Below are 143103 nucleotides of genomic sequence, written 5' to 3' on the forward strand. Positions count from 1 at the left end.
GGCCCGGGGATGGTGTAGCGCCACTGCTGGAATCTACACTCAAGAGACCATGTCTGCAGCAGCTCTCTTCAGGTATAGGAGGTAGTGAGGCTGAAAAGGCCAGTGGTGTGCAGGGCTGTGTGCTAGGCTGGGGCAGGCAAGCACACCTCAGCCATGTTAGGAGTTCCTGACGGGGTACTGGGGCTTCCAGGAGCAGAGACGACAGGGTTTACAGGGAGCTTCTTTTTTGAGTGTGGATGTGCATGTGCTCCTGTTCCTGAGCTGTGCCCTGCTCAGGCCGCTCGCCCACCCACTCAACCCCCTACCCACCCACCCACCCACCCATCCACTCACCAGCTCAGTTGCTGAAGAAACATTCAGTGTCCCAAGTATTTTCTGGGTCCTGTGGTGGAAGGACAGTGGAAGAGCATGAGTCTGGTCCTCAAAAGGAGCTGTTTTTTTTTGCGACAGAAGCCTTGGGTGGGGGCTAGCATGAACTCATGGCCATGCCCTGGATCAGTCCACTCTGGGAGGGCCCACCTTTTCCCTTGTGAAGGGCTGGGTGGGTGGAGGTGATATGGAGTCTGACTACATAGGGATAGAGTACCCAGACAGGGGTGAATTTGGAGCAGCCATGGCCCTGGAGAAATGGGTGCCTGTGTGGATGTCCTACCTGGGGGCAGAAATATGGGTTGTTAACCTGATCAGTCAGTCAGTGTAGCCAACCTGAAGATGAGATGTGGGCGGTTAGTATGTGGCTAGCAGTGAGGGGAGTTTGGTTGCAGGGCTAGCTTGGCGTGTCCACATTACTTTGGGGGCCTCCGTTTACCTGCTAGGCATGTGCTGGGTGAGTTCCTAGGAGACGAAGAAGCCTAAGACAGGCTGATAGACTCTGTCGTCTAGGGAGCCTGCACCTTTCCTTTTGCAGGCCTAGGACAAGGTCCAGATGGCTGCAGTGCCATGGACAAGGCTGGAGTGCCATTCTTGACCATGAAGACATATCGTCTTCATGAACAGGGCAGACCAACATCCCAGCCTTGATGGGCTGGGTGCAGACATTAGGTTAGGGGTTTGTCTTATTAAGTTCGTATGTCAGTTTCTTTGCAGCCCTGAAATGAAACTTTTGAGAGGCCCTTGGTTGAGTGAGCTACAGAGGAGGCTTCTAACTTAGGAGCCACCGTAGCTTGCTCTTGCTTAGAGACAGGTTCCAACCAGGACTGGACCACACGAAGGAACTGAAGACCCCACTTGGTTGGTGCTTATATTGGCTGAATCCTGATACTCCTGAGTCACTCTGCCTCACCCCAGATTCTCCAGTCTCCGGTTCTAGGGTCATCTCGGCTGAGACAACCCTCTGGTTTTAGAATGGAATTTTCTCGAATGCCACCTACTAAGCTCTCTGGCATCCAGCTTTGGCTGGGCTACCATGGCCTTATGCTTCCTGAATGGTCCCCACCATGGGAATAGGGGTGGTTCCTGCCCTCCTCCTGCCTCACCCTGGCCCTGGTATTCAGACTTTAGAGCTGGTTTCCTGTCTTCATGTCCCTACTGCCCAGGGCAGGCCTTGTTCCTCAACCCCACAGTAAACCTGTGTCTGAGGTCACCTCCTCTCTCTTGCCCACAGCCGTCTACTAGATGTGAGCTCTGGCCAGCTTCTGACCTAGCCTGAAGTCTCCCAGAGAGTCTGTGCCATCTTACCATCCTTTTCAGGGGCACCAGGGAGAATGGGAGTGCTCTCCCTAGCGGCAGTGTTCTTAAAGAATTAAGGGGCACCTGGCCTGTGGGGGGGGGGAGGGAAGGGGGCGGCTCAAGACAGGGTTTTCAGCCTCTTTGGTATCAGGAGCTAAATAGTTCTTTGTGGTAACTTATTCTGAGCACTGTAGCTTGTTCAACAGTGTCCCTTGGCCTCTGTGCTCTACATGCCAAAAGCATTTCCCCTTTGCTCTCCCACTTCAGTTGTGACAATGGAGGTGTTTCCAGGTGTCCCCAGCAAGCAGGAACTCTCCTCTCTGAGATCCACGGGTCTAGGGGGGCAGAGGCAGCATTCCTGAAGCTTGGCTTGGCCTGGGTTAGACGTGAACAGGTCAGAGGTCCAATCCAAACCACAGTTTAAAGAGGATCTGGCCTTGGGGGAACTACACAAGACCTACGTGAGGACGGAGACATTTTGAAAAAGGGCTCCAGCAGCTTTCTATAGGGTAAACTGAAAAGCATGTCCAGGAGAGACAGATGGGTCTAGTGTGGCTGGGGGAAGGATGTCTGGGTATCTGTTACTGGCAGGCAGGTCTCCTAGGGAGTAGCAGACAGAGAAGGAGTAGCACCTGAAGCTACAGAGTGGGCTTTCATCCCAGCCTGGCAGTGCCTTTCAGGTCTCCCTAGGAAAACGAAGTCCCACTTTGTTTTCTTCTTGCCCGGAGCCTCAGGTGGGGCTGGGTCGTGCAGTAGAATGTTTATGTCAACAGGAGACCTCCCCTTCCCAACCCCAAGGACATGGGTCACATTATGCATGTCCTGTGGCACAGCAAGTTGCCTGAGAGAACTAAAGGGGGCCCAGTGGGGATGGGAATGGATCTGGGGGCTTTGGAAGGAGACTGTGCAGGAGTCTGGCTCCCCTTCTTATGCTGGGACTGCCTGGATCTCAGCCTAGTGATACCTCAGGTGGGAAGTAAGATGAGACATGAGTATGGGGATTCAGGCTCCTAAGCTGATGCCTGCAAAGCCTAAAGACCGCGTTGAATGTCATGGGGTGTGAAGTCAGAGAACCAATTGGGAGAAACATGGCCCGGGGCGGGGGCGGGGGGGGGGGGCTCTGAACTGCTGAAGTTTCCCATGGACATGCTCAGGGACATCACAGGAGCTCCCCAAGAATAGAGGGGACCCAGCAGACCTGCTTCTGATGAGTGGGATGGAGGAGACTCTGCCCCATAGGCGCCCTGGAGGCCAGCAGCAGCAGCAGGATGGTGGGGCATTTTACAGCCCCAGGAGTCCCCAGGCCAGGCTCCTCCATCCCAAACGAATACCTGCCCTGGAGGGTATTCGGTTACTCATTCTAGGGTCCGATTTATAGAGCCATAAATCTTTGGTTCAAAATCATGAAATTTCCAGGGTATGATTAATGAAAGAAAAATTGAGACGGCAGCTCAGAAAACTGACGGGATTGAAGAAAGACCGGGCTGGATGCAAGTTTAGGGCATCATGGGCCAACCCAACAATCTTCTGAACCAGACTGGAGCGCCACCTAGTGGTCGCATAAGGCATTCACGCGCGCCCATTCCTGCTGCAAGGTTTTGAGGTGATAGTGTCTCGCTCTGATTCTAGGAACCTCAACATGGTCTCATTGAGGTCACTCTGGTGCAGAAGCCATTATGTGCTTCTGGTCCCCTTCAGCTCTTCGAAAAGCTCTATGGCTTAGAAATTGTGTGTGTGTAGTCTGGGCCATTCTGTTTTCCCATTTATCAGGATTCTCTTCAGTCCTCAAACCCTGCTCACTCTGAACACCGCCTGTGTCCCATGGAACCGTGTCTCATCACTCCTGCATACTCACCTGATGTGTGGCCACCAGCTCTTCCCTAGTCACTGCAGGAGTCCCTGCCTATGCTCTGTGCTCACTGCCTCTTGTCCTCAGTGGCCTCTTTGGGGAATAGCAGCTGGGATGCCTGTCAGAAGCATCTTTTATCTCATGTCACATTCAGCCCTGGGGCAGAACACCCACGTCGTCCTACTACCTTCAGGGTCCTGTTCTATCTGTCCCCTGGCTGTGATCCCTCTTTTATCTTCTGTCTACCACATCCCACTGCGGTCAGTCTGTGGCTGTCACATAGCAGCTTGTCCCTCCTTGGTGGACAGGCACGGTCCTAACTTGAGGCCTTTTAACTTGATGTATCCTTTTCGGAAGCATTCTTGCCTCTTTATATGGACACTCGATCATTTCATTTATCTGTGCCTGTATTGGTCATATGTGTTTGAGATCATGAGAATCTCCTTTCTGTCTAGGCAGGGCCTTGGCCAGGGCTGGTCACTGCTTCCTCCTGGCCCTGGCATTTGATGGCCGTGTGCCTGGTTAGAGTCTGTAGGCTGTATTTGTGAAGGAAACGCAGCTCCTAGAAGCCGATGCCCCTTCCCCTCACCCTGGGTGTCTATGAGTGTGGACTTCCTTGTCTGTGCATGTTTCTTCCCTGCTCCCATGCTGTCCTCACTATACATAGTTCTGGCTATCCTGGAACTCACTCTGTAGACTGTAGACTGGCTGGTCTTGAACTCACCAAGATCCACTTGCTTCTGCCTCCCAAGTGCTGGGATTAAAGACGTGAACCACCACTGCCAAAGTAGGGTTTATTAGAGTCCTTTACAGACTGTGGTCCAACAATCCCAACAATAGCCATCTCCTCCAAGAATCCAGTAGTTGTTCAATCCATGAGTCTGGCTGTCTCAGCTGATTTTTAGTAGATACCAGAATCCAGAAGAAGCAGGCTGTAATAGCAGTGAAGGCATGCCTGCAATGGCGAGGGCAAGCAAGCAAAGAGCAAGCACTTCCTTCGTCTATGTCCTTATATAGGTATGTAGCTGCCACCAGAAGGTGTGGCCCAGATTTAAAGTGGACCTTTTCACCTCAAAAGATCTAGATTCAGGGCGGGTCTTCCCACTTCAAATAATTCAGTAAAGAAAAATCCCTCACAGGCATACCCAGCCTCTTGAGTTTGAGTTAATTTTCGATTGATAGCCAAGAAGAGGAGCCATCATATTATTCCATGGAGAGGAACCTGTACCCCTGGAGTGTGTGAGGTCGCAAAGCCAGGGCAGGCAGAGCAGAGGGGAAGCCCACACCTGTGACTCTCGAGTCCTTACTTTTTCACTCTGTATGGAAAATTGTCTTCCACGTCAGGCCTCCCTCATGTCCACCTATCCTTTGGTGATTGCTCCCTCCAACTGGTGACTCTGACTGGGATAGCGATGGCCTCTTCTAAACTCTTGTAGCCATTATTTGGCGCCATTGCATCCTGGTAGATGCTGTGTTTTTATTGCCCCTGTTCAGCTGGAATGGAGGCCCCTGGAAGGCAGGTCTCTAATGTGGCTCCGTAGCTTTTCTGGCACAGAACGCTGTGTGTTGTCGGTACTCAATACATATTGGCTGACTGATGGATTGGCTCCACGGACTCAGCATGCTCCCCTGGAGCTGGGGTGGGAGTGGGGAGAGCAGAGCAGAGAGTGTCAGCTCAACAGAGCATCAAACAGTGCAGGCGGGGAGGTTTGCAGCTGTGAGTGGGGTGCTCTCCCAGGCAGTGCTGCTGGCTTTAGTTATAGCTCAGGGGGCGCTGGTGGAGAGGGTCAGTTTACAGGCCCACTCGGTCTGTGAATGGTGAGGTGTGTTAATTCTTATTGCTTTGATGAAATACCTGACAAAGGCAACTTCCGGGGGGGGGTGTTTTTGTTTTTGGAGATTTTTGTGGTTCACAGTTTGAGGGGACAGCCCATGGGGCTGGAGAAGGTATGGCAGCAGGAGCTTGGAGAGAGCTGTTTACATTCTACCGTTAGGGAACACAGAGAGATGCTTGCTCTCTGCTCCTTTCTCAGTGTATTAACCCAAGGGATGGTGTTGCCCCCATTCAGGCTGTGGGTCTTCCTGCCCCAGTAAGGGCTTTCTGGAAACAGCTGCATAGACACATGCAGAGGTGTGTTTCTATGGTGGCGCCCACCAAGATGCCAATGAAGATGCCACCAACACAGGAGGACAGCGTGGCCACCTGTGTCCTGCCCCTTAGCCAGTCCATGAGCACCTTTTATCCCTCTACCCATGGACTTGCTTTCCAGGCTTCAGAGAACAGTGGTTACGTGACCCTTCTGTTCAGGGTAGTGGGAAACACTCACTGAGGTTTTGGCTTTAAGAGCCAGTAACCTGGGTTCTCCCCCGTAGACCAACCAGTCATACCCAGGCCCAGCCTCCCTTCTGAGCATGGGGTCCTCTCTGCCCAGAGGAGTAACCTGACACACATTTGTGTAGTTTTCTGGTTTCCCCCTTCATCTCACTGAACACTGAAGTTGATCTTCAGAGAGACCTCATGAGGTGTATGAAGCTGCCTCGTCCCATTTACTGTAGGGGTGACCGAGGCATGCAGTGACAAGGGGGCATGTCATAGGCTTTGGGTCTGTGACAGCGCCTGGCTTTTTATAATCATTTTGTATCTCAGAGTCAGTGGTGAGAGACATGCATGGGGTGGGGTGGTCTGGGAGATGAATGTAAGAGCTGTGTTGGTCTAACCAGTTTCTTCTCTCTCCAGCTCTGTGGCTGTGGGCTGCTCGGAGTGGGCATCTGGCTCTCTGTGTCCCAAGGCAACTTCGCCACCTTCTCCCCCAGCTTCCCCTCGCTGTCTGCAGCCAACCTCGTCATCGCCATCGGCACCATCGTCATGGTGACGGGCTTCCTGGGCTGCCTGGGGGCCATCAAGGAGAACAAGTGTCTGCTTCTCAGTGTAAGTTGGACCTCACGTTCCCTTCGTTGCTTCCTGGGGCTCCCTAGCTGAAGTCCACAGACATTGCTTCAAGAGCGTTCTGTCCCTAGCCCTTCCTGTCCCCCTCTCTCTTTGACACATGCCTGGGTTTGTTTAGGAGTGGGTGATGCCCACTTCCAGGCTCCCAGCCTGGAAACCCTGCCCATCCCTTATCCTCCCTCCCCTGCCCCATTCTCTGTCACCACCCACCCCGGCCATCACCACTCCCCTGGACCCACGCTTTGCACTTGTCTTTCCAGTTCTTCATCGTGCTGTTGATCATCCTGCTGGCAGAGTTGATTCTGCTCATCCTCTTCTTCGTCTACATGGACAAGGTAAACCTTGCAGAGGCAGGCAAGATGAAAAGTCGCCTGACCCCAGGGCTGGGCCAGGGGAATGGCTGGCTAACAGATCCTGCAGACTGGTCTGCAGGAGGCCTGAGGGCCCCACCCTAGCCACTTCCCCTCCCCGTCTGGAAACACTGCTCCAACATTCCCAGCTGGCCCAGTCTGGGTTAGGGAGGAGGGCCAGTGACCTGGTCTCAGCTGACCTGTGGTGTTTCCCCTCCTCTGCCAGGTGAACGAGAATGCCAAGCAGGACCTGAAAGAGGGGCTGCTGCTCTACAACACAGAGAACAACGTGGGGCTCAAGAACGCCTGGAACATCATCCAGGCTGAGGTGCGGCTCCAGTCTGTGCATGGCGTAGGATGGGGCAGCCATAGTGCACTTGTGCTGTTGGGAGAACCACCTGCACTGGACACTTGCCTAGACCTGAAGGGAGATGCTAGCATGGGATGCTGCCGGGGAGGGGTAAAGAGGTGGGCGCACGAGGCACATGATGTGGGTCTCAGGAGTGGGCGAGCCCAACATGGTGAATGACAGGAGTCACCAGATCAAGTTTGGCTCAGGTGACAGGCTCTGGTAGTGACAGGAATACAAGTCTCTGTTGCCTGATGCACACCCCACATAGACCCTGGCAATCAGCTTGGGAGGGTCTGTACCACAAAGGAAGGAGGTCAAGGCACTGGTGAGCAAGTATTGGGCTGGGCTCCACATCTGGTGCTCAGCCCAGAGGGACAGCAGCCTTTCTGGTGTAGGAAAGAAGAGTCACTCACTACCTCTGGGGGCCCTGCTGCAGCTCAAGAGGGGACAAGGAGACGTTTTTTTCCCCATCCCTCTGTTCTTGGGTAGCTGCCTTGATGGGGTTGACATATCTGGCCTCATGCCCCACAGATGCGGTGTTGTGGGGTCACTGACTACACAGACTGGTATCCGGTGCTCGGGGAGAATACAGTTCCTGACCGATGCTGCATGGAGAATTCCCAGGGCTGTGGGCGCAACAGCACCACCCCCTTGTGGAGAACGGTGAGGCTCACTGATCCCATGTGCGCTGGATGTGCCTGGCAGCAGGAATGATGGGAATTAGTGCATTGTGGGATGGAGAGAGGGGTATACTGGAGTGAAGCCAGCAGTGCTCTCTCTCTCTCTCTCTCTCTCTCTCTCTCTCTCTCTCTCTCTCTCTCTGTGTGTGTGTGTGTGTGTGTGTGTGTGTGTGTACATGCACGTATGTGCGGACCCACACTTGGGATTCAGAAGGTAAGGGGTTGGATGGGGTTTAGGCAGTGCAGCTGCCTGCTGTAAGTGGAGCCTGGGGGTTGGATGTTGCTTCTGGGGAGGACCAGGGCCTAAGGGTAGTAACGGACTAGAATTCAGAATAAAGACAGGGGCTAGGGCAAAATGACGGAAGGGTTGGGATGGCCCCAACCAGTGTCATGCCAGGACCTTACCCTGTGGTTCACCCCCCAGGGATGCTACGAAAAAGTGAAGCTGTGGTTTGATGACAACAAGCACGTGCTAGGCACCGTGGGCATGTGCATCCTCATCATGCAGGTGAGGGGACCCTGGGCACCTCGACTCTGGGTAGAGGTAGACTCAAGCCGGAGCCACTACCAGGCTGCAGGGCTCTGAGTGAAGCCACAGGCAATGGGCAAAGGTGGTGCTCAGTGCTAAGCGGGGCCCTGACATGCTCCGCATGAGAGCTGAAGGTGTTCAGTGTCCCCGGGTCACCAGCTTTACAGATGACATGTGGCACCTTGGGTGAAGCCACAGGTAGCCCCTGCCTGCACCTCTGTGTCTCCACCTGCTTTCAGGGTTTTGGCTGAGGAGCATAAATGGGATTTGACGTTGTTCAAGACACTTATCCAAGACATCACTTCACGTGTTCTAGAACCACAGAACTTGTTGGCATGAATGCCAATGACTCAAACACCCCCTTGCTTTCTTCTTTGCTCTCCTACCTCAGCTCCTCTTACCTCCATGGAGGGTCAGGTCCTGTATGCACTCTGCCTTCTCCCCACGCCTCAGGAATGTCATTGGGTGACTAGCTTGGGATCTCTGGTCTTATGCACACGTGGTTCAAAGGGACTGAGGTCCACTCACCTGTGTGCAGTCCCAGGCTAGGTCTCCAGGGTGGCCTCCCAGACCATATTTCCTTTGTTTTCTGGCTCATTTCCCAGCACACCAGGTTATGCACACTTTACAGTAGGTTCTCTAGGGTAGCCCCAAGCGATGAAACGGAGGTCTGACCCCAGGCCCCAAGAGCATCCCTTTAAAGTCCCCGTCTTCTCTTCCAGATCCTGGGAATGGCCTTTTCCATGACTCTGTTCCAGCACATCCACCGGACAGGTAAAAAGTACGACGCCTGAGGGTGTGGCAGCGCCGGGCTCCACCCGGACACTGTGCGTGCCAGGGAAGAGGACCCGAGTCGTGTCTCCTGCCTGCTCTCCGATGGCCACCCTGCACCACCTGCCAGCCTGCCCTCATCCTTGGCCTTAGACCTCATGGAGGACAGAGGCCCAGGGACGAGGCATCATGCAGAGACCTCAGGGCTTGGGCAACTGGATTCCTGCACCTGCAGACTTGCCAAAGACGCCGGGGCAGGCAGGGTGTCAGCGAGGAAGCCCCTTCAACGATGGGTTTCTGCCCCTGGCCTTCCTCACACTGACACTTGTTCCTCTGTGGGGTGGAGAGTCTGCCCCATGGAGGCCACTGCCGTCCATGGCTGCCCAGCCAGAGAGTCTGCCAGGGTGCAGTGTGGCACCGCCAAGTCAGGCCCCCTGGAGCACCCTGCCCGGGTTTTTATACTATAGTGTAACTTTTTTTTTATTTTACTCTGATTATGATTATTCAGGAATATTATCTCTCAGATAAGTTTAGGGTTAGCTCTCTGATTTATAACTTTTTACTGTGTTGATTTCCATAATGGTTTGAGTTTCCTTTTCCTGTGGGTGGGGATGGGTAGAGAGAGAGGAACTCCGTCCACGTTCAGTCAGGACACACCACTGTGCAACACTCACGAGGCTGGAGGTAGGGTGAGAAGTGCCAGCCATTTTCCAGGGCTCACCTTGAGGGAGAGGATGCAGCCATGATACGGGGCCCTGCCAGGCCTGGAGACCATGGATGAAGGCCAGAAGAGGCTGGTGGCATACACAGCATGGGCCATCCTACTCTGGGGTGAGAGGATGTTGCCTGAACCGGGGAGCCACATCAGCAGGGCATGCTTAGGTCAGGGGACAGTAACACGCTTTGCTGGGAGGAGGGGCAGTCAGAACAGTTTGTGTCATTTCCTCTTCCTCCCTCGGTCCTCCGTGAGCTTCCCTCCTGAATCGCGAGCATCCTGCATCCCAAATGGTCACTCTCACACATTCCTGCTGCTGCAAATTCCTCTGGTTCAGACCCCGCTCTACTCACCCTGGTCTGGATAGTGGAAGCAGACATGTTCCTCTGCCCAGACTGAAACAGAGTCTCAGGACTACCCAGGAAGGGAGGCAGACCCCACCAGACTCACTCAGTTGCTTACTGCCCTGCTGAGGGGAAAGGAAAGGGCTGTGTGGGTCTCAGGACCATTTCTCCTTAGGATCCATTGCTGTCCACGCTGGGGGGCAGGCACTGTAGCCCATGTAACCTCAAAGAGACAAGATACAGAAACTCTGAGAAGTCAGGCTTCCACTGCCCCTGCAGCACTGGGGAGAAGACCCTTGTTAGATGCCCAGTGGTAGGCCAAGCAGTCTTGCCAACACTGATACCCAACACATGTCTTTCCATAAAGACAGGGGCCTGTGGAACTGACTGAGCACCTGTCTGGGATCCAGATCTCTCTCTCTCTCTCTCTCTCTCTCTCTCTCTCTCTCTCTCTCTCTCTCTCTCTCTCTCTCTCTCTCTCTCTCTCTCTCTCTCTCTCTCTCTCTCTCTCGCCTTCACATGGTAGCTGCTTTTCTCATGCTATTTGGGTCTTTACCACTGTTTCCCACCAGGCCAGGTGTTCTCTGGTCTAGCAATGACATCCAACCAACCTAAAACCCCTCTGACCTCCTTGAATAACAGACAGTGATGACCAGGATGTGGAACTTTCAATACGTTCAGGATTCAAGTTTTGGGGGTGAGAGAGGATAGATAGCGGGGAGCTCTCAGCAGATTGGTCCCACAAGTTGCCAGTTTCAGGAGATGGAATTGTGGTGTTATTGGAAGGGATGGCAGCTACCTTTCCCCAAGGTGCAGAGTTCAGGTAGAAACAAACAATCAGAAAGCAAGCATGGCGCCTGCCTGCTGCATTATGAGTGTGGATGGGTAGGGTGGGTTTGTTTATGCCTATCTATGGGTGTTTAAACCTTCATTAACTTCAACATTGAGGTCCCACTACCCTAGGAGGCAGGCACTTCGCCTCCCTGCCTCGTCACATCTGTAGAGTGCTTCAGGGTGGTGCTGGTCCCTGGAGCCTTAGCCGAAGTCCCCCATCCTCACCAACCTCACCTCACCTGTCTGTTCAGCAGAGGCAGATCATAAGTCCCACACTGCCTTTTTTGTTTTAGCTGTGTGTGGCTGCATAGCCATCTGCAGAGTCTTTATGGCACAGAGGTCTCCATGCACAGAGTGGAATGTCCTGAGACCCTCACTTATCTTGGGGGTAATGGCCCTCACGTGCTAGAAGACCACACGGAGTAAGGCCAGGGGAGGTGGCTCAGCTCTTCTCTGATACTCTTGGGTCTGAGCTCACTGAGGTCCTGCCATGAAATCTCCCTTACCTGCGGCCTCCCTTGCCTAAGGCAGAGCCGTTTCCCTCAGGTCCCACACAAGCAATTTGCAGACCTGACTCAGAAAGTCCTCTTGGTTTGCAGGTGACCTCAAGGAAATGCCTGGCGTAGCCCCTGGCATTTCTCCACAGCCAGCTGCCTCAGTGGGGCTCAGAGGGTAGGGTCTGGACAGGTGTCTGGTGCAGGTCTTCTTGTGCTTCTGTACTCTGCGCTGGCACATTGTCATCCTGTCTCCGCCAGCCTGGACCAGTAACTCAGCTGTCCCCCTTGCACATGCTCTGGCCTGACTTAAGAGTTAAGTGGTCAAGGCCCCCAGCTCACTTCAGGTGGATGGAATTGGTTGTCCCCTCCTCTCTGGACCCCTGCCCACCCTCTGGTGGAGGTGCTAACTAGCAGGGACATGGCACAGGACAGGGAGCTGGGTGCCAGATGCTTGGGGGTCTGTTCTTTGCCCCACGGCCCCTGGCATCCCTTCTCATGTTCCCGTTCTCTCATCTCCCTCCCCTCCTCCATGATGGTGGCGTTCTGGCCTCCCCTTCCTGAGTGGGCATTCTGAGGAGTGAGGCCTTTGGGCCTCCACTTGCCTTGCTGTCCCTCGGTGGCCAGAGAGCCAGGAGTGCACGCTATTGGTTTCGAATGCACTTTCTGCTTGCAATGCCTTGTCTGCATTTCCTTCATCCCAGGTCCCGCTTTAACAAACACCATGTTTTTAGCATGTTTTTAAATAAAAACTGATCATGTGTCAAAAGCACAAGCAGACTGTTATTTAGTAGTGTGTTTTCTCCCTGGAGCCATGACCAAGATGGAGGAACCCAGAGGAAGACCAGACAGTCAGTCCCCTGTAAGAGGACCTCATATCTTTCCTGTAGCCCAGGTTTCAGATTTGCCAGGGTGAATGGATCTCGGTCCCCTCTATGGAGGCCTGGAGAATCCTAACACATACACCTCTTGCTTGGTGTCTGACACAAGCTGAAGCAGGAGTTTCCAGGGACCCAAGCCTTCTGCATGAGAGGCTGTCATTTCACCCCAGTGAAATGTCACCTCAGCGTCACCCACAGTTGGCTGGTCCTGTGGGAAGAGTGAGAAGCAGGCCCTTCCTTCCTGTGGGCGGAGGCTATCGGGATAGGAACACTCATACCCCAACCTTCCTGCTGCTTACGAAGGTTCCTTTGGGCATGGCGTCTTTTCCAGAAGTGCGGGGGGACCTCATGATGTCCCTTGTCCCAGGCAACATCCTTTGAGGTAGCTTCAGACACCCTCCAAGGAAGTCTGGAAATAAGAGTCTAAGGATAGTTACGGAGGAGGCAGAAGCATAACTTGACTGGCAGGCATGTCAGCCAGTCCTGGGGACCGCCATGCCTCTCTGGTATCAGAGTCTCCTGCTGCGCAGTTGGGTTCTGTTTTCGGGGCAGATGAAGGCAGCCCAGAGTGCCGCAAGGGTAGGCATGTAGAGGTTGAAATGGAGATGAGGCCGTTCCAAAACACTCCAGATGTGGAGCAGTGTCTCCCTCTCTCAAGGGGGTGGCTAGGTAGACACCACATTGTCCCAAACCATCAACCCACAGTGGTAGGCTTCCAGGACTTTATCTTGAGTTTTGGGTTAAGTCCAAAGGTCTAGCTAGAGTCCCTGGGAGCCTCCCTAGACTTATCCAGAGGAAGGAGTCTGGTAATTCCCATCTGTTGAGGGTCAGCTGGGTCATAGGAATTGGCAAGGAAGCTACTTACTTCTCATCTGTCCATTTGTTCCTACACCTGTCCCCAGGGTGTGGCCACATTAGCTGGTATCTGCCAGGTCAGTGTGCTGTCTGTCTACTGGTGGTTTACTATTATACAGTAACCCCTTTGTTAGTCCTTTGGGTAAATGAGCCAAGCCAGAATAGTCAGGGGTCTCTGGAGTCTTCTGATGACAGGTATAAAGTCAAGAGGATCAGGGGAAGGAGTGGCTTAGATTACTCTGGAGACCTCTTGACTGATGGCCCATTAACCTGTGATGTGGGAGAATAGCCTCCCCTCTGTGCTTAGTGAAGACAAGAAAGGCCAGCTTAGGAAGGATAGCTAAAAAAGCATGGCACCCATAGACAGTGCTACCAGACCTTGGGAGCCAGACCAGGACAGCATAGAGAAGATGTCAAGTCACCCACAGACATGAATTTAAACTTGCACCTAATACCTACTCCAAGGGGTAGATATCACAGATCAAGCTGTCTAATGGGGGGTTGGGAGTGGTCACAGTGGAAACCACAAGGTTACACTAGTAATGGTATTCTCAGGATTCAGGATGGCTTTGTGGGTCAAGCTATGACCCCCAACTTGCCTTACGAGAGGTCTTCTAGAGGAGATTCTGTTGAGGCTAATAAAGCAATAGTTAACTTGGTGAGAGGTGCAAGGGGAGTGTCTGAAGCAAGAGGTCCCTCTCCTCTGTACAACCTCATAGACCAGGTCAAGAACCCACACTTCCATGCAGGAGTGATAGAACTTGAGGTTTAGAGCCCAAGTCAGGGTGTTTAGCCTTGGCCTTCAGTGAGATATCCACCTGAGAAGGGACAGCCTACCTGCAGGGATTTAGAGGGGAGATGAGCTGTGGGGGTTAATTAGATCTCCTGGTGGGGGGAGCATTTCCATTCACCTGAATCACTCATCGTGGACAGGTAGGTGACTAGTTGTTTGCACTGATAGATGTGTGCATTATTTATCTGACAGAAGCACCTTAAGGAAGGAAGAATTCCTTTGGGCTCACAGTTTGTGGGTGCAGTCTATCATGGCAGGAAATGCAGGGTGGCAGGATGTGAGGGAGCTGGCCGCTCTGTGTTTGTAGTCGGGTCGCAGAGAGAATGAATGTTGGTGGTCTACATACCTTTCTCTATTTGGTCCTGGATCTCAACCCATGGAATGGTACCATCCCTATTCAGGGTGGGTCTTCTCAGTTACATCCCTGTAGACATGTCCAGAGGTGTTTCCATGGTGATTCTAAACCCAGTCCGGTTGACACTAAAGATGAACCCCAGCAACGAGAGATCATAGTGTCTGGCCCTGACTGCAGGAGGTGGCAGAAGTTCTTGTGTGACATCGCCAGATCTTGGTGTTTGTACTGCTACTCCGACTTGCAAAATACTCCCACAAACATCATTCAGATCCTCTAGACCCCAGACACCTTCCTCACCTGCATGCCTAAGTTTCGCCCTTAGAGAAGTACCATGGAGAGAGGCAGAGCTGTGATTTGGGGATTGTAATGGGAGCCCCAGCCAGTCTCTGATCTTGTCTTGACTTTGCCATCAACAAAGTGAGAATGATGCCTATCATACAGATATGTGAAGATGACATAAAAGAATTTATGTTCCACTAAGCTTCATCCAACTTAAAGAAGAAAATCATGGAAGTGGGGAGGTGGCTCAGGAGTTAAGAGCTCTCTGTATTCTTGCAGAGGACCCAGGTTTGATTCCCAGCAGTCACATGGTAGCTTACAACATTTCATAATGGTTGAGGGGATCTAGTCTCAGGAGATCCAAAACCCCCTTCTGAGTTTTGTGGACACCAGACACACATCTGGGGCAAATGTCTTCACATAGGAAAAAGACACATACACATAAAAATGAAAATAAATCTTTAAACATTTTTAAAAGAACAAAATCATGTTGCTGGCCAGAAAATGGTTGGGTCATTGTATTAAATAAGGCAGATTCATACAAATGTCACACTTTTTCTTGGTATGTGTAATCTAGATTTTATTGAAAGAAAAAGCTATAAGGAGGTATAAAAGAGAGGGACCAAAGAGGACACAGGGAGGGATGACCACAATATGACCTAAACCCCCCTTTATACGATGAATGCACACTATTAAACTTAGAGGGGCTGGAGAGGTGGCTTAGCAGTTAAGAGCATTGCTCTTCCATAGGTCCCAGGTTGGATTACCAACATTCACACGGGCAGCTCACAACCATTTGTAGCTCTAGTTACAGGGGAGCTGATGCCCTCTTCTGGCTTCTATGGACACCAGGCATGCACACCGTGAACAGAGACAACCACACCCACACACATAAAATCAAAATAATAAAAAGGTGTAAAGGTATCCAGCTTGTTCCTGGACCAGTACAAGTACTGAGTCCTGAAACTAAAGGCAGGGTCCACAGAAAAGCATTACCCATTACCCAGGCTGAAAGCCAGGGACACAGGAGGGTGAGGTGGAGAGGGGAGTAGATGTTTTTAGGGAGAGACAGAGGGGGGGAGAAAGAGGGGGGAGGGAAGGAGGGAGGGAAGGAGGGAGGGAGGGAGGGAGGGAGGGAGAGAGAGAGAGAGAGAGAGAGAGAGAGAGAGAGAGAGAGAGAGAGAGAGAGAGAACATTGAAAAGAGCTTACTGGATATGCATCCAGGGCCTTAGCTCAGCTCCAGCTGGCTCAGCACCACCACTCAATAATCCACAGAAGTCAGATTAAATAAATGTCATTCAGACACAAAAATATTGACATTTTGCCCATCCCTTCAAGCATTCAGCAAGATGGGGAGGCTCTCTGGATTTGCTGAGTCTGACAGTCATGAGATGGCCCACTGTCTCCCTAAGTCAGGAAAAAGAATAGCAGTACTCTGCAGGCCTGCCTGCAGATCCCCCCATAAGAAATGCTCCTTTGTACCCTCAGAGGCCAACAGAGAGCTGAGGTGCCTCTGGGGTAGCTCAAGGCACGGGCTGCTCCCTCTCTGCAGCTCTGGGCACAGAATAGAGAGGTGACTTGGTTGAGGAAGCTCCGACTGGATCTTGTGGTCAGCACCTGTTGCCCAGAATTTTTTTCTGGTTAGAGAGTTTTGGAACTTAGTCTGGCCTGATGTTCTGTGAAGCCCTGCACCAGGTGGTTAAAGTGAGAAGCAGCCACCTTTGTAGCTTAGTGGCATCAGGAAGCCCCCTGTCTTTTGTCTGATGCCTGTTCAGACTTTCTACATTGAATTCCTGGAGTTTGGACATATCCTTAATATATAGAAACATATTTTTCAAGCAAGACCTATGCTACTACCTAAGGACTCAGCCATGCTCCCTCCTGGCCATCCAGGGCAAGCACGCTGCATGTGGCATCTGGCTGTCAGCTTAGGGTTTTTTAAAGCAGTTAGCGATTTTGAAAGTCTGATGGAGGACTGGGGATGTGGCTCAGTGATAAAGCACTTGCTTAATGTGTGGAGGCCTTGGGTTTTATCCCTTAACACTACAAACAAAACAAGCAAACAAGCAAGCAAGCAAACAAAAAACAACCCCCAGACCAGTGGTGGTTTGTTCAGTGCTCTCGGTCATGGAAATACTCACCTCTTGGCTGTTGTGGCTTGGATCTGAAATGTCTTCCACAAGTCCCATGTCTTGAATGTTTGCTCTTCAGTTTGCAACTCTATTTCAAAGGCCGTGGAACCTTCAGAAAGTGGAGCCCATCTGCAGGAAGGAAGTCATTGAAGATCACACTTGCCCTTGGTGTCAGTTTCTGCTTCCTGTCAGTCACCAGTGAACAAGCTGCTACCACACGCCCTCACGGCCACAGACTGGCGTGTCTCCCAGATGCGATGGACTGAAATCCCTCAGAACCCATGAGCCCTAGTAAACCTTTTCTCTCTTGGGTTATTTCTGTCAGGCAGTCTGTCACAGCAATGAGAAAAGTAATGCCCTAACTTTGTGAGATTCTTACTACGGTAATAGTGTTTGCCCCTGGCTGATGGGCAGGGTGGATTGCAAGCCGGATGCACATGCCTGAAGCAAGGGCTCTGCCTGGGTCCACAGCTGTTGTCTCCTTTCTGCCGGACTCATTAGGGTTCCAACCAGAGGCAGAAACAGGAAAATGCAGCAAGTGATCCCCATGTGTTTATAACTAGGCAGAAAAGAGCTTCAGGCTGCATGCGCACCTTCCCTATGACATCCTTTTAGGCACCCAGGGCTGCTATAAAGTGCTGGCATTTTCTGGGAAGTGGTGGCACATGACACATGACAGGCCAGCCTGAAGCCCCAGGCAGATCTTGCCATTGCTCATGCCGCCTGTGCACCTCATCAGCTTCCAGGGCCATTTACACAGCAATTGTGAGCCACCATTAGTGACAGCAGTTGTGAACACCATTAGTAACAGCAGCTGTGATCACCATTAGTGACAGCAGCTGTGATCACCATTAGTGACAGCAGTTGTGAACATCATTAGTGACAACAGTTGTGAGCACCATTAGTGCTGCTCGTCTGCAGTGGGGGAGAGTGTGCAATACCACTTACTTTCCTTGGGTGTGTCTGTGCACTTGTGTGCACATGTGCACACTCATAGTAATACTGAAGGGTGAGCAGAGAGCTCACTCTAGTGGGAGAGAGGACAATAAAAATGTCTTAGACCAGGGCCAATCCCCTAATTCTCTCTCAAATACCAAGGGGCTCTGCTGTGATTGGCCAGGCCCTGGAGCTCCCTAGTAGGGTAGATCCCCATGTATGGGTGGCCCAGTACCATCCGGACATGGCAAGTGGCCAGGCCCCCTAGGATTGCTCACAGTGAGTCTTCTCGGGTCTCATTCCTCCAGGAGTCCCTATGTCTTAGGGTTCTACAGCCCAGCTTACCCCACCAGACCTTAGCTACTCCCTGAAAGAGTAGCAAATTTAGGAGGTGGTGTGTTTTCGTCCAAAAAAGACAAAATACTGTCTTCTACTTCTATATCAAGAAAGCTGGTGCGTAAACAAGCATTCAAATCTGGTTTGCTTTTGGTTTTTTATTTTGTTTTGTTTTTGTTTGTTTGTTTTCTTACTTATTACACTTGTGAGAGGGGACACACGTGCTGAGCTTGCTTGTGGAGGGCAGAAGAGAATTTTGAAGAGTCAGTTCACACCTTCTACCATGAGGTCCAGAGATTGAAGTCAGGTCACCAAGCTTGTCGGCATGTGCCTTTACTCACTGAGACGAATCACCAATTCCTCTTCTGTTTTTATTAAAAATTTATAAGTGCATTACTTTTACTCTTGGAGACATGGTCATACTATCTATCCCTGGCTTGTCTGGAACTCATTATGTAGATCAGGCTGGACACATACTCAGAGATCCATCTACCTCTACCTCCTGAGTGCAGGGATTAGAGGTATTCATCACACCTAGCCTGTTTGATTTTCCCCACTCTCTGACTTCCCCTCCCCACTCTGTGTATGTGTGTGTGTGTGTGTGTGTACGTGCATGTGGAGAGAGAGAGAGAGAGAGAGAGAGAGAGAGAGAGAGAGAGAGAGAGAGAGAAGAGAGAAGAGAGGTGTCAGTGGGTACCCATGATCGATGGTGTGTGTGTGGAAATCAGAAGGCAGCCTCAGGGTTTAAGTTCTCTCCTTTTACCATGGGTTCTGAGGCTCCAACTCAGGCTGTCAGGTTTATGCAACAAGAGCTTTTACCTGTGGAATCATTGCTTGTCTCCCTCCCTCCCTCCCTCCCTCCCTCCCTCCCTCCCTCCCTCCCTCCCTCCCTCCCTCCCTCCCTCCCTTCCCCTCCCCTCTCTCTCTCTCTTCTCTCTCTTTCTCTCTTTCTCTCTTTCTCTCTTTCTCTCTTTCTCTCTTTCTCTCTTTCTCTCTTTCTCTCTTTCTCTCTTTCTCTCTTTCTTTCTTTCTTTCTTTCTTTCTTTCTTTCTTTCTTTCTTTCTTTCTTTCTTCTTTCTTTCTAGCAGATTGCTACACTAGCTCAGGGTGGCTTGGAACTTGCTGAATAACCCAGTCTGGCCTCAAACCTTTAGCAATCCTCCTGTCTCAGCCTCTAAAGTACTTCCCCAGGAGGAGGCCAATTCAGTGCCATCTCACAGCAGATACATCTTGCAGGAAATTGTGGCCATGCTCCCGACTGAAGACAGGAAGCTGGAAGCAGAACACACTTGATTCAGCTCTCTGCCTTTGTCAGCAGCCTGAGGTGTGGGATTAATGACACTCACAAGCAGAAGAGATCACTCAAGTACATACAAGTAAACAGTGAGATGCTGAATGAGCGGCAGCCTGTTGCTGAGATAGGGGAGCCATGACCAACACAGAAGCTTCAGGGGCACGCAGTGCATTCTGTGAACAGAGGGCCCAGGGTCTCTTTGCACCACCAGATCAGCAGAAAGTGCTCCACGGTAAAAGTCCTTTACTATTGACTCCATAAGGACAAGGCACTGAGCATGCACTCATCAGGGGAGAGGCACATCCCACAACTGGAGCTTCACCGTAAGCGGCAGGTTAAGGCAACTTCTGTCTTTGTAGCATGTCTGATAATTCACATCCACGGGCCAGCTGGACCCGGGAGCCCATCCGGCTTCCTAACAATGGGCCCACTGGAATCTCTGTCAGTACTGGCGTGGGATACGAGCAAGTTTCACAGGTGTGTAAGCAGTAGGGGAAGGATGACAGAGGCATGGCATCCAGCTGGACATGCTAGAGTGACCAGAAGGCAGCAAAGCCACGCCAAGGCATATAGAAGAGGGTGGTATCTGGGAGTCTAAGGGGTACCCTTTCATCTGACCTACTGACCAAAGTTATAGACTCAGCGGGGCAGGTGTGTTGAGCATGCACCGTTGAGAAGCACGTACACGGCTGGCTGCCAGCCGCTCTGTGGCTGGCTTCATCCCACCCTCTCTGTGGACCCAGGGGGATCATCTCAGGTTGCTCCATGTGTGACTCAGGCCAGGTGACTGCATGACTTTGGGCACTTGGGGGCTCCGACATCTGAAGGAAGTGGGCAGTGTCCTCACGTGGTCCATTCCATGGCTCAGTGTGGTTCTCCACTAGTGGCATCACCGCTCCCTGGGGACTTAGCAGGAATGCCACCTGTTGGCTCTGGGTTCCTAAGAGCAACCCTGGGGAGGCAGAGTCCTGTTCTGAGGGCTCCTCTGGAGGTGCTGAGGGGGCAGCAGGTGTAAGACACATTGCACTGGCCATGGAGGGAGGGCATAAGAGCCACTTGGCAGCCACAAAGCCGGCTGCTTTTCTCCTGAACAGCTTCAGCCACCCTTCCTTCTCTTGCTTCTTTGCCCCTAACCTAGTAGAGCCAACAGGCAGGGGTGGCAATTTCAAAACTGGCAGGTTCTAGCTGATCCATTTATTTAAAACCTTGGAAGCTGTCCAGAGAGGCAGATTCTGAGCTCAAAGCGGCTCATCACACTGGCCTGCTGTGCGTACCCCCACATCCGGCACCTTTAGGAGCTGAGCCCCCATGGCCATGTGAAGGGTGAAGGCACTCAGGACAAAAATCACCTTGTGTCCACTCAGAAACAACAAATAATCAGAATAGGAGCTTGGGAGCTGGGCAAGAAGGTAGAGGAGAGCCTGGCCTGAGGGGAGTCTCAGCGCCAACATCCAGGGCACCTCCATGCCTGGGTGACTCTGAGTGGATACAGTGTGATCCCCACATGGTATGACTCCCATCTTTATGGAGACTGATCTCTAAGACAGGCCCTGTTCTCAGTATCATGGTTCTGAAGGACCCCGGAGTGTGCTCCGAGCCATTCCTATGAGCCCTGACCTTCTTAGTTGCTCTAGAGGACCTGGTTGTCGTTCCAAAATGAGACAGGTGTCTGCTTCAACAGAAAGCTGCTGGGATCGGCCATGCAGGATGCTCCCATCCAACCTGGGAGGTGTCAAGGCTGCCACTACTTGGCCACACCACATAGGACACTCTGCTCCTGAATACCTCCCTGGCAGCTGTGGCAGCTGATGCTGGGAAGGAGAGGCACCCAGACAAGATTTCTTTAGGTCCACCTGACTGGGGCCATGGCAACAGCAATCACCACTGATGTCCAGCTTGTCCAAGCCTTAGTTTCTTCATCAACAGAATGGGGGCTATAGCACATTCCGTTGGTGTCACTATGAATAACATAGTAAAGAATATATACATGCCAACGATGCTATGGGATGAGGGTGGGGATGCACTGTTGGGGAGGGAAAAGGACAAATGCATGGAGACACCTCATCTGCTTGTCATAGACTAAGGTCCATCCTTGTTCCCCAATACTGGTCACTGGGGGATTTAGGGGTAGGCTGTGTTTTCGAGGTGGCCACTTTGAGCTTAGGGAATGGTGGCTCACTTATATGCTTAGAATGAGGTTCCACTGGCTTGAGCTACACCAAGTTCAGGGCCTGGCATGGGACCCCAGTATGTTTTGTGCTGACCCAGGACTGAGGGTGACATTCTACAGGTGTGTCCTTCCCTTTCTCTAAGAAATCCAGACCGATAACCTCGGAACAGGGTCCTGTCCCTGAGTGGGAAATAGGAAGAAATACTCTGGCATGAATCTGTTGGGGACACCTCACTACAGACTTGGCTCCAGCCTTTGCAGCTGCTGGAACGAACCTGGCCTACTATGTGCTTCATATCCTCTCATCCCATCTTGTCACCAAAGCTGATGTATGGTCAAGGTAGTCACATTTGGGGCTGTCTGCTCACTCTGGGGCTCTGACTGAGCGGATGCCTCATGCTCTCTTGGACTACCTCTGCATCAAGTCTGTACCAACAGTGGCTGCTTATCACCTCTGACCTCATCTCCCTGATGAGCCCACCAAAGTAGATGCTGGAGGCCACAGTATCCCTTTGCACACTGTCACCTCCCTCAGTGCCTTTTTGGGAAGAACATTGCCTGGACCCCACCACTTTTCCTCTCCATCCTCCATCTACAAGCTTCGGAACCACAGCCAGTCTGAGTATCTGCGTGAATCCTGGGAAGGTGGAGGGTGGCTGAGGTTTTCTCTGAGCCGTATGTAGTGTAGTCTGGGATTGTTGGGAGTGAGTGTCTTCTTACTGTTGGTCCTTCAGGTGGATATAAGCCAGTCCAGGCTCTGAGTAGCCCCTGGAGAACGCCAGCGTGGAGGAGGCTGTCCCGAGAGCCTGATGTTCCCTTTGTGCACACAGCTACTTCCTGCCCTGCATGTGGAATTCCACCTGTGCTGGTGACTGCAACCAGTGGCCCTTAGTCCACCCATGTGTGGGTGGGAACTCATCTCTCTCCAACAATCGACCCAGCTCAGCAGGATCTGGGGTCACCACAGTGAGAACTGAGCCAGGTAGACGACCAGTTGGGCGCTGTTTTGTCAACAAGACGCTGCTGGTTCATGTCGGAGCTGAGGTTTGTTATTGTAGAGATGAGCAGGACCCAAGCAGGGAAGACTGAAGCTGGGAGTGGAGCCCTGGTGTGCAAAGCTGCCTACAGTAATAATAATCACAGGGGGGGGGGGGTCCCTATGGTTGTCTATGATACCTACTATCAACCTTTGATTTTTCTAGAATTTTCTTTCCGTGTCTTTTAACACATGAGCTCTCCCTGAATCTCCTGTGTCATTCTGTGACTAAAGAGAGGAATGAAGGACGGGCCAGCATCTACTCCAGCACAGTGGACAAGGAAGTGGAGAACTCATGGAAGAGAAACAGTGAGGTCACAAAGGCACCAGGAAATGGGGGGCAGGCAGAGTTCCTCCTTCCTTGTAGCGTCCTCTCCTTGGCAGCTGAGACTGTGGTGTGCCCCCCCCCTCTCGGGGAGGGGATAGTTTTACATTCACTAACATTTTAAGCCTGACATTTTGGAAGTCAAGCCTGGGAACAGGACCAGAGGCTGGGGATTGTGACCATCGTGTGACTCTCCCAGGTGTTGTGACCAACCTGCTTCCTTAGTGCCCTGTGCTGTTGGCTTCAACAGCTACCTTAAGATGCCCCACCTTTGATCACTTCTGCCCCATGCCTTACAGGAAGGACTTGGCCAGCTATTCTGCGGAGAGATTGAAAAACCAGCCAGGTTTTGGGAAAGGCTGAGCTAACTTGGTCTGCCCAAAGTGCCGGTTTTCCCAAAGGAGAGCCAGCCTGGGGCCACATGCCAGTGGGAATCACACGCCAAGCCCTATAGGACTCTCAGAGGGACCATCCGACGGCCTTCTATCCCAGACTCAGACACTGAGATGGATCAGAGGGAGATGAGCTCTGGACTCCCTGTAGTCCACAGCGTCCCAGTGCCTGGCAAAGGGCTCTGGCTGCCTCTGGCCAGGACCATCCCTTGGCAAGGATTCTGGCAGTGGCTGAGTCCTTAGGAATGGAGGGGTGAGCTGAGGCCCCTGCCCGGTTGAGATACACAGGAACCACAGCCACAGGCATTTGGTGGCCTCTGCATAGGGTGGAGCGAGTCCACGGCCCCAGCGATGACTTTGCAGGCCTGGTTCAGGAAGTGGAGATGTGGTCCCTTGGGTGGGCCAGTCAGCAGGGTACATGGGTATCCTTTAATAAAATTGTTGCTGGAGCCTTCGGTGCAAGCAGCAGGTGAGGACCATCCCACAGATCTGCCGGGTGGAGAGAGAGAGAGAGCAGAGAGCCATAAGAAGCCAGCTTCGTCTGGCTGGATGCTGGGAGGCAGCTGCTCACGCTGGAGAGGGCTGGAGAGCTACACCCCCTCACACCCTGCCCACCAGGAAGGACCTGCGTTTCTCACAGGATCCCAGGAGGGGTTGATGTGGGGTGGGGGTCAGGGATCAAGCTCTGAGAAGTGCTTCCCAAAGAGTATGACTTTTATGCTAGAATAGGCTCAAACCATGGAGCATGGTTACTCAGCACACAGCAGTTCTGTTGCTCTGGATGGGGGCCAGTAGCTGCTATCCCCTCCAGCACCCACCCAGTTTGTGCTACTGACCGGTGAGCCTAGAGGTTCTCTATAGGCAGCTCCGTTTATCTGGCTCTTCTGTGGTGACATTCCCACTCACACACCAGAGCTGTCTGAAGCATCTTTTCTCTCTAAGATGGCTTCCAGGTTCCTGCTGCCCTAGGGCTCCAGAGCCAAACTAAAGCCCATCACAATTCTGGGAGGAACACTTAAGGTTTCTAGGAGCTCAGTATGGAGACTCTGGCATCCTGCCTGCCGTACCCGTGCTGGATCCACTGGCTGGATCAGGAGACAGAGGGTGACACCTGCCCAGTTTACTATACAGTTGCCATTCCCAAACTACAGAGGATCTGTATTCTGCACCTCATACTCTTTGCTCTCCCTCCCCTGTGTCTTCCCCCTTTTCTTCCTTCCCACCCATGGGTACCTTGAGAACAAAGAGATGGGGATGTGTTACCCCATGGCTGTCATCCTGACCCTGGTGGTGACAATATAGTTGCTCAGTCTCTGTGTTTAGGACATGAGCCCTGTGTTAAATGGTCCCACGCTGTCACATGGCACAGGGATGAAGGGGAGCGCCTTTGCATAAGGAACTATCCTGTCTTTCCCTGTCTTCTTATAGAGATCTGACCTTGGATGTACAGGGCCCGGGTGCCAATGCAGCTCCAGCCAGAGTAGCAATAGACTCATGAAGAGGAGTGTAGCCTGAGGCAGCTCCCTGTCCTTGTCAGGTTGGCTTCAGGCCATCCAGGTCAGGTTTGTCTCTCTTCATCTTCTTCCTACTCCCCTGCCCTAGGTTCAAGAGGGTGGACAACCAAGGCCACAAATGCTGCCTTCGGCTTTAGCCTCTGTGCTAAGAGCACTGCTAATCCACCTCGGGACTCGGGATCAGAAGCCCAAAGGCGGCTTAAGAGGTTATCTCGCCTCCACCGGCTTTAAGCAGGCTCTGTCACAGCCATCCATTCTCAGTCCTCAGACATGCACCCAGGGACTGCATCACGCTCTTGTCTCCATCCCAGGGTTGGATGCTTTCCCCATGGGTTATCTGGGTCTTTCTGATGTACACAGAGCAGGCCTACATGTGTTGTGGGCTAGACCCTCCTCTCCTCAGCATGCACTTCACTCTAGATGGTGTTGCAGGAGACATCTGTGATTTATTTGAGATGGATGCCTTAAACAGGCAGTGCAAGTGCACAGGCTAGGCACTCTCATCAAAACATGTCCATGCACACATGCACACATGTGCCTATATCATCCTGAACTGGGTGGAAGGATAGTGTGCACTCTTAGTAACATGTGCACAGGTGCACACTTGCATACATACATGCACATGTTGCTAACACATGTGCAATGTGATGAGATAAAGGATGCCCCCATCAGTGTACACATGTGAAAACACACACACACACACACACACACACACACACACACACACACAGACTCACAAATCTAGCCTTAAGTTCACAGAGGGTAAAGCATGATAGATTACTAGGACCTAAGCAAGTACCAGTGTCTTCCTTTTGGCAGGGGGAACACAGAAGTCAGCATGGATGATCCAAGCAGCAAGCATGGTAACATGAGACAACACAGAGACGTTCCCAGGGGGAGTGCAATATAAGCAAAGGTAGCTCATCTCCTGGATTTGGCTCCTGTCACTAACTCAACTTGCACTGGACACAGGGATGCTACTTGGTACAGCCCTTGGCCACACACGGGACATTTTAAAAACAGGGAGCTATGGTACTCATGGTTTTATATGAGGTTTCTCAGCAAGTAGCTCGTAATCTTTGGAAAGCATGAAAGAAAGGCCTGGCTTGGCCGCCATGGCCTTTCCGGTTCTGTTTCAGTTGGGTACCTATAAGCTGTGTGACCTCGGGGGTAATTGCATCCCTCTAAGCCTGTGCTGGCAGGCAAGAGTCTTCCAGAGCTAGAAGGCACCCCCTGTCACATCTGAGAGAGGCCAGCAGGCCTTCCAGGACTCACATGACTGGCTGCGTGAAACAGCCAGGCCTTTCCATGAGCTGTTCCTGTCTCCCCATTCACTCTGTAGCCATCTCCTGCTGCTTCTTGTCAAACCCCCTCAGGATTTAGTATCCACCGCCTCCTCCAAGAATTCTCCCTGGCATCAGGAGTGGCCAAGGCAGCCTTCATTTTTTTCCTGAGAATCCAGTGCACAGGCTGATGTTGCCTGACTATAAGGCAATGTCCTGCGTTCTTGTCTGCCCCCACCTCCATGGGCAGAGCATGGCCCTGCTACAAAGCTGGTGCACAGTGTGCCTTAGAACCTCCTCTGCACGTCCCCTGGGTGGGAGGTGCGTCCTCTGTGTGTGAGAAGGATATCCAGAAACGATTCCTAGGCTACTTACTCTAACCTTTTTAAAGTTTCCCAGCTAGAATATTCTATAAATTACTTTCTAAGATTATGCCTGAGTAGAAGCCACCCACAAGAGAGGAAGTCAGTGGAAAAGAAAGAACATGAGGGATGAGGGGCCTGGTTGGCTCTGCCACAGCGGCTGTGTGGTTGTCGGCCAGTGACTTTCCATCCCTGGGACTAGCTAGCGATATTCAATGTATAATGAATAAGATGGGCCCAGCAGCAACCCTCCACCTGAGCGAGCTCGGGTGTGATTACTCAGTGTGTGAAGGTACACAGTGGGGCTGCAGCAAGCCTGGACATGCTGAAGAGAAGAACAAGTGTGTGCCCAGAGGACAACCTCTCCAAGTAGAGGGGCTTCTCCCTTTAGCCTTCCTGACATCCAACTCCTGCTCCCGCTTGCAGTCACAAAGACAATGCTGTGAAGCCCACCATACGCCATTTCATTTATACTCAGAGGCTTCTGAGGGGTCTTTTTGTAACTTCTTCCCCTCAGTTCCCACCTTGCTAGAAGCCCAGGGGAATTCCCCACTTAGCTTTCGTCTCCCACTTCCTAAGTCCTCCATACCTCATCTCTGGCTCCATTTAGCTCCTCTGGAGTCCCTGAACTCTGAGGAAGCTTTCTTTGAAGATACCCTGAGGTATGGCAGCTTCCTTGGCCATTGTTTGAACATGTACTGGTCAGTGGGCTAGCAACCTTAGCAAAATCTCAGGGCAGTGGAAGCACAGGGTTGCTAAGGGTGGGCTAGAGCAGCAGATTCCAAACTGTGCTGGACACTATACAGGTACCCCAGGGGCATGGGAGCAGCCAGTGATGGCCCTTTTGCTAGGCCTGCCTCCTGTCTCAACACCAAGAGCTCTCTGCCTTCCATGCTAGCAGACCAGTCTCCAATGTGGCAACGTCCAATGTGGCTGCTGATTTAAAATAATTTCTCCAGTCTCTCTATCCTACAGATAAGGAAATGAAAAGCATTGAGAGAGGCTGTGGCTTCCTAGAGGTCACACAGCAAGACATGGGGATACATTTACAGTCCAGTACAGGCAAGATGCCTCCATTTCTCAGAAACAAGAACACCATCTTAGGATGGTATCCTGAGCCTTGGTGAATGAATGTGCATGCGTTTGTGTAAGAGTGTGTGTGTGTGTGTGTGTGTGTATGTGTGTGTGTGTGTGTGTGTGTGTGTGTGTGAGAGAGAGAGAGAGAGAGAGAGAGAGAGAGAGAGAGAGAGAGAGAGAGAGAGAGAGAGAGAGAGATTGTGTGTGTGTGTGTGTTCTCTGGACCCTTTCTCAAGGCTAAAGGCTGCCTGGAGAACAGGGCAGATTATTGTCCACCTCTGGCCAGTAGAGGGCACTCTAACCGAGGCTTCGCCATTACCAGCCTCTGCTCAGTGAACCACATGGGAGAAACCTGGGCAAGGAGTGAGATGCAGAGTCAATAGTGCAGGAGGTGTCACAACCTGCAGGTACGCTGCCTGCCCAGTAGCCTGGCCCTGAACGTTAGACTGGCTAGTAGCACTGACCTGCTCTGACTTTGGGCTCTGAGCATTTGCAGCCCCGTGCCTGGCCCTCCTCGAGTTCATTACCTTTGGCTACAATTTTGCAGACAAAGGCCAGGAAGAAGTGGACTGAGGTGGACAGTGTCCTTCTAGGGCAGACCCCTAAAAACCTGGGTGATGGGTCCCTGGAGACCTGGAAATCACTGCAGAAGCTGGAGTGTTGGGCAGCCCTGCCTGGCCCCAGGGCTTCTGTGGGTTCACTACAGGGGCAGAGGCCCATCCTGGAAAATGTAAAAAAAAAAAAAGCAAGGGCTATGCCATGCACTTCTCTGAACTCCCTAGTCTGTCAGTGAGCCATTGGGGAATTTGGGGGAGATGATGGACCTGTGTAGAAATAGAGGCAATGAGCATCTTTGGTGGGGTGCCTGCATCTGTTTGGTAACGAGCCCTGTGATTTGCCCATATGACCAACCATCATAGGAGAAGGCTTCATTTTAGGAACCTCAGAGGCTCAGAGATGATATAACTACTGATCCTAGGTGACATGGCCCAGATCACCAGTGACAGAATAAGAAGGCTCTCCCCCGAGAGAATGGGAACTTGCTTCTCGGCCTGTGGAACTGCAGCCAGCCCTCCAGTCCCACTGGGCAGGGAGTGGACCTTGGTCCGGAGACAGTCCTACACTGGGAGCCTCCTCAGTCATATGACGTCAGCACTCCATGCATTTCCTTCCCATGGGCCTCTGCGTAGGTCATTGCTCTTGGGAGAGTCGAGGGCCAGAGTGGCTGCAGGTTTAAGTGGAAGGTTCGTTCTCTCTGGATCTCAGTTTTCTGATCTGGGAAGTAGGGAGTGTGCTCAGCTTGGGTCCGGGGTGAGGATCCATTAGGAGGAAGATCTGAAAATGTTCTGAGACCACAGAGTACCAGGAAAGGCCAGCTTGACCTACCTATGGAGGCACGTGTGCCCGGTGTGGGCTATGTGCTCTCCCGCACATCCCTGGCTCTTACATAGGCAGTGTGTGGAAGGGAAGATGAGCCTCATTTTGCAGAAGACACTGAAGGATAAGAAGGTAAGCAGTGGCTCAAGGTCATGCAGAGCTGGGGACAGAATGGGATCTTGGTGTCTGAATGTTCAGCCCCTTCCCAGCGCTGGGGTGAGAGATGCAGGCAGGGCAGCAGGATGTGTAGGCCCTTCTAGAAGGGTAGCCACCACTCAGCTGCCACCATCGGAAGGAAGTAGGAGTATACATGAGGACGGGACCACTTTCTGTGCCTGCTCAGCATCCAAGGCTCCTCCCTAAGGTTCCTTGATTGGAACAACTGATGGAACTGATGGTCACTTCATTGATGGAGGCTGGAGGAGGGGCATGTGGGGAGAGGTATTGAGAAGAGAGTGTAGCTTTGCCCATCCTCAGGGACACTGGACATATCTTTCCGGAAGCATTCCATGAATACACATGAAATGATGGCAGGTACATGCACACATATGTGCGCATGGGCAACTTAAACACACACATGCACACACCCTGGCATACATGTTTTCACAATCCCAGCAGGCTGTGCTGTGCACACGGGGCACATGCTACATACCTGACCCCACACTCAGATGTGTCCCAGGTCCCCTGGTTCCCGATAATTCAAGGTGTTTAAGGCTCTCTGGGGGAATGAGGCTGATGCTGTGGTTCATCTTTGGTTGCAAAGGGGAAGTGGGGTTGGGTGGAGCAGGGGTTGGGGAGAGCCAGACAGGCATGTACAAAGCATCAGCTGTTTTTCCCAAGACAGATGTGGAGGGAAGACATTCCCTGCTTCACTTACCTGAAGACAGGCTACCCCAATACCCACCGCTCCCATGAGCAGCAGGTGGTCAGCCACGAACTGTTCCAGCTTGGCCATACAGCCTCCCTGTAAGGAAGAGGTAGGTTACTCAAACCATGGCCCTAAAACAGGCAGGAGGATTGGGGCATGAGTGACTGTCACCCTGTGTGCAGCCGAGGCTGAGGGATGTCAGTGCTTAAAGGGACCAACCTTAGAATTTCTCCTGGCCATTTTGAGAACCCCAGGGGATAGGCCATGGTGTCTGAGACTTCGGGGAGGGTCTGTTAATTCTTAGTACCCTATCAGATCTTTGAGGGCCCCAGGCTCTGTGATCTGAAGGTCAAAGAGTGTGTTTGTTTTTGACACTTGCCTGCTGGGCTGGGGTTCCTCCCAGACCCTCAGTGACCTCGACACTCACCTCTACCTTGTAGATGTTGGAGGGGTGGGCTCGCTGACCACAGCGGGCCACCACTGTCTTGCAGCAGCTGTCAGGCACCTGGCGACCCAGGGCTTCCTGAGACAAGATGTACGCGCTGTGCTGCCAGTCGGCTGAGCTGTTACTGCCACAGCATTTGAACTGAGAGGAGAAGAGGAGGCTCGGGTGAGAAGGGACTGTGTGGTGCTCCTGCCCCTGTGAGCCAGGGCCAAGAGTTATGCTATTCAGGTTTTAGCCTGGCCCCCTCTCTCTTCTGTGATTTCCCTTTGGAGACGGACGGGGTCTCCCTGGGGCCTTTTTCTGCAGGACACCTGTTGTCTACCGTGTGCCAGGTATTCTATGGTAGGGATTATCTGAGAGATTGGGGGGGGGGTCAGACAGAGGCAGGGCTTTCATATTATGAAGTTGGGTGCCATTAGGGAGTACAGCTCGAGTCCAGAGCATGGGGACATCGCAAAGGGGAGATACCAAGTCCATCCAGTTGTGAAAAAGGACCTAACCTTGCCTGAAGTTCCCAAGGCCAGAAGGGCATGGGGTGTGTCCTAGAGACTATGCAGGACAAAGGCCGGTCAGCACTGACTACAGAGGCTGGGGTGAGTGCCAAGTGCAACGCAGTGGGTCTGCACGCCACCACTTTCAAAGTGATTCAAAGGACTAATGTTTGCCATTTCTCCCCTCCAAGTCAGGACCCTGAGATCCTAAGACAGCCCAAGTGCATGCCACAGCTGCGTTGAGTCTGTCCTGTGGGTGTCTTGTGGGTCAGGGACATTTGACTCAGATGATAGCTATCTACTTCATGCCAGCAATGAGGCTGAGGACTTGGCTTACCATTTACTGTCCTTGAGAGGAGGACAGAGGAAGAAGGGGAAATGATTTGTTTGGGGTCAGCGAAACCTATAAGTGTGAACAGAGAGTCTGCACATAACTGAGCACACTAAACATGCTCACAGCAGGAGAGAACACCCGGAGGGCATGCATGACTTAACAGCAAGGCCACACATAACTGAGCACACTAAACATGCTCACACATGATAGAACACCCAGAGGGCATGCATGATGTAACAGCAAGGCCAGAGCATACACACCACACAACAGAGATAACATGCATACTATGAATCACACCCAGAGCACACATGTGACATAGCGATGAGATAAGAGCATGACCACAGCTCACAAGAGCACATAGCACACAGAACATGACAGCACACACAGAACAATGACTGGGGTGGGCTCTGCTGAGTCTCACATGGCATTTGTACACTGTGTGTCCCTGTAGTGTATGTGTGTGTGTGTGCATATGTGTGTGCTTGTATGTGTGTATGTGTGTATATGTATGTATGTGTGTATATGTGTTTATGTGTGTATGTATATGTGTATGTGTTTGTATATGTATGTGTATTTGTTTATGTGTATGTGTGTATGTGTTTATGTGTGTGTGTTTGTATGTGTGTATATGTGTATGTGTGTGTATATGTATGGGTGTATGTGTGTATGTGTATTGTGTATGTGTGGGTATGTGTGTGTGTCTGTGTGTGTATGTATGGGTGTCTGTGTGTGTGTATGTGTGTGTATATGTGTATGTGTGTGTATATGTTTGGGTGTATGTGTGTATGTGTATTGTGTATGTGTGAGTATGTGTGTGTGTATGTGTATATGTGTGTATATGTATGGGTGTATGTGTGTATGTGTATTGTGTATGTGTGTGTGTATATGTGTGTGTATGTGTGTGTGTGTATATGTTTATGTGTGTGGATATGTATGGGTATATGTGTGTGTATGTGTGTGTGTATATGTTTATGTGTGTGTATATGTATGGGTGTATGTGTTTATGTGTATTGGGTATGTGTGGGTATGTGTGTGTGTGTATGTGTATGTGTGTGTATATGTATGTGTGTATGTGTGTATGTGTATTGTGTATGTGTGGGTATGTGTGTGTGTATATGTATGGGTGTATGGGTGTGGGTATTGTATATGTGTGGGTATGTGTGTGTGCGTGTGTATGTGCGTGTGCATTTGTGTGTGTGCGCACGCATGTGTGTGTGTGTATGTGTGTGTATATGTATGAGTGTATGTGTATATGTGTGTATGTGTGCGTGTGTTCCTGTGTGCGTGTGTGTGTGTATATGTATGAGTGTATGTGCGCGTGTGTTCCTGTGTGTGTGTGTATGTATGGGTGTATATGTGTATTGTGTATGTGTGGGTATGTGTGTGTGTGCCTGTGTGTGTGTGTGCCTGTGTGTGTGTGTGTGCTGGTGTCCCTGAGATGCTACATTACTTATAAAACGGGGACAAAACCCTCTGCAGTGGGCTGTGTGAGGATGGACAGAGCAGGTGCCTGGAGAGCACCTAGCATTTGCACAGAGCCAGCAGATACCAAGACACAACTGCCACTACCCTCATTGAATGAGGAGTGCTCCATGTGCCTGTGTATCATTTATATACATGTGGCCCAAAAGTGGCCCTGGCTCTGATACACCATGGTCTCAGGCTGATTCCTTCCTACCTGGATGCTGGCTAGGACCCTCACTGCCCCCAGCTTGGGAGAGGCCCATGTTACACACATCGATGCCATGGAGACAGGTCAGTGGCAGCGTGACTTTCCTCAAGGCCACCTCCCCAACTCTCTAGTCTGAGGTGCCCAGGAAAAGCTGCCGGTGTCACCTATTATCTTCTACAGCTCCTGAGAGAGATTCTCTAGTCAAGGCTCCTGCCCAACCTTTGCCTCACACGGGTCCTTTACATGTGCACACTGCTTACAATAGAAGATCAGCAGTGTGGGTTGCCCTCTTCCTGCTACTGGGATAGGCATATGGGGTGTGATTCTATATGTCATGTGTACCCACGTATAGGCACATGCACCCGGTCATTTTCTCTGGGATCAGCCATGTCTTCTTGGAAACGAGACCTCTTCCTAGATCCCTCATATGCTGTCCAATAGCTCACAACCAGAAAATTCTTTCCCACTCTGAGCCACGGTGCCTGGTCTAGAACACTTGGTGCCCATCTTTCTGAGGAAGGATGAAATTAGTTCATAGACAGGAGGAGCTGAGAGCAGCTTTCTGTCCCAGGAGACACAAACTGGAAGGCTGCAGGGGTGGGGTTTGGCCAGAGTGGAAGAGGTATAGCAGAGAAGCCAGGGTTCATTAAATACTTTCGATGGTGTTGGGGGACACATCTAGAAGTGATGACCATCATTGCGCCTCTCCACCATATAGCTTAGGTTAGGGAAGTGTCAACAGAAGCTCAGAGAGGGTGAGTAAATTGTCCCGAAGTGGATGGCATAGACTGGGAGAGACAGAGGTAAGCCTGCATCTCTCTGTGTGGCTTACGTCCTGCTGTAGCCGATCCACCGAGGCTGTGATCTCTGCGGCCCTGGGCTGTCCGTAGTGCTCAGTCAGGGTGCTGTTCAGGTGCCACTTCAGCTCGTCACTCAGCTGAGGAGGGGAGCGTGGAGTGTCAGCAGATCCCCCCACCTTCTCCCAGGTGGTGTCCCCAAATCCCCACTGGCTGGGGTCAGGACACTGGAATGACTCAGCCGGTGTTGTGAGCTGACAGGGAGGGCAGAGTGGACAGTGGGGCTGAGGATGACATGGCCCAGGCTGTGTCTTTTAGGAGCTTCCTTCAACTTGCTGTGGATTTAAACTCTGATTGCAAGATGAGGTTCGATACTTCGATTAGGGGACACATCTGGGGATGACGAGCATCACTGCACCTGTGGGCACTTGTGACCTTGTGAACCTAGGTGGGCACTGGCTCGAAATGCCCTGCTTGTTTGGGACACACTGTCTATTTCATCCCCATGTCACCCTGTTCTTGCCCTCAAATCCGGAATCTGAAGCCATAAGCTCGGGAAGAGAGAGATTCTGACTCTTACCTATCCACGTAGGAAGGGCCCACGCCAGTCTTTACAAAGTGTCAGTCTGCCCTTTGACCCCTTCTAATCTCTTCTCAATGGCCATCTTAGCAGGTGGGGTTCTTGTTCTGGGGTCCCTGAAGGTGTCAGGGGAGAAGGGTGAACCAGACTCCCTGAGAAACTCTCACCCAGTTCCTACATGAAGCACAGCAGTGCTAACAGAAACAGAGCGATCTACCAGATCTGGGACAGGAAACGGGGGTGCCAAGGATCACCAGCCCAGGAAACAAGGCCACCTATCAGGATACCTGCTCCAGCTGCCTAGGGAGCATGAACCCCAACCTCTTGCTGTGACTCTGTCATGGCACCAACAGAAAACTCTGCATCAGGACCTAGTACTTACCCTCTGGTAGTACACATGTGCCAGGACCCCTGCCACCAGCTCCACAAGGAAGATGACCAGCAACAGGCAGAAATACTAGGAGCAAAGAGAGGAATGGTCACCCTGGGGATCAGGGCTCCCCTGTAACAAAACCCTCTAAGAAGAAGTATGGGGCAGCAGGGACATCTACCAGGGCTCCTGTCATTCCCACCCTCCTCATTTTATCTACATCTAGTATCTGGACATGACGACCCCACCCCTGCTGGCTACCACCACCAATTTTCCCACTTACCCTTCTGCTCACTACTCCATGGGGAGTCCAAGAATCCACCTACCCATCCAGGATTGAGTGGACACTGACTTGATGCCAGGTGCTAGGCATTGTGGGTAAGGGTAAGGTATTATTGACTCATGGGTGTTGGGCATTATGAAGTTATTAGAATTTCATGTATTCAACGGGATAACTCTAGAGGCTCCTGGTGTGGAGGGGTGCCAGAACAGGTCTTGTGGAGGAGATGACATTTATGAAACCTCTCTAAAGAGGACACAAGGAGAGAAGCATACTCCAAGCAGAAGAGTACCCCAGGAAGTGTGGAACATTTGCGTTTTGACAATGCAGACACTCAGGCTGGGCCAAGGAAATAGGGCCATGGAGAAGGCAAAGATAGAAGCCCACACAGGTAGTGATTTGAGTTATATATTCCAGCCCCAATGCCTGCTTCCTATATTACATAGGTTTCCCCAAGGCTCTTGGCTGCCCTCACCATGCCTGCCTCTCTCAGGCTCCTCAGTGCCAGCCCTGAGCTTCAGGTACCTGACTGTGAGCCTCTCTTCTGGCTCCCACATGGCTGTGAACTGTCATTAGCACTCCCGAGCCTCATGGGAGCCAACAGGTTAGGCCCATATGATCTGGGAGAGGACTGGACAGGGACAGGGAGTGTCGGCAGAGCACAGGCACCCGAGGGACAAGGAACAGAGGGAGGCGAAGAGAATAGAGAAGTGAGAGCAGATGGCCACTAAGAAGAATATCTGCCCTCTCCCTAGAGCCTACATCTGGCCACATAGGGGCAGCCACGAAAGTGTATTGAGATCACAGGATTTAGGAAGGCCACCACTGGGTGCCATCTGAGATGAAGTAGGGGAAGGTATGTGGGCAGGAGAAGACAGCTGTAGTGGGCCCTCAGGAGGACAAGACAGAGCCATTGGTCTTTGCCTGATGGGCAGAGCTTGGGAAGCACACACAAAGGGCGTGCGATTTCTTTCATCTCCTAAGGAAAGAACCCTGGTGAAGCTGCCCTTTCAATTAATTCTCAGCCCTTGGTAATATCTTTGCATTCTCTGCTCTTAGCACTGTGGTGACCAGGAAAACTTGCTAGTCTTTCTAGATGGGGGGTTAGACTGCCTGTCACCCAAGGAGCCTAGGAAGATAGGACAAAGTGTGTTCCTGATCACCCTTCCTGTTTTCTCCTATGTTGTCATAGAAAATAATACAAGGCCTCAACATTCAAGCTTTGCCAGTTCCTCCCAGATGCACCCCATCATTCCATGGCTGAGGATATGGAAAAGACAAGAGTGGGGTGCCATGAGGGGTACAGACTAGACATTCTGTGATCCCATCTGCGGTAGGCATTGTCTAGGGTTCTGTTTGTCTAAACAGGGCTTTCCAGGCTCCAGGTATGAGACTCGGGACTCGTAGTATGGGAGGGGTTATAGGCTCCCCAGGACACATTCCTTGGCACCAAGACTCTTCAACCTGTTTGGATAAATGGTACTGAATGAGACCCAGAGTAAGCTGATGCATCTAAGAGGTCTGTGATGCCTGTGTCTGCTCTCAGAAAAGGGCCTGAAGACACCAAGAGAGATGGTGGCAAGCTTGGCATCTGTGACAAGTCAGGCTCTTGTGCTCACTGGGGCTGGTTGAATGGGCACCACTGCAAATTACAAAAATACTCCCAGACCAGGGTGGTATACTTCCATAACAGCCATGCAGTTGCTGTGGTCCTTGTACGTAGGATATGAGCTTCCAGACATCCATGGAAGTCCTGAGCATAGACTTGGGCTTTCAATCCCTTGCCAGTGGCAATGGTGGCATCGCCTGCCCTTTCCATCCTGACTGGTTAAAGAAGTTGACTTTCCAGAGCTCTGACATGCTTCCTCACAGTGAAGGCTTGAGGTAAGCAGCAATTTCAGACAGTGTCATGGACTAGCAGTCTAGATCAGTGGAGGACACTCCTGGAACCACCTGGCCCACTAGAGAGTGTAACTGCACAGTCACCACTCAGGAGACTGTCCCACTACTCAACAGTCCTCAAGGCCTCAATGCTTCTAATATGTTTTCCCTTTTGGTTGACTTGAGGTTGTCCTCCACTCTCTTTACCCTTTACTAAGGGTAGCCTTTGTCTTGCCGTACAGGACCCATAGGAAGGGACTACTGGTCAACCAAGACCTCTCAAATGTATATCAGCATGCCCTCCAAGATATCAGGAAAGAGGTGATGGAGTGCCTGTCCCTGAATAGCAGTATTAAGCTGCTGGCAGCTAGGAGATCACATCCTGCCACCTGCTTCTCTGTCAGCTCATGGGTACCAGACCTGAGGAGGTGGCTGTTTCATACTGCTCCTCTGGGGAAATCACTACTGTGGTAGCTCCTCAGAACAGGTATAAAGAGGGAGGAGAGAGACATGAAACAATGTCCCATCTCTGGACTCTATGGCAGGTGAAACTGGGACTGCTCAGATTATCCAACAGGGCATGTGACATATGTAAGGTGTCATGTGGAGGAGACACCTTGGTATTGTGTGAAATGCCAAAGGAGCAAGGAGTGATGCCCTGACGTGATCAGGTGTCCCAGGAAACAGGGGTGGAGCCTGGCACTCTGAGGGGACTGAGCTGGCCACAGGTGACAGTTTAGGCAGCCATTCCTACTGCAAGAAGATTGCAGATGTGTGACTCACCTGGGAGAGAGAGAGGCCCTGAGTCATAGCTCCCTGTGACAGCTCCTAGGAGGCAGGCAAAGGGCTCAGTGGACCCTGCAGCTCTGAGCACAGGACTGATTGGTCTTAGCAGGTTGCTGCATTTGTGATGGGAGGTCATGAGCCCTAGGAATGCCTTAACCCTGATGCCTCCTCCTCTACACTTTGCTCAGCCCTTGAAGACTTGGTATGAGTCAGAGAGCCTCCCCTTGTACCCCAGGCCATCTGTCCAGCTTTCAAGCTTTTGCCCTCACCAGTGCCACTGGCAGTGCCTACCTGTCCTTCATATCCCAGCTCAGCCCTGCCTCTACAGTGCCAACCCCTGAAGATGTCCACAGCACTGCCTGCCTGACACCTGCCTGACTCAGCCTTGTCTCCTTGGTCCTCTTGTCTGGACTCAGTGACTTCTGATCCCTTCCCTTGCTGCTCTACTGCTCCTTTGCTCTGGGGAGGTCTTCACCTTCGACACAGCAAGACTCATGGCTGTCTCAGTTGTTTCTGCTGAAGAGCTCAGTCCTGTCTCCCCAGGATAACTGTGAGTTTCTGCGGAGAGGAAACACATCTTGGAGTTCCCTGGCTCTTCCACTGTGCCTGGTAAGGTTAGCTATATGCTCGGGAAACACCCCTGAGTTACTGGAGGAGCATGCGACAACAGGAACCTGCAGCAGGGTCTGTGCTGAAAAGCAGTTTAATCTTCTGTCTGGAAGGCAACACAGCTGCTACCTCGGTTCAGGTTACCCAACAGTTCACTCATTCTGGAAAGACTTTGCCTCTAGGGACCAGTTGGCAAAATCTGGAGACATTTTTCAATTGTCACAGGCGGTACAGAAGGTACTATGGGCTTCCAGAAGGCAGAACCAGGGTGCCGCTGACCTTCTTTGAAGCATGGGACAGTTTCTACAGCGCGAAACTACCCAGCAGACGTGTCAACGATCCAGAGATTGGGGAAGTCTGAGACACACTCCCCCTCAGGTTCTCAGGCTGATGCGGAGACTTGATTTGCATATGTGTCCCTAGGCACTTTGCAATGCACAAAAGAAGACTGGAGAAAGTTATTCACTTGCCAAGAAGCGAGGGATGGGACCCAGGAACACAAGCATTAGAAGGATTTGTCTCTGCCTGTCTGGGAGGACACATCTGCACTACTCAGGGGTCAGGAGATTGGAGTGATGGCCTAGGGTTGTGTAACTACTTCCTTCAAAGGGAAGCATCCTCTCAGGACACATAAAAGCAACAAGAGTCATAGGCCTCTGCCCAAGGTTGCATAAGCAGGAAGCAGCTGCTGGACAGGGGAACATTTGGGTGGAGCTGGCTGCAAGATGTTCGTGGAGCGCCAGGGATTCAGCCTCATCTGTGCTGGAGTGAGCTTTCCAGTCAGAAAGCTGCTTTTTGGTCCCCTACGCTCCTGTGAGAAACACCAATAAACTCATTGCTCCGCCAAGGTGGACTCGGGTGGAATTGTTTCTTCCATATGTCCTCGCTCTTGGTGACCTGGGGAAGAGGTGTGTTGCCATGGGAATTGCATAGATGTGGCATTTGCATGGATCTGGGGGAATCGAACCCCGATCCTCATGTTTGAGCTGCTGGACAGCGAGGTCTTTATTTCTTGGAACCATCTCCCCACCTCTCCCCACCCCCCGATAATTCTTTAATAGAACAGTTTTAACTCAAAGCAAAGTTAGATACTTTTTAAAATGACAGAGCTGCCACCGCACAGTATTCTCTGAACGAAACCAGTGTATTTTATAATGAGAGGCTCTGCAGGAAACATGTAGAAATACGTCTCCCTTGGACATTAGGGCAGTTAATTAGAAACAGTCTTCAGATGGACTCACCCCACACTGGGGCAAGCCAAGTGCCTGGTAATTTCTAGGTCAGATACGCAGGGGCAAATGACGCAGGGCGGCAGCTCGGCATCTATTTTGCTATCTTTGAGGTCAGTTTTAAGACTTTTATAAAATTGCCCCCTCAGACTTGTGCTGCTGCATGGACTCTGCCACAAACAGGGAAGCTTTACCAAAGTGCTCCTCCTCGGTCCCCCTCACCATTCTGCACATGAGATTTAAAAGCAAAAACAGAATCAGTTTGCAAGGCTTGCCACCAGACCACCACATAACCATTAAGTTGCTGGTCCAGGAGGGCTGGGACTCATGGAGATATGAGACTATGCTCAGAATAGTCTTGAAGAAAAAGCAGACTCAAGACATGGCCAAAGTTAACCAGCAGTGAGAAGCCCTTCCTCCCCCACTGAAAATCTCAGCAGCTGAGTGTGAAAGATGACAGCAGCAGGGAATGGGGGAGGACCAGGAACTTCAGACCAAGCCAAACCGGAAAAGACAGAGCCAGCTGTTTAAGCAGCAAGTGACCTTGGGGCAAATTATTTTCTGACAATTACCCACCAGCTGGAGGCACTTGGCTATTTGCAGAAGAGAGAGGATGTAGACTTGGGAGCATCAAGTCATTCCTCTAACAAGATGTCACTGTTGGAAGGTCGAAGGTGACCTCTAGTCCTCCTGGCGCCAGTCCAGTGCTCACAGACTGGGTCAGCGGGCCACAGCTTTACCTGGCTAGATGCTGGGCCTCAGCCATCCCACCTGAAGCTGGGAGGTGGTGCCAGTCTATGCTGGGGGTGGCTGGGAGGGGGGCTGGGCAGAGACAGCACCAGAACTGGAATGAAGGTAGCTGAGACAAGGCAGCGAGGGAGCTAGAAGGTCCTGGGGAGGAAGGAGGTATTCCAGAAGCACAGAGGTCATCCAGAGTGCAGGGCTAACTGCTGGGGCCCAAGAGGACCACCTTGCCTGTGTCCAGGCACCATGGAAGCAAAACATAGTCCCTGTGAGACCAGCCAAAGATAGGTGCCTACCAGGTTTCATGTCGGGACTTCCCGGGGTTCCATTTGAATAGGCTGAGTGACAACACGATCCAGAATGGGTACAGGGCCTGTGGCTGGGTGCAGAGAGAGAAGCAGGCTCCCCATGGAGGGGATGGAGTGGTGCACATAGCCCAGGAATCTCGAGGATCCTCCTGCTGATAGATTTATGGACGAGGACCTGACTAACCTGCCTGAGAACCCCTGGAAGGGTCTGGGCTTTCCCATTTTCTCACAGGCTAACAGGGAGATAGAGAGACCTGTAATGAGGGCAGTGCATGGTGGCAGGGGACCAGGATGGGGCTACAGCGTGGTCGCTAGTGGTGAGAATTCTAGGAAAAGAATAATGGAGAAAAGGGAACCGAGAAGGAGACATTTCTACCAGGATCAAGAGAGGAGATGTCAGGCACCAGGGAACAGATAGCCTGGGGGTTGGGAAATGTCAGAGACCTTGGAGGATAAAGCATCTGACGGCTGAGCATCCAGCCTTCCATGTGTGATGCAGCACTGGCTGCGGAGGTGTGGAGGTAAGGGGTGATGGAGGAAGTTAACTGGCTGTAAACAAAAAACAAACCAACCAACCTACCAACCAACTAACCAACTGTCCAACTACCCAACCAACCAACCAACCAACCAACCTACCAACCAACTGAACAACTAATCAACCAACCAGCCAAACAAACCACCTACCAACCAACTAACCAACTGTCCAACTACCCAACCAACCAACCCACCAACCAACCAACCAACCAACCAACCAACCAACCAACCAACCAACCAACCAACCAACCAACCAGACAACTGCATTTATCAAGCATGCTGCTGGAGGTGGCAATGACCAGGTAGAGAAAGGTGGTCCTGGCTTGGAAGGTAGTGGCACAGAGGGTGGCTTGGCTTGCCTTTGTGACTAGGGTGAAGATACTACCCTTTGGGTCTTGGGCATTAAATGCAAGCAGAGTGAGAGGGAGGTATTTGTCCCACATGCTCTCCTGAAAGAGTCAGAAGTCCTCCTTCCTCCCCAGTGCATCCTGCTTGGTGCAGGGTTCTGTGCTTGGTGCAGGGTTCTGTGCTTGGTGAGCGGGTCTTGTGTCCTTGCTTTAGGACCAGCCTGCCCTTGGGATGTCTCATTCTCTGTTTTGTGGTGGGCTAAGTGAGGTATGTGTGCTTGTCACATCTAGAGGGGCTGAGGCTGCTGGCTGCTGCTGGAAACCTATGTGTTTCAGTCAGTTACCATGGGGGGAGGCCAGCCCTCAGCCCTCTAGCTTCTGGGGTGTTACATTTCACCTGACTGAAGTGTCCCTAGAACCTCAGTGTTAGTTAGGGCACTGACCATGGACAGTCAACATGAAGGCTTTCCCACAGTCAAATCCAATACTAACCATGAAGGGGACACAGCCAGACATCTAATACCACCACTGCTCTTCTTCCGGTCCCAAGGTAGAGGAAGCCTCCGCCCCAAGGCCCACTGCCGTGTCTCCAAAGGTAGGCAATCTTTCCCTTTTGTGTAGCTACTTCCTCCAAATTGAAGCCTTCCCTCCTAAAGGGGCAGGCTGACTCATAAGAGTCCGGAAGCGCAGGGAGCTTACAGGGATCAGGAGACTCAAGATGCATCAGGTCGTACCCTGAGGTTATAAAAATAGCATTTGTGAAGGAGAGGAGTTTCTTTGGCGGAGCTGTCTGCGAGTTATCGGAAGCTCAAGGACTCAAGTTTCAAGTTGGCATCCATATGGGGGTGGGCTCTTGAGTGAAGTAGCTTGCTGAGGGTCACCCGTGTTCCTGTGAGTAATTGGGGTGACTGTAAGAGGAACAGTAAGTTACTGGGGTGTACCCACTGTTTCCATGAGATAGATCTGGGTGCGTTTATTTCTTTGGTGTGTCAGTGATACCTAGCTAATGTGAATAGATGTTTGTCTCTCTAGGAGAAATAATACAGCAGCTTTGTTTGTCCTGCTTCCTGGGGTTGGGCGGGTGTGGGGTGAAGACTCAGTTGCATGGATAGAGGCAAATGGTGTGTGTGGGGTAGGTGCAGTTCTATAAATGACCCCTCCTCTCCACAGGCCACCTCTTCCTTGATGGTCTCATTATCTTCCCTGGGGTGCTTTCTGCAGCCTGGCTCACAGGTTAGTAATGAGGGCCGGCGACCCAGAGAGGGGAGCAATCTTCAGGTTTGCCGGGCATAAGGGGTGTGCACCGATCCTGCCCATGTTTCTGAGGCCGGGGTGCAGCAGAGGTACACACAGATATGGTTAGGTTCAAGAGAGGGATTCCTGCATGCTCCAGCCAAGGTCCTAGGGAAGGAGTCAGAAACCTGGCTGCAAGACGTAGACACATCCAAGGTTACCAAAGGCATCCATTTTTGCACCATCAGAAGTGATCAGATGTAGCAGCACTCTTGGGTTGTTGCACACTTGGCTAGGACCAGGTGTCTAATACCCATGCAGACACTACCACTTTCAGGATCTTGCCTGGGTGACAGTGTGGGTCAGTACTAGGTACAGAGTAGTTGGCATCTTAAGAGATCAAGTTGTCATAAAAGCTCTCCACTAGGCAATCTCACAGACTAGAGGGAAGCCATGGCTTGACACCTGACTCCTGTCCATACCACTGTCATCACCTCCTCCCTCCCTCCCTCCCTCCCTCCCTCCCTCCCTCCCTCCCTCCCTCCCTCCCTCCCTCCATGGTTCACGTGACCATCTGTCCTACCACCCACCCGTCTTTAAGACCAAGGTCTCCAGCCTCCTCAAATATAGTCTAACTGTCCCTTAGTCTAGATGGCCTTCCCAGAAGGGTCCGAGTCCATAAATGGCTGTGTAGGAAAGATGTGTAACCTGTAAAGTGAGTGCCTTGTGCTTAGAGGTGGTCCCTATGTTGCTCTGAGCCTCGGGGGGGGGGGGCAGGGAGTGTAGTTTGGGGTTGGAGACTGGGGCCTAGGGGCTATTATTAGACAGTCTGCTTTGATTGTGTGCTTTGTCACAGATATGCTTCATGCCCTCTGTAGACACCTGCCTGCTGCTATGGGCATCCCATACCATACTAGTGATTTTCCTGGCTTGGAGTCACTGTTCAGTGAGGACAGAAAAAGTGCATGCGTGTGTGTGTGTGTGTGTGTGTGTGTGTGTGTGTGTGTGTGTGTGATACAAACACGAGTACTGAGACACTCACGTTTCCACCAGTAGACTTATAACCAACACAGCTTAGAACCTTGTTGCTCTCTGTTCTGTCCTGCCTATGAGAGAAGCAATGACTAAAGTGGCCAAGGACAGAGGACAGATTAGAGTGAGTACCCTGAGCCACCCACTTCCTGGCTCACTGTCCTTTCAGGCATTGAACTCTGAATTGTTTAACCAAGAACTTACTCTCACTGCTTTCTTGGGCTAACACAGGCAGCGTTGAAGCCCAGTTTTGGTGTAGAGAGATGATCATTTGCTTTAGATGTATTCTGTTTTGTGGAGGTGGCTGCCTTGCCTTATTCATCTTCCCCCTTGGTGTTCACTTCCCTTTTGAAATCTTTAATCAGATGGAGGCAGCAGGAGAAGCACAGTGAGTCCAGCTCTACACACAGTGGTCCCCAAAGAGAAAAGGGAGAAAGATCAAAGATGGGCATTGGAATGATGAGCATCCAAGTTGGGTTGTGGTGGGGGTGGGAGTGTCCTCAAGTGTCTCCAGGAAGAGTCTAGCGAGCGACTGGCCTGCTTGCACCAAGGCTGGATATTTCTCCCTCCTGGACCCTTTGTCCTGGCCTGTCTGAAAGTTCTCGGGGACAGGAATAGCTTATCCTTTCGGACATGGTCGCAGCCATCCGCTTGGTGTAAGAACCAAGAAGGCAAAGGGATGGACTTTAAATTATTCACATCAGGTCTTCTATTTTAGCAGAGAGAGAGATATCGAGAGGCGGGAGAGAGGAGAGGAGAGGAGAGAAGGAGGAGAGGAGAGAGGGAGAGGGGGAGGGGGAGAGGGAGGGAGAGTAGAGAGGGAGAGGGGGAGGGGGAGGGAGAGGGGAGGGGGAGGGGAGAGGGAGAGGGAGAGTAGAGGAGAGGGAGAGTAGAGAGGGAGAGGGGGAGGGAGAGGAGAGAGGGAGAGAGGAAGAAAGGGAGAGAGAGAGAGAGAGAGAGAGAGAGAGAGAGAGAGAGAGAGAGAGAGAGAGAGAGAGAGAATGAATTCAGGCCATCTGAGCCAAAAGCTGGTGACCAGGGCTCATGTCATCCAGATCAAAGGAGGAGCCTATTTTTAGAATCTGGAATGTGGGCCCTGCAAACTTTTATATCTTCAGCCAAAATGAAGATCGTGATGGATGTCTCAGACTAAACTGGGTCTTTGTCAGGAGATTTTTTTTTTTATTTTTAGGGAGGGGATGGATGAAAAAAAAAGTAAGTTCTAGAACCCAGTTTCTGAAAGCCAGGGGACCCTGAATCACAATGCTTCCATCTGGTCTCCTGAAGTTTTGTTAGCTGGGAGGACAAAGTCTAGAATCCACGGCAGATGTATCTGGGCTGGTGCTCAAAAGCAGGTTTGGGTTTGTTTTTGTTTGTTTGTTTGTTTGTTTGTTTCACAGCTTGCCCAGCTTGCTGTGCAACCTCCAACCTGGGAGCATGGCCCAGCATCTTCTAGGCACAGTAGTAATCCCGATGCTACAGGCAATATGATGTGGGGGTAATGGGCAAGCATCCTAAGGTCCGGGAAGCCGAGTTATGTAAAGATCATAAAAGCACAGTTCTAATCAACACATCATAGCACAACTCCTTTGAGAAGGGACCTAAATTAGCAGTTATTTTTAGGGCGCTGCTCCCAACATGCCCACAGCCTGGGTGAGGACGCATCCCCCATAGAAGCTGCTCCAGTGAGAAGTTAGGAGGGCACCAGGGCCCAGCCCCTACAGCCCGACTGTGTCCTCCCATGACTCGCTAATCTGTCTTGTTCTGCCCTCCGCTCGGCCAGAGTGATCCTTTGTGCTACTCTATTTGGTGGTGCTTAAATCTTCGAAACAGTGACCCAGGAAATCAGATCCTACAGCCAAGGCTCTGGGAGCCTGTAGCTCCCTCCCAATAGAACAGGAGAGCAATTTTTTTTCCACTCTCAGGTCAGCACCAGTGTCCTAAAGAGCAGACTTTGCAGTGCCAGCACAGAGGTTCAGAGTCACACAGCTGGCTCTGTTGGACTTACTGAGAAAAGCCTACGCTTGAAATGAGCTCAGATTTCAATGGAGGAAAAGCCAGGGACCCTCAGGCATGAGCCCTCCTCCTCTCACACTCAGCACACTTTCCTACCAGCCCCTTCCCGTGGACATTACTTGCTGTGTTTTTCTTAGCCAGAGACATTTGCCTGGGCCCACAAAGCCCGATGAACTCCCAACTCTGGGGCAGGGCCTTGTCTCCTGCACAGACGGACAGTTTTCTACACTTATGATCCTCTTATCGAGGCACGGGCTAATGTCCTTTCCATGACTTAGCACCTCTGGTCTCTTTCCAAATGAAATGAAAAGAATGCAGGTGACTTCTGGTAGCTTGTTCCCCGATTTACTCCAAAGTGGAAATACTGGCCACGTGGCCCATGTCAGGGCTGCTGGGGTGACAGCATGCAATTAGGAAAGGTGACTTTGTAATGTGTGGGTGGGTTATCCTGGAAGGGGGCCCTTACATCCCACATCCCAGGTGGAGCACTGAGAGAGTTCCAGAATGTGTTGAAGAGGTTCAGAATGCACGTGTGCACATGCACACAAGCACCTGTGCAAGTGCACACACACACACATGCAGTCATAGATGGGCCAACAGCCTGCCCCGTCTCGTATCTCTAATCTGAGAGTAAATCTGGAGATATGCTCTCTACCCTTATTTCTTCTATGTAGCTTTCTGGGAAGATTCTAGACCTGACTGGTGAACCATGAAGCTCCCGCCTCCGAGGGAAGTGGGCTGTAGCGGGGACTTCTGCATTCTGGGTTCAGTCACTCCACATCTTTGGGCCTTAGCGCCTCAGCTGTAAAAAGAGGGACTCTTGCCTCTCTGGGGACAGGAGGTATACTAGGTCAGAGCATAGGAGATGGACCATTTATTTGCTCCTTCCTATAGGTGTATGTTGTAGTTTTCCACTGCCTCAACACCCCCACAATCAGGTTGTGAGCATCCCAGTTAGTAGTAACAGGAGGACCAGGCAGATAAGACTCAGTCCTACCATACTTTCCCTTCCCAACATCCTTTGGCTTTGACCTGCTAACATTCAAAGGCACCTCTGGCCTCTCTGTGTGTCCTACCCCTCCCTGACAACACGATTGCTTTCTGCCTCCTACCTGCTTGGCTGAGCCTGCTCCCTTGGTGCTCCTCCCAGTGACCCCTCTCTTGGCAGGTGGCTTCCCCTGTACCTGCTCCCCAGCTCCTGTCAAGTGCACATCAGGAGCCCGAGCAGCTCTGGGGGCGGGTGAAGCCCTAGTGAGAGAGCAGGCACCAGTGCTGGGAGCCATGCAGATGGCAGTGCCTTCGCAGGGTTGGTGGAGTGTGAGGAGCAGCCGGCGGTGGTGCTCAGCGAACAGTGGCCATCTGTGTCGTCAGCAAGCTGTGCCTAGTCAGCAGAGGCTGTTTCCCGAGGCTTCTGGGGACACCTCACCCCCTAGATGGATGGCTGAGTCAGAAGCTGGGTCCTCAAGGGACAGTGTCTGTATTCCTTCTTAGGCTGTCAAGAGGGAGCCCTGGTCTCCCCAGCAGATGGCTCCTCCTCCGCCTCATGTTCCCTGAGATGCCCTACAAGGCAGTCCTTGGTAGGAGGGAAGGAGATGCAGGACTCAGAAGCCTGCCTTCCTGGGACAGGTCCTACGGACCCGGGACAATAGCGCATCTAGAATTGCACGCCTCTCAGAGTACAGCTGTACACAGACCCAGGAACTGAGCCTCTCATGGAAAGAGGTCTTTCTTTGGGTCTGATAGCTCCATTTCCATGAGACTCAGTCCCCATGAGGGCTGGTCACTGGAGTACAGGGCAGTTCTCTGCCTGAGTTCTTATAGCCCAGTGTCTTCCTCCAGCAGAATGGTTAGATATGGGACATGCCGAAGACTCTCAGGGACCTTAAGTGGCCAAATCTTCACCATGTGTTGGCGAAAGAGATGGCTCTACATCCAGGGAGTCAACCAGCCTTGGGTACATGTGGAGGAGACAGGGTCTGCTACGGTGTGTCTGTACTGAGTGTGTACAGAATAACACCATTAGCCTTTAATGATAAGGCACAATCATTTGTGTGTCACTTGCAGTGTATTTTGAATTATAAGTAGCCAAAGATGATTTTAAAGAGATAGAGTATGGATATAGACTATATGTGAATACTGCACCATTCTGTATAAGGCACTTGACCATCTCCTGGCCCTAAGTGTGTGTGTGTGTGTGTCCCCAGAGCCAGTTCACATGGGCTTCAAGGGATGACCATGATCTTGCCAAGCCAGGTTGAGGATCACTGGGCAGGCTGTAGCTGCTCCCCACACCCCTGCCCCACTCTGGAAGGTGCCTCCGAGTACACCTCCTGGAGGCTGGTCCCTGTAGCACTTTAGCCTACATATCACCATGTACCCTGCCAGCACCCTGGGTCCAAGCTCTCCCTCAGAGTCAAATGAAGGAATTCTTCAAAATGGGAGCGCCACACAGCTGGGTCTGCACAGAGCAGCTTTTATATCCAGGCCAAAAACTAGGTCGCTGCTTTGAGAGCTGCTGCAGGGGCCAAGCCTCAGGCTCCCCAACTGCAAGCCCCGCCTTCCACTCCCTAAGATGAGTGCAAAACAGAACTGCACAGTCTGGGGTGAGCAGTGGTGCTGGGATGCAGGGTGGGTAGAGGCAGCTCAAGAGCTCTTTGAGGTTCCTTTCTGTTGCCTGCTTTCTTTCAAGCTCAGCCTGATTTCTCTTTGAAATTTACATCTATTCTGCAGCTTGGGCTTCCTTGCAAAGCCTAAGCTTTATTTTTTTTTCAGTTTTCTCTGTCTGTTTCTTCTCTTCTGAACACGAGGCTTAGTCTGGGGTGAGTACAGAGAGGCCAGAGTCAGTCACAGTCAAAGGGTGTCAGAGAGCTGGGTGTGCGGAGCCTGAGGTGTTCTTGGCTTCAGGGTCCCTGCTGGCTCCTCCCTGGTCTTTTTCCTGACCCTGGGTAGATGCTATGGGTGTCTCTCCAGACCCCCAGGAAGAAGCTGCCATGAAGAACATGGTGAATACAAATGCCAGTCATGAAATAAATACTCTTTACAAATGATCAAATCAGTTAAGACTTACCAGGCCTTTCCATGGAACTGCCATAAGTACTTATTAAACAACATATGGGTGCATATCCGAAGAAGGAGAAGAAGAGGAAGAAGGAGGAGGAGGAGGAGGAGGAGGAGGGAGAGGAGGAGGAGGAGGAGGAAGAAGAAGAAGAAGAAGAAGAAGAAGAAGAAGAAGAAGAAGAAGAAGAAGAAGAAAAAGAAGAAAAAGAAGAAGAGAGAAGGATAAGGATAAGGATAAGGATAAGGAGATGGAGAAGGAGGGGGAGGAGGAGGAGGAGGAGGAGGAGGAGGAGGAGGAGGAGGAGGAGGAGGAGGAGGAGGAGGAGCAGGAGGAGGAGAAGGAGAAAAGACCGTAGAAGTTGCTATGGTATTTGCTAAGGCTGACCTCCTGGCTCAGGTCCTACATACCTGGACAGCAGAGCCACCACAGACCCCACAGAAGCCACCCTGCTCTGGCTACTCAGTACCCTCAGTGTCCAACCTGGGGGGGGGGACATGTGGGATGCTTCTCCGCCCCCACATAGCACAGGCCTACACTCACTTTCTAGGGAAGGATACTCACTGTGAAAAGACAGCTTCCACATAGGGACGGGGTGGGGGGGGGGGACACTCACTGTGGAGAGGCAGCTCTTCTGCTCCCGGATGATGGCCCCAAAGCCCAGGAAGCCAGTCGTCATGACAAGACCACCAACGAAAATGAGGATGTAGGCAGAGGCAGCGAACGTGCTGGAGGCCAAGATGCTGAGGTAACCGCTCTTCTCCACCAGTGTCCAGATACCCACGGCCATGACGGCTGCCCCACCTACCTGCAGAGACACAAGACCAATCAGGTGGCGCCTGAGGATTTGCCAACTGCCATCTGTCTAGTGCCCACTGGGCAACAGAACCTTTTCAGGCCCCTGCCAATTAGTTTTCGGGGGGGGGGGATTTCAGTTTATACAATTACAATTTATAAACGAGCAAATGAAGGTTTCAGGTACTCGGCGGACTTGCCAGCACCCCCACCTCACCCCGTGCCTCTGCCCCCTCACAAATGCAGAGGGATTTCCAGTCTAAGTCTGAGCCCAAATCTATACTTCTTACTGACCAGGGATGAAGACCCTTTGCCTTCCCCATGCTGTTCTGGGCTCTCTTTCTCAGCATGTTCTTGGGACTCTCCCAAAATTTCCCAGAGGGTCTTTCATGCTGGCCCATGTGCACATTTGGGCAGCAGTTGAAGAAACGGGCCCACTGAGGAAAAGTGCCCTGCCTGAGGTCTTGCTCTAGGAGGGACAGACACAGAAGCGATGTGGAGCTAGGGCATGTCCACAGTGCCTGCTCCTTGGAAAGGCATCCATGTTCCTCACACTCCTGTACAGGATGGGGAGGGACTTACCCGTCATATTCCAGTTTGGTCTTGAGAAGGGTCTGGGATGGGACCCTACTCGCTCACTGCTGAGGAAGAGTGCCGTGGAGCACAGCTAGGAGTTCAGCCTTCAGGGATCATGAGGCCAAAGAATCACTTTGCTAGGGTGATGCTTTAAAGAATACATTTATGCACCATGTGTGTACTACAGGTGCCACACATGGAGTAGAGCTCTTTGCTCAGGACCTGGGGACTTCTGAGAAGCTCTGCCATTGGATCCTGGGTAGATCAACTTCCCCTTGCCCCTGGTTTTCATATCCCTATTGAAGAATGGGCCCTTTCCTCCAGATGAATTCGCAGGCTTCCTTAGAGGTCTTACTGTGGTCACAGCTATAGGGGTCTGCTTCTCCCCCACCCCATGTCTGCCCACACCTGGGGAGCTCATCCCTATAAAGGGTTCCCCATCTGTACCACAGTGACCCCACGGTCATTTTCCCATTCTCCGTTCGGCACAGTGACAGACCTCAGGAGAGCAGAGCTTGGGGGTTCTTAGGAATTAATCCACCCCAGGCACTTACATCATGTGACTGACATGTACTCTGCCAGTTTCTTGTCTATTACAATCATCTGGGGAGGACGGGGCAGGGTCTATTATCCTGGGTGGCAGATGAGGAAGGAAACAGGCTTGTAGGGAATAGTGTGCCTGGGATGACACCGTTAGTTTCAGAACTGAGATTCATGGCCAGGTCTTTTGAGGACAGAGGCAGGACTGTGCTTGGATCCGACAAAGTGGGTGTGCCTGATCCTCCACGTCTGCTGTTCAAATGGACGATTCTTTTCAAGCACTCTTTTATCTCCATTGGCAGCTCCAAGGGAAGTCAGCGTAAGGGCACCACACAGGACCACGGCTGTGCTGCTAAATGGAACTGGAGAGGCTAACTTTTCCTCTACCACTTGAGGCACAGTCCCCCCCTTCCACTGTAACCTCCCTAACCTTAGGGTGTACTTTTTGATGAATAGCATCTTATGCTATACATGCCAGCACCTTCTCTTAGTGGTACTAATGACAGCTATGATGTAGCCTACAAATCACACTTCGAGTCAGGAATCCCAGGACACAGTTCAGAGACCCCATGGGTGAGGGGTATCTGTGCCCCTCACAATTCCTGTGAACGTTCTGAGTCTGGGTGGGTAGAGCTACAACACATGCGAATGACTAGTGGCTGTCCTTGTTGGTCAGCTTTCATGACCACTGGGAACTTGGAGTAAAACATCTCCCCACTATTCCCTTATATAACTGTATTGCCTGGAAAGGCTTGAGGGAGGGTCTCAACTCTGAACAATTCCTGTGGGAGATGGAGACGGTCCTTTCATGTCTTTGGCTCCTCAGTTCTTCATCTTTTAAGTTGAGAGAGCCTCACTAGATTGGTGGCTCTAATCTAATCTCCTAAAGACCTCTTCAGCTACTTTCTTGCAAGGACTTATCTAGATGTGTGCTTTGTACATGGTGTACCAACAAACTTCAGTCCAAGATACACAGTATATTAACTAAGAAATAATCTCTCTCTCTCTCTCTCTCTCTCTCTCTCTCTCTCTCCTTCAAAACAAATTAACTAAAAGCACAGGATACTGCCAAGCAGAAATTATGAACATCATAAGATAGTTAATGGGTACAATCTGTATCAAAAGGGACATACTTTTTTTTTTAAAATTAGGTGGGCTAATGCTGAGCCCCACCCATCCCCCAAACCAGTAACATGAGCACCCACATCTAGGACTCTCAGAGGGATAAGCTCAGACTGGCTTGTGGACAGGTAATCTGCTGGGGTACGTGGAGCAACTCGGAATCTAATAAAAAGGAATCATTTAATACATAAAATAATGCATTTGGGATCCAGGGCTGAAGTCTGCCTGCATACCATGGGCAAAACACGTGTCCAGATAAGTCTCCAAGTTTTCTCCATGTCCTCAGAGTCGTGGCAGCATAATAACGAGAGGAGCTATGAAAAAAACAGAAGCCCGCACTGATCAGCACCCCTGGGTGTAAGACCCAGGCAGGGGCTTTTTTAGAAAGTTTCCAGGAGCCCCTTTGAGAATCACAGCATAGGTCCAAGCGTCCTACCCTCTCTTCCCAGTAGATGGCGCTGTGAAGTCCCATAGAACACAACTGGCCTAGTGACACTTCTCAGCTTCTCAAAGCCCTGTCTCCTTTCTTTATGTTTGTTTGTTTGTTTGTTTTTGTTTTTTGTTTTTTGAGACAGGGTTTCTCTGTGTAGCCCTGGCTGTCCTGGAACTCACTTTGTAGACCAGGCTGGCCTCGAACTCAGAAATCCACCTGCTTCTGCCCCCCCCCCCCCAGTGCTGGGATTAAAGGCGTGGATCACCACGCCCGGCTCCTGTCTCCTTTCTTAAGGGCAGCTGCCAGGGTGACTTAGGTTCAGAGCTTGAGCAGAGTGCTTTACCCAGTACTTGTAGATCTTACAAAATATCAGATCTGGTAGGGAAGTGGGTCTCCAGCCACAACACAGGATCTGGGAGCGTCTGGAGAGCCATCCTGCCTAATCAAGGTCTAGAAGACAAGCTTAGGCTGGGTCTGATAATCCATAGAAAGCAAGAGAATGGCGTGAATCAATGGTTCTGGGGCCCCAGGGTCTCTCTCCCCAGAGAGTTCCAACTAGAGGAGAAGGTAGCTAGAGGGGTCAGTACTGTAACTAGCCATGAGGAGCAGGAGGGTCTTAACTCCTTCAGGGACTTTGGTTTGTTGTATGGGACTTGGTCACCTCCACTTCTAAACAAGAAGTAAAAATGTTCATTACTGGGATGGGTCACCAGGTGTCACAGGAGGTGGAAGCCAGAAAGACTGGGACAAGTCTTTTGGGGTGTATGATTAAATGGGTGTGGGGTGGGACAAATTTTTTTTAAGTCCCAGTGTCTTTATCTGCAGATTAAGCCACTGGGCAGGGACTGTGGAGTAGAGCACTGAGCCCAGATCTGGTTTCCCTAGTCATTTGCATCAGCTTGGTTCTGTAGCATCAGCTCTTCATAGGACAGAGATGGTTTTCTGTCAAATAGTAGCTGAATTTATGACCTGTTGCTAGTGCACCAGAAAACACTATGTGGAGGGCCATGTGTCAGGAGTTATGGGGCAGAGCAGGGTTGCTTGTTATGTGCTCTGTGGCATTCTGGAAAGGTTTGGGGTTAGGTGGAAAGGCTGACCCACTCAGGTCCACGCTCCTCATTCATGAGTGGTCCCTGGGCAGCTTCCTCAATGCTACCACCACCCGTGTACCCATCAGTCTTTGCAAGAGCACCGATGTCTCTCTGTGATGTCTGCATGGTGATTCCCCCTGCTGTTAGACTCACGTCACTATCCTCACTGTAAGGTCCACCTTGGCTCCGGTCCCATATCATCCTCGAGCTCCTTCTACCCAGAGGTGGGCTGGGCCCCTTACTGAACTGCACACCACCCTCATACAGAGCCCAGACTCTCCTGCAATTGCATGGAGGCCTTTAAATATTTCCCTCACTTCGGTAGGTTTCCCTATCTCATAGCCTGGCTCTAAGAGCCTTTTAGGAAGTGTTTACTCTTTATCTTCTATTGTATTATTCTTAATCTTTGTGTGTGTGTGTGTGTGTGTGTGTGTGTGCCTATTTGCGAGTGTGGTTCCTCAGCGTGAGGCTAGAGGCAAGAGGCCAACCTTGGGTCAGACATTGGTCTTCTCCCACTTTGCTGAGACAGGCAGGGTCTCTGGTTTGCCACTGCCTACACCGGGCTAACTGGCCCTCAGGCTTCAGGGGATTCTCCTGTCTCTGTCTCCTGCTCTTGATGTAGGAGTAATGGGACTGCAGACCGTGCTCTACTGTGATTGGCTTTCCATGGGTCCTGGGGATCTGAACCCAGGTCCTCACGCTTGCATGGCAAGTGCTTTGCCAACTCCTGATCCATGTTCTAAGCTCATGGCTACTGCTCTTGAACTCATGGCCAATGCTCCTGAAGTAAGGCTGTGCCAGTGAACAAGACTGTGGACTTGGTCAAGGTGATAGGGGCTGGATGCCTGGTAAGACATATATGATTAGGTGACATATATGACAGCATGTATCCGGACACACTGTACTGCCACTCATCAGGTACCCGTTTCTCGTCCCTCCCTCCTCCCCATCCTTCTTATGCTAATTATTCCAGTTAACTTCTTCCAAGCCTGTTGCAAGCGTGCACCTATTTCCAGTTCTGCAGGAGAGCTCTGTACTCTATTTTTTTTTTTCTGATAATGCCCTGCCTACCTCCTCCTGGCATGCAGGAGCTTAGGTGAGGAGCTGTGACCACATCAGTCTCTGCCTGCCAGACTCCTGGGGCAACAATGAATGTTTCTTGCCCCTGTTTGCTGGCTATTTTTCTTGTAGAGGGGTTAGGACCAGGCTGAGGAGACAAATTGGGTTAGTCTCCTTGGATACTTGGATATCTTCTCTTTGGGAAGCATGCCTCTTAATCTTCATTTACCCTGGAACACTGTGGAGAGTGCTGGAGTACAGGTAATGTTCTTAGGGGAGGAAGAAAAGAATCATGGAAGGAGGGGAGAAAGTAAGGTGGGGAGGAAAAGATGGAAGAAGAAAGAAAGGAAGAGAAAAAGAATATTTCATAGTTTAGAGGGAGGAGTTAGGGTCCAGGTTGAAGTGACATTTATTATGGTCACACAGTTGGCTACTGATAGAGTGGTGTAGAGATCCAGGAATCACGCACACTGTTCCATTTGATACTGCTGCATTGTGAGATGTGAACAAGTCTCCCCAAACAGGAGCCTGATGCCAGACCAAAGGGGCAATTCCACCCAAGACCCAAACAGCTACATCACTGAGGCGTCCTGCCTGGAGTACAGGAGATGGCTTTCTCATAGCTGCTTAGACGAAGCACCCTCAGCTAGCCAGCCTTCCACTCTGAGGCTCTGTGGGACTGGGCAGCTGTAAACGGCTGGATCTCAAGAGAGAGACTAAAGAGGGGGCTTTCTCCGATCTCCCCTGCGGGTGGTGCTCAAGTCTTCCACGTTTCTGCTCCCAGTCTCAGCCTGAGTCCCTGTTTGTCTATGTGTCTCTCTCTGTCTGTCTCTCTGTCTCTGTGTGTGTGTGTCTCTTTCTCTGTCTTTCTCTGTCTCTCTCTGTTTCCCTCACTGTCTCTGTCTCTGTCTCAGTCTCTGTCTCTGTGTGTGTGTGTGTGTGTGTGTGTGTGTGTGTGTGTGTGTGAAGGTATACAAGCCCACAAGCCCACACATACTCAGAGGCCACAGGAGGACAGGGATGCTCTACTCCTCCCTTGTTCCCACAAGACAGGATCTCTCATTGAACCTGGAGCTAGCCTGCAGCCAGCAAGCTCAGTAATCCTCTTGTTTCCACCCTGCCTCCCCGGCTGGTTTTGCATGTAAGTGTTATGGATTTAAACTCAGGACCTCCTTCTTTGCGCAGCAAGTGCTCTGACTCACTTGGACATCTTCTCAGTTGCCTATGTTTCTCTAAGTGGGGTCTCCAATTGTAGCATCAAATTCTGGGTGGCCCCTCAAGGCAGGACAGGCTGTGAGCTGAGGTAGCATTCCCAGGCTTCTCCCATACCCTGGCAGAGCTTCTGGGAGGTTGGGGATGTTTTGATTATTGACACAGCCAAGCAGCTAATTAAAATAATAAATTAGAGAACAGAGGGATGATGGGAGCTGTGTTAGGAAGAGGGGGAGGGAAAGTGTCTCTTTGGCAGCCACACAGAGAAGCGGGGCATGTTTGCTTTTCAGAGTCACCCAGGAGATATGTCAATGGTGGCATCTGTGATCCCTGGCCAGAGCTAATCCAAATGTCACTGGGGGACCTGGTGACATGGGCTGGGGTAGGTAGCTCCTGAGGCCTGCCCAGTGAGAGTAGAATGGGGTCTGCTCTGCTTTTCTCAGATAAGGGAATGTGACCCACTCAGGACTGTGACCTGCATGTAATGATGGCAGTGCTATTGACAAAACAGAAAGGTCTCAGAGGGTGTCACGTCCCATGCAGACAAGGTTAGCTTCAGAAGCAATGTTTCCTGTGAACAGTCCTTGTTTTCTATGCAAGTCATGATGCCAGAAGCTGTAAGTGCCCTGGTAGGAATGGAGGAAACTGCTGAAGAGATGGTGATCACCCTGGATTATATAGATTTCATATATGCATTTCACACACACACACACACACACACACACACACATACAATATATATATATATATATATATATATATATATATATATATATATATGTGAAAGTGAATTGCCTAGCAGCTGGATTGTTGATGGGGTTTGATAAGAATGTCTCCCACAGGCTCATCTGTTTCAATACTTGTTCCTCAGTTGGTGGAACTACTTAGGAAGGATTAGGAGGTGTGGCCTTGTTGGAGGAGGTCTGTCCCTGGGGATGGATTTTTAAAACCTGTTTTAAAATGGATAGCCATTTCAAAAGCCCATCCATTCCCAGTTAGTCTCTCTGCCTCATGCGTGGGGTCCAGGATGTAAGCATTCAGCAACTGCTCCAGCATCTCCAGCGCTATGCCTGTCTGCCTGCTGCCATACTCCACACCATGATAGTCATGGACTCACCCTCTGAAACTGTAAATCCCAAATAAACCCTTTCTTCTGTAAGTTTCCTTGTTCATGTTGTCTATTCAAAGCAATGGAAACGTAACAAAGACAACCGTCAATGACTGAACTTTGTGAGCGAGGTCCCCATCTACACAATATGGGTACTAGTGACACTGAGGGCTGGAGTTGAATGGAATGTCCCAGGAGCGTCTATGCAGCCTTTCAGTGCTGGGCATCCTGACCACCAGGTTGGCATCCTGGGCTTGTTGCTCCATGCTGGCTTTTGGCAGAGCCCTGCAGTGTGGACCTACACTCACTCGCGCTTTATATTAGTGTAGCAGGACTTTGTGTTTTACTGAACTTCCAGCCTGGGTGGCTGGGCTGTGCTCTGTGTCAGCTTCTGTATTGGAGGTGCAGTGGACAGCAGACTGGAGGATGTGGAAAAACACCCCCTCCCCCATTGCCCCCCATTGTAGTTCTTCAGGGATGGCAGAGCTGTGGTGACCCTATGGGAGGCATGCAGACACTTCTCTGTCTTATGACCAGGTTCAGATAAGTCACAACAATTGGACTTTGGGGGGTCTCCAATAGGAGGGGACCTTCTCTGTGGGGAGGAGAGATATTCTCTTTATATCTCTCTGGTAATTCTGCTCAATTTGAGGGATCTGAGTATGGCCCTGGGTCATGGACTTCTCGGTATAGAACTTCAAGTACCAACCTGCTGGTTTACGCCTCTGTGGACTGAGGCTCCTTGGAACCCACTAGTAAGATGTGGGGCATTCATTGTCTGATACTTGTCAATCTTTGGAGATTATCTGGAGTGGCCACAGACTTGTATGGTCAGGAAAAAGTCTTAACAACAACAATAACAAAAAACTTGACCCCTTGGGCTGGTGAGATGGCTCAGCAGGTAAGAGCACTGACCATTCTTCCGAAGGTCCTGAGTTCAAATCCCAGCAACCACATGGTGGCTCACAACAATCTGTAATGAGATCTGATGTCCTCTTCTGGTGTGTCTGAAGACATCTACAGTGTACTTATTTATAATAATAGATAAATCTTTGTGTCTAGGTGAGCAGGGTTGATTGGAGTGAGCAGAGGTTCTAAATTTAATTCCCAACAACCACATGAAGGCTCACAACCATCTCTACAGCTACAGTGTACTCATATACATAAAATAAATAAATCTCAAAAAAAAAAAGAACCCTTGCCCCAGACATGGTGAAGGTTAAGGTTAAGAGGATTGCCACAAGTCTGGGGACAGCCTGGGTTGGTGTGAGACCTTGTCTCAGAAAACAAACAAATAAAAACTTAAAAGAAACACAAAACCTTAAAAGGGAAAAAAAATCAGAAAAAGGAAGGAAGAGAAGGAGGGAGGGAGGGAAGAAGGGAGGGAGGGAGGAAAAGAGGAAGAGGGAGGGAGGGAGGGAGAATGAAAGCTTGGCAAGAATTCTAAACACCCTGAGTGATTTATCTGAGGGTCAGATCTATGCATGTGGCCTAGTTGTCAGTCCTCAGCCCCAGAGCTTAATTATCCAGGATCTGTACCCCTGGGCATCCCTGTTCCAGAAAACACTTTCCTGGGAAGATCAGAGCAAGTTGCTTTATTTTTTTGATCACAGGAACTTTGCAAAAAACATATTTAAGCAAACGTTGTGTCTATCATTTTAACACGTAGTATCTGATGCTGTCAGATTTTCCTAGGCTTTGAAACCCATCCTGGGTTGCTGTCTTGCCCAGGAAGGAGCTTGAGGCCAGTGTGACTCTTTGGTTCCTCTGTGTTTCAGTGTGTGTGTGTGTGTGTTTGTGTGTGTGTGGTGTGAGTGTGTGTGGTATGTATGTGTGTGTATGTATGTATGTGAAGTGTGTGTTGGTATGTGTGTGTGAGTGTGTGTATGTGTGTATGAGTGTGTGTGTGAGTATGTGTGTTGAGTGTATGTGTGTGTACATGTGGGTGTCTGTGTGTCTCTTTGTGTGTGTATGTGTGTATATGTGGTGTGTATGTGTGCATGTCTGTGTTTGTATGTGTCTGAGTGTGTGTGTGTGTGTGTGGGGGGGTGTTGTAATTATCCCTTCCCTGGTACCTGGAGGCTAGCCCTGCCTCATCGGGATGATATTTTGGGAGCACTTTCAGGCTTAGAGGCTAGGGGTGATCTCCAAATTATAGCTAAGGAAACAGACTCAGAGATCTAAGCTAAGGTGTCCTGAGCCACAGCACCCACAGCTGCCAGGATCCCTGATGATACAAACCTGCCCTCTTTCCCACATCCAGTGAGACCACAATATGAAACATACAATCAACAAACACCAGATGTGGTGGCAAGCCTCTATAAGCCTAGCAGGTGGGAGAGTGAGGCGGGAAGGTCACCAGTTCAAAGCCAGCCTGGGCTACAGAGCGAGGCATCATCTTAATAAGTAAATTGGAATAAAAGGTGACATCTCTACTGGCTGTCTGGGGACTGATTGTATTGTGTTCCTAATAGCCAGGTAATCAATCACCTCTGGGAAGCAGAGGCCACACTGCTGTGGGAAACTTGTGTCAGGTGCCATAGAGACCATTCCTGTCTCAATGCAGCCCTGAGACCAAACCCACGGTAGGTTTCAGTGGGGAGAGGACATCATTTTGGCAGTCATGATAACATGGGCATGGTGTGCTGGTGGCAGGGAAGAGAGATGAGGCTGCACACAGTTCAGTCTACATGTGGTGTCCTGGACTCCAAGAGAACCTGGATTCTTCCCATCTTCATAGCCAGGGCGGGGCTGGCTCTGAGCAGCAGGGCACGATGGGCCCCTGTGTGGTCATCAGCTTGGGAGAAGCCAACCTTGGAAGTGACCCAAAAGTGAGTATGGCCAGACTGTGGGTGTGGGGAGGGGTGTGCCCTAGCCTGCACTTACCCAGAAGAAGAAGTTGAAGATGAAGAGCAGGTATTTCAGGTGGGCCAGCAGCCAGTCATCCTGCTCTGATTTGCAGTGTGCCATGGTGGCTGGACCTGTGGAGGACATGACCATGCTGAGTAAGGGATACCACAGGGATCCTTGGTGTCCTTCCCAACCCAGCACCTGAAAGGCTTAGCCAGTGTTTTTCAGTGGGTTCGAGGCTGAGACTCACAATGTACATGTGTAACTTGGACCCTAGGTGAAGAAGTACTACCTAAGGCAGGGTGATCTTGGTAGAATTTCCTAGACTTCTGGATCTTAGTTTTGTTATTATGACACAAGGTGTCTAGGGTCCTTTTTTTCTTCCCCATCGCAGGACATGTTTCTTTCTTTCTTTCTTTCTTTCTTTCTTTCTTTCTTTCTTTCTTTCTTTCTTTCTTTCTTTCTTTCTTTCTTTCTTTTTTTTTATGACACTCTGAGCATTTCTGAAAGCTGCCAGGGTCTTTTTTTGTTGTTGTTTGGACATGAAACCTGACTCTGTGGCTTCTACCCAGTGGTCTTCGCTGAGATCCCAGGTACCTAAGAGCCATGCTGTCTCAGCAGAGTGTTCTCGAGGGCCAGAGAGTTTTCTCTTTACCCGAATCTGGGGCTGATTATGCACTGCAGGAATCTGTGAGAAGGATTAGGACATGTTTCTTATCCACGCACATGCACACATACCTTATCCACGCACATGCACACATACCTTATCATGTTTGCTCAGGCACACTCACATGCTTGGCAAAGCTGCAGATCTGAGCAGGATCTCTGACCTCTACCTGTGTCACTGTGCACAAGCATCTGTCTGGAAGGGACCTTGATCTCCCAGGGCCACCTCACTTGTCCCCAACTTCCAGCTCCCAGAGGAGGAAGCAGGTCCATTTCACTAGTGACTCTGCCAGAAGAAGTTGGGAGACTGCATGCTGACTGCTAGCTTCCAGTCCCCACTGTGTGCTGTGGGCAAGCCAATGCCCTCCCACCCAGCATCCTCACCTGTAAGCACACAGATGAGGATAGCCCTGTTGTGTGTGGGATGCTCAGAAAGATCTGTGGGATCCTCTGGGCTCAGGGTCTAACTAGGCTTAGGTACATAGTATGTGCTCGGTAAATGGTGTATGAGATCCTCATTCCGTTCCCCAGATGCCCCATCTCTGACTCAGCACCACCTTGTCTTGTTCTGACCCCTGGATGGATGGCGTGAGAGCTGTGAAATCAGTGGAGCTCCAGAAGACCCGCTGGGCATCGACCCTCTTTGATTCTCAGTAGGTACATGCCACAGCAGGTAGCCTCTACTCCAAGGCTGTGGCAAGTTACTTAACCTCTCTGTGCAGGAACACAAAGCAAGGAGGCTTTGCAGTACTTCCTGGATGGAGACAGCTTGGGAAATGTACACACTCTGTTCTCTTGAAAACGACTCTTTTCAGTTTTAGCCGGGGACTTTGCCCCTTGGGGTGTGCTGCTATATCCCAGCCTCTCTTTCTGTGAGGTCTGGTTACGGTGGCAGGCAGAGAGTATGAGAGCAGAGGGGGCAGAGCAGTTTGACTTTCCTGGAACTTGATTTGTAGACCAGGCTGGCCTTGAATTCACAGAGCTTTGCCTGCTTAAGTCCTGGGATTAAAGGAGTGTGCCACCACATTCGGCTTCAGTTCAGTTTCTCGAAGGCACTGGTTTTGTGTGTGTGTGTGGGGGGGTGGTGAAGGGGTTCTCTTGTACTTGGAAAGAACATGGATCAGTTTTTAGAGGTCAGTGAGGTCACCTTGTTCCTGATTTTGTGCTAGTTTTGTTGCTGGTTATTGGAGGTTTCCACAGACTCCTGCATTGATATGGAATTTGTCAAGCTCCTCTCTAACTCTACTGCTTTTCAGGTCACATATGTCCCAACTATGCTACGGAGTACATACAGATTTGGAGCTGTGACATCATTCTGATAGATCAGTCCCGCTGCCATCAAGAAGCACCAGTCTTTGTCTCTGTCAAAGCCAGACTCAGCCTTAAAGTGAGAAAGGCTATAGCTTTCTTTATCCTGTCCTTCTGGTTGCCTGGCATACTGATGTTACAGATGGACTTCAAGTAGCCACTTTGTTTCCCAAACAAAAGACCAAGGTAGCATGTTCAAAGAACTTGGGGCTGTGATCATTTTGGAGCTGCTACACTGTCCCTAAGCTGGTCACCTCCAGCAGACTTGGGAGTTTCTTTAAGCCACATGTGTGAATGTGTAATAAATCGCAGCTACTTTGTCTCTGTTCTGATAGGGCAAACAGTGAAGACCAAGGCACGTGCCAGCCTGTGCCAGTGTTATGCCCAGATCATGGGAACCCCCTAAGAGACCACCAGGGACCACAACTCCATTGCAAGCACACGGGAGTCTTTATTCAAGCCCGAGCTTGGACCACAAACCTTCCTGATGCAGCTAGATAGGAGAGTGGCCCTGAAGTCTAGGGGGATGGGGTTTATAAAGGGAAAAACCACAAATGGGGACTTCCAAGCCTTGGCGTTACATGATTGGGTGAGAGGGTAAAGGAATGTTAGCCTTTAGGCTGATTGGTTCAAGCATCTTGTGGCACCCCCAGGAGGGACCACACATCTAAAAGGAGTTTCTTGGCTTAGGAACAACTTATGTTTTCTTGACCCACCCTGTTATTATTGGCTGGCCACAGCTGCTATATCTATTTGCAACTGCCAAGAACATTTCACGGGTTTTCTCAGAACTCAAGAGTAGGATCCACGTTACTCTGAGGACAAGTCAACTTAAACCAAGTCTGAAAAACAAAATGGAGTTTATTCTGCTACTTTAATCCCTTCATCATTCCCCAGTTACTCGTTTCTTTGGAGGCCAATCTTGGGCTCCCAGAGGTCTGGATTTTTTGTGGTAATTTGTTGATAATGAGATCTCATTACCATTAATTGAGTAGTTCTCAGTCTCTGTTTAATATATTGTAAAAGCTTGTTTAGAATACACAGTCTGAAGGTAAGGAGAAGTGAAAGAATGACTACGGGTCCTATAAGGGTGGAAATAAGAGTTGTTAGCCAAGGGGGAAAATCAAATAATGAATGGTCCCAACTTCTGGATTCTTCCCATTCTCTTCGACACCTGTCCAGGCTTTCCCTGACCTTAGCCAATAACTCATGAATAACACCAGAATGGTTGACATAGAAGCAGCACTCCTCATGTAAGCCCTCCCTGCTGCAGGAACACTAAGTCTAATCTCCACCTGTTTTGTAACACCACTTCAGCTAGAGCATCTACATTATACTCCAGGTGGGAAATGGACCTTTCTAGGCACTGGATATCTTCTTCATCTATGTCTGCCTTTAAATTGATATAGTTCTTTTCCTGGAATTCCAGTGCTGGCTCCAGCTAGTCCTGCCCCCAGAATCAATGTGAAGATTAAAGAGATAGCTTCTCTCTTCTGTCTCATAAGGCCTCCCCAAGTTTGTCCTATGAATGCTCTCAGCACTGTTTTCTATGGTTACGCAAGACATTCATTGAACCAAGATACAGAACCCATCTGGGGTAGAAGAATTAAGAATCTCCCAGTTCACACAAGGGGTCAGTCCTGTTGAACAGGCCCACCATGCCTGTTCTGTGGGGGGATAAAGCATTTGGAATGGACGATGGCAATGGTCCCGTTGTTCAGCAGGGAGTTGTAGAACAGAGGAGCTCTGCCATTGGATGTTGGTCTAGAAGATGCTGAGACTAATACTGGTTTAGGCGGTGCTAGAATCCGACCTGGGCCGACTGTCGAGGATGACTTGCCTTATTAGGAGTTTGAGTGTAAAGAGCAACCTGGGATTGTAACCCTGGATAATGTGGAACCGGAGGCGCCAAGATTTTCCGATTTCTTATCCCTTGGCTTGTTCTACCTTGTCAGTGATCCTGAGCAGAACTTTGGAGCTGTCTCCTTGTCGGGAAACTGTGATAAGATCTTCTTTTAACACCCTCCATCCCCAACTTCTGGTGATGGAGGTTTCACCTCCCTAGGCAGCACAGTTGAGAGGGAGGGAGCCTGGATGTTTGGGATTTCTGGGTATTGGTCAGTTGGCAAGCTTTACAGTTTGTCACTATATCCTCAAGAGTACTCTGTATATCCTTGAAAGTTACTTTGGATTGTCTGACCGCATCTGCCATTCTTCTGATGCCCATCTGGGTGACTCTGAATTTTTCTGAAAATGGTTCTTGTGAAAGAGGTAGGTATTATTAGCTTACCTTCAGTCCACTGCCACCTGACCGCTAGACATTGACTCCTGGGCTGGTTTGTAGCCTATTTAATCTCTTCTGTATAGACCAGTTGCTTTGGCAGATTGGAATTGAGTGGTTCAGGTAGGATGGTGGCCTGCACAGAGATGGCTGTTTCCTGTAAGGCTACCTACCTCCTTGTCAGCTTTGTCAGTCAGATTGTTACCTCTAGCTACTGGTGCCATTCTTTTCTGATGCCCTGGACAATGAATGATTGCCATTTTTTGGCAGCCAGAGGGCTTTAAGGAGTTGTAGAATTTCATCTTTAATTTTGATAGTTTTTCTTTCTGCTGCGAGGAGTCCTCTTTTCTGGTAAATGGCTTCATGCACACGAGCAGTTGCAGATGCACATCGGTTGTCCATGTAGATGTTAACAGCCAGTCCTTTCCCCATGATGAGGGCCTGTGTTAGTGCTATCAGTTCAGCTCTGTGAGCTGAAGTGCCTGAAGGAAGCCCAGATTACCTCTGTTTCTGTAGCCACTGACACCCCTGCTTTCCTCTGACCCTCATGGATAAAGCTGCTCCCATCCATAAACCAGGTCTGCTCTGCCTCCAGCAGAAGAGAGTCCTTCAAATCAGGTTGGGTACTATGTCATTGAGCCAGAACCTCATCACATTGATGGAGTGGGTGGTCCAAGTCAGGATTGGGTAGGAGAGTCGAGGGGTTCAGGGAAACAGATGGCTGGAGAGTAACTCAGCCTGGGTTATTCAGTGAAGTCTGATACTGAGTCAAGTGGGCATTACTGAGCCATCAGTCAGGAGGCTGCTTTAGTACCCCTTCAATTGCATGGGAGGTAGTCATGGTCAAATTCTGTCCCAAAGTTAATTTATCTGCATCTTTAACCAGCAGTGCCACAGGCCTTCTTAGAAAAGGAAGAGCAGAAGTCATGTTCTGGGCCATTCCTGAGGACTGGATATATAATGTCACCAGTTGAAAGACTTGGGGACGACTCTTGCTCTCTCATCTGCAAGCCTGCCCCTCCAACCCCCATTCCCAGGAAACGGGTCTCAAAGAGCTCAGAAGACGAGAAGCCATAGGTGGAGCCCAGATGGGCCTGCTGTCCTGGTGGAGTCAGGAATGGTTCTGACAAGGTCAAGAAGCTGGGAGGGCTCTCAGTCATTTCAGAGCTGAGAGCTGCAGGGGTGTTTGGAAGGAACCACATGATCCTTGGATGTGTGTGTGTGTGTGTGTGTGTGTGTGTGTGTGTGTGTGAGAGAGAGAGAGAGAGAGAGAGAGAGAGAGAGAGAGAGAGCTTAGACATGTGTGTGCATGTGTGTGTGCACTTGTATGTGTGTGTGCTTAGATGTGTGTGTGCATGTATGTGTGCTTGTGTGTGAGCGCTTGTGTGTGGTGCTTCTGTGTGTAGGTAAAAGGACAACTTTAGGTATTGATGCTCTTTCTACCTGTTTTTGGAGACAAGGACGGGGCTCTTATTTATTATCTCTGGCCCTCAAACTTCCAGCAGCTCTCTTGCCTCTGCCTCCCATTCCCGGTAGGACCGTGCTGAGATTACAGACCCACACGCTATTTTCTGTTTCTTTTTTATGTGGGTTCTGGGGATCTGAACCCAGGACTTCAGGCTTTCACAGCAGGGTCTTTTTTTCTCTATGGAGCCACTTTCCCAGTCTGTCTGTTTCACTGAGAACTGAAGCCAAGCCCTGGATACCAGGAGGAGCCACAGGTCATGCTGTGGTTTTGAGGTCCACAGAAGATCCCCACTCCTGATTGGCAGTTATGACTGAGGACTAGAGAGGGAAGCTAAGCTGAGGGTCCCTGTGTGTCCCTAATTTGCTGCTCAGTCCCCTGGTGGGATGCTGAGGGTGAGCCTTGGCAGGGCAGTGTGTCTTGACCTGTCTCCTGTAGCTCTAACTTTTGTTTTCCGATTCCTTCAGCTGGATGATCTCATGTGAGAGGTAAGATCATGGCGTCTGTCTTGGGTGTAGACTGCACTTGGGTCCATAGGAGGCAGCAGCCCCGAGTTAAGATGGCAGTCCATGAACTACAAAGGAACTGCCGATGCTCATAGAACCTTCCAGATTGAGCACTTCCTTGTTTCTGGCTGCCTGAGCTGGAGAGTTGGAATCCTCTGGTTGTGAACTCCACAGTGAGGCATGTAGGCATGAGCTTGAGTCTCTGGGGAGGCACTACTTTGTCAGAGTGTTGATGTTAGCTCCTGCATACACGTGGATGGATGTGGGCCACTGTTTGGATCAGACTAAGGGTTGATTGCTAACTATAGAGTCTCGTGGATGGTGCTGTAGGTGGACCTAGAATTAAGATCCTGGCAGTAAGAATACTTAGTCTCTAAGTCCTCTTTGATGCTTTCCTAAGTAAGGACAGGATGGGACTTATTTGGCCTCATTTGCAGCACCAACGTGTGTTATATGTGGGAATCCACCCCCTGCCCTGTTTTTAGCTGTGTGCTCCCATCAGGTTCCACATGAATATGCACATGCAACACACATACACACTGAGATAGACCTAGACACACACACACACACACACACACACACACACACACACACACACACGTATACATATATACACATGTATATGCATACATGTGCATATATATATATATATATATATATATACCTATATGCACACACTGTATACACACACATCACACACACTCACATACTTACAAAAGTACACATACATGTGTCTACATGAATGCAGATACATACATACACATAAGCATTTACACAAGCATGCATATATATATATGTATACACACACACTGACACACACATAAGCACACATATACACATACACACATGTGTGCACACATATGCACACATGCACACTCAGTGTATACACACAAGTACATACAGATTCATATATACACACATGTGAAATATACATGTGCGCACATGCATGTGCACACACAGTCTCCTCAGGTTCTGTTTGCTGTCCCTTTCTGCTAAGTGGTTCTGACTTTTTTCCTTTAAAAAACTGTAGTCTGATCTTTGAAGCAGGAACTTCCTGACACATATGACAAGTGTCAGTGAATAAACATACACAAGAACAGCACTAATCATTGGGTGTGAGCACCAGCTGTCACCTCCAGCACTGTGATCCTTGGCAAGCCGAATGGCCTCCAGGGCCTCAGCGTCCTGCTTTGTAAATTGGAGATGGTGCTGGGCCAGTTCTGTCTCCTTTCTGGGTAGTTTTGAGGATTGAATGGACTGGAGAACTTGCAAGAACTTCATGTCCTGAAATGTTCAAGGGATGATTGAATCTGGATCTTGAAGGCCTTCCTCAACGAAGGATGGTGGGATGTCGGGGAACCTTGCTATTAAGGTAGCAATCCCCATGACCAGACAGCTTTCTGAGCTGGATGCAAAATGGGACTCTTTATCAGTGCAAAAGTCCCTCTTTATCAGTGGGACTTCCCTCTCTCTGCCTGCCTTTGAACACAGGTCGCTGGCCTTGTCTGAAATATCACCTTGTACAGAGCTCTCTGCAAGCTGCAGCACTCAGCACACGTCTCGCTCTGGCTTCCTGCCCACATGATAATTAGGTGCTGTACTATATGCAGTCAGTGCTTCCTGATCGCTTGATGACATGACCAATTAGCCCTTTCCACCGGTACCCCTGAAAACACCCATATACACCCTATCCCTGACACAATAAAGTAGACTTGTCTCAGCTGCAGCAGTCTCCAGAGGTCATTCTGCCATACTCACAGCCATCCAAACCCTGCTCTCTGCCTCTGCCCCCTTTCTCCCCTCATGATAGTGGCCAACAGCCTCCAGGGAGAAAGCAAGAACACAGTGGAAAGTGGGTGGTGTGTCAAACCTTAGTTGCTGTGACAAAAATGCCAGGGAAAAGTCAACTTAAAAGAGGAAAGGTTAATTTTAGCTCATGGTTTCGGGGGTTTCAATGCACACAGCGGCTAGGCACTGTCACTCTGGGCCTCTGGTGGAGGGGGACACAGGTCTATTGACCTTATGGTGGCAGGAAACACAGTGTGGGGACAGGGTCTCAATAGCCCCTTTAAGGACACATCCCAGTGACCTAACTTTCTTACATTAGACTCCACCTCTTGAAGGTATCAGCCCCTCCCAATAACACCACCTTGGGGGCTGAGACCTCTTCTCAGAGGCCTTTGGGAACATTCTAGACCCCAGTTACAGCATCTGGGTTACCCCAAGTAACATACTGTCTGTGTCTGCTAGGCCCAGGTCCTCTCTTCCGGTGTCCATCTTGCTACTAGTGCCTCTGACCAGAAAGATGGTTACTAGAGAGACACTGCTCCCAGCTGACCATTATCATCCCCTTACAAGAAGCCAAGACCTTTATTTAGCGAAGTACACTGGTATGGGCAGGAAAGTCTTTTTAAAACAAGTAGGAAGATAGCAGTGATGGCTTCCAACCTGAGAGCAGGAAGCACACACTCTACATGTGTGGGTGCTGAAAGGCAGGCTGCAGCCTGGGTGACTTACAGCCAGGGCTCCAGCAGGTGCCACCCACATGGCTTTGGCCATCATGGTGGGCACGCGGTCATCAAATGCAGATGGTGACATCTATCTCGGTGCTTATGTCACCTTCCCCAACCCCTGTGACTTAAGGAGGCTGAAGAACACCCAGCCTCTGGCCCCAGTCCTGTGTGCAGCTCTCTCTGTGATGCCAAGCTGTAGCTTTCTTATGTATTGGACTACAAGGACGGCCTCCCTTACTGAGTAGGGGCAAAAGTGTCCCTTTCAAGTGCTTTGATCGCGGTTATCTCGGATCATTTCTACATCCCTGATAGAGGTGCGCAGCAGCCCTCTCACATGACACACTGGGTGTGACTCAGAGTCTGTCATAAGTAAACCTCTTCAGGGCTCACAGGCACCCCAGGAGATGGGCATTAGAACCGTCTCCTGCCACAGATGCAGAGAGGGCCACTGAGGTCAGACAGAGGTCACAGGGTTAGCAAGCTGAAGGTGCTCAGGCAGTTTTAGCAGGTGACATGTTTCTATATTCTCACCCAATGTCATGTTTACACATACTGTGTCTGGACAATCCCAGTGGTGCCTATTGTCTTGCTATTGTAATTATCAGTAATGTTCTGTTCACTTAAAAAAAATGTCCTGGGTGGATGCTAAATGCAGGCTCATCGCTTCAGTGTCACGCCATCTGTCTGCAATCTCCCATACTCCCCAAGCCTCTATCTTTCCACTCCATCTTTTCCACCTTGGTGGGTTTTTCCAACTATGTATTGCTCTGAAATCCACAGTCATCAAGTCCCCTCCGAAGCCCAAGCTACATCCTGCCATTGTAGTCAACACTGCCTTCAGAGCTCCTGGTGGTGAGCCTTCGGCGTCCCGGACTTCCCCAGCATTTGCTGTGGGTGCAGCTTAAGGACTGTAACAAGGACCATATAGAGAGGGTTCAGGAGTTGTGCGGTAACACAAGGAGAGCTGGGCGTGTGTCTCAGTCCCCAGAACGGTAAAAACCACACAACTGCCACCATGACACCACTGGGAGCTGGAGCCTCCCCTAGAAATATCATTCAAAGTCTTGAGGCAGGCAGTGAACATTGTGTCCAGCTGATGCTGGTGCAGCTGGTCTCGGCACACACAGTGTCCCTTGCATGACAGGGAACGAAATGAAACTGTGTGATCAGGATCTATAATGACTGTGCAGTGGAGCTGCCGACCCATCCTGGACTGCTACCTGGGAGACAATTTATGTTTCAAGCTACTGTCCTGCTGTGTTTTGGTTCAGCAGTTCAGTATTGTTTTTCTCCCTGGATTGCTTCTCTGGGAGTCAGTCTTCTCTGGTTAATGTCTCTCTCAGAAAAGAAGAAATGAAATTCTGCCATAGCTCTGCCTCTGGACGAGGGGAACCTGACCTCCCTTAGAAAGACGACAGCGGGTGTGAGGTCAGGTTCAATGCTGTGTCTACTCCCAGTGCTCCCTATATCTCTGGCCTCCCATGTGCTCCCAGGACCTGTCTCCCTCTAGTTATTCGATGACATATCACTTTTCCTGTTGCTATGATAAAATATATGACCAAAGCAACTTAAGAAAGACAGGGCTGTTTTGGTTCAAAGTTTGAAGGATAGACTCCATCATGGTGGGAAAGACATGGTGGCAGAAGTATGGGGCGATTGGTCATGCAGTATCCACAATCATGAGGCAGGGAGGAAAGGAGGGAGGGAGGGGGGCTGGTGTATAGCTGGCTTCCTTTTTCTTTTTTCTCTCATTTATTCAGTCCAGGACTTAAGCCCATTGAATGGTGAAGCCCACATTCAAGGGTGAATTTCCCCCTCATCAGTTAAACCTTTCTGGAAACATCATCAAAGGCACACTCAGAGGCAAGTCTCCTAGGTGAGTCTAAGTCCAGCCATGTTGACAAGAAAGATTAACCCTCCTTTTGCCACTTAGGTCTGAGGTCATTCCCTCACCCAGACATTCTGAACCCTCTACTGTCTGATGGGCACCTCTCCATATTTCTCAAAGTCACTTCTAACTGCCAAGAAAAGAGGTGACTTTCAGCCTTCTCCATGAAATTGAGACACTGGCCCACCTTCATTTCCCAAACCGTCCCTTCTTTTTGTATGTTTGCTGGAAATTGGACCCTGAGCTTCATGATGCTGGACTTGCGTTAAAGCCACCAAGCCACATCCCCGACTACATCTTCCTTCTGAAACACCATCACTGGTGAGCACTGATATGGCCTGTGATGGTTTGAACGAGAACGGCTCCCATAGATCCTATGTTTGAATGCTGATTCATCAATAAGTGGCACTGTTTGAGAAGGATTAGAAGGATTAGGAGGTGGGGCCTTGTTAGAGGAAGTGTGTCACTGGAGGTGGGCTTTAAGGTTTCAAAAGCCAACATGGGCCCAGTGTGTATCTGGTGCCTGCTGCCTTTACATCAGGATGTACAGGTCTCAGGTAGATGTATAGGTCTCCCTAGCGCCTGTCTGCATGCTGCCATGCTCCCTGCCATGATGATAATGGACCGAGCCCCTGAAACTATAAGTCAACCCCAACTAAATGCTTCATTTTATGAGTTGCTGTGGTCATGGTGTCTCTTCACAGCAATAGATCAGTGACTAAGAGACGGCCTCACTGGCTTCATGGTCTCATTGTCTTTTGATTTCTCTTGAGTGTCTTCAATGAGCCGTAATTGCCATGATTGGAAGATGGCCCCAACGATTATGTATTAGAAGCTTAATCTTCAATAGAGCAGGGCAGGGCAGGGCAGGGCAGGGCAGGGCAGGGCAGAGGAGAGAGAGAGAGAGAGAGCCAGATAAGAGCCCATTAATGGCACTCTCACAGGATGGCCTAATTGTCTCCTGTGGTTTGTTATGAAACAAGATTGGGCTTCCTCTTGCTCACTGTCCCTCACCTCCCCTTACCCTTCTGTCTACAGCATGAGAGCACACAGCATAAAGTACCCCCTCCAGAAGCCATGTGATGCTCTTGAACCTTCTACCTTCAAGGACCATGACTAAATATAGTTCCGTTCAGGGAAACTTCGGGACAGCTACTGGAGCTTGCTGACATCCAGGTTCACCCAGGGCCACAGTCCATTCAAAATAAAGTTATTAGTTTTCCCTGCCACACCCACCCCCTCTCAGGCCTCCTTTTGAAGGGACCCTCCACCTACCCATCCAATGTCATCCCTTGTCCTTACATCCTAGCGCCCCCTTTGCATCCTCCTCAGTGAGCATCTTGGGAACCTGCCCCCCCCTTTTACTGCCCTGCCTCAGGCTTCTCCTCACTTAGCACTGAGTAGTTATTTATGTATCAGTTTCCCCTGAGATTAGATAATGAGTCTATTAATTCACTGAATGTCTAAGGCCCCCATATGTGTACACACATGGTAGGTGGTAGAGATAGAAAGGGATGAAAAGAATTAATGAGGCCGTCTCTGACCTCCAAACCCTCAGCACTGGGGCACCAGGCAGAGTCATATCACTTTATCAGAGTGTATGAAGTTCAAGGCCAAGCCGTACTTGCAGGGGTGCTGACGAGAGAATTCTGGTGATAGTTTATAGGAAAAGGAGCTGGATAAGAGCGAATGCCACGCTCAAGGCTTTGGCCTGGATTTCATAAGTAGTGGGGTCTGTTTCCTCTGGTCCAGGGATAGGAATTACAGGCACCACTTAGGAGGTTAAGTTAAACAAACTCAAGTGGCTATCTGAGTCTGAGGCTGGAGCATGAACATTCATTTAAATGAGTTCTGAAAATACGGTTATCTGAAGGGACCATCAGGCATATATTAACTGATGTCCTGTGCCTCTGTTGGACATAGCAGAGAGCCCATAAAGGACCAGCCAACAACTGCATCAGTTCCTGGCAACTGTTCCAGGCTGGCAACTGTAGCTCCAGCCAGGGAAGTAGATGGAGCTTAGGGTGAGGAGCTGACCCTGACCCCCACCTAGGGAAACCGCTGCACAGCAGGCTGGATTTGCACATCTGGAGCTTCAACCACACTCTCCAGAAAGCTTAGGGCCTTGCCTCATATTCTGAGCACTCTTGACAGACCAGCCTACTTGTACTGAAGACAGAGCCCATGCTCACCCCATTCAGAGATGTGCATACCTTGTAACTTCCCTGTTGTCTGCACTGAAAGAAGCTAGGTCTCCTTGGAAGAAAGGACACTCTTTTCTTCATCCAGGGTGGGCACTGTTCACAGCCCATAGCCTCAGGAGCTGCTTGCTCCTTGCCTTGGGTGAAGGGTGGGCTGTGTTACTCCTAGACCCGGGAGAATGGAGGGGCTGAGGGAATTCCTTGGTTCAAAGGATTGCCAAGGAAAGGGACTCTTTATGGGGCCCGCTTGGAACTCCACTGGCTTCAAGGCAGTGTTGGGGTGGGTAAGCCGAGGCCCGTGTGTCAGGGATGCCCTCTGTTCCCTACTGGCTGGCAGTGATTGGGGTGCTATCTCTCCCTTTCTGTGCCTCAGTTTCTTTATCTGTACCGGACAGAGTTGGTGTTCTAGAACTATGTTCTTCCAAATGACTTTTTCAGTAGACTCCAATATACAGAACTATAAGTCAAGCGTACTTTTGCTGCTGGAAGATGGGTGTTGAGCACCCCTCCAGGTTAAGCTCCTCTCATCATTATCTCCTCCTTCCAATGTACCCCAAAGCTGGGACCACAACACAGTCTCAGCACTAGGGCTCAGAGACCATGTCTTCTAATTCTTTGGTGAGTATTATCATTGCACAGGTGTCCAAAGTCAGATGACCCCAGGAGCAGCAGGAACTGAAGGGCCCCAGGAGGTCACTGAAAGCCATTCATGTTATAGATGGTCCGGCTGCTGCGGATCTCTGGACTCCAGCCACCCTTACTTCACCCATTTTCATCGTGGTCAAATCCACACGATATAAAATTTACCATGGTAACCATTTTAACACACACGATTCCACAGTATTAAATATATTCATAATGCATTTTCCTCTCACCCTTTACACTTCCAGAGCTTCCTCATCACCCAAGATGAGAGCCCGGCACATTGAAATACCCATTTCTCTGCCCCTCCCACGGCCTCCGGAGACCTCTTCTCTACTTCCCAACTGTGGTTTTCTTTCAAGTATTTCCTATCTTCACGGCCCCCGTGTCCTCTGGTGTGTTGCATATGGCTTCTCTTACCACAACATTTCAGGACTCTTCTAGGCAGCGCCCCCTGTGCACAGACCTCAGCTTAGACCCCAGCATCAGTGGCCCAGGGATTGGTGCTGGCTCACCTCCGACCCCCAAAGGCAGCTCCCGGATGGACTCACAGTGCTGCCATAGCTTTCTGGACCCAGTCCTGGGCTGAGGGCACTGAGTGGATTGGCTGCTGGGGCCTCATGCTCTGAGTCCATGTGACTCCAACGTGGTAACTGCTGTGTACCTTTCCAGCTGTCTCTCCAGCACTCCCCCAAGAGCAGAGTCTGCACTAAGGCATCTGAAGCGAAGCATCAGGAGCAGTGCCCTGCTGTCTACCCACATCCTGCAGCAGGTGATAACACTTGGTAGCGATTTACCAGATCCAGATTTCCCCCAGTTTCAGGAAGGGATTCCCAGTCTCTCCATCCATTCTGTGCACTTTGGGGAGGAGGAAGGACTGTCCCCACAGGCTTCCATTGTGTGTACATTACTCTCTGCTTATGCATACCCATGGACTGCTTACTGTGAACCTGATGGACACACGCTCCCTTCTGAGTCTTGGGCATAGGACAAAAGTGCCCCAGTGATGCAGACACTCGTCTTTCTTCCCAGACTGGGGTTTGCACAATTTCTCCTTTGTTTTCCAAGTAGTGTCTGTCTTATGTCTGGAATAAGGAGCCATGGCTTAGTGGTTAGCCCAGAGACCATTCCTTCCTAGGAGGGGTGTGTGTGTGTGTGTGTGTGACTCTGTAGTCATGTGAAAAATGTTACATCAGATTATCTGGGTTCCAAGGGATTCCATAGAACCAAAGGTTGGAAGACTCCCTCACCTGAGACTAAGGGCAGCTGACACGCTTTTCCTTTTAGGGGCAACAGACAAGCCTGCCCATACCAAAGATAATGGCCATGTCTCCAGTACAAGGCCGGATCTGGCAGGTTCAGAGTCACGGCCAGAGGTAGGGTTTCCTCTGCAGCCAGAGATCCCAGGTGTCCAGCCTCCTGGCTGTCTCCCCACAACACACATGTGCAAGACAGCTTGTCTGTGTTGTGAATGTGAGAACAGTCTTGAGTCTAAATTTCAATTTGGGTGTTCACTTGGGGACTCAGATGTGAACCTGCTGATGCCACTCACTGAGGCGGGCGTGGAAGCTGCCAAGGCTCCTGGTAAATAAACAGTGGCGTTCCATCCCAAGTCACCGGAAATGTATTTTCTTAGGACTTGATAACTCCTAAGAAAAGTGTTTGAATCTTCTTGCCTGAGCTCTGTGCTTCCTGACTGTGTTGGGTGGTGAATGGTAGCCTCTTTCCTTTTTGCCAGCAACAGGAGCCAATCTGAGGCTACGCCTCTATAGTCACTCTGCTTTGCTTTGAAACGGGAACAGTGTGGACCTCTCTTCCCCTGGGTCTCATCTGTCAAATAGTTCATACAGTGATTAGAAAAGTATTTGAAACCCGGGCAATGATAACGTGGCTTCTCCATGCTTAGCTTGCACCACTGTCCTTTCTGCATTACAAAGGGAGGCGGTGCCTTCCCTGACCCCACCCCCACCCAGCTCACTCTACTACTGGTACCTGCTCTCTGAGAACTTGAGTAGAACTTCAGGTTTGCGGCAATTGAAAGCCCCTAGGCACCTGGCCACTTACCTGTGATTTCCCTCCCTCCCTCCCTCCCTCCCTCCCTCCCTCCCTCCCTCCCTCCCCTCCTCCCTCCCTCCCTGTGATTCTGCTCACACTTCTGGTCTCACCAGCTCTGCCCCCTCACAGAGCAGTCCTCAGCTTCTAGAAAGTCCGCTGCTCTATGGCTCTGAGTGCCTATGAATCACCCCCAAACTCAAGTTCCGTGGTACTTTTTCACGGCCCCTTCTCTGCTCATCTCTTTTTTCTTTAATGAAAAGAATGTACGCTCGACGACAAAGCCTTCATCCCTCTTATCTGCTCAGCTTTGGTGCAAAAGTGAGCATGCTCGGATAGTGAGCCAGCATCCTAAAGACCAAGAGCGAGGAGAGTGTTGTTCTCAGTCTGTTTCAAACCTCAGACCATGTGTGCAATGCTCACCCCCATCCCTACCCTTTCTTATTTTCTCCTGGAGTTTTGTTTAGAGAGAGGTCTTGCTGTGATGCCCAGGCTAGCCTTGAATCTCAGTAATCCTGCTGCTTCAACCTTCTGAGTAGCTGGCACTATAGACATGTGCCACCGCACCTGGCTTTCTTCTGAGCCATTTATGTGTTTTCTTGTGCGTGTATATATGTATGTATGTATTAGTGACATTGAGGATTGGACTTATGCACCCCTCCCCCAACACACAACGCATAACAGAAATGCAAATGATGAAATCAGAAAGGCAGAGACCTGGACATAGAAATAAAAACTTTCACCATGTCCCCATTCTGTTGGAAGTTTGTTCTGTCCTAACTGGGACACCACCTGCCTTAGTTAGGGTCACTATTACTGTGCTGAAACCCCATGACCAAAGCAACTTAGGTAGAAAAGGTTTAGTTGGCTTATACTTCCATATCACTGTTCATCACTGAAGGAATTCAGAGCAGGAACCCAGAGGCAGGAGCTGGTGCAGAGGCCATGGAGGCGTGCTGCTTACTGGCTTGCCCACATGGCTTGCTCATCCTGCTCTCCTATTGAATCCAGGACCACTAGCCCAGGGAAGGCACAACCCACATTGGGCTGGGACCTCTCTCATTAATAATTAATTAGTAAAATGCCCAGTGGCCAGATTTTCTGGAGGCATTTTCTCAGTTGAGGTTCCCTCTTTTCAGATGACTCTATCTTGTGTCAAGTTGGCATAACACTAGCCAGCTCACCATCTTAAAATGACCCCAATGAAAGCCGAATTATGGGTCCAGGCAGCTTCATGGCCATGCAACCAGGGTAGCTCACAAGGCCATGGGCTCTGAAGGGCCCCCGTCTGGGTCATTGTTCTGCTGTTGGTAGCTTGAGATGCTTAACAATGCCACCTTTGAGCTTGTGTTTTATTCGTAAAGCCCAATGGTCCAGCGGGACATGGATGTGGGAAAGGGACACATTTGCACTCATTTCATCCCTCCCTGCTGCTTCACGTGCCACAAGCCCAGGATTCCAAGAGTCCGCATAAGATAAGGTGTTCCATTGCAATTGTCCTGAGATTCTGTGCTGGAAGCAGAAGCTGCTTCTAATGCACGTGGCAGGGCCAGCATCCTGAGAAGCAGGTTGTTGCGCCCCATCTTCCTCATGGATTGCTTCCTGCAAGAGCTAGTTGTTTGCATGGCAAATGAAGCCAACACAGACAGTGGGTGAGAAGACAGAACCTGACAGGGCCCCAGCTCTCCTCAGGCCATCCTTCCTCCGTAGGAGCACAAGGCTGAAAGCTGTCGCAGTCTGTGTCTGTAGAAGGACATGAGCTACAGCTGGACCTGTTTTGTGCATCGCTATCCTTTCAGTAAGAGCCAAGCACACCCGTAACCTGTGCACTGTGAGATTTGGGTGATTTCCAAACAAGTCAAATGCTTTGATGTTTGCTTTTTTTAACTGGGAATTGCATGGTCGAACGCTTAGTGGCAGAAGTCACACTGGTCACTTAAAATCAATCCTTCTTTACTCAGAATGTCATTTAGTGTTAGGAAATAATAACATGATGAGCCAAGAGAGAACAAAGGAGAAAGGAAAGGCTTTGGGTTTCTGTGTTCCTACTGGTGTCTCCTGCACAGCGAAGTGGACTTCTGCGTTTCCGTGCTGAAGTGTGTCCCCCAAATTATACGGTGGTTCTGACTGGTGGAAGAACTCTTCCCAAGATATATTGTCAGTTACGACTGGCACTCTCTCTGAAATGCCCACGCCATGAGCCTTCAGTGGATATCTACTCTCTGTTAGTCAAGCTTTCTGCTAGTTGGTAGGGCTAAAAAAAGATCAATCATCCCATCTCATCTTCAGCTGATTCGGAGGGACACAGGTTCAAAGCCAGAGAAGGCAGAGGTGGTCTCCAGGTGCCGGGAGGCTGGTGCCCACCCACCTGAGGTGGCTCTGAGAGGGATGCTTCATTGCAATATTTCAAGAACGCTCGGAGAAATGGAGACCCTTACCTGACTAATGGGCTTTGTGATCTCCATTTCCTCAAGGCCTCAGACATACTGGAAAATTGCTGTCCCCAGCCCAACCTTTGCTTTCCTTCTCTTTAAACATCCTTGAACCAGCTCTATTAATGAAGGGCCTAAACTGATGGTTCAAAATGAAAATGATATGACATAGAAAAGAATACAAACATGGCACAATTAAACCACCAGGTGCCAGGTCTTTTAGGTTTTTTAAAACTAAAACAAATATCTTGTGTAGGTTAAAAATCGATTAACAAAGGTCCTTTAAAACATGAAGTCACATGGGGTAGGGTTGAGAAGCCCTGAGGGGCCATCCTACAGCCTCACTATAAGGGGAGCCTACTCACTGCTTCAGACCACAGCAAGGACATGCCCAGAGAAGTTTGCCTCACATTTCCAGGACCCTGTGTAATATTCTCGGTTCCTGGAGAGCGTACATTTTTCAAGAGGGTCTGTGGAAAAGGCAGGTTGAGGCTGTTGGGTGGGGGGTGTACCCTGCAGGTATGCTTGAGTAATAGTGTCTTAATTATTGTTATATTGCTGTGAAGAGACACTCTGGCCAAGGTGACTCTTATAAAAAGAAAGTGTTTAGCCGGCGAGGGGGCAAGGGGGCATTTTTACACTTTTAGACAATTTGAGAGGGTTAGTCCATGACCGTCACACAGGAAGCAGACTAGTGCGGTGCTGGAGCAGTAACTGAGAGCTTTACAACCTGATCTGCAGGCAGCAGGCAGAGAAAGAGACACCAGACCTGGTATAGGCCTTTGAAATCTCAAAGCCCACCCCCAGTGATATGTCTCCTCCAACAACACCACACTGCAACATCTTCGAATCCTTCCCAATGGATCCACCAACTCTACCATAGTCAGGGACCAGAGGAGATGTCCCAAAGGAAAAAAGGCTGGTCTGTGCATAATTCACAGGAGTCCACCATTCCCATGTCAGCCACAGTGTGCAGTACCTGCCTGCTTCATGCACGCCATTCTGCCCACAAAGCTATCTTCCATCTATTTCACTGAGGTCATCAGACAAGATCCAAGGTCTCTGCCAAGCGTTCCAACTGTCCTCAACCAGTCCCACACTGCACTGGAAGAGATCCCTTTCCAGATCTACAGAGAGGAAAATTAAAGCACAGTGAGGTCAGGGGACTCATAAAAGGTCACACAGGAGGAAGGGCAAAGCCGGGACGGGCCTGCCTATTTGCACGTGTGGCTGGGCCTGTGAGTGTCATGTGGTTTCTACCCTGTTGTTTTTCCATCTCTTCCTGGGGGTGAGGTTAATATCGTTGACCAGAGCTTAGGGGAAGCAGTTGTGTCTTCATAGATTCCTCAGGACCTGCAAGTGCCAGGCTCATGGCAGACACTTGATGAATACATGGGACGTGCGCACACTGTACAAGTCACCTCCTCCCCAGTTTTATCTGCCCTGTATGTGGTGTTTCATCAGAACCCAGGAGCCCACAAGGGTTGGCCAGAACAGGACCAGGTTATGAACAGCAAAGGTGGCCCCTCAGAGGAATTCGTAGAACATCCCTGTTCTCATTGCTCAACTCTTTTGCTCTCTCAAACCACCCAGAATGAAAGAAAGGCCCCAAGGACCTGGCTGACACAGTACCAAAGACCAGAATGGTCCTGAGGTTGATTGTCGACCAATGGGAAACAGCCACAGACTGAATCCCAGATAATACTTAACTCTGTGTGTCTAGGCCCCCATACCCAGGGCTTTCTCCTTCCACAAACATTAACTAAATAGTTACTGTGAGGAAGTCTCTGTGACAGGTGACATCTAAGGGTCACAACCACCTAACCATGTCTTGGTGTTGGTTACTGTCTGAATATCAATGCTGAAACCCTCCCACCTCCTAACTGCACTTGGGTCTAAAGCCATGCCGGAATCCTATACTACAAAAGGCAGGATTCTGCAGGTAATATCCCAAATCTGTGAGTTTGGGGAACAAACTTCTTTGCTTTCTACTTTTCTGGGGAGCAAACTGTAGGGGGTCCTATGGCTAAAAGCAAGATGGCAGATCAGCTTACCTACACTGTTCTGAAAGTGTGCTTTCTGCAGAGGTAAGATGCTCAGAGTATTTGAAGACCATGCAAGCCTGTTTTTCTTCTTCTTTTTTCCTGTGTCACAGAAGATATTTAGACAGAAACTATGTGAGGCCTGTCTGTAATTTCCACATTTCCAACTAAGAGTCCAGACACAGGCTCCAGACAGACACCCCTCTTGTGCTGAGGGTAGGGGCTCCCTCTACCACCACTGACCAAGCAGATACAGACCACCAGGACATTCCCAAGCTACTAGTGGGCACTTGTGTTCTAAGCTCTGTCCCCTTGCTTAGGGCCCCATCCCAGGCATCTCCACATTGTTCCTCCAACCACCTAGGTGACAAGTAGGACCTGGTCAGTGGCCCCACTGTGTACAGTACGCCATGGAGCTCTGATAACTCTCCTGGGATACAGTTTTGGGATGTAGTCATGGCAGCTAAACTCCCTACTAAGTTCTGGTCTAAGCCCAGGCTGCCAAACTCCACCAGCTGTCTCATAGTGATTCATTAATTAAACACAGACCATCTAGTCTTGCTCAGTCCTACCCTCTTTCTCCCCCCAAGACCCCGAGATACTGTAACTCTACACCCTAGAGTGCACTTAGGAATTTTCTAGAAATTGTTTCTTCTTCTGGTACCCCTTCCTACTTCCTGCCTCAATATGTGCCACTTGTCAGCCTCTGGTTGCTTCTTCCTGTGCACTCTGCAATCTAAGCCCAAGTTAAGACGCCAACTAGTCTTCCTCTCCCTGCTTTAAAACTAGTCATATGTGGGCACTGCATAATACAAACAAAACCACTACAGTCCAGAACCCCCTCATTCTCTCTTCAACGCAGGAAGCCAAGCACGCAGACATAGGTGACAAGGCCTGCCTAACTCAGTTTCCACTAATACACAGCAGGGTCCGGGTGGATAGCTCAGCCTGGGAGGACAGACTGCCTAGGAACAACCAACCCCCCAGTGTCCTAGACTAAGCAGCTGCCAGCAGCTAGCAGACCCTGCTTTGCATGGGGTCCAGCAGTCACGGACTTGGCATTTTGCCTCCGCTAACAAACAAGAGACAGCCCCTAGTATTTGGGATTAACAAGCGGGGGGGGGGGGGCGCCGGGGGGCATTTGGCAGAGGGCCAGTCATACACAGGACACTCTGTATGGCCCAAGCTATCAAAGCTGGGCGCACAAAGTTAAAGGCAATCCAGTCAAGAAAGGCAAGGCAGACATTCAGAGCAGTACCACCCCCACCCCCACCCCCACCCCGCTGAGCACAGTGCGACACCCATGAGCGCACCCACCGCTGCCTCATCCTCATCCAAGGGCAACTTTCTTGGCCACTGAGCCCCTCTGGGGTCGTGCCAGGGACGGGCAGCTGAGCTGGAGGAGCCATGCCAGGATGGCCTGGTGCTTAATGTCAACCCCACCGACGCTCTTGTCTCCCGCCGCCACCTGCACTTACCCGGCCAAAACCGCCAGGCTGGATGCTGCGAGGGATCGGGAATCCGGAGCAGTGATTGTGGCTGTCCTGGCCACAGCTGCCCGCTCCACCCTGCGCTCCTTGCCCACAGGCCCTCGGTGGCTGCTGGCTGCCCCTCTCACTCAGACTGGGGGACGCGCCCACAGGCCCGGGGCGGGCGGGACCGGGGCTGCTCTTTGTTTGGAGCTGGCTTTTTTTTTTTTTCCACCCAAAGCAGAGCACACTGAGCACTCGGTCCTGGCAGTTGTGCAGAAGTGGCTCCAGGAAACTTGTGAGGAGGGGGTGGGGCTGAGGAGAGGCGGATGGCCCTCTGTCCCGTCCCACCCTCTCATCAGTAATCACTGTCCCAGACTTAGATTTATCCTCATGAAGTGGGGGGAAATCCCAGGATCCCGGAAGAATTGAATCCATGACAGGTTCCTTGGGATGTAAGGACAAGCCTCCCACTTCTCTCCTCATTCCTGAGACACAGGAATCATTTTTTGGGGTTGGAGGGTCAAATCCTGCGGACCATCGTTTCTTTTACCCTCCTTGGAACCAAAGAAAAGCCAGATCCCTTTCCGTACTTGAACACAGTGGAAGGACAGACAGCCAAGACCCAGTCTCTGCCAGTGGGTGAGGGTGAAGAATTGCTGATCCCCCCACTGCCCCGCCAGTGGGTGAGCACCCTGTGTGATTTACTAAGAGGAACAGCCCGTGCTTAGCCAGCCTTGACTGCAGTGAGCAAGGCTTGCTAGCTTATTAATTTTTCTCCTCGCAGTGCCACGATACCTGACAAGAGAAACTTAAGGGTTTGTTCTGTCTGGAAATGCGAGTGTGCAGGGGATCACAGACTGAATGGCACTGCCACCAGATCAGGAGTGGCTGGTCACTGTGTGTTTGCGGGGCAGGAGGCAGAAGGGGCAAAAGTAAGCGCTCAGTTTGCTTCCTTTGTTTTTCTTTGTTATTCAGATTCCCATGTAGCTGTTTTCACACACAATCCCTCAGTGAAACCTTTCTGAAAACATCCTCACAGGTGCGTTTCCTAGGTGACTCTAAATTCAGCGAGGTTGACCACTCAGTCACAGGAAGCAAGCAAAGCTGAGGGTTCCTAGCTACGGAGGCCAGCTGGCTGCTAAGAATGCCCTGTCCCAGCAGAGATGAGATAGGGACTGCCTCGGGATGTGCTTCTCATCCTGAGAGCTGGCGCCTAGGGTTCAGGGACATGGGGCCTTTCAGAGCGTTTAAGTGGTAAGGACTCATTTCTCAGTTCCCACAGTGGACTGGTTACCCCAGAGGGTGGGTTATTTCTATTTCGTTTTTATTTGTGTGAATATATGTCCATGTGTGTAGATGTGTTCATCTGTGAACAGATGTGTGTTCATGTGTATACAGATGCATGAGCATGTGTGTGTACAGACCAGAGGTTACTGTATAGCATGGCGTTGCCCCTTATTTCTGAAAGAAATAACTCCCCTCTTTCACTTGCTACCATGACTTTACACAGTATGAGGCCCTTGCCAGACACGGCCGTTTGTTTGTTTGTTTGTTTGTTTGTTTGTTTGTTTTTTCTTTGACCCATAGAACATGGGCCATAGACTTTAATTCTTTATACGTTGTTCAGTCTCAGGTATTTTGTTGAAGCAATGGAAGATGGACTAAGAAAGTGGGATGGAGGGACTCAGAGGAGGTCATGGCTGTAATCTCTCTGAGAGATGAACTGGGGATGCAGGTGATGAAAGGAAAAGACACAGCAGAGAGGTCTACAGAGCTGTGCAGCAGAAGGAGGAGCCTGTGAAGTGGGGACCAGGGGCAGCATGAGCCAAAGGAAACCTCCATCTCCTTCAAAGTCCTTTATAGCAGGCATTTCACCACAGGGATGGAAAGTGGGGCAACACACTAGACACAACAGGTGGAGGGGCACATGGATATGGATCCTGGACCCATCCGATGAATGCAGAGTACACAAAGGTGACTCTCTTGGTTTTGTTCTAGAGGGCTCTGAAGTCCACTCCAATTCCATGGCTTCCCAAAGAAAACCCCAATTCAAGTCCATTCTCTGCCTAACCTTGTTTGCTTCTGTCTTAAGGTGTTGTACCAGAAGTATCTTCTATTGGTCCCCTGCATGCCAATCTCCATCTGTTGTGCCGTATGGCAAATATAGATAGGGTCTTGGCTTATTTTCTGTTGCTGTAAAAGACTACTCAAGATGAGGTTATATTAAAAGAAAGAGGCTTGTTTAACTCATGGTTGCACAGGCTGGAGGCCAAAGATAGTGAGGCTTCATTTCTTTGGCCTTTTGGCTATGGGGTCACAGGGGAAGGGTTAATGGTATAAAGACCAGGAGCAGGGCTTGGATTGACTCAAATGAGGCAATTCCAAGGAACAGGGATGGTCACAAAGGGTCAGAGAAGCTGCCAGTAAAATCTAAGGCAGACAGGCCTGGAGAGGGGTTAAGAGTTCTGGCTGCTCTTCCAGGGATCAGGACCTATTCTCAGCATCCACACCATGACCCAAAAACATCTGCAATTCCAGTCATGGGGATATGGTGCCCTCTTCTGGCCTCCACAGGCACAGGAATGCATGTGGTATTGACACGTATGCAGGGAAAACACTCAGACACATGAAAACAAATAAGTAAATAAATGCAAGGCAGACTGGACAGTAAAGAGGAGGGGTACCAAAAAGAGGGTGAGAAAATTTGGGGGCCATCTGGGGAAGGAGAAGGGTGGGGTTGGCTGGAGCAGGGAGAAGTGTGGTGTGTGGGGTAAGGATGAAGGGGAGTTGATACTCATGAGAGTTATTAATAGATAACAGTAATTAGAGAGAGAAAACTAGAAAATGTCCTGGAGATTCCTTTAATGATCTGGGACACCAGGATATAAGGAAACATCTGGGTTAACCTATTCCTTCTCCAGTAATCTCTCTAATGACATTAAATATCTAGAACAACAACAACAACAGCAACAACAATAATAAAAAACCCCAGCAATATGTAATTTGAAGGTTTCTGGGAGCCATACTTAAACATATGAAGATAGAGAGGTGGGGAGGGGTAATGGTTACAGACCCTCAGACATTGGGAAATGTCATTGGGAGAGGGTCTGTTGCGTGTGGCATGGCAGGTATTGCTAATGTCTAAATTTGTTTTCTGTTGCTGTCACATAACACCTGAGACTGGGTAATTTACTTTTGAAAAGAGATCTATTAACTCATGGCTTTAGCGACGTAAGTCCAGGATGATGAGGTTGTATTTGCTTGCCTCTTGGTAGGATAAGGCTAGAAGGGGTGGTACCTGTGAAAGAGAAGATGGGCAGAACAGGGCAGACACTGTACCGTCATGCTCTCAAAGAAAAGACCTCAGGTCTCAGGAATGGCTAAGTCCCTCTTCAAGGCCCCTCCTGAGAACTCTGTACTACCACCAGATCTTAATCGGAGAACCGTGTTCAAACTTCAGTTGCCCATCAACAAACACAGCACATTTCAATAACGTGAAGGGAGAAACCTTCAAAGTGTTCACATCACACCAAAAAGTCAAGTGTTGGGGGTGCTGAATGGGTGGGTTAATTGGCTTTTATCAAGCCATCCCACATTGCATTTAAAAAAATCATAATATCTCCCACTAGCCTGTAAAAATATGCAGCTGTGATTTGTCTGTGCAAATTCAACAGGTAAAACACCAGGTGGAATTCATTTTTGTGATGTGTTTTATTTAACGTGATGCATTCAAAAGAGTATCAGTTCATGTGTGTTAATATAAAAATTAATGGTGTGTTCATTTACACGCTGGCTTATTCCATGTCCCAATTCTGGCGTTCACTGGTTGCGGGAGAGGGTGGTGTTGGGGAAGGAATGCAGGATTTTGGTGTGCGTGCTGGCCCACCAATCGGTAGCCCCAGTCCTTGACGTGCATGCTGGCCCACCAATCGGTAGCCTCCAGTCCTTGTCATGTATGCTGGCTCACCAATCGGTAGCCCCGAGCCCTTGACGTGTGTGTGTGTGTGTGTGTGTGTGTGTGTGTGTGTGTGTGTGTGTGCTGGCCCACCAATCGGTAGCACCAGCCCTTGGGGTGCCGACTGTTTGCGTTGTACTGTTGCATCTGAGTGCAGGTACTGGGTTGACCAGAGCTAGATTCCGACTGCAGAGCCATCTGAAAGCAGAGTGGACTGACACTCAGAGGCAACGTGGACACTTGAGCTTTCCAGTTACAGAATCAAATACTGAGTTTTTACATTAAAGTTTAGGTTGAATGAAAAAATAAAAGAAAGCAAACCAACCAACCAAACACCCCCTTAAAACCGACAACCAACTCCACCCCCTAAAAAACAAACAACCCCCCCAAACACCACCACCACCAAAAAAAAAACCCACAAACCGTTGTTCTTGACTTCCATTCAGCACCTGTTTTTGCTCACTGGCTACATTCCCAGTGGGCCTTGAATTTCTGATCCTCCTTCCCCATCGTTCAAGCGCTGGGATCCCAGGCTTGAACACTTGGATCTTAACACATCTGGGTTGTTTAACAGCTGCACGAGCCTAAGGGCTGTGGTATCAGAACAGGCAGGCACAGACCATGAAAGCAGCCTCCCCCCTTCCTGTGCTCCCTCTCTTGAGTACGTGTGGACCTTTGAGCACTCACAGGTCAGGAACTGTACAACTTGCATTTCTCCACCCTGGAACATCAGCCTGTCTTTCAGAACCTCTTCCCATCACTACCTAGGAGACTTGCAAGGCAAAGAAGGTTTCCTTGACAACCCAACTCCAGCCCTGCTGCCAGCCTTGCTTGGTTAAGCTGCTCCTATGGCCCCTGAATTGCTGTGTATAGACTCGTGGCCATCCCTTCTAGGAGAAACCAGTCATGTTCCTGGAGGCAGTGGGAACAATGCAGACACAAATCACAGACAACTTGCTAGCCTTAGTGATGGTGCTTCCTCCTGACCTCGCAGAGCAGATTTGAAACTGGCCTTGGTTTCTTCATCCACAGTAGATGTGGGACTTGATTTCAGCAACTCCCGCTCTTCCAGGAAGACTGGGGGTGATCAGCTCCTAACTGTGGACCAGTGGCAACCAGCCTGTATTTGACCGTGAACTTGGAAGCTGCTCAGTTTTCTACCTATGCCTAATGCTTAGTGCGTAAAGAAATGGTGGTGGAGTGCAGTCTCACGGTGTTGGTATAGGTTCCAGGAGAGGGATATTCCTGCAGAAGCCAGAGCTGCTCTTCGGTGCACTTCTGTGACACCAAGGAAAATTAGTTGCACTGATCAGTCAGTGCTGTAATAATTATTGATTTTCATTAGCAGTATGAAGAGCACAGCAGAAGGGTCTGATTTCTTGCTTTCTTTCTTGGCATTCCACATGAAATCCCTCCCAGTCTGCTTTTCCCATATTCTTTAAAGCAAAACATAGGAAAACACATGTAGACACAGCAAACAAGACAGCAAAGCAAATGTATAGATAATAAGCAAAATGATGCTTAAATACATGCAGCTGTGAGTTTTGGGAATGCTCACCCACTCTTAGCTTCTCTGGGGAGCTCCCATAGCTGGCAACTGGATTGTAAGCGTTCTGTATCAAGGGTCACAAGGGCCACATGCCTGGGAGGGAGGGATGGGAGGGAAAGAGGGAGGGAGGGAGGGAGGGAGGGAGGGAGGGAGGGAGGGAGGGAGAGAGGGAGAGAGAGAGAGAGAGAGAGAGAGAGAGAGAGAGAGAGAGAGAGAGAGAGAGAGAGAGAGAGAAGGGAGAAAGGAGAAAGGGAGGGAGAGAGGAAGGATAGAAAGAGGGAGAAAGTGTAGATCAGCCACTAGCCATAAACTCTGTCCATAAGCCATCAGGAAGGAGGAAGGGAGGAATTGAGAGATGGAGGGAAGCTTTTGTGTAAACCCCACAAATTTCCCTGGAACTTTGTGCTACATAACATTTTATGTGATTATTTTTAAAAGAAGGTTTTCAAAAATATTCTAAAATGTATTTACTACTGGTTAATTTATATATGAATACAATGTTTTTAAGTCATAATGAGCAACATCTACCTATGAATGTTGCAGGAGATTTGATTGATATCAAAGTTTGAATCAAAGATTAGTGCTGTGTTATCTGAGAAAACATCCTTTGAATAGTAAATCACATTAAAAGTCTCACGTGGTTGGCAGCTTATCAAATTTTTTTTTCAGATAACTTCCTAAAAATGGAAAGAGAGAAATGGTTTGGTTCTTAGATACACAAGTGTGTGTGTGTGTGTGTGTGTGTGTGTGTTATATGAGAGGATATATATACCAAAAAATTCGTTATCCACTGATGGTCACTCATTACTAGAATTAAAGCTATCTGTTCAAAAATATTAAATATGACTAAAAGAATTATAACTAAGTTACATAAATACCAAAATTGTTAAAAGAAAAAAAATCCACAGTGCCTAAAAAATCTCACTTTTAGTCCAATGAGAGTCAGGCACGGAAGAAAGAGAAGAGAACAGAAAAACACCACAGACAGAAGTTCAAATGTGTAAACCCATAATATACCCAGTACCCAGGATTAAAATGATTCCAATGCTAACTAGGTAACACATCTCCCCTTGCTATAGCAATATGCCTGAGAGAGTGACATGTCCAGAGGCACAGACAGGGAGCAATCACAAGGCATGTCACAGCTGGAGAGTCTGTCATTCATTAGGCAAACTCCACTGTAGCTCCAACAGCAACACAGCAACGATGGCTGTGCAAGTGACCTAACACAACCAAAAATTTCAGGGACACACTGTCCAGCTGAGCAGCCCCTAGTCACATAGCCTGGCCAGTAGCCAGCCACCACGTTGCTGATCACATTGGAATGAGTGCCGGTTGACTTACACCCTAGGGGTAAAATACACAGCAATGTCTGCAAATTGGAACAAGTTTTACATTTTTCATTAATATTTTAAAATATTGATCACTCAATGAAAAGGTCTTAATTTAGGTATGAGTTGAGTAAGACCTATTCAAATTAATCTTGCCCTTCCATTTTCTCTCTCTCTCTCTCTCTCTCTCTCTCTCTCTTTCTTTCTTTCTTTCTTTCTTTCTTTCTTTCTTTCTTTCTTTCTTTCTTTCTTTCTTTCTTCTTCTTCTTCTTCTTCTTCTTCTTCTTCTTCTTCTTCTTCTTCTTCTTCTTCTTCTTCTTCTTCTTCTTGAGTGTGAATGGTTACTAGAGATAAAAAACAAGACTGTTCACATTGTTCTTTGGCTGAGCAGCAAGGAAACGGGTTTAAACTGACATGAAGTGAGAAATGAGGAAATTGTATAGAAAAACATTTGGATTTTTACACATTTTTCCTCTGAGTAACATTTATAAATTGATCCATTACCTGACCATAGGACCATCTCAAACATGCCTAAAAATAGCTCCTACATAGGCCGTGGTATTTAACCACAATGCTTTTTCTCGGGCTAAATTGACCTTCCTGGTGTGTGTTGAAGGACTGTTGCCCTCCACAGTGGCTTTAAGAACCTGCCTTTTCAGGGCAAAGTCTGTGGCCTGACCTTGAAGATCAGGCTCTGCCTCTCTTGGGGACTGAGTTATCCGAGGTTCTCCACTGTCTTGTGTTCCCAACTCACATGGTTTGATGCTGCTTTTGAAGGCCCCTCAACAAAGCAAATGATAACAGATTAGCCTGGGAAGAACCTGTTTGTGGATTTCTTCGTTATTGTGAGAACTGGGCGGGGCAGCACCGGTGGGCGGGGCAGTATTGGTGGTCGGGGCAGCACTGGTGGGCGGTCCGCGTGTTCTGCCTTATCCAGTTGATGATACTGAGTTTTAAGGCTTTCTCTTCCAATTCAAACTTGGGGGTTGCCTGACACTATTCATTTCTTGTGAAGTTTATTCATGTTTTGGCTGGAGGTTTTTTCCCCTCATTAATCTAATATTACCTTCTAAGTATCCAACATCGGTATTTCTAGTTGGCAGCAGCAGCCTTCCATTATTTCCAGCTGTATCACTCATTTATTCTTTTTTAAAATGGTTCATTTTTATTTTTATGTATGTGCCTGTGTGAGCCTGTCACTTGAATGCAGTACCTACAGAGGCCAGAAGAGGGCACTGGATCCCCTGGAGCTGAAGTTACAAGTGGCTATGAGCTGCCTGATAAGTGTGCTGGGAACTGAACCCCTGTTTCCCCGGAAGAGCGGAAAGTGCTCTTAACCACTAAACGGTCTCCTCAGACCCTACACGTTTATTCCTTTTCCACAATATAATCTCTGTTCTGTGTCAAGATGCTGATTTGGATATTTATCTTAGAACCAGTCACCTTCCCTAATAACAGTTTTACAGTGCAGTAAGCCCTGCTGTATCATGAAGAACAATGCAGAATACGTGTGTGTTTCAGTGACACAGTACTCAGAAGAATTGCATGGCTGCAAGGGATTTTTTTTTTTTTTAAATCATGGAGTCATCTCATGAGAAGGAACAGAATTTTTGGAATTTCACCTATTGCTGTGAAGAGATATCATGACCAAGGCAACTCTTTAAAAGAAAGCATTTAATTGGAGGCTTGCTTGCAGTTTCAAAGGCTTAGTCTATTATTATCATGGTGGTACACATGGTGCTGGAGAGAAGTAGTAGCCTTCACATCCTAAGCCGTAGGCAGCTGGGGTTGGGCTGTGGGTTTCAAAAGCCCACCCCCAGTGACACACCTCCTCCAACAAGGCCACACCTCCTAATCCTTCTAATCCTTTCAAACAGTGCCACTCCCTGGTGACTACACACGCAAATATCTGAGTCTATCAGGGTCATTCTTACCCAAACCATTACAGGGTTTTGTTGTTGTTGTTGTTATTGTTGGTTTTTTGTTTGTTTGTTTGTTTTGTTTTTTTATTTTTAATAACTTAATTTTCTCCCTTTTCCCTTAACTTTCCCCCTCCTCCTTTCTTAATCAAATGTTCCACTAAAGTTCCTGGTCTCAACTATAAGTGATGCTGGCTTTGTGGGCATGCGGCCACCGAGTCACTTAACAATGCTGCGGCCTCAGATGCACCCAGACCTCCACTGACTGTTTTGAAATTTCTGACAATTTTGAGCAAAAGTCTCTATTTTGTCCTTTTAACCCACATTGTAACTACCAGGAAACTGGTCCTGAATAAAGGCTGTGTCCTGATACAGCTTCATACCCCTTAGCTGGCGCCATGCATTCTTTATCCCAGTGACAAGCCGAAGATGAGGGCTGCAGTGTGAGCTAACATAAGCCCTGACTGGCTGTGGTGGGGCTGTGGGCTGAGTTTGAGGAGTGTGACTGGAGTCACACCCACGGGTGCTCACCGGTGACATGTCCTCCTTGTCGAATCTGCTTGCTCTCAGGGCCATAGGTTCCTGTCCTGCAGCAGGCTGCTCCCTGTCTTCCTTGTTTGTCTAGCTGGCTCCTGTGTCTAGAAATATCCTTATGCTCTGTCAGCATGGTCCGTTCTTCTTGACCTTATGAGGCAGGGCTTAGGACATGTTTGTTGGTTTGCTTTCTGATTTTTAAAACAGTAAGTCTCCAATATGAGTGTGTGTGAGAGAGAAGGGGAGAGTGAGTGAGAGACAGAGAAAGAGGGTGTGGGGAGGGAGGAGCTGGAGCACACGCATGCCGTGGAGTGCACGTGGAGGTCAGGGAACAGTTTTGGCTATTGTCTCCCATCTTGAGGCTTTGGCTGTGTGCTCAGGCCAGCTGCCCCATGGCCTCCTGGGGGTTGCTCTGTCTCAGCCTCCTGTCTCCTCACAGGAGCCCTGGTGTCACAAATGCTCACACCATGTGTCCAGCTTCGATGTGGGTCCCTGGGATTTGTGCTATCTATGGTCCTCATGCTTGCCCGGCAAGTGTGTTTACCCATAGTTCCACCCCACTGCTTCAGAAGGACTGGGTCTCATAGAGACTACAAGGCGTCCACTACGCCATGTTATCCTTTGTTCTTCTGGCTGTCTTGTGTTTAATACGTGCTTGCGTGTCTTGTGTGCTTCATTTTCTTATGTCCCAATCAAGTCAGCTCACCCAGCTTTCCTCCACCAGGTGACGACACATTTGGCTCTGCACTCCACTGAGTTACCACTACTTAACATACAGAACAAACTCATGGCTGAGACTTTGACTGAAATGGAGCAGCCCCCTGTGATCAGGATCGGTTGCAGAGGTTGTTAACTGCGCGAGGGCTCTGAATCACAGGAGTACTGGTGCTTAGTAGGCTATTCCCACTGGACTGCATCTACCCACAAGTGTTGTTGTACAGGAGTGGCATTCAAAACTGAGACCGCTCTGGCTCGGGGCACTCTGGGACCACATCAGGTCAGTAGGGAACTGATACAGAGCAAAGCCTGGGTGGGTTCCACTCATCTTTCTTTCTTCTTCCAGTCCAGTGCTGGCAGCTAATGGGCTGGCGAATGTGGAATGAATTATAGAGTGCTCAAGCAGACTCTGCTAAAACACTGCAGCGTGACTTGGCTGTTGCTGAAAGGCGTTTCCCAGGCTGGGCTGCTGGCTCCTAAACATGATGTCCAGCACACTGATAGGATGTGGGAGATTCCTGTCCTTTCCACTCCTCAGTCTGCTCCAGCCCACCCACGTCGTACGTAGCCCTGGATCCTTCATGTCCATGAAGAAGTTCCCAGAAATCCACAGCAGCATGCCTGCCAAGCTCTTGGGCATCGTTCTCAAGGTCGTTGTTATTGCGTGAGAGGCTGGGGCTGCCGCATTGACTCATTCTTTATCAAATCTGTGGATGGTGAGTCCCTGCTCCGTTGCCTCTGTTGCACATAGGGGTGAACTCTGCTTTGGAAGGGAGGCCTGTTCTCACTGAAGTAAACTACATAGCTGACAGGAAGCAAGAGTGCGGGGGCTGCTTGCTTATAGAGGGGGACAAATGCTGGCATTCATCTGATTTTCTACCCTCCTTTATTTAATCCAGGACCCAAGGCCGTGGAGTGGCACCTTCTATGATCAGGGTGGGTCTCCCCTTATCAGTAAAACTGTAAACACTCCCACTGACTTACCCAGGGGTGTGTCTCCTAGGTGTCTCTCAATCCAGTCGAGTTGATCATGAAAGGCAAGCACCACAACCGTCCACTGCGCGCTTGGAGATCTTCGTGAACTTGACGGAGAGACCATTTATGATCCAGAAACAAGAGAGCAAGAGAGAAAGGTGACAGCAATTGTCAGCCAGTGATCAAACGGCAGCCAGCAGCCACTTAGGGCTGCCAATCCCTTACCACCCGTGACTAAGTATGATAGTCAGTTTTACTTGTCAACTTGGCAGGACCTAGAATCTCCTGGGAGGTGGACTTCTGGGGTTGCCTTGCTCATATTAGCTGATGTGGGAAGACCCATATTAACTGTGGGTGGGACGTGGGCTGAGCGGTGGGGACAGCGAGCAGGGTGGGTGCTAAGGTCTGTTGTTCTCCATTCCTGGCTATCAATGTGATGTGACCAGAGTGCTTAAGCTCCTGTTTCTAGGGTCCCCGTGCTCTGATGGGTGTAACCTGGAATGAGCTAGAGGCAACCCTGGCTCCCTTAAGTTGTCCCTACCGTGGAACCAGGAGAGAAGCTGACACGCTGCGTGCTTTCATTTCCTCCTTTCCTTCTGGTCACTGCAGCTTTCTTTACACATCTGGATCTGTTTCCCAGGTCTGTTTTCCGAGATGGGCGAGCAGAGGACCAGAAGACTAGCCAATGGCAGCAGAGTTTGGCTCCTTCCCACCCTGCACTGCCAAGAGCCTCCTGGGCTTCTCTCTAGAGTCATCAGATGATATCGTTTAGATTGTCCTGATAAGCGGAACCTTCTGGACAGAGGCTGGGGGCGAGGGAGGGCCAACTCAGGGAGAGGACTGCAGAGGAGGCAGAGGGTCCTGAGGGTCAAGTATTGTATCGAGAAGCCAAATCCACCCACTTTCTTCAGCTCCAGAACTCCACTGTGTGCCTCATCTCCTCCTGTGTGGCTTGAGACCTTGATGGAGACAAGGTGGGGCTGGTACCCAGGCTTTACAAGGAGCCTTGTACACATGGGCTCTGGCAGTGCCACGGCACAGGGGATGGAGGGTTATGTCAGGGCTCGGGGATCTTCAGCCCTGTGCTCTGTCTCTTTGCTCTTATGGCCCTAGGAATCAGCTTTTCTGCTGGGGGAACTTCCAAGGACATCTGCACAGGAAGGTCGACTCTGGAGCTTGCTTAGTAATTCCAGGAACGTGGATTTCCTTTTAATTCATAGATAGAAGAATCTAAGCCTTCAAGGAGTGATTATAAAGGTCATAAATGCAATGTAACTCAATGTGAAATTCAAGCCAGGGCTTCTATGCCTGTCTGAGACCCAGGACATTTCTGTCTTCCATTCCTTCCTTCACTAAAGATACCTCTCCCGCCCCCACCCCAGTCTGTACTGAGAGTCACAAGTCATAGGGTTTAGTCGCAGGGGACTGAGAGGAGGGATAACTGTGAAAGACTGTGAGCCCTGGGCAAGTATTCCCTTGGCAGATAGACGAGGGAGGAGAACAATGCGTGGTAGTGGCAGGACTTGAGCCGCCGTGGTGGTCCTGGGATACTGACATGAGTCGTCCTGTTGGCTCTAGGTTATCGACACAAGCCATCATGGTGACCCTGGGCTATTGACATGATCCCTCGTGGTGGCAATGGGTTATCTATACAAGCAGTCATGGTGGCCCTGGGCTCTCATAAAGCCTTCCAGAGGCTCTACCCCACTCTTGTGAGTGAAGAGGGGCTATCTTACTTTCCCCTGTTCTTTCCCATTGCTTACTGTAATTGTTACTTATAAAACTGAAAGATTTATTTAATCATGTGTATATATGTGTATGTGTGTGTAAGTATATGTGTATGTATGTATGCATGCATGTATGTATTAGTTGTACTTCCCTTGCTGTGATAAGACACCAAGACCAAGGCAACTTGCAGAACAAAGGGTTTATTTGAACTTGTGGTTCCAGAGGGATAGGAGTGCCCGGAAGCAAGCTGTCCGTGGCTGCCAGAGCAGCAAGCTGAGGGAGGGCTCACATCTTGGATTGAAAGCACTGAACAGAGAGAGCAAACTAGAAATGGCATGGGTCCTTAAACTCTAGAAGCCTGCCCCCAGTGAAGGCTTCTTCTAACAAGGCCACATCTTCTAAATCTCCCCAAATAGTTCCACCAACTGGGGACCATGTGCTCAAATAGATGAGACTATGAGGAACAATTTCATTCAAACCACCACAGTTTGTGTTTTGGAGGTTATGTGCACAGGGGTACAGGTGCCAAGGGAAGCCAGAGAGAACACGGGATCTCCAGAAGTGGGAGTCACAGGTAGTTGTAAGCTACCCAATGTGGGTGTTGAGAATTGAACTTGAGTCCTTGAAAGAGCAGCCAACACTGAGCCACCTCTTCAGTTCCTTATTACATTTTTTTCCTTGCTTGATGTATACCTAAGCCTTGAGATTGCCAAGTCTACAATGGCAGGAAGCACACCAGTCCCAGCAGTGCCTGCCTACACAGTTCACTTAACTCATACTTTATTCCAAGCAGCCAAAGTGGGTGTCTCCTAAGTAACCCAGCTACAGAGTCTCCTGTGCAACTCAGGCTGGCCTCCAGCTTGTTATCCTCCTCACTTCTGATTCTCAAGTGCTGGGGACACAGGTATGTACCATCACACCTGGTCAGAGATCGTGTGTGTGTGTGTCTATCAATCAATCATCTATCATATCGTATCATATCTATCTATCTGTCATCTATCTATCTATCTATCTATATATCGATCGATCTATCTACCTATCTACCTATCACCTATCTATATCTTTATCTGTCTGTCTACCTGTCTATCATCTGTCTGTCTGTCTGTCATTTATCTAATCTTGATGATCAGTTTGAAAAATGATATAACCCAAAACAGCAGATTGCTGTGGTAGTTAACACTGTCAACTAGATGAGATCCTTCTAGAATCAACTATTTGCGGTTACTTGGATTAGGTGAGGAGCCTTTGCTAGCAGGCTGCTTGGTGATCTGGGTTAGGTTAAATGAGGTAGAAGACTCCTCTAAGGGAGGGTAGCACCATTTCCCCACTTTGAGACCCGCACTTCAGGAAATTGGGAAAGCTGTCTGGATGTGGACATTCAACTCTCTCTTCCTCCTGACTGGACACAGTGACCAGTTTCCCCAAGCTTCCCCACTCAGAACTTTCCCACCAGGAGGGACTGCTTCCCCTCCAACTGTGAGCTGAAATAAACCCTTTGTCTCTTAAGTGGCTTCTTGTCTGGTGACTTGTCATAGTGATGAGAAAAGTAAGGAGTCCAGCTACTGAGCACGTGTTATGTGGAAGTGCTCGTTGGGTACGAGTTTAAACCCAATATAAACACGTGAGTGGTTTTCCCTCGATGATCCAGACTGAGGGTTACCAAAGAAGGAACGTATTTTCCAAGGAGTTGATGAATTTAGATTTTGTTATTTCTCATATTTACTTCATCTTATAGCAAATGACCAAGTTGACATAGTGGTTTGTAGTTTAAAGTTTGTTTTACGTTTTGTGGAACCTGATACCAACTGTGCCTTTTCCCAATTTCTCAGGGCCTCCGATTCTTACTCTTCCTTTTGATGGACTGGGACTTCATGGAATCTGGCCTTAGAGACCACCCAGTGTGTCCCCTCTACCACACATGAGGCCAGCCTTCCCGGAGGACCAGGGGCTCTGGGGTGGCCGGATCTGTAGCTCTTCCAGTTCTCACATCACTATAACAACCCTCTTACCAGATGCTGATGTTGGAGGAGATATCTGCAATTAAATACAAAAAAAAATTTTTTTTGGCCTAAAACTGAGAACTAAAACCAAAACAATACTTTTGGAGGCAGGAAGGATCCAGACAGACTGGTGTCTTTGCTCCTTGCTTACCGGCTGGATGATTTGACCATTTTCCCAGTTTCAATAAGATCCAGCTTTGGCATATGGGATACAAAGACCCTGCTCACAGATCCACATGAGCTAACGCACGTGAAGCAGGTAGCTGCCAACCCCTTTCCTATTGTCTTAGCTTGAGTCACCCATGCCAGCCCACAGACTGTTCCCAGTGAAGTTGGCAGAAGTGGGTAGCTTCAGAACCTGCGACCACCACACAGCAGAGGTGGGGGCTAGGCTTCTCTTGGTGGAAGAAAGTCATGGCAGCTCATCAATGAGGAAAGCCAAACAATTTTTGACTTATTTCGTCCCCAGCTCTTCAGGTACGCAAGGCTTGTGAAGCAGTTCTGCAGAACTGGGGAGCTGAGAAGCGTGCTTCTGGTCCCTTCCTGGTAAAAGTCACTTCTGCATGGAATCGTCTGCAGTTTTCCCCAGAGTGAAGCCATTTGGTGAGCTGGCTTAGCCTGCTCTGCCAGGCACAGATCATGTGCACTTATGTTTGTGTATGGCCTTTTATTGAGCACCCACTGTGTGCCACAGTGTGCTAGTGATTTAAAAGACCATGGCAGATATGTTAGATTGGCCCACTCTGCCTTTCTCCCTTTCCTCCCCATTAAAATGTTTATTTTATATTGTATTTTGCAATGGTGGGTAGAACCCACAGCTGCGTCCACAGTAGGGGAGCCATCTACTACTGAAATATTCCCTTCCACATTGCTTACCTTCCTCTTCTACACAGCCTGGAAATCTGTGCTGTAACATTCACAGTTCTCTGATGGTGATCGCATGATACAAGTGATAGTATATAAGCAAAAATTCATAAAAAACATTTCGTCCTAACTAAAAAGAGAAGGCTTTGAGAAGAGCAAACCCTGATTTACGTTTCTGCCTTTCTCCTCCTGCCTGTAATACAGATGTGATGCCTTGGCAGATAGCAGCCATTTTGCAACCACGAGGCAAGGCACTCCATCAGGTAGGCTAAGGTTGGAGAGAATGGAAGATTCAGTCTAGCTCCTGGTGCAAGCCTGGTTTTCATGGTAAATACAATCAGTATTTCAAGACATACCATTGAAGGTGTTTCCCTAATATGGGTCAGGAAGGCTAGCTGAGCTTTCAGGGAAGCAACTCACTTGTGTGGCTTTCCTACCCACCCGTGACCTTTGTGCCATGGCTAAGGGATGGGCTGAACAACTGGACAGTCAGTCACACTGACCCCTGACCCTTACCCGACTTGCCAGAACATGGAATTCCGTCGTGTGACTCATAGCCAGGTTCTCAGTGGCTAACCAGCCTGGTGGTGGTTTGCTCAGCCTCACAGAACAATGTTTTCTTGTTTTAACTCCTGTGCTGTGCTTAAGACATGAGATCTGATGCCGCGAAGAAGGTCATGCTGGTTGCCTGCAGCCTGCCAGCTTTCAGACCATGCTACTCATCAGTTAGGAGTTATCTCTTATTTCTTCTTATCATTATTCTAAAATATTTATTTCTATTTTTAGCTTTTTGTGTATGAGGTTTCTGCTTCCACGCATGGAGTGTCCACAGAGGCCAGCAGAGGGCATTGGATCCTTTGGAACGGGAGTTACAGATGGCTGTGAACTGCCATGTGTCTACAAGAACTTATCTCCGCTCTGCTGCAAGGACTAGTGCTCTTCACCACTGGGCCCCCATTTTGTTTCTCTCTGGCCTCTATTTTGTTTTAAAATTGCAAATACCTGAAGGTATCTGTGTGTGCATGTACACATAAGTGCAGGTGACTATGGCAACCAGAAGAGGGCAGCATATCCCAGTGGATTTGGAGCCTTCTGAAGTGGGTACTGGGAACAGAACTCTAGACCTTTTTCTGCACTATTAACTGTTGAGTCAGTTCTCCAGTCCTAAGAGTTAGAAGTTGGCAGAGAAGAAATCCCTGGCCTATGTGCCTCTTGATTTGTGAATCAAGTAAAATAGGCCGTGTGCAAAGGTCAGGCTGCACGGGGTACAGTGCTATTCCAGCTGGAGAAGGGAAGTCTTCCAGGTTGTGGCTCAGGAGGACTTGAGGCTCTGGCCAGATGGGGTGCAAAGGCAGGCGTGCAGAACTTCAAAAGAAACACTGACTTTTCTTCTCAGATCCCAGGAAACACAGTAAGTGCTCTTTCTCTGAAGCCTATTGAAAGGCTGTTCCCACTAGTCATCTCCACACCCTCCCCCCTGCCCTGCACTCCTGCGCCCCTGTGCCCCCGCGTGCATGCCGTTGCATCCGCCCCCATCCCCACCTCACCCCACCCCACTCCTGTCTCTTGTCCAGCATCCTGGCTGGGGCCTTAAAAACCATTGCTTCTGAACTGTTGCCTCTCCCTCCAACTCCAGCCTGGCTTGGCTTTCCAAACCAAAACTTTCCCGTAAGCAAAGTTATTTAAGGGTCTGTGAACACACAGGAAGCCCTTGGATTGCAAACACATGTGGAGCAATGGATCCAATTACTCAGGCTGCGTCAGAGAGAGGCCCCTGCCTGAGCCAGGGAGGGGTGGGGACTTGTTTCTGACCTGGGCCAGCTTGGAATGGGTTCAGGATGGGAGAGATTTCTAATTCAGCTCTTGTGGTAATGTCTTTCCTGCCATCTCTCAGCAGGTGAAAACCAGGACACTCAATGTCCTGAAACTGGCTGATGCTGTTGGGTTTCCTCTTGGTCTCCTCCATGGTCTCCTTGTCTCTAAGTTCCGACAGAACTGCTGTGCGTTTCATGGGTCCATACTGGGGGAATTTGTTATATTAAATTTTTAATTTTGAGGTAAATGTAAATTCAGGCACAATGGTAAGAAACAACAAAGGGAGGTCTCATGGATCCTGCATCCATCTCCCTTTGGTGTTAACAAATCATAGCACAACCAGACCAAAGACCTTGATTCAGTCAAGAACCAGCATTTTGTCCTAGGATCTGTAAAGCAAAATAGCCATGCCCACTTCTCTCCTCCTTCCATCTCCCTGCTTTATCCTTGGCAGCTGCCACATGGCCATTTCTGGAAAGCTACAACTGTGTATTACCAACTGTAACAAAATACCTGAGACAATCAACTTAGAAAGAGAAAAGGCTTGTATTGGCTCAACGCTTTGGAGGTTCCATGATTAATGGGTCAAGGTTCTTTGAGCTCCTGGCCAAGCAGTCACTTTGTGGAAGGAAAAGAGGGAGAAAGAACAGGAGTATGACCTCAGTGACCAAGGTTGCCCCTCTGGTTCCAACCGTAAGGGTTCCACCATCTCTCAGGAGTGCTACTGTGGGAACAAATCCATGTGGGCCCTTGGGCAACATTTGTCCAAACTCAGCACTCCATAAATGGAAACATATGACCCAGGGCCGTCTGCGATTGGCTTTTTGTGTAACTGTCACTCATTCTGCTTGTGGCCTGTGTCAATAGTCCTTTCCATTTGAGCAGCATGCCAAGGTAGGCTGTAGTTTGCTGAGATACTTAGTCGTGGAAGGGATCAGAGCTATCTTTATTTTGAGCTTTTATGAATAAAGCAACTAAGACCTGTGTTTTCTTTCCCCTGTGAACATGAAATTTCAATTCTCTGGGATAAATGCCCAGGCGTGCCTCTGCTGGGTCACACACCAGTTACACTTGTAAAGAAACTGGAGAATGCTCTCTGCAAGTGGCTGTCTCATTCTGCAACCCCAGCAGTTCTGTGTAGAGAATCTAACCTCTGTGTGCTGCCCTGGTTCTGTCCGTTTGACAGGAGTGTGTGCTGTGGTTTGAATGAGCTTTCCCACCAGTCCCTGGTGAAAGTCTTTCCAGTCTCCCTTTTCTTGTCTGGGCAGCCTCTGGTGTGAGGGTTGCTCTTGTCTTTTGCATGTTTTTAAATTGAGGATTTTTTTCTCCTGTTGAATTTTAAACATTTTTACATATTTTCTAGATACTAGTCCCTTTCAGACAAGTGGTTTTCAAATAATTTCTTTCCTCCTCCCTGACTTCCTCTGTTTCCCTCCCTCCCTCCCTCTCACCTCCTCTTTCTTCCTTTTCTCTCTGTGCTGGGGGTCTGTCAGAAGTGTTTGCTTTGCACTCAACCATGCAGGAGTATCTGAGTTTGGATCCTAGCATCTGCATAAAAGCCAGGGAGGTTGTGTGACCTTGTAACCCAAGTCCAGGGGAGGCAGACAGCTGGGATCCCTGGCCTGCCTGGCCAGCCAGCCCAGTCAATTGGGGGAACCTTTGAGTTCAGGGAGAACCCTGTCTCAAAACTAAGTTGGAGAGTGATTGCGGTAGACACATGGTATCAATCTGTGGACTACACAGGCGTGTGCACATATGCAGGAGTACACACTCACAGGCACACGCACACACCCAAGTGCACACACACATACACCACACACATAGACACACACACAGACTAGCTGTCGGAAATAAGTGACGCTTAATGATCGGTTGGCTCTTTGGTTCATGCTTTTGGTGTCATGGTTGAGAACTCTCTGTCTAACCTTAGAGTGTGAAGGAACTTAGAAGTATTTCTCCCCCTGTCCTTCCTAGGGGGTTTACAACTGTATAGAAGCACGTGGTGCCTTCCAGGTAAATTCGTATATGGTAAGATGCCTTTTGATTTTCCATGAAATTTTCCAGTTGCTCAGAACCACCCATTGGAGAGACTTTCTCCCTTGTATCTAACTGCTTCCACAACCATTTCAAACTGGTTCTGTGCGGTTGCCGCATGCCTGTCCCACCGATGACCCCATCCCGTCTTGACGGCTGCAGCTCTCTATTTTGATAGTAAGTCTTAAGTTGTGTTCCTCCCACTCCATTTCCCCATCTCTAAGTGGTTCCAACTCTTCTGGTTTCTTTCCCTTTCCATATGAAAAGTAAGCTTGTCTATATTCATAGAGAAAATTCTGTGATTTTGATGGGATTTATGTTAAACCTGTATATACATTTGAAAGATAATTAACATCTTTTTCTCTATTAAGCCTTCCAAACTATAAACACAGCATGTCTCTGCACTTGCTTAGATCTTTGCTTTCTCCTAACAGAATCTCACAGTTTTCAGTATACGAATTTGCTGTAATCTGTGTTCTTCCAGTATGGTTTGCATCTGAACTGCTCTCTGTGGGTTTATGTGTTTGGGTGTTGATCCCCAGCTGGGAGTCTGTGGAGTCTTTAGGAGGTGGGGCCCCATTGCAGGAAGTACCTACTAGGCTTTTGAAGGGTCCAGTCTACCAGTTTGGGCTCTTTCTTGGCTTGCTGGTCTGCGGTGATGTGAGCAGCCTCTATCACTTGCCTCCGTTGCTGTGTTCACCAGGTTTTCTCCACCACCGTGGGCTGAGACACTCTGAAGCATGAGCCAAGAGGAATTGCTCATCTCTTAGGGTGTCTGTGTCAGTCAGGTATTGTGGTTACAGCAACTGAGAAGTAACCTAACACAGACAAATTGTCTAGGGGACAGGTGTTTCTGTAATACATCTTATTTCTGCACTCTTTAGGCTTTGGAAATGGTTCATGGGAGAGTTTAGAGATGCAGGCTAGAGAATCCCCGGGATGCTGTAAGCAGAGCTTAATGGGTGATTCTGATGGGAGTTCAGTATTCCAAACCATGGTCACAAATGTGGGCAGAAAAGACTGTGCTCATGAGGTTTCCAATGAGAGCAAGGAGTCTCTTAAGAATCAAACTTGTGGTTATTTGTATTGTGCTCTGGCAAAGAATATGGCTGTCGTAGTTAGGCTTTCTATTGCTTCGACAGAGCACCAAAACCAGAGTGACTTGGGGAGGAAAGGGTTTCTTTGCCTTACACATCCACAACATGGTTCATCACCAGAGGAAGTCAGGACATGAACTCACAGAGGGCAGGATCCTGGAGGCAGGAGCTGATGGAGGACTGCTGCTTACTGCCTTGCTCCCCATAGCTTGCTCAGTCTGCCCATGACCACCAGCCCAGGGATTGCCCCACCCACAGTGTGCTGGGCCCTCCCTCATCAATCACTAATTAAGCAAATGTCCAACAGGCTTACCTATAGCCTGATCTTATAGAGACATTTTCTCCATTGAGGCTCCCTCCCCTCCTATGAGGCATGGGGCAAGCCAGCATAAACTCTAACCGGAACAATAGCTATAATGTGCCTGTGACCTGAAAATTTCATTGAGAAGCCGATTAAATTAATGGAGGGAATTTTAAGACAGTGCAATACTCGGACTGTGGCATGATTATAGCTGGGCACTTTTAGTCAAGTTTATGGTGAGAGTCAGAACAAAAGCAAACCAGAAGGTTCCGATAAACATATAGTTAGGGAATGTGCTTACAGCTGTAGACAAAGGATAAACACACGCTTCTGGCATTGCCAAAGAGCTAAGTGCTGTCAAAAACAAGCCATGTACTTTGTATTGGGGTGGCAGGCAGGGTGCCTTCAGGGTAAGACCCCTTTCCATCAAAAGCTGGGATATAAAAAAGGCAAACCCACTTGGAACTTTTCCTTTGAAAGGACTGTTTATTATTGGGAGATTCTTCTGGAAAGGGGCCACCAGAGGGATCTTTTCCATGTTCAGACACGCAGGCCCTCCAAGGCTGTGGCTGCTGTCTTGAGGCTTTGGCTTTGTCTTGAGCTAGTATCTATGTGATGTTAACTTTTTTTTTTTTTTTTTTTTTTTGGTTTTTCGAGACAGGGTTTCTCTGTGTAGCCCTGGCTGTCCTGGAACTCACTTTGTAGACCAGACTGGCCTTGAACTCAGAAATCCGCCTGCCTCTGCCTCCCAAGTGCTGGGATTAAAGGCGTGCGCCACCACCACCCGGCGTGATGTTAATTTTTTAGGCATGAAGATGACAAGAGTTATAGGGCCATAGAAGTTTTGTAGATTTGGGAGAAAAAAAAAAACTGGGGAGGGGGGCAGAATTCCTGCACAGAACATGTGAGAACTAGATGAATAAAGTCCTGAGGGTGAACCCTAAGCTGCACTGGAGACATGAGCATGCTGGAGTTAGATGCTGGATCATGGGTGTCTTCCCAGGCACTGAGAGCCAGCCCAAGTAGGCTGTGGAGATCAGGAACGCTGTGGATGGATGGAGTCCCAAACCAATGTGCTCTGGTGCTAGAAACGGAGCTGATGGGTTTACTGTCTTTCCTGCTGGGTTTGGTCCTTGTTATCCTTCTGTTCCTCTCCTTCAGGATGGGGATGTGTGCCTTGTGCCACTCTAGGGTAGAAGCACACAAGTTCCTTTGTGATTTCACAGGGGCTTGAGTCTCAGGAGACTTGGACTTCAGTGTCCAAAGGGTCAGGACTGTGGTGACTCATGAAGTCTTCCTGCGTATGTTTTACATTGTGAGGTGACATAAAACTTTAAACAACAAAGGTTACAGTTTAAATCTGGAAAGAGCTTATGTTTTAAACCTGTATTTCCCAGTCGATGATGTTGTTTTGGGAATGGGTGGGGCGTCCTGCCTAACAGAAGGAAGTCACAAGACCTTTCGGAGCCTAGCACTTGTGCTGATGCTCTTTGCCTCCTGGTCCATAGGATGTGATGAACTTTTGCTAAATATTCCCACCATTTTCCTTTCCTTCTCCACTGAAGATGAACTGAAATTCTATGTAACTGCAAGTTAAAACCAACCATTTCTTCCTTAAGTATATTTGCCATAGCAACACAAAGTAAATAGACTCCATAAATTAATATGTTGCCTGGCTCTCAATGAATATTAGTCAGGGCTCTCAAAAAGTCACAGAACTTAATGTGGGTGAATCAATCTCTCTCTCTCTCTCTCTCTCTCTATATATATATATATAGAGAGAGAGAGAGAGAGAGATACATGTATATATACATGTATATATACATGTATATATACACACACACATATATATGTGTGTATGTGTCTATATATGTTACATTATATAAATATGTGTGTATGTTTATATATGTAATTTATTGGAATGACTTACAGTCTTCAGTCCAACTAATCCAACCAAGGCCAGCTGTGGATGGGAAGTCCAAGAATCTAGTGCTTACTCAGTCCCCCAAGGCTGAGGCTGAGGCTGATCGTCTGTATTGGCTGGAATCTCAACTAAGTAGGCTCCAGCAGTTGTGCTGGCAGAGTGAGTGTGAGCAGGTGAAGAAGGAACCAACCCTTCCCTTTTCTGTTGTCCGTTGTAGGCCTCCAGCAGAAGGCATGACCCAGATCTAGACTGTGTTCCTCACAGTCCAGATCAAAGGCTTGTTGTCTTCCTGCCTCAAGATCTGGATCACAGGTGTGCCCTCCATTTCTGGATTGTAGTTCATTCCAGATACAGTCAAGTCGACAATTGAGAATATAAGCATCTTAAGAGGTTCCAGAGGCTTCTGGGAGATGACTAGGGCATGGTTGGGGCCAGTGCCTGTGATGATGGTTAGTCTTGGTTTTCAACTTGACTGGATCTTCATTCAGTGGAGAGATGAGCTGCTGGAGAATTTTATTAACCAGATTATTTGAAAGGGGGCAGCCTACCCTGAGTGATAGTGGTACCGTTCTATGACAGTCTAGATTAAAGAGGGACAGAAGGCAGAGCTTTGCTGTTTGCCCATGGCTTCACATCTAATGGGTGAGTTGAGTTCACCTACTTCTGTTGCTTCCACTGCTGACATTGTCTGCACCCCATCAGTGATTTCAGAACCCAGCCCGGTTGACTAGAGGCTAGGCTCAGCCTTTCTGCTATGTAGATGGTGGCCGTTGGACTATCCAAGACTGTATCATACAAGCCGAATTGATAAATACCCTCTGCATCAATTCCATCAGCCCTGTTCTCCCAGAGAACCCCGAGTAGTACAGGAATAATAATAACCCGACAAAACAGGACACAGGGAACTTGTTTACTGTCCTGCCTGTGAGGACACAGCCGGAGACTGCCATCTGTGAAGCAGAGAGCAGCCATCTCCAGACGTCTGCGGAATCTGCTGGTGTTTTGATCTTGTACTTCCCAGCCTCCCAGACCATGAAAAATGGATTCCACCCTGGCCGATGGGTTTTACTACAGCATCCCAAATGAGCTGAGCCAAAGCCCTGACCGTGCTTTGTTACAGTTACACCCAAAAGGTTGTTGTTTTGTTTTGTTTTGTTTTCATTGAGTGACTGTAAAGATGGCCGTTGTTTTGTTCAGGTGCCCAGGTATTCTCCAGTAGCAGATAGAAGCATAATGCATTTATTTTGCCACTTGAAACATTGTTGGAGCCACGGGTTGGCTCTAGGAGAAGAGTTTCAGAAGTTATTACCACTATGTCATGTGCAAAGCAGACTTCTCTCTTTTTCCTGTCAGATACTTTTTGTCTTATATGTTGCTCTTGTATTGAATTGCCTCTAGTCCTGTGTTGGAAAAGAATGATGAGAGAAAAATATTTTTGTTGGGCTCTGAACTCCAGTCCTCTGTAAGAACATTAAGTTCTGTTAACTGCTGCACCATCTCTCTAACCCCTGGGTGTGTCTTCTTAATCAGGCTTGTTTCGTTTCCTCTGGGATCGTGTTCTAACAGTGATCTCCAAAGGGGAAGGGTCCTTGGGGGTGGTGAGAATTTATTCTCCAGGTGAAGGTTCTGAACCAAGAGTGCAGCGGGGTCCTGATTGGCCAAGGGAGTGACAACCCAAAGCCGCTTTTAGTTGAATTGTGTATATCCAGCTCCTAATGTTTGTCTATCCTTTCTTTTAAGAAATAGGCGTATTTCGTTTTATTTCATGTATAATATGAATGTTTGCCTGCAAACACGCCTGTGCATCGTGTGTGTATAGAGGAGGCCAGAAGAGGATGTCAGACCCTCTGCAACTAGAATTACAAATGGTTATGAGCCACCATGCAGGTCCTCTGCAAGAGCACCCAGTGTTCTTAGCTGTTGGGCCGTTCCTCTGGCTTCTAGGTTTTTATTTTCATGTCTTGGTGATGTCTAGCATTTTGGCAGGTTTACTGTGTGATACAGTGCAGCAATTGCTATTCTTTATAATTCTGATTCTTATGACATGTCTATGGGATATGTCTTCATTTCCCCTATCTCACAGAGTAAATGTTTTAATGACTTTTTTCACTATAACCAATGGCCCAACAGAAGCAAGGGTTTTCTTTGACTCCGGGTTTTAGAGCATCCAGTCCCTGGCTGCCTGGCCCGGGTGCTAAGGTGGAACAGAACGGGGGAGGGAACAGGTGTAGAGGAGAGTAGGGCAGGAGGCACACACTGGCCCTTCCCTTTCTCCTTTTATTCTCTCGGGGAATCCACAGGATGGTGGCACTCTAGATCAGAGTGACTCTGCTCCTTTAGTTAATCCTCTCTGACAAGGCCCTCAGAGACCGAGAGGTGTGCTTCACCATCTACTAAAGCCCGTCAAGCTGACAGTGAGGATTGGCCATTACACTAAGAAACTGATGTTAAGAAAGGCTGAGTAAGTTACCCAGCCTTTCCTTTAGAATCAGCCTCTTTTGTTACTGTACTGCATGGTCCCCCAGTGGAAGAAGCCTTTATTGTCTTCATTGTCCTGCATTCCGTGTGGCAGCAAACTTTCTCCAAAGGCCAAGTGGTTCCTCCCAGGGTGTACACAACCCCAACCCCAGCCACTTCTCTTCCCTTAAGAAGGAAGAGGAATGAATTTCCTTCTGGCTCTGCATGACTCGGGAGGGGTAAGAGATGAAGAGGATGATTCAGCCATATTATTTTGCTTTTCCTGAAAGAAAACTCATTATTAGATCAACAGTGTAACTATTAGGCTATGTCTTAATTATAACCCAGGCTTTGTACTTCTTAGGAAAAGATATGATTAGTACAAAATTAAGATATGGCACCAAGTATCAGTTCCTCACCCAAGCACCATTTTAAATTATGCTGTGTCTAAGCTTTGGCTTCCTTCTGTTTCCCAAGTGATTCTAGGAATTGTGAGCCTCTTTCCCTGTGCAAAACTACAGGAGCTCTGACAGCTACTGTAGGTTTTGGTGTAGACATATTGATAAGGAAACATTTCTCTGGACATTACCACTTTACCCATGTTTGGAGTTACTTATAACTAACCTCTGTATTCTTTCTGCTCACTGTTCACCCACCCATCCATCTGTATATCCATCCATCCATCCAACCATCCATCCATCTATCCATCCATACACCTACCCACTCATCCATCAATATTAATACATCTACCCACCCATCTACCCATTCATCTTGTCTTTCATTAATCCATGATTTAGTGGATACCTTCTTTTTAAAATTATTCTATTATTATCTTTGTGTGTGTGGATGTTTTGTCTGCATGTATGTGCACTACATGTGTGTCTGGTACCCATGGAGGTCAGAAGAGGGTGTCCAGATTCCCTCAGAATAGAGTTGCCGATGGTCATGGGCCTCCATCTGGGTGCTGAAACTCCAACTTGGGCCCCATAGAAGAGCAACCAGTGCTTTTAGCGGCTGAGGATCCCTCCAGCCTCAGTAGATAGACACCTGCTTACAATGAACTTATTCTGCTTGACAGAATACAGTGTTCAGCAATGAGATGAAATGGCTTGCCTGGTTTATTGATTATGCATTTCTTCCCTGATAACTTGTGATCTATTATAGCAGAGAGAGAGAGACAGAGACAGAGAGAGACAGAGAGGCAGACAGAGAGAGAGAGACAGACAGAGAGAGAGACAGAGAGACAGACAGAGAGAGAGAGAGAGATCCTACAATTCTTCCTTTATCCAGCTGGTGTTTTCAGAGTTGTATTGTCTGTCCAGTGGGGCCTTCTTCCCTTCTTCTCTTTTAAAACATTGCTTTTTTCCCTTGAAGCTTCATAGGACATTTAAAAAGCACAGAGAGACAATACTTTTATCAGAGCATGACAAAGGATTTGAGAAAGTGAAACACATGAGGATGCTGTTCTCATGAATAATCAGAGGGGGGGTCATAATATTGCAGCGAGGTGGGCAGATTTACCATCTACTTCTCCAAGAATTTAATGTACCCTTTACACAGTTCATCTTATTATCTCCCATAATTCCTTTTCTCTTTGCCACCCCATGCACAACTCTGATGGTTCCCTTGCTCCACAGATGGGAAAACTGAACCCCAGAATAGACCAGTGGCTTGAGACACCCCATGAGAAGTGGGAGTAGCTGTGATATCAGCATGTGACAGGTATTTTGGATCCTCATACTGTTAATCTCATCATAGCCAGCATATCCTACTTACTACCAATCCAGCCTCCTGTAAGTGGTAAGAACTTTACATCTATTGTCCTGCTGTCAAATCTTAATTTAAAAAACAAAAAAAACCTACAAAAAGGGTGTAAGAATCTACAAGGAAGCAGGGAGCATGTATTTGTAAGATCCAGCCTCCTCTCTTCCATTACAGTGGGTGGACTGTATCCCCTCAGGCCACACCCACAGAAGACTTGAGCTGCTCCTAACCAGGTGATGGCTTACAGGTTGTGAAGGCAGATGACAGCAGAGAACAGAAGATGACCTGGCTGTCTCTGAGAGACAATGCCTCACTGGTAATGTTCTAGAACGATTGAAGTCAGGAGAGAGCAAGAGACTGGAACAGATCGAAAAGGAGAGTAATAAAACCAGACAGAGATATCTGGCGCTGTGAGATTCCTGACGTCCCAGCTCCATCTATATCTATATCCTCTCTCTCTCTCCATCTCTATCTCTATATCATCTATATCTATATCTATATCTATATCTATATCTATATCTATATCTATATCTATATCTATATCTATATCTATATCCTCTCTCTCTCTCCATCTCTATCTCTATATCATCTATATCTATATCTATATCTATATCTATATCATCTATATCTATATCTATATCTATATCCTCTCTCTCTCTCCATCTCTATCTCTATATCATCTATATCTATATCTATATCTATATCATCTATATCTATATCTATATCTATATCCTCTCTCTCTCTCCATCTCTATCTCTATATCATCTATATCTATATCTATATCTATATCTATATCCTCTCTCTCTCTCCATCTCTATCTCTATATCATCTATATCTATATCTATATCTATATCTATATCTATATCCTCTCTCTCTCTCCATCTCTATCTCTATATCATCTATATCTATATCTATATCTATATCTATATCTATATCTATATCTCTATGCTGGAGAACTGTCTCAGCAGTTATAGCATTTGTTGCTTTTCAGAGGGCCTGGATTTGGTTCCCAGCGCTCACGCAACAGATGACAAATGTAACTCCACTGTATATGGGGATGCTCTTTCATTGTCTACTCAAGGGGGCCTACTTTCCTTTTAAAACAAAACACTGCTTTTTTCCCCCATAGGTAGATTTTAAAACCATAGGAAAATAGTGCTTTTGTCAGCACATGAAAGAGGATACTAGAGTGTTCTACTCTCTTGTGACTTCAGCATGTCGTGTTTATACCAATCCAGCCCTCGCTAAGTGATAGGAACTTTATATGTGCCCTGCCCTCAAGTCTTTATTCCAAAATGATCAAAAAAAAAAACCCAAAAAACAAACAACAACAACAAAAACCCAACAAAACTACAGAACACTGTGATGTAGAGAGCTGTAGAGAGTGGGGTTAAAGCCACCCACTTTACTGCTCCAGGGGATCTGATGCCTTTTTCTGACCTCTATGGGCTTAACATACATGCAGTCAAAAGACCCATACTTACACTTAGGTTCATATTTTGTTCTCTCTCTCTCTCTCTCTCTCTTTCTCTCTCTCTCCACACACACACACACACACATATATATACACACACACACGCGCATACATATATATACATACATATATAGACACACATATATATTATATAGATACAGAGATACATATTAAATGTATAAATGTATTAAATGTATATGTGTACTGGCTAGTTTTGTGTCAACTTGACACAGCTGGAGTTATCACAGAGAAAGGAGCTTCAGTTGTGGAAATGCCTCCAGGAGATCCAGCTGTAAGGCATTTTTCTCAATTAGTGATCAAGGGAGAAAGGCCCCTTGTGGGTGGTGCCATCTCTGGGCTGGTAGTCTTGGGTTCTATAAGAGAGCAGGCTGAGCAAGCCAGGGGAGGCAAGCCAATAAAGAACATCCCTCCATGGCCTCTGCATCAGCTCCTGCTTCCTGACCTGCTTGAGTTCCAGTCCTGACTTCCTTGGTGATGAACAGCAGTATGGAAGTGTAAGCTGAATAAACCCTTTCCTCCCCAACTTGCTTCTTGATCAGGATGTTTGTGCAGGAATAGAAACCCTGACTAAGACAAATTCTGTGACAACTTGACCATGTTTTGGGGAGGACTGTGGAAAGACTTTGGAACTTTGGGCTTGAAGATCCATTTGTTGTTAAGAGCTCTGTCAGAGCCGGGCGTGGTGGCGCACGCCTTTAATCCCAGCACTCGGGAGGCAGAGGCAGGCGGATTTCTGAGTTCGAGGCCAGCCTGGTCTACAAAGTGAGTTCCAGGACAACCAAGGCTACACAGAGAAACCCTGCCTCGAAAAACCAAAAAAAAAAAAAAAAAAAAAAAAAGAGCTCTGTCAGATGTTGTGTAGGAGCTTGGAAGATAACGTTGAGAACAGTGCAGAAGATGGAGGTCTGGTTTGTGAAATTTTAGAGGGAAAATTAAAGACTCTTTTCAGGGCCATTGCTATTTTGGAGTTTGATTATTCTGTGGTTCTGGTTAGCTGGGGCTGAGGAATCAGCTGTGATTAACAAGATACCAGAACTACTAAAGCAAAACCTTTGCATTACTGGGACTATTGATGCTGGTTAGCTGGAGCTAAGAAATTAGCGGTGATTAAGAAGAGACCAGCATCATTGAGGTGACATCTTCTGGGAAGCATTTTCTGAAAGCACAAAGAGGCTGTGTTCCAGAGATAGCCAAGGTTGTACTCCTGCTGCAGCGGGACTTGGTAATATGTAAGGGTCACCCAGGTGGTACTGGTTTTGAAGGCATGAAGTGGTCACGCAGAGCAGCTGAGGCTCGGCACTGTGAGAGGCCATGGAAGGCCATTGGTTAAGATGCAGCCTCAGTTGCAATGGAAGGCCCAGGACTGAAGGGGTCATGCAGTGTTTTGGAGATGCCAGTACCATGAGATGACCACCAAGAGCAGCAGCAGAATTGGAGTACAGGCATCTGGAGCCCAGGGACGACGCATGTGCTACAAAGGGCATGGCTGGAGAAGTGACCCAAGCCTTTGGAGGAGCCCAGAAGATCGTGAGTTGGATCCCAGACATTGGACAGTTGGAGATTAATTTTTGCTTTGATTGTGACTGTGCCCTGATATTTTCCCTCTTGAAGGAAGAAACTGTTTTAGTGGAGCCCACAGTTAAGAGACTTTTAATTGTAAAAAGACTTTGGATTTTAAAAGAGATGGTTATTTTAAAGAGATTGAAAATTTAAGAATATGTAAAGACTGTGGGACTTTTAAAGTTATCTAGATCTTGGGGATGAATAAGAATGTAAGGGTTGAGGCTTACTAGTGATGTGTTTGTGTGTCAAGTTGACAAGGGGTCAATTGTACTGGCTAGTTTTGTGTCAACTTGACACAGCTGGAGTTATCACAGAGAAAGGAGCTTCAGTTGCGGAAATGCCTCCATGAGATCTAGCTGTAAGGCATTTTCTCATTTAGTGATTAAGGGGGAAAGGCCCCTTGTGGGATGGACCATCCCTGGGCTGGTAGTCTTGGTTCTATAAGAGAGCAGGCTGAGCAAGCCAGGAGAAGCAAGCCAGTAAGGAACATCCCTCCATGGTCTCTGCATCAGCTCCTGCTTCCTGACCTGCTTGAGTTCCAGTCCTGACTTCCTTGGTGATGAACAGCAGTATGGAAGTGTAAGCTGAATAAATCCTTTCCTCCCCAACTTGATTCTTGGTCATGATGTTTGTGCAGGAATAGAAACCCTGACTAAGACAATATGTATATGCACATATAGTCTATAAATTACCTATATTGCAATATAAGTATTACAAATAGTTCTGAAGCTTGGAAACTCTGAAATTGAGGGAGAACCTCACATGTCTGTTATCATGGTAAAATGCTAGACACTGGGTGAATCTTCTTCACCAGGAACCCACCATAACTGTATCTGGGGAAAGTCCTTGTGACCTAGTCACCTTTGCAAGGCTCCATGCCATGGGGTGGGGATTCAGTTTTGAAGGAGGTAACTTGGAGGATATCTCCAAACCACATCGATTCTCACGCCAATCTCTAACATCTTCTCTACCATCACCTCTGCTCTTCCCTCTCTTTCTCCTTTCTTCTGTTTTACTCTTTCAGTTCAGAATCTTGCCATCACCCTGGGCACGCTTTCCCCGTGCCACTAGCCTTTAGATAGAACCCTTTCCAACACCCTGCTTTGCATGGCCGTGAAGTTTCAAAGCATGCACGTGAACCACTCTGCCAGATTGCCATCTGGATTTGTGCAATGCTATCTCACAGGATACATCCAGTCAGATACTATCGGCAGAAGCCACATGAGTGTTCTATTCTTCTCAGTGTATCACCTCAGGAGGTGTAAAATGTCACCGTGTCCCCTCCTTGATGATGCTGGGCTCCCTGGGCTTAGGGGCTGTTTCCCGGAAGCCTAAATGATGGAGGTGCTTTGCTTAGTGGTTAGTGAGTAATCTGGAGAGAGCCACTTACCGCTGTGTGTCTACCCTCCGACAGTATTGGCATCTACACAGAACAACCTTGTATCCACAGTTTAGTCTCTCATCATAACCCCTTGAGGAAGATGCTGTAATCACCCACATGTCATCAGTCACATGTTGCTTGATGGCAGGGCCATATTCTAGATATAGAATGTCCACATACTACCAGCAAGGCTATCAGATCACTATGGGATGTATAATCTCACTGGACCTCTCTCAAACATACACTCCTTTGTTCTTGCTTTGTAGCCCAGGTTAACTTCTAACTTGGAACCCTCCATTTTCAGCTTCTGGAGTCCTGGGACGTGTCACCAAACCTAGCAAGAACATTTTTGTTTTCTTGACAAGGAGCTTGGATTGAAGCTAGCCAGGGCCTTGTTCATACTTGGCAAATGTTCTGTCACTGCCCACCCCACCCTCCAGGACCCCCTTACCCAGACTCTGATCCTTAGGACTGAGACATTTGCTCAAGGTCCCTCTGCTGATTAGAGAGAGTCAGAGGCAGGATTTCCCCTGGGTCTGGCAGTGTCTAATCCTTCCTTTCACTCCTATGCTATGTAGAGCGAGCTTCTCATCTCTTTTGCTCCAGGCAAGACAAGGAAAATGTGATATTTGAGATCATATAAGACACAATTCATTTCATCTCTGCAATCTCTTCCCCTTCTGAAGTACGATGGCTCTCAGTTCCTTCCTTTCTATTATCCAGAGCATGAAGAATCAATCAAGCCTTTGCGCCAAGGCTTCAAAACTATGGAGCCCTGGCCAGCCCCACTCTGAGTGCGAATATCACCTAGGGGTCGTTTCCATTCACTGGATAACTCAGGCCACAGGACTCAGCAGCAGGGAGCAGTGTCCTTGTCCTTAGTTGTCTACAAAGGACAACCCCCCCTCCAGGGGAGAGGAAGGAGGAGGGTACCCTAAGATGTGGACAGGGGCATATTTTTCTAACAGTATCAAGTTTGCCAGGTAAAAATTGGGTTTGAAAGCTGTAACATTAAATTGGAAGGGCTCTGATAGCTTCTTGAAGCTGCTGGCCACTTATGCAGGTGACAGAGCTGTAGGGGACAAAGTTGTCCAACAACGGTGAGCCTATCGTTCAGAGTTGTGACTGGTGAACAAGGATCTGGGATTGCTGGCCTCCAGGCTCACATGTCACATGGACCCTGTCTGACCCTTGTCCAGGACAAAACCAACGCCTTTGGGGGGGGGTTGTTGGTTTTTCGAGACAGGGTTTCTCTGTATAGCCCTGGCTGTCCTGGAACTCACTTTGTAGACCAGGCTGGCCTCAAACTCAGAAATCCGCCTGCCTCTGCCTCCCAAATGCTGGGATTAAAGACGTGTGCCACCACTGCCCAGCTTTCTCGGGCTTTATTCTTCTGTCACCCTGTCCCCTTGTCTACTATTTCTGGACTAGTGCTTCGAAAGCATTCATTCTCTTCTCCCTCCCTCCCACCCCTTTCTCCTTTTCTCCCTCCCCTTCTCTCCCTTTCTCCTTCCTTCTCTTGTAACTAGAACTCCAAATCTACTATTCTAGTAGATACCAAATCTCGTGCTAGGCATAAGAGAACAGAACAAAGAGAAACAGTGCCAGTCTTTAGGGGCCTGTGCTGAGAGGGGTAGAGATAACTCACCAGCCAGCATCCACTGGACACTGGCTCTTAGACAGCTACATCTGAGGACACTCAAGTCCCTTCTATAAGATGGCACAGCATTTGCACATTGCACACATACATCCTCCTGTACACTTTAAACCTCTCTAAGTTATTCATAATACAACTCGAAGGATGTTACACCGTACTATTAAGGGAGAAGTAACAGGGGTAAAGCCTCATGCGTTAGGTACAGATAGTGCTCTAGAACATTTAGATTCATGGTGGTTGAATCCACAGATGTTGAATTCAAGGATTCAGTGAACCAAGCATTAGCCCGTTGCCACCAGCTGTTCTGGATGCCACTCATTTAGTGTTTTTGAGTCACAGAACAGAAAGGATGCTACTTTTGAGCTGGCCGGGCAACATGGTACCTCCAAAGGGATATAAGACACGGGAGACAAGGCACGGGAATATAAGGGTATTAAGAGATTTAGGGAAGAGTCTAAAAGCAGTGCTCTAAGCCGCAGACCCTGTGGAACTGATAGCCTCTGCTCTGGCTGCCTGCACTGGAAGGGAAGAGCAGCTTTTTGGCTCTGCTTAGTTCAAACATTTAGGTGAGAGTTGGAACGTTGTCCTGTGCTGGCCTGGTGTGGGAGCCAAGAAAGAAGTAATGAGGGTGGGGGAAGCCAGGAGGAGCCAGGCAGTAATTGCCTGAGGGCACTAATTGTGGCCACAGCCGCAGGAGGCCCTGTGATCTCCCGGCCTGCTGGGCTGCACACTACATAATGGCTCCTTAGTTATGGGATCCATACTAAGCCCAGATCCTGTTCGACACAGGCAGGCAGGACAGAGAATGCAGGGCTTATTAGACTGAGACACTGGGAGCGACAAGTCTTGGCTGCTTTTTTTTCTGTCCCTGCTGCTGACTGACCAAGCCAATTAGGGAACATCTGTTTGCCTATGAGGCGAGCTGATGGGATGACTTCTTACAGCAGGGCACTGTGCTCTGCTGGAGCCCTCTGAGCGAGCCCTTCTCTCAACAGAGTGACACTTGGGTGGCGTCCCACCATGCCCATTATGTGATAGATGCTGTTTCAAGCAGAGCAGTGGAAAAAAGAATCACAATGTCTCAAATGGAGCTTGCGGTCCGCTAGAGGAGTGCATTCGTTGGGTTTCTTTGGCTGTGATACAACACCATGACCAAAAGCAACGTGAGGAGCAAAGGGTCTATTTGACCTACAGTTGGAGATCATTGTGAAAAGAAAGCAGAGCAGGAACTCAAGGCAGGAACTGTGTTAGAGACAGTGGAGGGGCCTCCGGATATTGGTTTAATCCTCATGGCTTGCTCAGTTTGTTTCTTTTCTTTTTTTCCCCCCAAACACAAGACCACCTGTCCAGGGGTAGTGCCATCATAGTGGTTGGATACTCTCCTATATCAATCATAAATCACCCCCCCCCAATGACCTATAAACTCTATAGAGTGACCCTTTAGACAGGCCAATTTGATAGGGGCATTTTCTCAATTGAAGCCCCCTCTTCTCAGATGACCGGAGCTTGTGTCAAGTGAACAAAAAGGCAACCCAAGGCAAACCAGGAAAGATAAGGAAATGCGGTGCACAGTGTGTGCAGTGGTGGAAGTGTCTAGCAAGGAGGATGGATGGGCTGCATCAGAAAGCTAGGAAGTGTGCTGGGTGGTGTTCATGGAATCATCTATACATAGCCTCTGGGCACACCTGTGACGATTAGCTAGCTTCTGAGACTGTTGTCAATAATGTTGATTGACACGGGCATGCTCATCTGAATCATGGGTGTGGCCATTACACAGGAAGGGGACCTTGAACGGGATAAAAAGGGGAAAGTGGGTTGAGTACTAGGCTGCATTCATCGCCATCCCTCTGCTTTCTGAGAGTGGGTTCGATACACCCAAGGCCAGGTAACTTATAAAGAAGAGAGAGTTTTATTTCATTCACATCAACATAGGGATGGAATGGCAGGGTGAATCTCACCTTTCTCCAGGCTGGAGGACTTGGACAGATTCACATAGGCCAGGCTATCAAGGGTTAACTTTTCAAAAACCTTGGCTGCTCTATTTAAGTAGATCTGAGAGAGTGTGGGGAACAGGGAAGAGTGTCTGTTCTCAGGTTATTTACCTAAAAGCAAGGACTCTGTGGGTTTGGGAAGTGTTTTTTTTAAGACCATGAGAAGTGCTTCATTCTGGAGATAGAAATGTTTGAGACAAGTGGGACCTAGGAGCCAGGACAGAAAGAACTTCGGGCGCCTTGTAAGCAAAGCAGTTTGATACAGTGGAAAGGGATGGATAACCTTATCCAGGCTTGAATTTCACCAAGGGGCACTTGCTACATCCTGACCTCACTCCACCCTCAGTGGAATTACTCTTCAAGTTCAGGGAGGGGCTTAGATCAGAGGCTGGAGAGGCGGGTAGGGAGATGAGAGACAAAACCCCATTGGCTTGGTTTGTTTGGCCTTCTGATCATCTTGAGAGAGCTTTGCAAGCTTAAAGGGACCAGCTACCCGAATTACTTCTTTCTCAAAAAATGAAGAAAAAAATAGTCTTTCCTCCTTTGCAGGGTTGTGAGGATTAACTGAGTTAATTCATGTGCAATGCTTAGAACAGCTCCTGGCGTGCTTCAAGCACTCGATATGTGTTTTCTATCCCTTTCATTAGCTTTGGAGACTGTGGTCTCCTGCTGTTTTGAAACCATTTCCCTTCAGAGCCCTGGCCAAGTGTGGAGGAGCTTGTGGCTAAGGCTCCAAGAGGAGGAAATTCTCCCCTGTTTCTCATTTCTCTGCGGCAAACACTCGGAAAGGCTCTTCAGCTCTCTCTTTAGCAACTCAGTCGTCTTTTCCTAACCCCAGTGCTTACGATCTTGGAGCTGATAAGATTTTTTTTTATTATTATTAAAAGAAGAAGGGGTAAGGGCATGGACTGTGCATTCCTAGGGAAAATGCTTCCAATAAGGCAGCACACCCCATAGTGTTCTGATAAGCTTCGATGAGCCCGCAAGATGACCTCACTGCTACCGGTGCCAGGGCTCAAGTCAGTGACTGGAAAGAATTAAATGAACGCTGAAAATTATATCCTGTGTCAGTCTTCATATAGTCTGTGTTTACAAGCCTACAGCAAATGGGGGTGGGGCTCGTTGTTAATGGCTGGCTTTAATTCTAGCCTTGCTCATTGGGTTCCACTGTCTCTTCTGCTCCCCTATGGGTGTCCTGCAGGCCTGGCAAGCCTTGCTCTGGTGGCTTTGGTCCTCTCTGGAGGACCTGGGTGGGCCAGGTTGGTGGCTGGAGGAGAAAAGGGATTTGGGTGTGCCAGGGAGCAGGTGATGCAGAAGAGATGGTGGAGTGTCCTGGAAGATGGAGTATTTAAATGTTAAGGGGTGGGTAGAAAATGTACCAAGATATTTCGAGGGCTAAGTTTATTCTGGAAGTGAAATGCGTAGATTGAGGCGATGAATCAGAACAAGAGCCACTTAGGATTGTCAAAGCCACCAGGTTGCCCAGGTGATGCGCACACGTTCTGTGGACGAGCTGTTATTAGCAGTCAACATTTACACAGCCCTTCACCTCCTCACATACAGGTCCTCAGAGCCCTGGAACATTGGCAACAGCTGGGAAACTGAGACCCAAGAAGGATTTACTCATGGCCAGAAGCAGTTTGTGGCAGAGCTGAGAGGATCCAGGTCCACTTGTATGGTACGATTAGCTGCAGGGGACTTGTACCTGTACCTTGCCTGCTTATTTAGCTTCGTCTTACCCAGTGAATAGGTGGCTGGCCAGTTGTGCCTTTTAGTGGAGGAATGAAGGAATAGTGGGGGAGAGCTCCACACTGACCAGGAAAGAGGTTGCCCGGGATCGTCAATGTGGATCAGGAATGACTCCAAGGGACCTGTGGGGTGAAGGGCTTGTGAAACTTTAGAAGACAGCACCAGAGAGGAGGAGTTTAGGTCATTGGAGTTCCCTTGAATGGGGTGTGGGGTCCTAATGAGTTTGTTTTTTCTTTTGTTCAATGAGGTCAGAGGAAAAGGAAAAGAGACCAAATGGGTCATGACCTAGAACATTAAAAAAAAAAAAAAAAAAAAAAAAAAAAAAAACCTGTGAGCCCAAAGGAACCTTTCCTTTTTTATAAGTCTATAATCTCAGGCATTTTGTAACAGCAACAGGAGACTGACAGACAGAGTCTAAAGTCCCTTTCTGAACCTCATTCTCATAAACCCTTAATTTACTCACCTGCTTAGCTCTTGTGAATGTCACTGCAGACCAGGAGTGTTTCCCTTTTCTGTCAACTACTATCCTATGTGTCATTGGTGACTAAGGTTGGTGTGGTGGTTTTTTTTTTTAAGAATTATTTATTTTATGTATATGAATACACTGTAGCTGTCTTCAGACACACCAGAAAATGGCATTGGACCCCATTACAGATGGTTATAAGCCACTGTATGGTTGCTGGGAATTGAACTCAAGACCTTTGGAAGAGCAGTCAGTGCTCTTAACCACTGAGCCATCTCTCCAGCTTCAGTGCTTAAGGTTTTTATTTACTCTTTAAGATATCTGTTTACTATTTTTTTCCTCCACTGTTCTCTCTGTGCTACCATTGCTGTCTACCACCTCAGCTCCTCACCAGCCTTTTCTGCCCCTGTCCATCCCCCTCAATGTGTCTGGCCAACTTACAAATAGAGTTCTGCGGAGGTAATCTGGTGTCTTCCAGGATTGACCAGAGTCGGAGTCTGTGACTAGACCCAAGAGTCTCGGCCAAAACATTCATGGTTTTTCTTGTGCCTGGATCAGGACAAGATCTGTAGGTGAGGCTACTCCAGTGAGGTATAGGCCCAAAGCCCTTGGGTTCAGCCCACAGCATCTATTGTACATGCATATAAACAAAGAGCTGAAATGATAGTAGTTCTTATCAAAGCCAGGTGAGGTGGTCCATACATCCAGTTCAGTTCTGGGTCCCAGCACTTGGGAGGTGAAGTAGGAAGATATCTGTTGAGTTGAAAGCCAGCCTGGGCCACAGAGTGAGAGCCTGTCCCCAAAACCCAGAACAAAGACAACACAGAATGAGCCTATATGACATCCGTTATTCTAGTGTCGGCTGAAGTATTGTGGAGGCTCTGTGTGAAGGACAGGAAGATACAAGGCATCCTACTTATCTTCCCAGTAGAGAGCCCACCCACTCTTCCTCCTCCATGTCTTAAATTTAGCTTAAGAACACCCTTGGCTAAACCAAAATGGGCAAAGGCACATGTCCATTTGACTAGACTCCTGCTATAGACGTCAGCATTCATTTCCTGCAGTGGGGCGCTCAGCTTTCAAGGACCTTTGTCTTTGCAGCTTCCTGTGTCACCTTTATCTTGTGGTCCAAAAAGACAGAGCAACACTCCACTGGTTGCCCATGCTCCAGGCTTTGCCATGGTGGAAGCCTTCCCATATTGAAGCATGGATCCCTAAGGGTCATCTCTCTATCCTGTCTACCCTCTCCACCCTATCTGGGAGCTGGGTGAGCTCCTGTTATCCAGATGCTGAGCAGCTCTTAGAACAACAGGCTGCTGTGATTGGTGGGGCCTTTCTCATGGTCTGAGTACTTCTTCTGCACATCTGAGAGCGTCTAGGTGCAAGAGTTACAGGTGTGTACCCTGGGGACAAAATGGGGTCCCCACCCTGGCATCTATTTTCTCTTCATTATTCTGGCTAGGGAAGAAACTCTTCAAAGGTACAGTATTGAATTCAAGCATTAAAGAAAAAAAAAAAAAACAAAGACAAACAGATAAAAACCTATAGAGATAGGAGATGGCCCAAAGCGTAGGGGCACTTGTATGCAATCATGGTACCTCAAGTCCAGACTCTTAGCACCCACATAAAAAGCTGCCTGTGGTCTCATGTTCCAGGAAACTCAGGCATAGCTCTTAAAGGAACAAGGCAGAGTGATGGAGGAGGAGATCCTTAGGCCTCCATGTGTATACAGTTATGTGCATCTGTGAATGCGCATTCTTACATGTACCCCACACTGATACCACAGAGACACTACACACGCACACACACGCACACACACATGCACATGTTCACACACTATACATACACCCACATGCTCAGATATTACACATGCAGACTACACACAAATGGTAAAGAACTCATTGACTGACTTACAGAAAAGCAGAGCTGTTAACTTCATAAGGGACTAAGCTGAGTGTTCCCAGGGGCCAAGGCCAAGGCTACCTTCATGGCAGAACATTTGGAAGGTTTGTTTCTATGTGGAAAATATCACTGAGCTGTAGCCTGGGGAAGTGGCTACCCTCTCTTGAGGAGTGGCAGGGTTGGAGAGTTAGAGGTAGTTTGAGCTGGGGTGCTGACCTTGGTACATGCACACCTGGAGTTGGGGTGTGGCGGTGCTCTCTTCAGCTGTGCAGGCCTCAGGTCCCTCATCTGGAAATGCTGAAGAACAGACATTCCCCGAGCTCATCTCTAATGCTAGCATCTATGTCTCCCATGCTTCTGAAATGCCAGACTGCAGTTCTGTGGTTTCTCAGGTGCTTTCTCCATCATCAGTCATTACAATAGGCTGTGCCTGAGGTCCCCTCAGGACAGATGCCTCAGTGCCTTTGGGTTTATTGGGTAATAAAGGAGAGCAGGAGCAGCAGCTACTTGGACATCACTGGCTACCTGCTGCTGTCTCCCACCCAACGAGTCCCCAGTCTCAGACCATCAGAGAGTAAGGCAATCCCAGAGGGCCGTTTGATTGATTGATTGACAGTAAGAAAAGGAACAAAATAAGAAAAACAAGAACAGAAACAAATCTCTAGAAACCATTTCAGAAATATCCTGTTTCAATGATGTAAGTTTATTTGGTTATATGCATAGTACCATGGAATCTAAAAGTGCTGTCGAAGGTCATTGATTTTCTTCCAAGCAGAAACCTAAACAGAAAAAAGCCTGTTGTTAGTGCTAAACAGCCCAGGGCAGCCATTTTTGCCTCACAGGAGGTAGTTCAGCTTTAAAAATCGATCCATTCAAACCACACTTAGGAACCTTCATCCTTGTCACCTTGGAAAAAAAGTAGAAGAAAAAAATCATTATTTATATCGCCTATTTAATGCCCACTGGTGAATCAGACCACAGGCTTGCTGGCAGGAGCAAACCTAGTGATGTTTGCTGCTTCCAACTCTGCCCTTCCTCCCCCAGCCTGACAAATACTGGTACCCGAAGGGCTCTGTCCCAGCAGGGGTGATGAACAGAGTCTGTCTCCTCCCACTTCTGTGGACATTTCCTTGTGCCTAGATGAGAAAATTCCTCCTTGTAGAGAGAAGAAATCTGACCCCTATCTCAGTCATGGAAGACACCTCTCTGAAATGACACCCTCAAACATCTCAGGCCCCTGAGATTACCATAGCCTTACCTGTTCTCATGGGCATATCCAGCTAGACACAGAGCTGGGCAGCACGGCCCCTGAGTGGTTCCCAGAACCATGTCTGAATCCCTGTTAGTGTGTTAGCTGAAATCTCTGGACTCTTATCAAGATCCTGGCATTAGTGTTGCCTCTGACCTTTCTAGCAACTCCCCAACTCTTCAACCTGTATGGCCCCTTGTGCAATCATGAGATGTAACATTCTGGAAGAGCATGATTCTAGGGATGCTACACAGGAACCTGTGCATGCACAATATGGGGGTGTGCCCATTTAGTTGTGTGTCCTCAGCAGAGATACCTTTTCTGTTTCTTAATCCCAGCTCTACAAAATGCAGAAAACACTGGTTGCAACCTATTCTAGGGGGTTATAGCTTTAACTCAGTAGTAGGGCACTTACCTCGAGTACTTCTTAAGAGGTTCTGGCAGGAGAACTCAGATCTTCACATGCCCTAGACCAAAGAGTTGTCCCCTCCTGTTAGGAAAGGTTGTCTTCTTCAATTGAGTGCGGCTTGCAAGGGCCATGCATGAGCACTGACGAAGGGAAAACCTTAGGCCCACAGATGATCCACATCAATCCTAGTTATCCAAGTGGCGACAGGTATCACAGCTGGACAGGCCTCTTCTCCTAGAGAACTTGCTGGCACACAAGGTGCTGAGTTCTGTTCACTAGTACAGCAAGAAACGAAAAAACAAAACCAAACCCTTGGGAGTTTTCCATGATTAGATGCTATAGCACTTCCTAAAGACCCCTTCTAAGAAGCCGGTCAGTACCTGGCCGATGAGCGGTCCAGTCCTTTCCCATATCCTCGTCCTCCCCATCTTCTGAACTTGCCAAATAAAATAATTTTAAAACAAAATACCTAACCTTCCACTCTGAGATACGGTTCCAAGCTGTAACCGTAACTATTAGTACACTGGAGGCAGGTTTTGAGGTAGAGAGCAGAGCACTGATTCATTCATTCATTCATTCATTTACTCACTCACTCACTCATTCATCCACTCACCCAATCTTTCTGTAGATCTCAGCTCTACAAGACTTGCTAGACAAACAGAAGCAAAGGACAAGACAGTGACATCCTCATCTCAGGATGTGGTGCCAGAAGTACCAGAAAGAAGCGGGGGGGGGGGGGGGGGATGGCCTCTTGGGAGATGAAGAACAACCTCTCTCCTCCCCTGAGGCAGAGGTGACTCAGGGAAGGTGTCAGGGCTCAGGCTTCAGTCCCAGGGCTGGGACTGCCCTGTAATGAATTGACTTTGTGCCAGGAGCCCCCAGCCTGGAGAGAGGGTACTGGTGAGGGCACAGAGTAGGACTCTGGTGATGGCTTTAAAATCTGAGGGTCTCAGGATGTCCTAGTTCTCAAACTGTACCGAAATGCTGATGATAACTTCTAAAAAGTCCTACAAAAAACGTTCTTGCTCTTTCTGAGGGTAAAAGAATGCTGGCTTAGGTGATTAACACCTGTAGCCTAACAGAGGAGGAGCAAGCAATGCAGTTTTTGTTCTATCTCAGCAGGAACTGCTGGGCTCTAACTTTCAGCCTGCTAGTTTAAAGTCTCAGGAAGAAAAAGGGACACTTGGAAAATGATTATAGCATTTATTATGAACTTGTAAAAAGTTTCCTATGAAAGCTATCTAAGGGGAAAAGCAGAAAGATCCTAAGTGAGGAAACGGAAAAATTCGTCTAAGTGGAGAAAGGGAAAACATTTCTACTCTAAGTGGGGAAAGGCAAAAAATTCTTCTCTCTCTCCTTCTCTGTCCTCTGTACATATATATCTTTCAGAATACATGATCACATGTTATAATAAAGTTCACAAGCTCACACAAAAAATCAAATCATAAATTGAAATAGTTTACAACAGTGAATGTTGACATGCATATCCACTAGGAGTAATTATCTAGCTAAACATCTATCACCTGTCTCAGCTCCACAGGTTCACTGAAGGTTTATAACCATAACTTAGTTATTAGTGAAGTTTTGTATAGATAAACCCAATCAATATTTTATCTTCTGTCCTAGCACCTATAGTAAATCATTAGTTCCCTTCTAATGACCTTTGTTTAATAGTTTTACAACCTCTTGGAATGTGCTCTGAGTAGGAGAAAGTCTGGTTACTATCTAAGAGCAATCAACTGGTGACACTTGGGAGACTGGCTGAGTTCTCACTGCAGTTTTGACTATCAGAAAAGAACCTACTAGCAGTCACATTATAAAAGAGCTTAATGACCACAGATATAATTTTAGAAATTCTTATAGGATCATAATTAAGACTTAAGTCATCCATTTGTCTATATGCCATCACTATAAGACAGTGCATCTTCGTGGATCTGCAGAGATCTGCTCCAAATAAGTGTGCTATTACTTAGTGATTGTTATATATATTTAATAATAACTGTAAAAGCATATTAGTAGCAGGAATCTTCCCTAAAATGAATTCCTTACAGCCTCGCTTAATAAGGGTGAACCTGTCGCAGATTATATAATAATCTGAAGCAGGCCATCTCAGGACGATCACCTGCTAGTTATTAGCTTGTCCCATTATGGCTCCTGACAACTTTGAAGTCAACAGATACGTAGCCTCACACAGGAGAGTGCCATAGACTGAGAAATATCCACTTACCTGCATTTCAGAGACTGGGCAGGGAGAAGCTAAGAGGAGAGGTTTCAAGGGCACTTGGGGAAATTACAGCAGCTGTTCTCGGGGCTCTTGTCAATCAAAATGGCAGTGGACTCTAAGACAGTGGCCATCTCAGAGAGGGCCAGGTAGATAAGAGATTCAAGGTAGAGGCAGCGGCTCAGGGTTGCAAAGTCACTGTGAGGAAGTGCTGAGAAAATTAGGATCAAGAGACACAGAGGGCAGGGAGGAGTTGGGGACTTGAGGAACACTCCTTCTTAGGAGGCAGGAGAGGCCCTGAGAAGGTGATAGTCCACCAGAGAGCACTGACTCCAGACACTCACTTCCAGACTCATCACCACACACTAAATTACCATCTGGATGCCACAGTTTTGTATATGAGGGAGTAAAGACCTCCCAAGTAACTTTTAAAAAGAATTCTGGTTTGGGGAAAGGCACCAAGGACAGAAGGGGTTATGTGAAAGGCAACGGAGAGTGGAGATTCCTGTGAGAGAAGTCTGGCGGCCTTGGGCAGCCAAGGCCAGGCAAATACTGCTTGGTGGATGGCTGCTGTAATAGTGTGACTTGGTGACTTGAGAAGGGAGGCTACTGGAGGCTTAGTAACCTTATCCCTGGAAAACAAGTGATTACTATGCGGCACAGCCAAATCTGGGTGTCTCATCTGGTCACGGCTTCTTATAAAAACATCAGACTGTCAGACACAGCAGTGAGAAGGTGGGCTCTTTCTCTCCCCAGTTTGTTCAAACTCTAAAATGCTCACTTTCCTTTGTACTTTCTCTCTCTCTTCCTTCCTTTCTTTCTTTCTTTGGAGTATAGAGACATTGAGGCAGTGGGTTATTGACTTAAGTGTTGGGTTATAACATGGCTAGAAAGAGAAGTGGAAAAGCAAGAAAGTCTATTGTGGTAAGAGGCCATAGGCTGTAGGGACTCCTTGTCTTTTGGACTTGGCAACCTCATCTGAATTGATTTCTAGCTCCAGAAGGGACCTTGATGGGCACAGGTACAAGGAGCCATCTCACATCCAGGAGAAATGGCCAAGCGGGCCGGGAAGTTGGTCCTTGTTCCCAGCGCAACTGAGGATGCAACAGAAGCTGCTAGGTTTGAGGGCTTCAGAGGATCTGAGTTGGGAGAGAAGTAGCAACTGCAGGTAGAAAGGATGAAGAGCGTGCACAGAGATGGGCCTGCGCTGAGAGAAGGAGCTACTCTCTATTTCTCCATATGAGATTGTACCTCCTTCTTGTCACCCTGGATAGAAGTGTAGCTCTGCAGATGCACACTCCTGGCTCTGGGTGGAGATCAGCATCAAGACAGGGTGAAGTGAACTGGAGTGGAGTAAAAAGGCAAGAGGAACAGGACTGAGTCCTCGTATACACAGTTTGGTTTTCTGGGAAAAAATATCCTGAACAAAGGCAATTCAGAGATGAAGGAGTTGATCTCTGCTCACAGTACAAGGATGCTATCTGTCACTGCTGGGAAGTCACCCCTGGCAGGAACCTGAAGTAGCTGGTCATTGCTTCTGAATTTTGAAGGATAACGGTGAATGCTTTGCTGAGCTCAGTTAGCCTCTTCCTTTTTCTACCTCAATTAACCTAATCTAGATAATCCCTTATGGGTGCACCTGGAGGCTTGTTTTAGGCCATTCCAGATCCTGTCAGGTTAACAATGTAACAGCAATTGTTACATTCTTGCGATTTCTGTTTTGATTCTTCCCCAAACCATTGGAAAGAAAGAAAGAACCCCTTGCCTTCTCTGATGACACGGCAGTGGAACCCCAGAAGTACACTTTCCCCTATGGTCAAGGGGTCCATAGGAAAGGAGCTGGCTGTTAGAACTGGAAGGAACAGGAGTGATGCACTGAGCAAATAAGAATTTGGAATGAACATTGTATCTTCAAAGAACTCCCTGGAGATGTGGTTAAGCGGGAAGCAGAAAGAGCAAGCAGTTTGGAAGACCCACTAGTTTATGAGGAAGAGCCAGTGAAAGGCACCAAGAACCCGTCCATGAGCCTGAAGACGGAGTTTGGGAAGTCTCCTAGAGGATTAGGGGAGAGATAAGGGGGAAACAGAAGATGGAGATTAGATGAAGAAGAAATGCCAAGGTCCATGAAAGATGACTCAGAAAAAGAGATACAAGTGTATATAATGACTACATTTTTAAAAATAAAGATGCATATAAGACTTCATATTGGAAGAGGTCATAGAATGCCTGGTGCTATAGGTAAAATTAAAAAAAAAATACTGTGGATACCTTGTGATAAAATGTAGGAATATGGGGCTGGTGAGATGGCTCAGTCAGTGGGTAAGAGCACCCGACTGCTCTTCCGAAGGTCCAGAGTTCAAATCCCAGCAACCACATGGTGGCTCACAACCATCCATGATGAGATCTGACGCCCTCTTCTGGTGCATCTGAAGACAGCTACAGTGTACTTACATATAATAATAAATAAATAAATCTTTAAAAATTTAGGAATATGAACTTGGATAAAGAATATGCAAACAACCCACTAACTACACCCACCCTCAACCCAACCCAGACCAAACTACTACCACCAACTTCTCTTATATTAGTCATCTAACCAACAGACAGAAAAACAAGCAATGGGGCTGGGGTTTCCAGCATTTACACCCTGCCTCACAGCTGTCTCTGACATTTTCTGAACCTCTGAGGGCACTAGGTTTGCAGGTGATGTGCATGCACACATACACACACACACACACACACACACACACACACACACACACACGGGTGGGTGGGTGTCAAAACACCCGTACATGGAAAATAAACCTTAACAATTCCAATAGAACAAAGCTAAACATGAAACAAACACCTCTTCCCTCCAAATCGAGAGTCAGATGGACATTTGTCTTGTGGACAGGGACGCTTCACATGCTCTGATTGGGTCTGTAATCCCAGCACGTAGGAGACTAGACTGAGGCGGGTTTGAGAGCTCAAGGCCAGCGGGAACTCCATAATCAGTTCTTGCCTCAAAAACAAAACAAACAAAACCAACAACAAATGACAGCCAAAAAACCCCAAAACACAAAACCCAAAACAGCCAAACACCGGTCAACAGCAGCAGACCTCTCTTAAGTTTCCACAGTTCACCCTGCAGGGTAAGGAGAGCGAGGTGCGCCCTGAGCCTCAGATCACTATGGCATGAATTCGTAATTATGAATAAAGGTTCAGTTGATGAAAATGGTCACCTCTTTGGAAATAATTTCTAGCTAACGAGGCATTTCTATAGGGAAATACAAAACAGCGAAGAACAGTAAAGAAAGAAAAGAAGCCAGAAAGGAACAGGGACAGCCAGTGCTTACAAGGATGCATTTTCATCACCAGATAAAACTGCCAAGCAATGAAAATAAGGACATCAATTGCAAAAGTGCCCAGGAACAAGTGACACAGAAACAAAGCAGAGTGTGAGGGAGGAGTCGGGCTGGCACACATGACAAGTTAGAAAAGGTGGGAGAATGCCAGGAATGAAAAGGTATATATATGTATATATATATTAAAGAGTTACATATAAATATATATTTATATGATATAATTAAAAATAAAAATAAACGTTTACGTAATATATATTAGGATATGTACAATATATATAATCTAGGAAAACAGAAAATATATACAGCATAGAGCTATGAAAGGAATTGAAAACTGAGACCATGCCCTATTCCCTGGATAAAAGGCCCACACCCACAGTTTTTAGGCCAGTCTCACCAAATTTAAGGAACCAGAATATTTCAGAAAGCAGGAAGGGATCTCTCTGCCTCACCTATTTTACAGTACTAGCTGGCATTGGCTTCACGATCAGATAAAGCAGTAAGAGAATATTATAGTCTACTTAATTTGGATTTCCTAATTAAATATTAACTCCTGAATCCAAGAGTATATTTTAAGGTGTAGAATGGTCAGGTAGATTAACTCTAGAAGTACATTTGTGAATAATCAAGTGCCATTCAAAATCATGAAATCTATGAAAGGAAACGGCGATAAAGTTAACATATCACAAACTTGCTGTATGTACATTTATAGGGAGGCTATTAATGATCTTATTTTATGGCCTGGAACAAAACACGGGTTACTTTTTTAATATACTATAAAGTCTCTTAGAGACATGGGAAATCCAACAGAATCAAGAGAGAAATCACTAGAATAAAATGTTGGCAAAGTTACTAGCCAAGAAGATCACTTACAAAAAAGAAAGAGCATCAAATTTTCTTTCAAGCCAGCTAGAATATGTAAGAGGAGAAATGGGTGCTACTTTCAGGACTAAAAAAAAAAAATGAAATGATTTCCTTGGGGGAGAGTCTAACAAAGAATGTGACTTTTAATGATGAAATGAAATGAATGAAATTTCGAACATAGTCCTGGGTCTTATCGCCTTTAATAAAAATTATGTTCATAGCAATGTGGGAAACTTCCCAAATGAAGCCACCCTGGAGGGCTACTTTAAAAACAGTGCATGGCAGAGGGTGGGGGACTGGTTTAGACAGCGAGAAGGATTATTTATGCAAATGTGTGTGTTTGCCTGCATGTTCGCACGTGTAGCATGTGTGTTCAGTGCCCATGGAGGGCAGAGAGGGCATCAGATCTTCAGAGCCAGAGTTTACACATGGTTGCAAGCTGCCATGAGGGTGCTGGGAACTGAACCCCGGTCCTCTGCAAGAGGGACATGTGTTCCTAACTGCTGAACCGTCTCTCTAGTGCCTTAACCAATATTGAACCGCTCGAGACAAGGACCTGTCGACCCCTAGGATGATTTCGAAAAGGTGGAAATGAGACTCAGTGTGATGTGCTACAGCGTGTGGAGGTCATTAGTGAAGGCTTAGGGGGGGGGCGTGCACGCAGGTAATATTCTCTCATCCCCAGAGGTACATCTGCATGCGAGAGGAAGAGGGTTTGTTCTTGTTATGAGCGGTGATGGAGGTGCTATCTCTGTGTCTGTCTGTCCCTTTGTGCGTATGGTGGTGGTGATGGTAAGGGGGCGAGGTAGGGGGCAAATAAAATGCAGAGGAATGGTGTTTAATAAAAGACCAAGGTGACAGAAAGCTGGGTGTTGTAGCACCGGCCTGCAATTCCAGCTACTTGGAAGCTGATGCAAGAGGATCCAGAGTTTAAAGCCTGCCTGGGCTACAGAGTGAGTTCAAGGCCAGCCTGGCCAACTTAAGGAGACCCCCACTTCAAAATATAAACAAGGGGCAGTGGCAGAGCCCTGCATAGCCATATTTATCACTCTCCGGCACTGCAATGGAAACACAAACAAAATCCAAAAAAACCCAACAAATTAAAGAACACTGATGACAGCAAGAACCAAGACTTGGAGGTTTGTGGAGCACAGCAGTGACTACCACAAACCAGGAAGGAGAAAGACAGGAAACTGGGTACCAAGTCGGGCAACTAACCCGCAGTCACAAGATCCCAAGGGACACACAGAGAGATGCTCAAACTCGCCAGTGACCAGAGAAGGAAACAAGATGCTGTCTCTCAGCTAGCTACCTGATTACGTGGTAGTGGTTACCACGTGGTGATAGTCACAGCCTGAAGACGTCAATGTGGAAAATTCTACAAGAAAACAGTATGTACATACATTGTAATTTTATTTTTAATTTACACGTTGTCCTGTAATGCCCTTCCTGGGAAGTGAGCTGTCCTCTGTCCAGCTTGTTCATACTGAATACATACACTACCCATATCAAGGGTCTGTAACTCCAGATCTAGGGAATCTGATGTCCCCCTCTGGCCTCACTGGACACCCTTAGTCACATCCACACATGCAGGCACATACACGATTAAAAATATTTAAAAAACAAAAATTAAACTCTTATCATCTATGTATGTGGCTATTAGTTAATTTTCTTATTGTTGTGACAAAGGTGCCCAAGAAGGCGTCTGGAGCAGGGAAGGTTTACTGTGAGGGCTGGCTTAGGTCTTCTTGGCAGTCAGAGTGAGCAGCAGGAGTGTGAGGCAGCCTGTCCGTCGCACCGGCTGTCAGGAAGCAGGCAATGAAGAAAGCTGGTACTCGGCTTGCTCTGTCCTTTTCCTCTCAGTCTGTGATCTCAGCCTGTGGGATGGCGCTGCCTACATTCAGGGCGAGTCTTCCTACCTCAGTCAACACTTGGTAGAAACAACTTCACTGACAGAGTGACTTCTATATCTCGCCAAGGTGACAATTAAGACTGACCACCACAGTGTGTGTGTGTGACACACATACACACACACATATATATATATATATATATATATATATATATATATATAGTACATATATATATATAGTGTCTCTTCATAGCAATAGAAACCCTAAGACTACCTCTTAGGTTGGGAGGTGACTGTGCTCTGTGCAGCCAGAAGCTTCAGCAGTAAACTCTTGAAACCATGACACTGATCGAAAGGTGAAGCATAGATTGTTGAGTTGGCTCAGCAGGTAAAGGCGCTCGCCACCAAGGCTGATGACCTGAGTTTAATTCCCCAGGATCCGTGGGGTGGAAGGAGAGAACCAATGAATGAGCAAACAATTGTTAAGTGGCACACATAACTTGGTGTGACCCTCAGGCAGTAGTCACTGTCATCCAGAAGCTGGAGATATTCCCAAGGGCATTTGAACAAGTCCCTAGAAGGGGGTGGGGGTGGGGCAGGGGCAGGAGGAAGATGAAAAGAAAAACAGGAGCTTTTATACAATGACTTGCGTATCTATTGTGGCCTAGAGGGTACAAGGGACTCCGAATTTGGGAAAGCCACAGCCTTCAAAGACCGTTTGGGACACTGAGGGATGCAGGAAGGTAGCCCTTAGAGAAAAGCGACCGCAATGTGTTGTAGGGAGACCCTTCTCCTTGCCAGGCACAAAAAGACAGCAGCAAAGAAATACACATTTTTGTCAGTTCTGGTTCACTTTGTGATCTGTCTCTTTGCACACAGAGAAAAGCAGGCCAGCATTCCCTTTCCTGTCTAAAAAAGGTTTCTGGGCCATCTTTCCTCACTGCTATATCCTGGACATACTAATTTTAACATAACCCCAAGCAACACAAAATTAAGGAGCAAGGGCTATTTCAACACACACAACACAAAGCGGCTCTGCTTCCAGATGCACAGCAGTGATGTGGGTGTTTTTCTCTCTCTCACTGTGGGCCACGGCTGATGTACTAAGTTCTGGATGGAGTGTTCTAGGACTCACAGCTGCTCTCAGACACTGTACAGAGGCAGGAGCACGGGGGGTGTGCCAGAGATGGCGGCGTTGGTGATCAGACCATAACTGCTCGGAGTCTGAGCCACTGACTGGCAAGGCTTTGCATGGATGGACAATTAGAGCCTAACTCAGAACAGTCTTTGGAGCCTCACTCCAAGGGACCAGTCTCAGGGGGGACAAGCAGTGCTGGTACTGCGGAGTTTTGTGATTGCCGAGTTCCAGGTTCTTGGAGACTTTATCAAACAATTGAGAAAGTATACACAACTGATAATGGTTTTGTTAGGAGAGAAAGAAACACTAGAGAAGATTTGCTGCAAGCCCAGTGTCAGGATCTAGCCATACAGCTGTTGAGTCCCTTACCTGTTTTTTTCAAAGATTTTTTTTTTTTGAGTTTAGGGGTGGGAAAGGAGCTGACCCCCAGGTGTGGAAACTGGGTGGCCCCTTGGCTTGACTGGCAGATGGATTATCATATAACTTGGGATGTTGTGCAAACCCCATCATTTTAAACGTACTTACTTTGGATGTTCCGTGTTGGTACAGACTCTTCAGTTTAGACAAATATCCCTACTCATGCATATTCATGAGGTGGTAATGAGAGCTTTCCCTTGACAGGTTGTTTTAAGGGCCTGACCTGTTCTCTTTGCACTAAATGCTGGCTTACACTGGCCCCCCTTTTTCTATGAGCAGGTACCCAACCAAAAACTACTTGCTGATGAACTGTTGCCCTGCTGGGAAGGGACACATAACATACTTTTTTCAGACAGAGTGGACTGAGTCTCTGGGCTTGTTGGTACACCTACCTGCCTCAACTTGCCCTCAGAGAGAACTCTCTCCTTATATCTTTTAAGCATGCAAAAGGGTGACATTCCAGTAGCTACTTTCCATTGAAATGAGGACTCTAACAATCAGCAGACAGTCTCTCCAACCATTCCTAAAGGGAGGCTCCCTTAGGTAGGACTGAAAATTGTCCAAGCATTCCTTGACAGGGGCTCAAGCTTGGGGGTGGGGGTGGGGAAAGTGTTCTCCTTGCTGAACTGTCAGGTTGCTGTTCTGGCTGACCCAGGAGGATAATCCATTTGTGTTTCTGGATTTCTTTCTGGAATTGGGCTGAGGTCTTGTTATAATGTCATTGGAAGCTAGATTTGTTGAATCCTGGAAGAAATGAACTGTTTATTGAGAAGACATGGGGAAGGGCAAGGGTCAACAGGAGAATTAAGGATAGATCAGACACAACCAGAGGAAGGACTGTGCTGGGGAAGGTCCATTACTCAAGTTGCTTGACCGTACCACCTTCAGGGATATTTTTGACATTTTGTTAGACTTTACTTGTTAACTTAGAAGCAACATTTTTCTCACAGCAAGCAGGTTGTGAGAGCCAAAGTTAAGTTTTAAGTTTTAATTATTGTGCCTAACAGATCCATGGAACAAGAGTGCTTCTAACCTATAAGCCACTTGGCCAAGGACAGACACCACCTGAGATGTTTATGAAAGATATCAGGTCACATGTTTCCATTCCCCTAAATGCGTCTGTTTGACCCAACTGCACCAGATGTACTTGATCACATCCTGCCTCAGCAGGATGGTACCTAGGCAGGAAATATACCAGGATATATGCTTGCCCCAAATGGATGTAGGCGGGAGGTAGGGAAAAAGATGTCAGGGTGTACATTTGCCCGATTGAACCTAAATGGACAATGCATGGCCTTATGGGTTTACCTTTGTAAGCCTCTGGAAAATGTGACTCATCACCATTTTCTGGGAACTCAGGAATGGACTTGGACAGAGTCCACCATCCCGGCCAGTGCTTGATTAAAGCTTACTTCAAATTTGGCTCAAAATTATGTGAGTGGTCTTATTCTCACCTGGGGGAATTAATAGGTCACCTCGTGTCCTCCCTGCTGTTAAGTTTCAGATTTTTGTTATTTTAAAAATGTGTGTGTGTTTGTGTGTGTGTGTGTTTGTGTGTGTGTGTTTGCGTGTGTATGTGTGTGTGTGTCATATGTGCACAAGTATAGGTGCCTTTGGAGGCTAGAGGTATCTGAAACTTCCAGTACTAGAGCTTGTGAGCTGCCTGCCCCTTGTTCTAGGACTTGAACTCTGGTCCACTGAAAGAGCAATATGGGCCCTCAACTGCTAGCCGAGCTATTGCTCCATCCCCAGGGCCCCATCTACTTTGAAGGACAACCTCTGCAAGGGAAATCTAATTGATCTTGGATGTAGGTGAGCCTCTATGCTATTTCCCTAAAAGCCCCTGGCTGTCTCTTTTGGTAGTTGTTGCTGATAGATTCCTGGAGAACTTCTCCTAGTGGATAGGCTGCTAGCCGGAGACTGAGAGGCATCCACGAGGAAGCTGGGAGGGAAAGTTTCTATATAGGAAAACATAAAGAAGCCTTTTCCTGGTCAAGGACTTGTCTGGTGTCTTAACTTCCAAGGAACAAGCTCTACTCCACATGAAAGATCATGCGGGACAGGCCTTACATCCACATATCCGGTACTAACCTCGAAAATCTGCTGCTTTTTGCTTATAGAGATGATAATAGTCTAAGGCCTTAATAAGGTCAGGTTCTCCGATGAATCCCTAATAATTATACTGAGGTAACCGAGACCCAGAAGACAGGCACCACACAGTCTCTCACTTGTGGATCCAAGCTTCCAATATTACCTGGAGTCAGCACAGAAATCAGGAAAGCAAACAAGAACCATGGGTAAGGGCAACAGAAGAAAAGAAGGCCTACAGGCTGTTACGGGAGAGATAAGAAAAACGGGGCAGTTAACTGGGAAGTGGGGAGAGAGGCCAATACTAGGTGAGAAATGGAGGAAGAATATACCACTAAGGGTATTTTGAAAAAGCCATGGGGGAAAAATAAAATGTAGGGGCTTGAGAGAAGATTCAGCACTTGAGGGCACTTGCAGTCTTACAGAGGACAGGGTTTAATTCGAAGCATCCACAGGGTGTCTCACAACCACCTCTGTCTGCAGTTCCGGGGGTGAGGGTGGGGGTGGGGGTGGGGGATGATGCCCTCTCCTGGTCTCTGCACAGGCACTGTATCTATCACAAGGCGTACTTAAATGCAGGCAAAACATTTGTACACGTGAAATTCTAGTCATTTAAAGATCCATACATATGTGCATGTGTGTTACAAATATAGGCATATAGACATAGTTTGAATAAAGTTGTTTCATGTAGGGTGAGAATGCTACCCTCAAAAGCCATAGACTAAGAAAATCTTTAGTGTCCATGAGAAACCTCTCTTTGAGTTGTTGGTCAGTGAAGTGAAAGGACTCCCAAGAAAACGTGGGCTATTTCTATCGCCCCCCCCTCCCTGATTGACTCGAAGAACTTGAGGGCAAGGCCCTATTGCGGAAGACACCACACACTTTGGACACAGAGTGTAGAGAAATTAAGGTGGAGCTGGTCTGAGAGCTTCTTCCCTGAGAACTAGCTCTCATAGTAGCCAAAGAGTCTGTGAGCCACAGCAATGGCCAGAATGGTGCAGTAGTAGTATGTACATCTAGAGGACAACAAATGGCTTGCTGATTGGCCCCAAGGCCTGCTCAGTAGAAGGGAATACATGCCTGGTACTGTAAACTACCCCATGGCTGGTGATGCCATGGATCCTAAAGGAGAATCTACCACTGTTTTATAGCCACAAGCTAGTCAGCATGTAGAAGACAAACTATGGGGTACCCAAGCCCAGTTGATACAATACACCCCCTTCATCCAAGTATCAAAAAATACCATAGAAAAGGACGTGGAAAGATTCTAAGAGCCAGAGGACCAGAATGTCTGCAGTGGGATAATGTCTTCTATATAATGTCAGAGAAACGGCACCCAGGAAATCTCAAAACTATGGTTGCCTAAACAGGACCTGCACAATGACAACACCAGTTAACATGGGGGAAATAAGGCCCTGCCCTTAGATGAAGAGCCTTGGGCAGTGAGTAGACCATAGATCCTGAAAGGAGAAGAATCAGTCTTTTCTAAGGATGAGCACCTGATAGGTTAACGGGTTTCAACTCGTCATCCCTAAACATAAACACATACTAGCAGCATTAAGTGGGTGCATCAGGCCGTATTTATATACACATATAAAGAGTGGAAATGATGTATTTGTATGAAATTCTTAAAACAAAACAAAACAAAACAAAAACCAACCAAATATGGATCTGAGTAAATGGTGTGTTTATACTATCCCAAGTTTGGCCCTGTAGAATTAATCTGTGAGCTGCCAAATTGGACTCCACCAAGGGGAAAAAAATCTTTAGGAGTGGTGGCTGGGCTTGGTTTTCTAGTCTTTGGAAATGCAAAGTACTTCTTTCAGGACCCCATGGGACTTGGGAGAAACCTAAGTCATAGCTGTCGAAGTGGTGGGGCTCTGGGCCAGGTGCTTCCGGGTCCTTGGCATCTTATTCAAGCCTGAATAAAGGAGAACACAGACTGCAAAGTAGCAAGGAGTCTTTACTCAGAGTGCTCACACAAGAGGAAGACTGCATTCTCAAGACTGACAGGGAGCTGCAAGCCAAGGGCCCTGGTTACTATGGAGACTTTCCTTTTATGGGGGTCAAGAGGAGAAAGAGGAGGAAGAACTTGGTTCTAGGGGCACAGTTTGGGCAGTTCTCTCTTTTGATGGACAGTTGAAGATATCTCGCCACTTCTGTACTGTGTTTTGCCCCTTTCCACAGTGCATCTGATTTTAATTGTATGCAGGTGCAATTAATGCCTAGGCATAAAATGGTAAATTGGGGATTCTCATTAAAAATTCATAATGAGGACACAGTTTGCCTACCGCATACTCACCCCCAGACTAGCTCGGGTCAAATATGCCTTTGTATTCCTGGACACAAGAAGAATATGATTGAACAGGGTCTAAGTTTGAGGTTGGTCGTTGGTGGGAAGAGAGACTTACCCCATTGTTCAGAGTGGAGTGTGGATGAAGGTCCATGAAGATGAGGGCCTGGGGTTGCTAAGAAGTTGCAAGGGCAATGTTCACAGAGAGGGATATGCGTGGGTGGACAGTGCACGCAGCCCAAGTAGGTCTTGGCTGACAAGTACAACATTAGAAGAGGAGTGTGTGCCTAGCCTAAGTCAAGTGGAGCCCTAGGTTGCTAAACTATCCCCTATGCTTGCCTGTCCCATTATCAGTAAAGAGAAAATAACTGTCCTTAGTAGCTTTTTGTAGGTCAGAGGCTTAGGATAACCTCAAGGTAGGCCTTTTTCGGGACAAAAGGGGAACTAAATTATTGATAAGTTAGAAGTTTGTTAAGACATCAGAGAGAAAAGAGAAGAGCTGTTACAGCTATCTTTAAGGCTAATCCCAGTGGAATGATTACATAGCTGTGGAGTCCCCAGCAGGAAACTAGCTTAGCAAAGACAGGCAGGTAAGACCCACTCACAGGCCAGTCCCACCTTCACCATATCACATATATAGGAAGGGAACCTGACAGTTGCTTCCCAGGTTAGAGATATGAACAACAGTCCTGTAGAGAGGGAAAGATTTCCACTTGTAAAGATTTCCACTTTCATATGGGAGTGGACCCGTAATTTTTTTCCTTCCTTTCTTTCTGGGACAGTAGCCACCAATTGGCAGACCAGAAAGACGAGCGTCACACGCCCTGTTCTTGTGCTTCCTAAAGCCCACTCGTGGGCTGACGCTGGCTGTTCTAGCCTGAAGAGGAGACACAGCCAGGGAGGTGGGTGAGACTACAAAGGGAAGCAGTTTGACTGTCTAGGCCATGAGCAGTGGGTTCTTTAAGACATAACGAGGGAGGGAATAGAAGAGTCGAAAAAAGGGTTTCTTAGGGTGTTTGTGATTACAAAAGGCAGAGGGAGGTTCTTTGAAGGGAGGCCTGGTGTGTTAAAGAATGATTCAACCCCAGAGGAAGTGAGCAGGAACTCACAATCAGATCTAGTGGAAGAGGGGACAATCCTAGTGACACTTCTGCCCCGAATAGAGGCCGTCTCAGAGCACACTGACCATCATTCATCTGTTTGGTCACTGTGCCATGTGAGGAAGAAGTTTATTATGTCTGTAGCTCAAAAGAGCACATTATCTGAGGCCCTGTGGTAGGCTCCTCCAGCACAGAAGCGTCTGGGAGGGGGGTGGTTCCTGTGGTAGGCTCCTCCAGCACAGAAGCGTCTGGGAGGGGGGTGGTTTGACTCTAGAGAGGTGAATCCAGCTGAGCACTTCAGCAATTTACATGGCTGCCAAAGTGGCCACAAACAGCTAAGGAACCCTTTCCCCAAGTTTTCCCCACTTAGTCCCCTTGTCTGACTACCAGGAGTGATAAGGTTAGGGTCTAGAGCTGAAGGGGCTTGGGGTCCTGTACTCACTGACCCAAGTCAATAAGGTTCTTTAGTGGGTGGGTAGGTGGGTGGCGTCAGGGTCAATGAGCAGGCCTCTACAAAGAGAGATCCCCCTGCACAGCATTTCAGAGGGGTCACCTAAAGCTCATGCTGTGTGTTCCTCATCTTCATTGAGGCTGTGGAAAATAGGTGAGCCATTTTCTAAGGTCTCCTGGCACAAGCTAGCCAGCCAACCATTAAAAGTCTGATTGGCCCTTTCTGCATTTCCAGAAAACTGAGGTGTGCTGGCAGAATGTAGATGTTACTGTTGTAATAACCCCCTGGGTTCCCTGAGAGGTAAAGGATAGCCCATGACTGCTTTGGAGTGATCTTGGCAGGCTGAATCTGAAAATAATTGTTCTGAGGAACCCATTAACCACCTTCTAGCCATCCCATCCATATAGGTGTCTGCTGATAGTAGGAATTGCTTGTAGTGCCTGGAGTCAGGCCAGCCCCTCCCTGGACAACTATTTATTTTTTTAATAGAGTTACATCAGGGAGGTTATTCTTGGCCTTGGCCTGTTAACTTCATGGAGGGGACATGTCTGACACATGAGCTTGTGGTTGTCATTAAGCTGATACCTATCAAAAGACAGGAGGTGGGCTTGGGAAATGGACTTGGTAGGTAGGGAGAATACTTGCTGTGCAAGCTAGAGGACCCGGGTTTGAATACCTAATATCCACATTAAAAGCCAGGTATGACTGTGTGTGCCTGTAGCCTCTGCACATCAGGGCACGGAGACAGGCAGATCCGGAGAGTTTGCTGGGTCGCCAGCCTAGACAAACCAGTGAGCTGTTGGATCAGTGAGAGACCATCAAGGCAATAAGGCGAAGAGCAAGAGAAGAAGACCCCAGATGTCCTGCTATGGTCTCTGTATATGTGCACACAGGTGAGCATACCTGAACACACACAAAAATGCAATGCAACATACACATTAAGTTGGGAGGCCATAGTCAGTGCATCGAGTCTAGTGTCTTATTGAAAGGTAACAGGGACAGGCATGGGGGGGTGTGTCAGCACCCCTGCTTTTGCCTCTCTGTCATCCTTTTTGATTTCTCTCAGAGGTTGAGCTGTGGTCCTTCTGATGCCCCCTCCAGTGGATCACTGTCACCTTCTCTGAGAGATTAACAGCTTCCAGCAACTGAAGAATCTCTTTGTGGTGTTTTAGTGTGGACTGCTTCCTCGTCAGCAACCCTCATTCCTTCCATATGGGTGTATGGGTGGGTAACACCATAAAGGCATATTTGGCGTCAGTATAAATGTTAGTCCTTTACCTAGTAAGGACTCAGGTCGGGGTGATCAATTCAGCCTCTTGAGCTGAAGTCCAGCTGGGGCAAAAGGATAGAGCTCATGACTGGATCAGCTTGTATCCAGCTTCTTTGTTATCCTGGAGAGCATAACTAGTGCCACCAGTGTACCCTTCTTCCTCTGGAGTGGACCAGAGTTGCTCTCCTGTGTCAGGTGTGAGCGTCCTTTTGAGAGAGAACCTGTCCACGAGAATGTTTGGCTTCCCGTGACAGGTGTGTAAGGTGAGCAGGTTTTAAAGTCTTGGTAAGTTTGGGTAACTATCTGGGGACAGTGGCTTGTCTCAAGCAAATCTTTCCTGTGCTGTCCTGATGTTCCATGTCACTTTTAGGATGCCTCTGAACTAACGGAGCTTTGAACTTCCAGTGGTTGTCTTGGAATTGTCTTGGTAGCCTTGTCTAACAAGAGGGGAGTGGGCACTATCACCCTTGGGCAGTTAAACCATCTCTGCCTAGACTTTGTCTAGATTTCTGGACTATATAGGCCACCTTCCAGGATTTGGGACCTAGCAGCAGGGATAGAGCTCTAAATGGCTACTCTTTTTCTATGCTACAAAAACAGTGAAAGGTATTGTTGGGCCAGGTATTTCCCTGAACAAGGTCCTAACCCAAACAAAATCTGCTCTAGGGCCTTGAATTTCTAGAGGGCTGCCTGTATTTCTGAAGTCTATAGTACAGTGGGTTAATTTCTGGTCCTTTAGTAAGCTCAGATAGGGCTCTACTATAAGCCTCAAGCTGGGAAACCAAAATTAGAAAATTGCATCCCTCCAAAGAAATGTTATGGCTGACTGGAGGCCCTGCGTGTAAACATTCTGAGGATAGTCGGGTATAAGCTGCCTGGTTCTCAGGGCAGGGCAAGGGTGTGTCCAGGTTTGTTACCTTTTTGAAATTTATGCCTTAAAAAAAATGACACTTTCTATCCCCTCTCTGCCAAGAAATTTGGGCTCTTAATAATATGAGATCATCAGACCACCTGCATCCTGTAAGACTGTCCCCTCTTTTGGCATCTCAAGTCTCTAAAATTCCTTCCTTATCCCCTGACACAAAAGTGTGTGTGTGTGTGTGTGTTTGTGTGTGTGTGTGTGTGTGTGTGTGTGTGTGTGTGTGTATCCCCAAAGGTCCAAGGAAATACTTACTGCATAGGAGTATTATGGTTCGTCTTTGGGTTTGTTTGTTTTTTTTTTCCATAGTCAGTGGAGCTTCCCATTCAAAAGCCAGTAGGAACTGGAGTCTTGAACGTAGTGGAGTAGAGAAATAAAAAGGCATCTTTTCTATCTGACCCTGAAAACCATCGGGTGTCTCTTGAGAGCCTGCCTGCCTTAGGAGTATATGGAGATCATCAGAGGAGGTGGGTAGGGATCATGGCTTCATTCATCAGGCGCAGCTCTTGGAACAACTGATCGTCTCACGGCCAGGAGAGGAGGATGAGAATGAGGATTACAGGGTTTTGCAGTTCAAACTTTAGGAACTGGTTAGGGCAGGCTCAAATCCCTTTCTTGCCTTCCTGACTTGGCAGGATAATGGAAGAGGTCTTGCAAGGAGATCTGAATGGACGTGGCTGTGTTTATCAGTCCCAAACCCAGGCTGATACGCATACCAAGCTCAAGGATCAGCCTGATGTCTATCTGGGGGGTGCGGGGGGGGGGTGCCCAGCCTCTGACCACAAGAGAGCTCCTTCCCTGCTCCCCGGGGACGTTTAAATTTGTAAAATTACTTTGAATTTTATCATCAAGTTTCTCCCTGGCAAAGAGGCTTGGCTGCTAAAGTCAATAAAGCATTCACAAACAAAAGTAACAAGCAAGCAACAAGTAAACTGGTGTGTGGTGGGGGTGGGGGTTGGGGTGGGGTGGGGTGGGAATAGTAAAGTCTAAACAGTCCTAGGAATCTCTGTGGATCAAGAGGATCATTTTCCAGCATGAACGGATCTGTAAGCCACTGGGAAACGTCTCTGGGTTCTTAAGGCAGTTTCTCTATTTTTCCCCTTACTTAGCTGGATATCACAAATGGCACCTGTACCCGAACAGCCCTGCTAGTTCCAGCTGCCACTTTCAGTGGTGGGGGCTCTGTTCATGCCTGTGAATGTGGGGTTCTACTATCCACATGTTGGGAACTTGAAAAGAGACATTGGGGGTCAGGTTCAGGAGGCATAGTGATTAGAGTGGTTCGGTGAGGGAGAACCGGAGTTCCCCTCCACAGACTCAAGTGGAAGGAGTGGGTTGTCTAGAACATCCAAGATTTTCTCTCTCCCCATTTCATCTGGCTCTTTGTGTCCTGGACAGACCAATGGATCCTGATAGAGAATCTTGAAGATCTGGACACAGAGTCTCAGATCATTTTCCTCACCTCCTAATGAAAGAGATCTAGTTGCAGAATAGTATTCTCACTGAGACTGTTTTGTTGAGGCCTTTTCTTTCCATCCCCCATTTTGTTTGGAAGCAAGGCAGTATTGTAGTAAAACACAATTTTGCCAGTGGTTAAGGAGAAACCTGAGGGCGGAGTCTGCTGGAAGAGAAAAGAAGAGTTTGCTATAATGAGGAGAATGGACATTTGGAGGCCTTTTTCCCACCCCGGGGTTGGGCTGGGGAAGCAGGTCATACTGAAGATGCCAGGGGCTCCCCACTTTGGAATCTCTCTTAGTTGGGAGTCTCCAACCTTATCTGGAAGTTTCCCCATTACTCGTTTCTTGTTCCAGGCAGGACATCCCTGGGTGTGTACAATGGCAACCCGACTGCCTGACATCCTCCTGGTGCCATGCCTTAAGATAGTCGGAGGGAGAGGTGGGAAGTGTTACAGCACAAACAAATATGTGGATTAACATGAAAGCTAAGATATCCAGAGTCAAACGGCCAGTCACAAGCACTCAAAAAGGTAAATAAGAAGGCTAGCATCTGGGTATGAGATAGCCAAGCTGGTCAGACCAAAGTAAAGATAGGGTTCTGAGAAAATCACAATTAGTTTTGGCAGGCTTCTACCTGAAGAATATATACAAGACACTGTTGTCCTTTCACAGAGTAATGTATCTAATTGCAACAGACTAAATTGTAAGAACAACTTCTCAGAAGGCCTCCACCTAGACCGGGGAAGAGACCACCCTAAGGCAAGGAGTCAGGCACGAGATCATGGGGAGAGCTGCTGTTCTATACCCAGGTGATTGTGTCTTCCGACTGTCAGAAGGCCCCTTTGTGGTTAAAGAGCAGTAGAGCTATGATGTGGCCACTGTGGCCACTTATCCCCACACCCTAGCAGAGGACAGAGGGTCCTCAGAGGACCTGATATCACTCACTGTGTTACTTCCACCACCATTTGTGATGCCCCCTCCTTTTGTGAAAATGAGGTGGGGAGAAAAACACTCCCAAAAGAACATCTTGTCAACTATGATTTGTGACACAAAAAGGGTCACCTTACCCCTCAATATGGCACCCACCTCATAAATATCCACAAGAGCATCCCTACTCAACTCAGACTCTTGTGTGTCTTTGTCTTCACAGAGTGCTGGCTTTGCTTAAGCCTCTGCTAAATAAACTTTTGTCAGACTGTCCCTGCCTCTTGACTGAATTTGTTCTTTTGAAGACAAGAGCCAGTTGGCTCTTATAATAGATAGTGAAAGACCCACAACGTGAGGATTCCCCCACGTTCTGACTCAGGAGAGGCGACACCCCAAAATCACCCACAAGAAACGGTCTTGCTGCAACTTGCAAGAGGATTTTTATTTGAGAGCGTTCTCGGGCCCATGGTCATACACCACGCAGGGGTAGAGGACCATGGCGCCCTGAGTAGCTGAGTAAGGGGGTATTTAAAGGAAGAAACCACAATTCATGGAGGTGGGGAGGGCGTTGTTGGAAAATACCAAAAATACCAGTTAAGAGTCACAAGGAAGTATAAAGTCACAAGTGTCAGGTTATCTCTCAAGGCAGTTTCTAAGAGCCCCTAACAATCTAAGAGCCCCTAAAGATAGCACATTTGCATTGTAGGTTCCAGTAATGGTCAGGGTGCCATTCTTTGAATTGAACCCAGGAAGAGGGTAGGTGGAGGAATGTCGCTATCTGTTTTATGACCAGCACCTGGAGCACTAAGCCACAAAGGCTACACTCCCAAGCCTGGGCCCAAAAGCCTCGAATTTTGTTTTTACTTTGCTATACTTTTTTAATACTTCTTCAATAGCAACGACAGGTTGAGTCAGGGGCCTCAGCAGCTTGGGAGGTAAGCACAGTTGCTGCCAAGCCTGCCAACTTGAGTTTGATTCCTGGGACTCAGATGGACAGAAGAGAGAACCAATTCCTGTAGGCCATTCCCTAGCTTCCTTCCACAGACTTACCTTGGCGCCTGTGCCAATCCTCTGCCCATCCCCCAACCTCTCTCCCTCAACAAAGACATTTAAATGAAAACAAACAAAACAACCTCAACCCCA

General features: G+C 48.5%; 2 protein-coding genes and 1 long non-coding RNA gene across 9 annotated transcripts in view; 1 reads left to right on the plus strand and 2 right to left on the minus strand.

Moving 5' to 3' along the window:
- The window catches only part of Tspan9 (tetraspanin 9), a 182779-nt gene extending 170471 nt beyond the window's left edge, over positions 1 to 12308 (plus strand). For all 6 annotated transcript variants that reach the window (XM_021165588.3, XM_085839867.1, XM_085839866.1 and 3 more), the window contains 6 exons: positions 6255 to 6446; positions 6725 to 6799; positions 7041 to 7142; positions 7698 to 7829; positions 8271 to 8354; positions 9098 to 12308. In XM_021165588.3, the coding sequence (XP_021021247.1) occupies positions 6255 to 6446; positions 6725 to 6799; positions 7041 to 7142; positions 7698 to 7829; positions 8271 to 8354; positions 9098 to 9169 (657 nt within the window). In that variant the 3' untranslated portion in view covers positions 9170 to 12308. The remainder of the gene's footprint in view (positions 1 to 6254; positions 6447 to 6724; positions 6800 to 7040; positions 7143 to 7697; positions 7830 to 8270; positions 8355 to 9097) is intronic.
- A 6956-nt stretch (positions 12309 to 19264) lies between these two features.
- Positions 19265 to 80948, minus strand: Tspan11 (tetraspanin 11). 2 transcript variants are annotated; one of them, XM_085839868.1, is made up of 9 exons: positions 80803 to 80940; positions 79337 to 79426; positions 59365 to 59459; positions 49159 to 49350; positions 34501 to 34575; positions 33574 to 33678; positions 30227 to 30385; positions 29809 to 29895; positions 19265 to 23807 (listed from the first exon to the last, which is right to left on the minus strand). In XM_085839868.1, the coding sequence occupies exons 3-9, from the start codon at positions 59446 to 59448 to the stop codon at positions 23748 to 23750; spliced, it is 762 nt and encodes a 253-aa protein (XP_085695994.1). In that variant the 5' UTR covers positions 59449 to 59459; positions 79337 to 79426; positions 80803 to 80940; the 3' UTR covers positions 19265 to 23747. The 2 variants fall into 2 exon arrangements, with proteins under 2 accessions (XP_085695994.1, XP_021021165.1); XM_021165506.3 differs by lacking the exon at positions 79337 to 79426 and having other exon boundaries at positions 80803 to 80948.
- Positions 80949 to 117299: 36351 nt separating this feature from the next.
- On the minus strand, positions 117300 to 120328 carry LOC147003798 (uncharacterized). The gene is made up of 3 exons (XR_015047492.1): positions 120178 to 120328; positions 118501 to 118608; positions 117300 to 117718 (listed from the first exon to the last, which is right to left on the minus strand). It is a non-coding gene; the product is annotated as an uncharacterized LOC147003798 (long non-coding RNA).
- Positions 120329 to 143103: the final 22775 nt, after the last annotated feature.

The sequence above is a fragment of the Mus caroli genome, unplaced genomic scaffold (genome assembly GCF_978045245.1).
Source record: "Mus caroli unplaced genomic scaffold, Mus_caroli_1 scaffold_7, whole genome shotgun sequence".
Taxonomy (NCBI): Eukaryota; Metazoa; Chordata; class Mammalia; order Rodentia; family Muridae; genus Mus; species Mus caroli.

Coding starts and splice junctions, on each gene's coding strand:
- Tspan11 (XM_021165506.3), bottom strand. CDS start 59,448: ATGGCACACTGCAAATCAGAGCAGGATGACTGGCTGCTGGCCCACCTG. Junction 49,351..59,364: donor TCTTCAACTTCTTCTTCTGG/GTAAGTGCAGGC, acceptor GTGTCTCTGCAG/GTAGGTGGGGCAGCCGTCAT. Junction 23,808..29,808: donor TTGGGGTAGCCTGTCTTCAG/GTAAGTGAAGCA, acceptor TCCACCCGGCAG/ATCTGTGGGATGGTCCTCAC.